This window comes from Symsagittifera roscoffensis, chromosome 4 (assembly GCF_963678635.1).
Source record: "Symsagittifera roscoffensis chromosome 4, txSymRosc1.1, whole genome shotgun sequence".
NCBI lineage: Eukaryota > Metazoa > Xenacoelomorpha > Acoela > Convolutidae > Symsagittifera > Symsagittifera roscoffensis.
Window position 1 is genome coordinate 39,282,346 of NC_087065.1, and position 136,084 is coordinate 39,418,429.

The following is a 136,084-nucleotide window of genomic DNA, read 5'->3' on the forward strand; positions in this document are numbered from 1 at the left end:
TTCATGATCGAATTCCAATACAACAGAATTTTTTTCTGAATCCAGTTCCCAATCAAACCCAAGGAATAGACACTATTCCAATAATCAATCACGAAACTCATCATACAACAGAAATAGAAACTTTTCACGTAATAGAAATAGAAGTTATTCAAACAATCGAAATCAGAATTATTCAAACAATAGATCAAGGAATAATGCATATAATAAATCAAATTATCACAGATCAAATGATAATTACCAAAACAGATCACGAAATAATTCACAAAATCGAAACTCAAGTTACAAAATTCGATACAGAAATTATTTCCAGTCACCACACAGGAATAATAACCGCTATCCCGATTCTAAGCATCGATACAGAAGTAGCACACCAAAACATCAAAGACACATTAATCAAGTGCAGACAAATGAAGAAACAACTTCAGACCCCCCAGGTATTGATGACACAGGAAGTAACGAATTACAACTAAATCATATAAATTGTGAATCGTCAGATACAGAAAGTGATACAGATAATACCATCTGTGTAAATATGATAACAGTCATAAACGACTATGAACCTATCATATATGAACAACCTTTTACTTCACATGCAAATGAAAATCAATTGAAACTCCTTCACAATTACTATATTGAACCCATTGATAATACACAAACTACACAAGAAGTAAAAGGAATTAACACGGTAATTAAACCCGATAAAAAAGACGAAACACAATGCCCAAGCACAAAACATATTTATCAAAATATACAAAAAGAACAACCAAGAGAAAAAATTTGGACAATTCCATTTCTCTTAGAAAGCCCAAGAAACAAAGAGTTTCAACCACCAGATCTTGAAATTGATTTTTTAATTGACTCAGGAGCAGAATCAAATATAATTAATATTCCCACATGGAACGAAATCAAAACATTGCATCCAAAATTAACACCTCTCGAAACCTCTAATAAATTTGCAACAGCACAAGGATCAACATTAATAAATTATGGAAAAATTCAATTATTTCTTCTTCCTACTAGAACAATGGAACAAAGCAAAATTTTAAGCAAACCATTTAAACAAATGTTTCATATTAATGATATTAAACACAATATCATTGGCATACCATTTATACCTAAATATATACCAACAATCAACATCCTAAATAGTTGGATACATATCAAAGATAAATACATAAAAACAAAAAATACAGCCCTAACATTCTTCCAAAGATTAAACAAACAACCACCATTCTTCTCAAAATTTTACCCCATTTACAATCAACAAAGGAAACACCTGAAACCACTGTCAGGAAATATATATAATTTTGCAATAAAACAAGTTCACCAGTATAACAAAAGTCAAAATAAACAACAACTTTTCATGTCAGACTTCGAATTTAAACCTATCCACAAGTTTTTCAAAATTACGATCTCATCCATAAAATATTCGAAAAATACGAATTCCGACATCATTTCATTACACGTATGTAATAATACACCATATCAAGTAACATTACCCTTAGGACTTTTAGGATATTGTGAAATAAATGCTACAATTTCACCTATAAATGAAGTAGCCTACCGCGTTAATAATATACTCCAATTATTAGATATTTGCCAATCAGCAATTCTTGATGAAGAATTATCCATAACTAATATCACAAGTAATGAAAAAAGAAACACAGATTACTTAACAAAAACACCATATTTTAAACCAACATTCAATATAACACATTACACGGAAAAACAACAAAAATTTTTAACAATGTTTAATTTTGAACATTCACAAATTACACAAAAAGAATTTGATAAATTAGCAAAACAACTGTTAAAATATTCAACAGTCTACGCAACATCAAAATTTGACGTTGGAAAAATTAGTTCATCACTAAACCTCCCGTTAAAACCCGACGCAGTTTTCAAAGAACAAAGAGCCAGTAAAGTACCAATTCACTTACATGACAAGGTAAACAGATTACTTGACATTTTAGAACAATACGAAATTATCTCACCAGTAAATAAGGAAGAACAACCAAAAGGTAACACTTTTATCAACCCTGTTATCATTCTAGCAAAAGGTGAATCACTAAAAATAGTTTTAGAAGCTAGATACCTCAATTCACTAATTGACGAATCAAATTACAATTGGCCTATTGAACCAATACAAATTATCTTGACAAAGATAAATGGTAAATACTTCACAACCGCAGATATGAATAGTGCATATAACCAAATGCCACTGGATGAACAATCACGACGTTTAACTCAATTTGTTATTGGAAACCAACAATATGAATTTAACCGCTTATTCTATGGAATATCCATAGGACCAGCAGATTTTTCAACTTTCATGAGTAAAATTTTTAGACCACTAATACTCAAGAAAAATGCAATCACCTATTTAGACGATGTTTTTATGCAATCACAAACCAAAGACGAAATGTTCACAGTTTTAGAACAATATCATAAAATACTTCAGAACGAAAAGCAGCCCTCGATAAATCATACTTCTTTCTAACACGCGTTAAATTTTTAGGACTTAATATTGAACGAAAAATTATCACTCCATTAAAATCACGCATTGATGCCATTCAAAAACTTCAGCCACCTCCAAATAAAAAGAAAATCCAAGAATTCCTTGGAAAGTTAAATTTCTCAAGTAAATATGTTTACAAAATGCAATTATACTTAAGACCTTTTTATAACATCCGCAGACCACAAAATAATTTTGAATGGACCACTGAACATCAAACACGATTTGAAGAAATTAAATAACTCTTAACTGAACAAATTTCAAATACAATTCCAGATCCAAATCAACCATTCTATGCAATGTGCGATGCTTCAAATTTTGGCATCGGCGCAGCATTGCTACAATCACATAGTGGAACAATTAAAATGAACCTTATATCAGCAAATTCAAGATTATTCACTCAAACAGAGCTACGACTCTCAACTCTAATGAGAGAATGTACAGCTATAGTTTATACACTTACAGAACATGAATTTCTGATACTTGGATCAAAACACCCAACAGTTTTATTCACAGATCATAAACCAATTATGTTTCTCTTTACACAAAAACCAAATCCAAATCATAGAGTTTATAGATTTCAACTAACTCTAATGAAATTCCCAAACTTACATATAGTTTGGACAGCAGGAAAAAGCATTGCATTACCAGATACATTAAGTAGAAATACGCCATCTGAATTACTCACACGAAAAACTACAGTTGAAATACCACAAAATTTTAAATTTTATCTCGCAAAAGATGAAACATCACCCCGGCTAGAATGGAAATATGCAGAAAAAGCTGACATTGATCCATCACAGATAAATAATCTACAACATTTCTCACTTTACTTAGATTGTCAAAGTAATCACTACGAAGTTGATTTACTAGAAACATCCACTTTCAAACCAATTCCATACTCACAATGGATAAAAACTAATACTCAACAAAAAAGAATAAAACAACACTCGCATAAAAAAGACCTTTTTCCATTAATTGAAAAAGAAAATTTAACCGATAAAATAAACTTATCAGGACCACAAACAAACAATTCAAAATACAAAATAAATCAAGTTTTTGACCTCCATGACCCACTTAACACAATTCCCCTATCAAAACTAGAAATTGACGATAATTTTTTCCCCCCAACAGATAAAATAGATCTTAGACTTAGTAAGTTTAAAATAGTATCTAACGAACTACTTGCGTTCTAATTATACCTGAACCTTGTGGATCGATTTACTATTCTCCAACCCTTGAACACAATCACTACCCCTAAGTAAGATTAAGTAAGTTAACACCTTAACTTAGACTAGCCACGAGAAAGTAAAAAATCATTCTTCGGAATCGATATACTTTTCTCTCCAACCCTGAACAAAAAGACCCAGGTTAAGCTAACCAAAAAATCGTAAGGACTAACAGTCTAGGAAATTAAAATCACTAATAACTTCTTGCATCCCTCATCCTAGACCTTATGTCATTTAAAAATTTGGGAAATAAACAAACAATCGTTTTACACAATTGTGAAATAGATAACAAAAAATACGATCTTGTAATCACTCCACATACACAAACAGTTGGATACATTCGAACAAAACGACAAACAATAAAAAGAAAAATTATAAACAAACAAAGACAAATCACACGAAAAAGATTTTCAAAAAATAGAAACGCATTTTCTGAATCAGAAACTAACAGTTTAGACGAACTATACAAATTAAAAGAATCAATAGATAAAAATTGTCCCATTCATGATCAATTATATTTTTCCGACTCAGAAACAACTTCAATTTCATCAAAAAGAGGAAAAAAAGAATAAAAAAGCAATTTCAACACAAACCACTACACCTGTATAATTGGAATCAACTAATTAGACACATTGATAGTTATATATTAACAGTCATCAAACAAAAAATGAGCCACACTCAAAGTGACGAAAGTCCAGATGAAGAAGCAGTTTTTCCCTTTCTTATAGATTCACTCGATGATAGAGGACAAACACGATTTTGTAAGAACTTACTCGTAAATTTGTTTGAACCAGGAATCAGTCCATGCAAAGCAGAATTCCCAGATGTAAAAATCAAAAGACAGATTATTGAACATTATTTGAAAGACATATGTAATCTAACACAACAATACGGAATCTACACCATAGAATTTAGAACACCAAATACAGCCCATCGTAAATATGTAATTCAAACAGACGATATTGAATTAGATTTTTCAAAAGTATTTATAGAATATATCAAAAGCATACAATATCATAATTCACAAAGAGCAAACTCCATATTCACTAACGAAGTTTTTGCAATAATATATATAGTTATATATCTATATTGGAAAAAACAGAAGTTCAAAGCACTTCACCGACAGAAAAATCCAAACATACAAAAGTAAGAAATGAAATCACAGTATTTTCAACATTTCTACACATAATTCGCGAAAATTTTACTAAAGAAGATGTTTCACAAAACATTAAACATGATTTACGAAAGATTTTAGCTTGGTTTATAATAGATTATTTTACCCACAATTTAGATTTAATTTCACAAGCAAGAAAAACTTTCAGACCCCAAAATACCAATGATGACAATGTCCTTTCAGAACAATCAGATTGCGTTTGGGACCCTGACTGGTCTCATCCAGCATTTCTGAATATTCCACAAGATATCTCGAGTCAAGCAATAAGTACAATATCTTTCCACAGAGATTATGTAAAGTAATACCATTAACCATTGACGCAACACCATTAAATTAAAATACATTTTTACCTGATACACGAAATAACAGCATAAATTCAACAATCATACAAAATGAAAATCTCAATGGAACAAGAAATCTTACACAACAAGATATTCAAACACCATCACACTTCATAAATGAAGAAATCGTCCAAACAACAGCAGCAACTACACAACAAAGTATTTCACCAATACACCCCAATCTGACAACACCAAGGAATACAAATACATCACGAACACAGGTAACCTTACAATCAACCGTTAAACCTTCGGTTGCTCCAAAATATTCACATATGGACTATCAAACGTATAGATCAATGACACTACCGTCAAAAACACGAAAACCGTTCACAAGAAACACTTTTGCAGAACACAATTATAATTATGCTCACCAACAAAAAACAAATCAATCCCCCAAAAAATACACAAAATCTAAATCACGTATGTTCACATTATTGGAATCACCCAAAAACATCAATCAATTCAGTAAGGCAAACATGGAGGAGAAAGGTTTGCGAGTAAACATGAAGAAGACTAAGATTCTAGTCTCCGGTCTTGGCCTTGACCAGTTGCAGAACTCCGGCAAGTACCCCTGCGCAGTGTGTCGCAGAGGAGTACGCTCAAACTCGATAAGGTGCTCCCAATGTAAATTCTGGGAGACTGTCTGCAGATCCGGAATTTTTCTATCCAAGATGTCATGGTGAGGCTCGTCCAATCAATGGAAGGTCTGAAACCCAACTGGACGTGGACGGAACCTTGCTGGATGTCGAAGCCAGCTTCTGTTACCTGGCTGGGAGATATGCTGTGTGCGGGAGGAGGTTGTGAACGTGCCATCACTGCCAGATGTTGCGCAGCTTGGGGCAAGTTCAGGAGACTTATACCCGTCCTGACAAATAGACACTTGTCACCAAAGATCCGTGGCAAGATGTTCACTGCCTGAGTCCGTTCGACCAAGCTTTAGTGTAGTGAGGCATGGGCACCAAATGAGCCGGGCTTGCAGCGTCTCCGCCGAAATGATTGTGCAATGATTCACTGGATCTGTGGCACCAAACTGGGGGTAGTTGAGATCACGTCTGTCCACGAACACGACGTCTCAGGTGGTTTGGATACGTGCAACGTGCCTCGTCATGCATCAACTCCGTCACCAGCATCGAAATCCCTGGCCGCAGAGGTAGAGGGAGACCCAGAAAGACGTGGTCAGAGTGTGTGTCTGCAACCTGTCTCGCATCGATCCGCGGGACAGGGAAGGATGGAGAGCAGGAGTTAGACGTTGCCAGGTGTTGCCAACCACCGCAGCAACTTACATACCAAATTTGGTTATGCAAAAAAACTATAAAAATCAAACTCTTAAACTGTTGTTAAGAAACAGCTGAAAAGTTCAACGGCACACTCATTCTGTTTGCATGTTTTTCTGGAAAAAGCGTTTTTTTAACCACTAGGAGGAGTGTTTTTTTTTAATCCCAAAATTGTCGACTCGTGAAATAAGGCCGATAAAATTTTTAACTTCGCCTAATTGTTTAGCGAAACATAATAAAAAGATGTGTTTTGTTTGATGTTTGTGCTTGTTTGTCATCAACGAATATTCTGATGGTGCGCCGCTGGTCCTGCTGCGCAAATTATAACAGTCGAAAACAAGGAACTAAGTAAAGGGCAAAAGAAAGGTATTTTGGCTGGACGGTTCAGCTCAGCAGTCCAGCCAAAACCCCTTTCTTCTGCCCTTTTTATAGTTCATTGATTGTAATATTTCCAGAAGACTGGAATTCAGAAAAAAAAAATTTGTCAGTGGTGAGCAAAAAGACATGCAAATAGGAAGGGTCTGTTTAGGTCTCGGGATATGTCCTCATTTAAGTCTGAATTCATTTTCTAGAGACTAGAAGCTAGTCCTTAGGAAAGGATCGATCTATCTCCAATGTCTAGGTTTATTCGCCCTGCTCAATATAAGTAATAGCAAAGATGTTCTGGAGATACTGAGACCCAGCTATGGTTCCACTATTTTCTGCAAGTAACTAATACTTTTACTTATCTCTTGCTTAACTAATGCTTTCACTTATCTCTTGGACTGATTTTCTACCCCGTCACAGACATTTCAAAAATCGAGCCATAGCGAATCCACCCAACTTCTTTTCACTTTTAGCTTTGGCAGTTGAAAATTTACCAAAGGTATTCGAATTCTTGTCCTACAACAAAAAAATGGAGGACAAATAGTAAGATTGCAACCTTTTTGCCGTACGTTGGAGCCAAAAAACTGAAAGCGTAATTGTTTTACAGGCATTCTCAAACGGTTGTCGGAAACGAAATTTGAAGCTGCTGAGAAAACTGTTTTTTTTTTGGTTGTCGTCTTTTTTTAGTAAGATTTTTATCCGTCAGATCCACAGAAAACACCATTATAAGAGCCTTGACTAGTTAAGTTTCTGTGGTTCAATTGTGCTTCGCCTTTGCTTTAAAATCGATGAGATTGACGCCCCCGGTTGTGCGTTTGATGGTAAAGCAACCAACCTTCAAAAGTTTTGGGCTGGATTAGTTTGATCCATTTCATGTAACGTTGCAACACATCTTTTAAAAGAAAAAGATATGATTTTTCAGCTCTATACAAGCTCTGTACAAATTTGAAATCGCATGTTCCTGAGATGCAAGCTCTTCGTTGATGGGAAAAAAAGTGATTCAACGCTGCCGGTATACACCGTCTGTCTTTCGGCAAAAAAGTATACGGCAAAACACTCATGATTGATATAAGCGCCCACCAGCCCGCTTGCTAAATTCAGCAGGTTTTATAAATGAAAAATTGATCTCCCTGCAAGGACATTTTTTGATGATGATTGCTTTGACCGTCAGGCACTATAATTCGATGCAAGTTTGTACGCAAACGGCAAACGGTCACGTTGGCTAAGTGTGTTTGTACCATCACTCAACAAGTGCAATAAGTGGTACTCCCCTCCTAAACGTGAGTTAAGGACTACTCGTTTGGGTAGTCAACTGGAATACTCCAAGTGGCCACTACACACTCACTCAAATCGTTTCCAACATTTACAACAAACATAACGTCGTCTAATCCAGCGTTTTACGAAATTTGTCGGCCTAAAATGTTTACTGGAACCTGATCTAAACTACATTTTATTATTGGATAAATTAGATATTTTACCACCGTAAAATATTTAATATTAACCAATCATAATCCATCTAACTAACAGCCCACTTATTTGTAAGTGCTGAAATTACTTGTAATTTCAGCACCAGAGAGATTTGAATTTGACTTAGAAATTAGTTGCCTCTCCAAGAGAACTTCAGCTGCCGCAATAAACCAGTATACTCTAGATCTATTGAGCCTAGCAGAGACTAGTTAAACACCCTGAGACTAGTAGATATAAGAGTAAGATTAGGATCGGTATTAGACTAAGAAGTTGCACGAATCTATCCGGCCGAATATATGATAGCGTGACGAGCAGACGGTGTACCCTATCCGAAATTACTCTATGAGTTAACCACCTTCGGTTATAACTCATCTGGTGCGACCATAAGTCTCGAATAAGACCTTAATAGCTTAGAATTAACCAAAAAAAGATTAGAAAATAGACAAAACATTTTCAAAATGTTACACGATAATAACTTAATTGAAATGTCTATACGACTCAATAGATCAGAGCCGATATACCGCACAAAACTAGAACTACCTGGTATTGGAAGAAGACCCCGAACAAGAGACGATATACGACTAAGTAGAAACTTACCATTTAGTTTTATGGTTGTACGGCAAAAGCCAACACAAACTTTTATATTTAGAATCTTATTAGCAATGAATTTAGATTTTCATTTGCAAACATCAAATTTTGAAGTAACTCTTCATGATCATTTCAGGCGCTAAACAAAATTACTAATGTACAATAACGATTGACAAAAAGATCTCAGATCGTTTTCCTAATTTCTGCAGTATTATTTAAAACATATTTGAAAAATATTTATTGAAAATAAAAATAAAAATTAGTAGCATGACAATAAATTGTTATTATATATAAATCATCTTGTTGTTCCAACTTCATCACCTAACAATAACAGCAATCATAAGCTCACTAACATCATTAAAAAACTAAATCTTTTTTTAAAATAAATTGGAACCATTTTAAATTTAAATTCCCATCATTTTAAAAATCAGATCATCGAGGCTTATCCTTGGATCTTTATAAATTTTCTATCTCACTAAATTTAAAATCTGATCATCAAGGCCTATCCTTGGATCAAAAAGAACAATTTTGTTCTCCCCCACCCACTTAGCAAGTGTCTAACAACCTCAAAGGTCGATTCACTATCCAACCTTTCCAAAAGACCCAGGACTAATAGAAATTTAAAAAAAAACTAACCTTTCAAATTAAGTTGAACAGTGAAGAACTTCGGTTATTCATCCTTCACTTGAACCCTCCTCTTAGCAGACCCAGGATAGATCTTAGACTTAGTAAGTTTAAAATAGTATCTAACGAACTACTTGCGTTCTAATTATACCTGAACCTTGTGGATCAATTTACTATTCTCCAACCCTTGAACACAATCACTACCCCTAAGTAAGATTAAGTAAGTTAACACCTTAACTTAGACTAGCCACGAGAAATTAAAAAATCATTCTTCGGAATCGATATACTTTTCTCTCCAACCCTGAACAAAAAGACCCAGGTTAAGCTAACCAAAAAATCGTAAGGACTAACAGTCTAGGAAATTAAAATCACTAATAACTTCTTGCATCCCTCATCCTAGACCTTATGTCATTTAAAAATTTGGGAAATAAACAAACAATCGTTTTACACAATTGTGAAATAGATAACAAAAAATACGATCTTGTAATCACTCCACATACACAAACAGTTGGATACATTCGAACAAAACGACAAACAATAAAAAGAAAAATTATAAACAAACAAAGACAAATCACACGAAAAAGATTTTCAAAAACTAGAAACGCATTTTCTGAATCAGAAACTAACAGTTTAGACGAACTATACAAATTAAAAGAATCAATAGATAAAAATTGTCCCATTCATGATCAATTATATTTTTCCGACTCAGAAACAACTTCAATTTCATCAAAAAGAGGAAAAAAAGAATAGAAAAGCAATTTAAACACAAACCACTACACCTGTATAATTGGAATCAACTAATTAGACACATTGATAGTTATATATTAACAGTCATCAAACGAAAAAATGAGCCACACTCAAAGTGACGAAAGTCCAGATGAAGAAGCAGTTTTTCCCTTTCTTATAGATTCACTCGATGATAGAGGACAAACACGATTTTGTAAGAACTTACTCGTAAATTTGTTTGAACCAGGAATCAGTCCATGCAAAGCAGAATTCCCAGATGTAAAAATCAAAAGACAGATTATTGAACATTATTTGAAAGACATATATAATCTAACACAACAATACGGAATCTACACCATAGAATTTAGAACACCAAATACAGCCCATCGTAAATATGTAATTCAAACAGACGATATTGAATTAGATTTTTCAAAAGTATTTATAGAATATATCAAAAGCATACAATATCATAATTCACAAAGAGAAAACTCCATATTCACTAACGAAGTTTTTGCAATAATATATAGTTATATATCTATATTGGAAAAAACAGAAGTTCAAAGCACTTCACCGACAGAAAAATCCAAACATACAAAAGTACGAAATGAAATCACAGTATTTTCAACATTTCTACACATAATTCGCGAAAATTTTACTAAAGAAGATGTTTCACAAAACATTAAACATGATTTACAAAAGATTTTAGCTTGGTTTATAATAGATTATTTTACCCACAATTTAGATTTAATTTCACAAGCAAGAAAAACTTTCAGACCCCAAAATACCAATGATGACAATGTCCTTTCAGAACAATCAGATTACGTTTGGGACCCTGACTGGTCTCATCCAGCATTTCTGAATATTCCACAAGATATCTCGAGTCAAGCAATAAGTACAATATCTTTCCACAGAGATTATGTAAAGTAATACCATTAACCATTGACGCAACACCATTAAATTAAAATACATTTTTACCTGATACACGAAATAACAGCTTAAATTCAACAATCATACAAAATGAAAATCTCAATGGAACAAGAAATCTTACACAACAAGATATTCAAACACCATCACACTTCATAAATGAAGAAATCGTCCAAACAACAGCAGCAACTACACAACAAAGTATTTCACCAATACACCCCAATCTGACAACACCAAGGAATACAAATACATCACTAACACAGGTAACCTTACAATCAACCGTTAAACCTTCGGTTGCTCCAAAATATTCACATATGGACTATCAAACGTATAGATCAATGACAATACCGTCAAAAACACGAAAACCGTTCACAAGAAACACTTTTGCAGAACACAATTATAATTATGCTCACCAACAAAAAACAAATCAATCCCCCAAAAAATACACAAAATTTAAATCACGTATGTTCACATTATTGGAATCACCCAAAAACATTAATCAATTCAGTAAACTTTCCAGATAATCCAAAACCTACACAGGATCATAGTAAAAATTACCCATTTTTTCAACAGAATAAAAATAAACAACATACACCTTATAACACAAAATACTTATCATCTGATGATGATGATCACTACCAACCAGCTATTTTTGCACCATATACCAAAGAATATCGCACACAGAGATCGCGACAGTCTCAACCATCCCAAAATATGAAAATTTACCCACAAAATCCAACAGATATACAAAATCCACAACAAATGCATACACAAAACCCATTTAACACACAATCTTTATAACCAATACAACCACAAAACCCAATGTTAATGCATTCTTATCAACCAACTCAAATGCAAAATGAAATACCGCTTCCATATTACCTTCAGCAACACGAAATAACAACAAATCAACTTTCAAATTTTTCACAAAAGCCAAATGCCGCCGAATCAGTACAGATGACAATGAATCCATACCTCATGGGTGGATCATCAATAACATCCAATAAACCACTGATGGTATTCACAGGAACAGACCCTGAATATTCTGTAGAAGATTATCTAAATGCAGTAACAGCAAATTTAATTTTAAACATAGGACCTGAACCAATTAATACGCCACTACATCAAAATTGGATATATAGACGCACAGCGTTAATACAAACAACCCTAGATGGCGCAACTCAAAAATGGTTTTCAGTATGACCCATAGAAAAAAAATCAGACTGGAAAAGATTCACACAAGAATTTTCAAAAATGTTTGATTCTGAAAGAAACAAACAACACCAAAGAGTTTTATGCAACGAAATACGCAGATTACCAAATGAAATAATTAAACAATTAGCAGTACGAATCGAAACACTAGTTCGAAAAGCATATTCACTTAATACACATGACTACAAAAACACAAGAATGACAGAAATTTTAATGATGACCTTAACACCTCAATTAAGGAAAATAGCTATAAAAAAGAGAGCATCTTTTCCTTCCTCAATTCGAGAACCAGATTTAGATTTTCGAAAATTAGTAGATAAACTAGAACAAGCAGAAATCACAATGAAACTCGAACAAACAGAAAATCTAAAACTACAATATGTTAACCGAATTGAAACAAACACTACACATATAAATAATGTACAAGAATCAGACACAGACCTGATTGAAAAAATCACTGAAATACTAAATATCTACGAAAAACATCCAAATTTTAAAGGCAAACCATCTTTCAAAAAATGGTGTAAATATTGCCGACGATACGGACACAGTATTTCCGAATGTAGACAAAAACATCAAGACAATCAGAATAAACCTCAAAAGCACAAAGAACCAAATAAATCATTCTACCAATACATGAAAAAATACCAAAATCTACCAAACAAAAATATATATAGTAATAACAGTTCAGGAAAACCACTTCCAAGTAACTCAAATTACACAAGGAATCAATCACCATATAACTCAAATTATAGAGGTAGATCACCCAAACGAGGAAATACACAAAATTTCTCACAAAATAGATATAACCGATCGAATAGCCAAAATAACCAAAATAACTATTCATGATCGAATTCCAATACAACAGAATTTTTTTCTGAATCCAGTTCCCAATCAAACCCAAGGAATAGACACTATTCCAATAATCAATCACGAAACTCATCATACAACAGAAATAGAAACTTTTCACATAATAGAAATAGAAGTTATTCAAACAATCGAAATCAGAATTATCCAAACAATAGATCAAGGAATAATGCATATAATAAATCAAATTATCACAGATCAAATGATAATTACCAAAACAGATCACGAAATAATTCACAAAATCGAAACTCAAGTTACAAAATTCGATACAGAAATTATTTCCAGTCACCACACAGGAATAATAACCGCTATCCCGATTCTATGCATCGATACAGAAGTAGCACACCAAAACATCAAAGACACATTAATCAAGTGCAGACAAATGAAGAAACAACTTCAGACCCCCCAGGTATTGATGACACAGGAAGTAACGAATTACAACTAAATCATATAAATTGTGAATCGTCAGATACAGAAAGTGATACAGATAATACCATCTGTGTAAATATGATAACAGTCATAAACGACTATGAACCTATCATATATGAACAACCTTTTACTTCCCATGCAAATGAAAATCAATTGAAACTCCTTCACAATTACTATATTGAACCCATTGATAATACACAAACTACACAAGAAGTAAAAGGAATTAACACGGTAATTAAACCCGATAAAAAAGACGAAACACAATGCCCAAGCACAAAACATATTTATCAAAATATACAAAAAGAACAACCAAGAGAAAAAATTTGGACAATTCCATTTCTCTTAGAAAGCCCAAGAAACAAAGAGTTTCAACCACCAGATCTTGAAATTGATTTTTTAATTGACTCAGGAGCAGAATCAAATATAATTAATATTCCCACATGGAACGAAATCAAAACATTGCATCCAAAATTAACACCTCTCGAAACCTCTAATAAATTAGCAACAGCACAAGGATCAACATTAACAAATTATGGAAAAATTCAATTATTTCTTCTTCCCACGAGAGCAATGGAACAAAGCAAAATTTTAAGCAAACCATTTAAACAAATGTTTCATATTAATCATATTAAACACAATATCATTGGCATACCATTTATACCTAAATATATACCAACAATCAACATCCTAAATAGTTGGATACATATCAAAGATAAATACATAAAAACAAAAAATACAGCCCTAACATTCTTCCAAAGATTAAACAAACAACCACCATTCTTCTCAAAATTTTACCCAATTTACAATCAACAACGGAAACACCTGAAACCACTGTCAGGAAATATATATAATTTTGCAATAAAACAAGTTCACCAGTATAACAAAAGTCAAAATAAACAACAACTTTTCATGTCAGACTTCGAATATAAACCTATCCACAAGTTTTTCAAAATTACGATCTCATCCATAAAATATTCGAAAAATACGAATTCCGACATCATTTCATTACACGTATGTAATAATACACCATATCAAGTAACATTACCCTTAGGACTTTTAGGATATTGTGAAATAAATGCTACAATTTCACCTATAAATGAAGTAGCCTACCGCGTTAATAATATACTCCAATTATTAGATATTTGCCAATCAACAATTCTTGACGAAGAATTATCCATAACTAATATCACAAGTAATGAAAAAAGAAACACAGATTACTTAACAAAAACACCATATTTTAAACCAACATTCAATATAACACATTACACGGAAAAACAACAAAAATTTTTAACAATGTTTAATTTTGAACATTCACAAATTACACAAAAAGAATTTGATAAATTAGCAAAACAACTGTTAAAATATTCAACAGTCTACGCAACATCAAAATTTGACGTTGGAAAAATTAGTTCATCACTAAACCTCCCGTTAAAATCCGACGCAGTTTTCAAAGAACAAAGAGCCAGTAAAGTACCAAGTCACTTACATGACAAGGTAAACAGATTACTTGACATTTTAGAACAATACGAAATTATCTCACCAGTAAATAAGGAAGAACAACCAAAAGCTAACACTTTTATCAACCCTGTTATCATTCTAGCAAAACGTGAATCACTAAAAATAGTTTTAGAAGCTAGATACCTCAATTCACTAATTGATGAATCAAATTGCAATTGGCCTATTGAACCAATACAAATTATCTTGACAAAGATAAATGGTAAATACTTCACAACCGCAGATATGAATAGTGCATATAACCAAATGCCACTAGATGAACAATCACGACGTTTAACTCAATTTGTTATTGGAAACCAACAATATGAATTTAATCGCTTATTCTATGGAATATCCATAGGACCAGCAGATTTTTCAACTTTCATGAGTAAAATTTTTAGACCACTAATACTCAAGAAAAATGCAATCACCTATTTAGACGATGTTTTTATGCAATCACAAACCAAAGACGAAATGTTCACAGTTTTAGAACAATATCATAAAATACTTCAGAACGAAAAGCAGCCCTCGATAAATCACACTTCTTTCTAACACGCGTTAAATTTTTAGGACTTAATATTGAACGAAAAATTATCACTCCATTAAAATCACGCATTGATGCCATTCAAAAACTTCAGCCACCTCCAAATAAAAAGAAAATCCAAGAATTCCTTGGAAAGTTAAATTTCTCAAGTAAATATGTTTACAAAATGCAATTATACTTAAGACCTTTTTATAACATCCGCAGACCACAAAATAATTTTGAATGGACCACTGAACATCAAACACGATTTGAAGAAATTAAAAAACTCTTAACTGAACAAATTTCAAATACAATTCCAGATCCAAATCAACCATTCTATGCAATGTGCGATGCTTCAAATTTTGGCATCGGCGCAGCATTGCTACAATCACATAGTGGAACAATTAAAATGAACCTTATATCAGCAAATTCAAGATTATTCACTCAAACAGAGCTACGACTCTCAACTCTAATGAGAGAACGTACAGCTATAGTTTATACACTTACAGAACATGAATTTCTGATACTTGGATCAAAACACCCAACAGTTTTATTCACAGATCATAAACCAATTATATTTCTCTTTACACAAAAACCAAATCCAAATCATAGAGTTTATAGATTTCAACTAATTCTAATGAAATTCCCAAACTTACATATAGTTTGGACAGCAGGAAAAAACCTTGCATTACCAGATACATTAAGTAGAAATACGCCATCTGAATTACTCACACGAAAAACTACAGTTGAAATACCACAAAATTTTAAATTTTATCTCGCAAAAGATGAAACATCACCCCGGCTAGAATGGAAATATGCAGTAAAAGCTGACATTGATCCATCACAGATAAATAATCTACAACATTTCCCACTTTACTTAGATTGTCAAAGTAATCACTACAAAGTTGATTTACTAGAAACATCCACTTTCAAACCAATTCCATACTCACAATGGATAAAAACTAATACTCAACAAAAAAGAATAAAACAACACTCGCATAAAAAAGACCTTTTTCCATTAATTGAAAAAGAAAATTTAACCGATAAAATAAACTTATCAGGACCACAAACAAACGATTCAAAATACAAAATAAATCAAGTTTTTGACCTCCATGACCCACTTAACACAATTCCCCTATCAAAACTAGAAATTGACAATAATTTTTCCCCCCAACAGATAAAATTACACTTGAATTTTTAAAACAATATCAAAATCTCGACCCAGTAATTAGACAACTAAAATCATGGCACAAATACAAAACTAAGCCCGTTAAAGCAGATACCACAATTTTAGGAAATTAAATACTCCTCCGATATTTCCGAAAACTTAATAACACAACAATTAATGAAAATACAGATTTCTTAGAATATCAATTAAATGATTCTAAAGTTCCCTGTCTTCCTTTAAGTATGATATTATGATAATATCTCACATACACAAAATACTAAAGGACACCCCGGATCACGAAAAACATACTCGAACTTCACACAAAATTTTTATTTCCCAAATGCACCAATTTGGATAGAAGTATTATGCAAGGATTGTATAATATGTCAATTAAACAAACCTTATCCAAATCAAAAACAAATAGCACAAGAACAAGATTTTAAAGGACAAAGTTTATATTTTAACCATCGCATATCTTTTGATACAAAAGGACCAATTTCACCATCTTCTGAAGGAAACTCCTACATTATGGTCATTGTTGACGCATTCACACATTATGTAGCACTCAACCCAGTACCACATTGTAATGCTTATTATGCTTACACAACACTTTATGAAAATTGGATAGCTAAATTCGGATTACCCGAAATCTTAGTTACAGACAACGGTACAGAATTTATTAATAATGAAATTATCACACTATGCCACTTATATAACTTCAAACATAAACCACGTACATCTCATGCACCTTGGACAAACGGTTTAGTCGAAGGTTGTAACATTCGCCCGGAAGATACATATCGACGGAAGACAAAACTAAGTCTTAAGACGACTGGCTAGCGTCTAAACAGAGCTTTGCATGCTTTTCACCGTCTCTACCAAGCCAGTACTTTTCGGTGGTCTTTCTAACATCGGGTCGACAAAAACGTTACTGCTTTCGGCTTCGGTCAAAACACTCAAATTAACTAGATTACATGCAGAAATAGTGAGCTCATGGCTGGGTCTCAGTATCCCCAGACCACGAGGTCACTCCTAAAAACAGGGCTACTACTTATTATATTACTATTGTTTTTGTTCAGTAGATTAAAATCATCATCTCCATCGAAGATGGATCAACCCTTTCCCCCAACTCCTAGCTTCTCATCCTTATCAAAATGAATCTAGATGTTAATTAAAATCAAATCAGGACATGACAAGAAGCTAACAGTCTATACAACAGGCTAAAAGTTTCAGTCCCGAAACCCTTCCGGATTCTTGAATCCACTGAATCAAGCTCGCTAATCTTGACTTCCTCTTAATCCGGAAGGCTGTCCTCCACCCTTCACCGTTGTCTGCAAAGGCCCTGCAACTATTGTAGCGACACAATAGTTGCAACTCGGAGTCTTCTCTGTTACTCTGTAACTCGTTGTCGTTTTCCAATCTCTATTTCGTAGTTGTTGTTAGCGCAGCTAATGTCGTTCTGTTTTTCTTTCTTGTTTTAGCCAAAATGGCCGTTTCTGACGTTTCTCAGAAATATGACGTCATAATTCGAATTTTTGAAATTTTAAAATACCAGAATATTCCAGCCCTCACCGTCTGGCCAATCGTTCCAATAACGTTCTTAGTTCTTAATAATCACCAATCCGGAAGGCTCGCTGCTAAAAATTGGAATTCTGCAGAGATTGCATTTTTCACATTCTGGTCGAATGTCAAATACTCCCCGGACAGTCCGGTCAATGTCCTCATTGAATCACGCAATATTCGTAAAATGGTTACAGTGTCATCGAACAGAATTTACAAAATGCACGAAATTACTTTTATCCACGTCACATCGACTCACTGCAGAATACAAATGGCATCATACTACATCACTATAGCCTTCAAATTCTCTCATTAATCTGCACATTGAGGATATCATTTAAGATAAAACATATTTTCTGACTTCCAATGTCAATGTCCCGATTAAAACTTTTCTCTTAGATTTAAAAGGTGTTGGCTTGCAGGACAGTCCTGCCAACCAACAAGCTAAAATTACCCTACTACGCTTTTCCCTTCGGAAATCTTGCTTGTTATTGTCCTGAATACTAAAACTAAGAAACTCTGTGGTTAGAAAGAACAATGAAACAATCTCCCTCTTCGAGAGACTACTCAAGCCTTCCATGTCACCACAAAGTGATCAGTTCTCCTAGCTGATTAAAAACAGTCATGCAGGCTGGAATATTTAAATATACTCCTTCACTTAAGCCTTCCTAAATAAATAGTAAGTGAGTGTCTCTAAAGCCACTTCAACTAAAATTAAAATGCAAATTTATAAATGCAACAATTTCAAAACTCAACTTAATGTTTCAGTTTTCAATTACAACTTGGTTGCTTGGTTTCTCACTTGAGTTTTTCACACACATAAAACAATTCTGAGTTTTAACTTTTCTTCATCGCTCCTTTGTTTTCTTCTTTTTTCGTCGTTTAGAAGTTCTAAAACTTCTAAATTCTTCTAATTTCATCTCTTCTTTCGGTCATCCGTCAATGTTCCATTTTTTTGTACTTCTCAGTTTTTCGTTCATCTCATCCAGACCTTACATGGTTTGGTTCGTCTGAACTTCCTGTCCTACTTTCGCCCTTTTTGGTGGCACAGCTGCTCTCAGTGGTGAACCAGACGAGGTCGCCTCGCTGTTCATCTCCCGATGCATTCTCGTCAGCCCAGGTTTGGGCTTGGAGGGCATTGGCATCTCACCTGGTTCGTAAGTCCTAGAACTTCCCAATCCAGGCTCATTCGCCAAGTCACTCCCTGAGAGAGCCCCGTTTCTCCACCTCATCACCCTCATGTTCGGGCGGTCTAGTACTCCTCTTTCTCCATATGCTGCCATCAACAGGACTTCCGTGGGGCGGTCCCCACGGTTGTCGTGCCCCAAGATGTTGATCAGGGCGGTCAGCAACATGACTACCTCTGGGTCCTCCAGAGCGAAGTCTCGATCGATCAGCCGACGATAGATCGCATCTATCATCGGTTCTACATATGTCTCTGCCAGGTCCATCAATTCATCCAAGTTGAAGTTGTCCATTCTATTCTTTCAAGTTTGATTTGATTCGATTCGATATTTGACTCAAGTGAGTTATTAAATGATCAATCAGGATCTAGAAAAGAAGTCACAAATATCACACTTGTCTGTTTCACCTTAACATATATCGTTAAAATTTGCTTAAAAACAGTTCAGATAAAAAGATATTCATCCTAAAATTTATGAAAATCAATTGGTTTGTAAAACTTTGGAATTCGACCTAAGATTGGACAGTCCAAACTTTGGATCTGTTCCCAAGATCGTCATTTAGTTGTTCATGGTCACTAACCCCTACTTACCCATGATCTTAATAACCTAACACATAACATAACATAACATAACACACATATCACCTATTACATACAACTTAGTCTTTGGCCTAACACTCTCTCGCACATCACTCAGCCTATACTTAAGTAATATTTCTTATGTAGATATACTTGTATGTTCGTATCAGAGAATATCACGTGTACAAGCGCGTACAATTCCCGAGGATGCAGTCTTCCTCTGTTTGGATCGTACACTGGAAGCGAGAGCTCCTTCACGTCCATTTCGACAAGGAAGTCCCTCAGCCTCGTCAAAGACAAGACTAGGTTCTCTGGGTCCACGTGCTGCTTCTCCGTCGCCCTCGTTACCAAGAAGCACAAGTATTTTCCCGGTATCTGCGACGTCGCCGGAGGTAAGGCTGCCACGCCCCCTATCCCTGGTCTTTGCTTCCAAAGGAATTCCACGTTTTTGTATTCTCTCTTAAAATCTGCCGCTAACGCTGTCCAAAAACTCATGTCTGCGGTGATTGCTATCGCACATGTTCTGTTTGTGAGTATGAAATCACTGTCTGTTAGTATTATGTTACTTGAATATTCATTTGGTAAGTTAAAATATGACTCAACTACCCTGCCTATGTCAGGTTTCTTAGGTTCTTCGCCTGTCTCTGCTTCTAAGTCTCCTGTTTCTCTCGCTATTCTCAATTTTTTTATTATCAAGTTTTCAGTGTGGGTGAGTCCTACCCCCACTCCTCGGACAAAAATATCCATCGACGTCCCCGTCGATCGCATACCGGGTATCAAGTCGAGGTTAGAAGCTGGAATGAGTAGTCGTCCTTCCTGGGCAGCCCAGGAAGGATCATCTCGTTCGGTCTTGATGTATTTCATGCTTCCACGATCCACGTCTTGAATCGTGATGCTGGTCTCCTCTGGATCCGAGGTTGTTTCATTCAGCCACTCCAAGACACGCAGGTTCGTCAAGTCTTGTTCATATGACTGCTGTTGCTCGTCGTCGAATTCTACCTCGGTTTTCGACCAGTCGTCAACCCACTCATCGTCGTGATCATCGACTATGTCAATGTCTTGTGACACAGTTATTTCCTCTAGACCCACTACTTCCTCCACTATCTTCTTTAGATCTATCCTATCCACTACAAAGTCGTCACCGTAGGGATTGTATTTCTTTCTTGGTCTCATCCCGTCCTTCTGACGAGTCTGTATGGTGAACGGAAGATCCGGTTCCAAGTTCTTGGGAACCTCTATCTGTTCGGGATCCTGCCAATCTTCCTCTGCGTAGGGTAAGGTTTCATCGTCCGCTTCGATCTGTTCGTTCGGATCCAGGTCCAGCGGTGTATCCGTACCTTCCTCTACGACTTCGTTTCCATCGTTCTTCTCCCTGGTGCCTTTTTCATTGACCTCACAAGCAGGATCCATCATTAGATAATCCCCTTCTTCCATGTCTGCAGGTATACACCAGTCTTCTGTCGATGGATTGTGTGGCTTTATATTCTCGTAGTGGGCGGCTCGGCCAGTACTCAGTCTATAAAAGCGTCCCTCCTGATGCACATCTGTAATCATGAAGGGTCTTCTCCATTTTTTTAGGAGCTTTTTTGTCCCTTTCGGTGGTATAACGTTCTGGAATACCGATACGTAGTCTCCCACCGAGTAAGCCTTTGCACCAGCTGCTTTCTTGTCGAATTTTTTCCTCTGCCTTGCCTGTGCCTGCTGAGTGTTTCGTCTACACAAATCGTTCAGCTCCTGTTGGCGTCTGATCACATCCCTCACGTAGACCTGTGGGGACGTTTTTTTCCCTCATATTCTGGGTAGAAGAAGGTTAAGGGTAAAGACTTTTGGTGTCCAGTTAGCATCATGTGTGGACTGACTCCAGTGGTGGAGTGTTGCGTGCTATTATATGCTCCCATCGCCTGTGGAAGGTATCTGTCCCAATCGGTCATGTACCTGGAACAATATACTCTCAGCATCGACACTAACGTCCTGTTCTGTCTTTCCACTAAGCCATTCGTCTGAGGGTGGTATGTCGTGGAGTGAGCCTGAGCGACCTGTGAGCGTCTCATAAGCTCTTTCGTAAGCTCTCCTACGAAAGCTGTTCCATTATCCGATTGAAACGTCATCGGATAACCATGTCTTGCTATCCACGTATTGATCAGGTGGTCGCATGTCTCTTCCGCCGAGGCAGTTATGCAGGGCACGGCCTCTGCATACTTCGTGAAATGATATATCATGACCAGCACCTGATTATAACCATTGTCTGTCATGCATATCTTTTGGTGATCTATCTGCACCACCTCGTTGAATTCAGACGACTCGATCGATTGTAAAGGAAATCGCAACTTCCTTGGATCCTTGACCTGTTGGCATGACAGACATGCTGTTACCCATTTCTCACATGCCTTTTTCATCCCAGGCCACTCAAAGCGCTTCAGGATCCTCTGATATACTTTGTCGATCCCCTGATGGCCCATCTGATCATGTGACCTGAATAATAGTTCTGTCTGATAGAGTTGCGGTAACACTATCGCGTTATACTTGTATAGGACTCTGTCTTCCTCTCTTCTTTTGCAAGCCACGATCCCGTCCTTGTTCAAATATAACCTCCCTTCCTTCTGCATGAAGTATTGTCTCAGGATGCGATAACTATCCTCCTCGAGGTCCCCTTTATCCGGAGAACCATTCTCGATCCACCTTTTCAGGTTGCTTGTCAAGCGATCATTTCTCTGCGCTCTTAGAAGCTCCGAGAGTCTGTATCTCGCCTTCAAGTATGTCTTCATGACCCTCATCTGACTATTCAGCTCGTTGGGCTGATGTGTGTCTTCTTCCATCTTAACGCACCAAATCTTCGCCAACGGTTGTGTTTCTTGTTCAAACGGCTGAAGATCAGTCCTGACTACCTTTTTCTGCGGCAACAGGCTTATCGAACGTTTCGATACCGCTATCGTTTCTAAGTCATCCGCTGCGTTGTCAAAGACTCTTTCGCTTGGTATAAGGTAGCGATCGCTGTCAGGATCCTGATACACCTCTCTGTCCAGGTCCCTTGCCCGAGTTTCCACTAGTAGCGTGTGTATCGCTAGTTCTGACAGTTCCGATCCCGAGCTCGAATTCCTGTCTGAATAGGTGTCCATTCCTGAGCTTCCTGAATTATCATCCGTCGACGAGGTTGTGCTGGAGAGTGCACGCTCCTCCAGATCATGTCTGTGCTTTCTTTGCATCCATCTGAACTCCCCTGACAAAACCTTTTGGTCTAGGTCCTGTTTCTCATCAGGAATTTCCTCGTCCATCTCAGACTCCCCGGACAAATTTCCTTGTCCCGGGTGTTGATCTTGTGATCGCTGGTTCTTCTCATCATCCGTCTCCCCGGACAAATAGTCCTGCAGCAGATTTTGTTCTACCTCTTCATCCTCTTTATCCCGGTCCACAAAGGTGACGGTTTTCTTTCGCTTGCTGCTTCCCTGTTCTTTCTGTCCGTAAGAAGTACTGGTTAATATCTCTTGGGGTATTGAGGATACTAGTTGCTGAACTATTGTCCTACAATCCCTCTCATTCTCTTCGTGCTGTCGTCTGGACGGCATGATCTTCACTTTCTCACTGACTGTTAGCGATGCCACTGCAGCTGTCCACTCGGGGTCATCTCTGGTCACTTCTCTTTCTAACAATCCACCCAGCATCCGCATCACTTGTGGTGTGACTTGCACCGTTTTATCCAATAATGAGAGGCTGTTTATATTCATGCGAGAGAGTTCTTGCTGGACCAGGTTCGAGCGCAGCAACAGATCCAAGGGGACCGGGTCCTCCTTGGACAGGATCTTTATCTCGGCTGCTTTCTCTACAGGTAACTCAGGGTGCCCTGGAATTGGATGTCCAGACTTATCCAACCATCTCGTTAAGGGAAGCGCTTCATAAGTTTCTTTGTCCAGAAACGAGAATCCCTCCTTTATTTCCGCCTGATTCGCCTGCTTCTGCTCCAATCTTTCATAGAACTCAGTTTTCTTACTGAGGCTGTCAGAATTCTGGTGTTTATCACGCATCCTATGTTCGATTATCATATGGTAGCCATCCAATCTTACTATCCATCTACCAATATAACTCTGATCCATCGAGTAGGTCTTCAACCAGGATAACGCTCTGTTGTCCACGCGTAACTTGAAGGGAGCGCTCCCCAAGTATGCACGGTACTTCTCCACGAAGGTGACTACTGCAAACATTTCTGCTTTTGGTGCGCCATATTTCATCTCTGTGTCACTCAAGACTTTGCTGCTGTATGCAATGGGACGGAGAACTGTTCTTCCGTTCCATTCTTGCTCTTGATGCAAGATTCCTGAGATGGCCACCACCGATGCGTATGTGTCGAGAACATACATGCCCTTTTCTGTAGGCATGCCCAGAACTGGCGCTTCGCACAGTTCCCGCTTTATGTTCTCGAAAGCAACCTGTGCCTCATCGTTCCATTCGAACTTAATCCCTTTGTGGCGCATCAGCTTCTGCATCGGGTACACCTTGTCCGCATATCCTTTTATGAATTCTCGGTAGTAATTGGCAAACCCTAAGAAGCTCAGGAGCTGTGTGTCCGTTCTGGGGGCTTTCCATGTCAACACTGCTTCCACTGCTTCCGGGTCCGGCCTCACACCATGCCTATCCACCATTCTTCCTAGTTACTTAATCGAGTCCCTAAGGATTTCACATTTCGATGGTTTGCACTTTAATCCTGCTCTTTTCATGCATCCAAAGACCTCATCGAGCCTATCAATGTGGTCTTCCAGGGTCGGTGTCGCTATGACTACGTCATCCACGTAACACATCACGAGGTTCCCGTACTTCTTGGTCACTCCAGTCAATGCCTGAGCCATTAGTCTTTGAAAAGTGGCCGTTGCATTGCACAAGTCGAAGGGCATCCTCTTCCACTGGTACAATCCCAACTCGCACGCGAATCCGGTCTTCTCTCTGTCCTTCTTTCGCAGAGGGACCTGCCAGAAGGCAGAACCTAAGTCCAATGTGGTGAAGAACTTAGCATCACCAAGCTTAGATAGGCTCTCGTCTATTCGCGGTATCGGGTACGCATCTTTTATCGTTACCGCGTTCAAGTAACGAAAGTCGCAACAAAATCTAAGCTGCCCCCCTTTCTTTTTCGCCATTACTACTCCGCAAGCCCATGGCGATTTCGAAGGTTCTATCATGTCGTATTCAAGCAACATTTCTATTTCCGCTCGGCACGCTTCCGATTTGTGAGGCGTCATTCGTCTTGCGCCTTCCCTATGGGGAACGGCGCCTTCTTCTAGTTCGATTTCGTGTTCGACGAAATTACAGCAACCGATATCCGCCTTATGTTTTGAAAATACATCTGCGTTCCGATTTAGGAGGTCCCGTAATTTTTTGAAATCTCCCTCACCTATTTTCCCTTCTAAATGTTCTATCTCTGGTAAAACCGGTTTGTCAGATTCTAGTCCATATGACGAGGGGCGTTCCGGAAAATTCGAGCAGCTTGATAAGCTGTCGTCTGTTTCGGATTTCATTGAAAACAATTTATGAATAGATTTTAATTCATTAATCCTCTTTAAAATTTTATCTATTTTGGCATGATAAGGACAGTCTTTCACACTATATTTCTTCAAGTTTTGTGTCTCCTCATAGTCGGTCCTCATCGGCAAAGCGTAGCCAAGCTTCTTTCCACGCTGGATTGAAACCGTGGTGTCCAGTGTGTTCAACAACACACTGACACACAGTCCGTTTCGCGTTACCGAGAAGCTCCGGCCTAAAATCACCGAACTTTGACTATTTGGATTCGGTACTAAGCAAACCTGTTTACTATCACTTAACGAATTCAAATTTCTCATTCTAAAAATTGCTACCACAGCCTGTCCTGGTTGTAATTTTACTTTTCTATTCAAAAAAATTGGTACCTTGTTTTTGTCTGTTATTATCCTATTAATTGGTCTCTTAACATACTTCCGGTCCGGGTTTCTAATCCGTATCAGACCGTTGTTCAAGTCAATCATCACGTCAAAATTCCTGACAAAATCTCTGCCCAAGATGAATTGGTCGGCGTCGTCCAGATTCTCTACCACCAGGAAGCTCATCCAAAGATCCCGTCCTCCCATGTGGAGGACCGTTATTGGTGTTCTTCCGGCCACGTAGATAGCTCCTCGATTGGCGGCGGTCAGTCGGAGATTCGTTGGAATTAGATCTTCCCGCGTGAAGCCCATTCTTTCCCAAGTTTTTATCGGCATCACACTCACTACCGCTCCTGTGTCCAGAAGCCCTGTGACTCCGATTTTTGTTCCGTTGGTGTCGAGCAGATGTGCGGTCACATCTGCTTCATACCCAATGTGTACTGCGTCTTGTTCCATCATGGCGTCATGGCCTATCCTGCGGACTTTGAGTTCCTCTTCTCCCAAATAGATCTGCCCCATTTGGTCATCATCTGTTGTTACATAAGTCCTGGTGTAGATACTGATTCCATCCACGTTCAGCATTATTTGATACGGCCCATAGACCTCCATGTAGCGTCCATGAAGTTTCTTCATGCGAGGGCCACCCGTCGTTAGTAGTGCTCGCACAGCTCTCGACTCGGTGCGTGGCTCCACCTGCCTCAGATAATCTGACTATGTTTCCAAATGCATCAAAGTGAACTCGGATGGTTCACTCAGATTTCTGATCACCTGATGTCCAGCCACTGAGATTATCGACTGTATCTTGCTTCCTTGCGGCACCATGCCGAACCTCTGACCGGAGATCACATTAAGCTTCATGCTCAAACTGCTTGGTGCTATAGTTTCCTCGAACTCCGTTGCTTCGAAGGTATTCAGTTGCTCCTGAAGTTTTTCATTCTCCAGTTCAAGTTTCACTTTTTGTTCGATCTCGTTCGTCACTAGTTCCTGCTGCACTCTATTTAGAGCATCCCTCACGGCTGCCTTATAATCGATCTTGAAGTCGTGAGCCGCAGTTGCTGGTTCCTGCTCACGTGTCTCCTCTATTACCGCTTGCATTTTCTTTGCCGCCAGCTCTTGAGGTTTATCCTTTCTGCGTGCTTCTGCTTCCCTCAAAAGTCGAGCCTTGCTGGCTTTCACTCCTGACAAAGCTTCTTCATGTCTTGGATGCTTAATGACTGCCACTGCATCCCAGAATTGCGGAAATCTGATTTAAAATGACCTTCCAAGTTGCAAAAAAAAACACCTCGGGCCGAATTTCGCAATTACTCCTCTCATGAAATCCTCATGGTCCAACTCTGACGCATCTTCGTCCTCGAGGCTAAAGCCTATTGCTTTCATGCCTTGTTTGTAAGCTGGGCATGCTGACACATGATGGTCCGTTGAACTGCAATTAGCACAAGAGCGTCTCTTGTCCATATCATCCCTCGGTTTGTACCAATTGTTCCCTTGGTTTGCTGGTCCGTTGTTAAAATTGCCATAATTGTTCTTGTAATATCCAGATCTCGAAGGAGGTTTCAACAAAAGATACTCTTTTGATTTGAGCCTCAACTCCTCCGGTGTTGGCGCATTGGTTGATAGTGGTGTATAATGCGTTGCTAGCATCGTGCGAAGTTCATCATTCTTCACACCATCAATAAATTTCGAGGCTACGGCCAGGTTCATCCTTCGGTTTGACTCATCCGGTTGGCTGCGTCTTCTCAGCATTTCCAAATCATCGAGAAACTTGTCTATCGTTTCATCTTCTCGTTGCCTCCGTTTCTCGAAGCGCATCATCGCCTGGTGCCCCTGCACCCCTGATCCAAAACGGTTTAACAAGATTTCGAAGATTTTCTCAGCAGTGTCACGTTGATATTGCTTCTTGGCCATGACACAGTTCAGGGCTGTCCCTTCTAAGTTGCTGGTGAGCGCGCTGCATTCCTGTCTCTCCGACAAGTCCTCTTCCTCGAAATGCAGCTTCATTACCTCTATCCAGGTATCAATACAGCCATCAGATTCGTCTTTGTAGCATCTTGGTTCTTTAAAGACTCTTCTGGACTTCTCACTGCGTTCATTGGTTCTTGATAACCTTGTCAGGAATGTCTCCAAAGACCTGTTTAGGGGTTCAAATGCTGTGGCCATTGCCGTAGCATCCCTTGAGTGTCCCGCTTGAGTGTCCTCACACCTCGTCGAAGGCTCTGTGCGCGGTGCATCCCTGCAAACCGAATCACCGTTAGTGTTTCCCGCTTGGTCCACATGACTCCTCCTCGGGCTTGCATGCCCCCTGTAGCCGGAATCACTTCTCCCAGTCGCATGTGCGCCTTGCGTTGGTCGTTCGTTAGAGGTCTGTCTGTTCCCCGTTGAACTTGCCCTACTGTTCGGGCCCCATGCTCCATTACCCCTTGTGGCATAGCCTGATGAACTGCCCCTACCTCTAGTGGATCCATACGTCTTCCTCTTTTGATGTTCATTGAAGTTCACCATCGGTTCCCTGGTGGGACCTCCCGAGTTCGGTTCTCCTTCTTTTGGTCCACTCTTGCTGCTTAGTAGCCCGTCCAACCTATCCATGATAGCCTGAGTTCGCCGCTCCATCATGGCGTCTATCTTTGTGTCAAGAGTCCCAAGAGACTGCTCTTGCTGAATTCTTAACCTCTCCATGTCGTCTTTTAAGCGTAACTCTCGCTGTTCCGCCTCTCTGGTCATTCGCGACAAGTTCTTCGCCATATGCTCGTCCGTTCTTTCTTTCAAGCGTTTTTCGCTCCTGCCAACTTCCTGTCTATTGCGGTTTATTTCTTCCCGCAGACTTTCTCTTTCAATGTGAACTGCTCTTTCTAGTTCACTCATCCTTATTGACATCTGCTCGTTTTGTTCTCCTAAACTGTCCACTATGTTGTTTAAAGCTTCTTCTAGTGCTGCCCCGTTATCCACGAGTGGCGTCACTAGTGGCGGTGTAACCCTGTTGGTCCCAGGTAGCTTCGTGCTGGTCGAGATCCGGGCCTTGACTCTCTGTCTTGAAGTCTTTTCATTATCTATTTCAGGATCCGCTAACGCTTTGCCTAGCCCTCTGGTTCTACTCTCTCCAGTTTGTGGCTCTGAACTTGTCCTAATCGCGAAGTCTTTTGACTGGCCCGGTGTGTTTGCCTCTTTGCTTATCGTTGTCACTACACCAAATTTGTCCATAGTTCCAGTCTCTCTTCCGACGTATGCCTCGTTCTCCTGGATCGAACTGTTGAGGCTGACCTGAGATCCAAAGTCCCCTTGCTCCTCTCCATCCTCTTCCTCCTGGGATTCACCGTCGTTTCCTGCTCCTCCTCCCATGCTGAATGGAAAGATGTTTCCGAAGGTGTTCTTCATTCTTTCTGAGAATGATGATGACGTTGTTTGTTTCCCAGTTCCGCCTGCCATCATAGTGTTGTCTGTCGGAGATCTTCTAGTTGCCGTTACTTCAGTTGAGATGTCGGACAGTTCCGACATCTCCTCTCGATCCAATGTCCCGGTGGAAGTGGCAAAATCATGGCCTTGTTCTACCGGAGTAGATTCACTCGCCAGCCTTCTGCCTCTCCCTTCCAGTCCATTTACTTCCTGGTTGTCGTTCATGGTATGGTCCGTATTGACCTCCACTTCCAACAGTTCTTTTTGCTCTTCTGAGGTCTTCTGACTTCTCGTTTCAACCATTCTGCCTGAAACCGTCTCCCTTTTATCGGACCGGAATCGCTTGATCCAATCCACAAAAGGATCGGTCATCGTTTTTCTTTGCTTTTCAGGTATGAATTTCCTAGAGCTATTACCTCGTTTTGGTATCCTTGACTTGTCTAGACTCATTCTCTATTTGTCACTTTTTAATGCCTATACTTAACCCGATTGCTAGAGACCTTATAGTTTTATTAACAATAATAATGACACAACACAATAATTTTCACAAGATTCTATTAAATAGTGACCACGAATCCCTGTATGTTATCAGAGTACAGTTTGTATAAAATTTATTCACACTAACCGATTATCGGTGGTAAGATTTGAAAACTAGCACAATATGATGTTATCAGTCAATTTAAAAGATAGTGTACTCACTACCCAATCAAGCACAGTTTATGTTGATTTAAAATCAAAAAACAAAAAATATATATGTTGACAGAATATGAATGTCTCTAAAAAACGTATGTGTAATGTACTCTTAGTCGGTCGCAGTACAATAGTCGAACTTGTCTTTTAAAGAAAAAGCTTTCCCTGCTCGGTGCTGCACCAAACAGACAAAACTTTGAAGGCAGTAATTTTCTCAAGTGGGCGGCTATTGCACCCACCGAGTACTGTGTTACCTATCTGCCTTCGGACTGCCCGAGCTAGACCTACTAAAATCCTCAGGGCAGTCACTTTTCCCAAAAACGTATTATGTTACAATCCACACCAATGAATCACGCTCTTTTTAATTTAGACTTAGTGTCGCGAATATCCGAGTTCGGATCTGTTTTGTTTTGGTCTGGTTCTTATTGAAAGGCAAGTTACCAGTGCAGTCACTGATCCCTAGCCTGTGTGCCAATAACCTAATACCTCTCACTTTAGTCTTTCTTTCGCCTACCTAAGTCCTTTAATAAAATAATACCCCTCCGGGTTGGCACAAATAGGACCCTTCCGGACTGGCAGAATCTGGACCCCTCAGGATTGGGACCCTTCTGAGTTAGTTAATATAAGACCCCTCCGGATTTGGACCCCTCCGAATTAGCAACTATAAGACCCCTCCGGATTCGGACCCCTCCTAACTTGAAAAAAAATCTTGACCCCTCCGGATTGGGAACCCTCCGGTTTTGTAAAAGTAGCTTTTCGGAGATTTCTTACTTTCAACCTATACCCCTCCGGATACATTCTCCGATGCAATTTTGCTCTTTCAATTAACTAGGAAGGGTATGCACTACTTTCCTAGACCCTTCCGGATTGAAGTTAAGCCTCTTCTTTGACAATTCACACTAACGGTGAAGGGTCTTATCGCTCGCCTAACTTCGGCTCGCTTAAGCTTTTGCTGTGCCTTTAGCCTCCCCTTTTCGTCTAGAACAGCCTAAAGTTACTTTATTCAACCGCTATTACCTTTTGTTAGGGGTATAAGAGCTTTTCTAAAAAAATTTTTTCACGCTTACTTTTCCGAAAAACTTTTGTCCCTATCAGTAAGCTCAGCTAATTTCTGATCTATTGGTTCCAAGATCAACTCGATATGCCCAGTAGTTTCAAAGTTATTAACCAAAACGTCTTTTTTCTAAAGTCAAGAAATTTCTCTCTGATAGGTTCCGCCTAACTTTTTCCGCAAATCAGGTCCTTTCGACCTAAAAATTGTTGATCCGAGCTCAGAAGGCCTATACTCTTCTAGTTCAATGCAAAAGACCCGATCTAAAACGCTTCAGTTGAAAAAATTTGCAAAAAAAACTATGCTACCTGTACCCCTAAGGATTGATGAATCCACCAAATCAAACACGTTAAATTCGATTTTTCTGCAACCGGGAAGGCTTTCGGGTAGCGGGTTTTAAAACTTGTAGATTCACTAGTGGACGTTCTCCGAACAACTATTTTTACTGTTCTAACTCAAAAATTTCAAAAAATTTTCTGAATTTTTAGTGTTTCGGTTTCTCAAAAATCACGAAAATTCGGTTTTTTGGTTCCAAAATAGTTCCAACCACTTTCGAACTAAACTTAACCGGTTCTATCTATTATGGTAGTGCAATTACGATGTAACACACTACTTTAGCGCTTTTTTCCGTTTCAAAAATTTTCGATATCTCAAAAATCGCGACTTGTGGGGGGATCAAAATAACGCTATTTTGACCCTAAAAACCGGTCTGTTTTCGTTGTTTTTGACTGAAAAACGATATAAGACTATTAATATAGGCTCTATAAGTAATAATAATAGTAATAATATACCCCTCCGGGTTTGTCTAATACCCGAATTAAGGTGCTTAACTCGGATATTCGCAGTTCGGTGAAGGGTCACTACAGTGCAGCACTGTCGAGCCCCCCACAGATTACTATTTTAATTTTTGTACCAAAAGAGATACAAAACTTGTTAACGATACCCAACAGTCGATTGTTGTTGTCGTTGAGCTTCTTCTTGTTGCTCCTTGTACTGCTTGCCGGATCAGTCTTCTCCCAAGACCCTTCCGAATTGAGCGCAAATCAGCTGACCCTTCCGGATTGAGCGCAATTTATCATTAACGTGCTTAAATGCTCAAATAACCCTACAGTACAAGCCTCACAAACGGGCTACAAAACTGATCGTAACAATCTTGACTGATATAAATGCCTACAACAATATATCTATCAACAACAAACGGGGGGGTCGGATCACATCTTGTCTGGGGGGATGATTTCTACTGATTTTTTACTTTTTTTTTTGTTTTTGGTTTTTTCGGTTATTTTTTTATGTTTTTTGTTTTTCTTGGGTACTATATTACTTTTTGTTTGGTTTTATATATATCTTTAAGTGTTTTTGGTCACGAACCTCTCAGGGAACGAGGGAATGGCCGATCCACCCACCCTTCCTGGTTCGTGAATTTTCGGTCTTAACTAAGTTAAAAAGCTATTCACGGTAATCCGGAGGGCTTCCGCGCTCCGAACCACCCCTCCGCCCCGGCGGTTTAGGCCTAATAAGGGCGTTAATGTGAGCATCCGCTCGGCGCGGAGTGCTCGTTAACGGTTCTGCCGGTCATGATGTTAAAAAGAATAACACCCAGGAGCGCCATAAAAACATCTATGTAACATTCGCCCGGAAGATACATATCGACGGAAGACAAAACTAAGTCCTAAGACGACTGGCTAGCGTCTAAACAGAGCTTTGCATGCTTTTCACCGTCTCTACCAAGCCAGTACTTTTCGGTGGTCTTTCTAACATCGGGTCGACAAAAACGTTACTGCTTTCGGCTTCGGTCAAAACACTCAAATTAACTAGATTACATGCAGAAACAGTGAGCTCATGGCTGGGTCTCAGTATCCCCAGACCACGAGGTCACTCCTAAAAACAGGGCTACTACTTATTATATTACTATTGTTTTTGTTCAGTAGATAAAAATCATCATCTCCATCGAAGATGGATCAACCCTTTCCCCCAACTCCTAGCTTCTCATCCTTATCAAAATGAATCTAGATGTTAATTAAATTCAAATCAGGACATGACAAGAAGCTAAAAGTCTATATAACAGGCTAAAAGTTTCAGTCCCGAAACCCTTCCGGATTCTTGAATCCACTGAATCAAGCTCGCTAATCTTGACTTCCTCTTAATCCGGAAGGCTGTCCTCCACCCTTCACCGTTGTCTGCAAAGGCCCTGCAACTATTGTAGCGACACAATAGTTGCAACTCGGAGTGTTCTCTGTTACTCTGTAACTCGTTGTCGTTTTCCAATCTCTATTTCGTAGTTGTTGTTAGCGCAGCTAATGTCGTTCTGTTTTTCTTTCTTGTTCTAGCCAAAATGGCCGTTTCTGACGTTTCTCAGAAATATGAGGTCATAATTCGAATTTTTGAAATTTTAAAATACCAGAATATTCCAGCCCTCACCGTCTGGCCAATCGTTCCAATAACGTTCTTAGTTCTTAATAATCACCAATCCGGAAGGCTCGCTGCTAAAAATTCGAATTCTGCAGAGATTGCATTTTTCACATTCTGGTCGAATGTCATAGGTATGAACCGATCACTACAAGAATATCTCAGATGTATCATAAATGGAAATGATACAAAATACACAGAATGGTCAGCAGATGTAAAATTATTTCCCTTAGCATACAATTCACAAATCACGACAACTTTAGGAATATCACCATACAAAATGGTTTTTAATCAAAAGCCACGTAAACCAATTATGTTTACAGCAAATGCCCATAACAATGCACAAGGTTTTTGCCAACCAAATAAAGACTCAATTTGTTATAACCTACCTTTACACACACATGATGAAGATCATTTTCATCACCCACAAATTCTTAAATTAGCCTCCGGCGCACATACCGAATGGATATTAAATAGAGATAAAAAAACACAATGATATCTACCAAAAAGTAACAAAGAAATTGTTACTAAGGCAAAACATTAACGATCAAATTAATTCACGCTTTACGCCACAGATTTAAAATTTGGAACATTTGTTTTAATACCTAACTTTAATACGCAAAGAGGAATCTCTAAAAAATTACAACCCCTTCAAAAAGGACCATACCAATTCATTGCCAAACCCACTGACGTAACGTATGAACTTACAGATCCAACTAAAAAAGAAATTGTTCAACATCGTAACAATTTATTACCTTACTACCCAAAAGAATACGCACTACGCGAATTAACTCAATTATATTCTTTCACAGGTTTAAAAGTTATTCAAAATCATTCACATACAGAAAAAGAAATAGATGGACAACACAACAATCATCATGAAAAACAAAATCAAAAACAAACCACAACTCAAACCAATACAAAAACGCCAGACCCAAAAATACCTCAATAAGAAAGAAAAAATAGGAAAATGATTGAAAAAATTCTACCACAAGAACAAGTAGAAAAATCAGAAAAATCAGAACATTTTATAACCCATACGCTTTCAACCACATAAAAACTACAAAACATTCATCCCACAATCTAAAATATTAAAGAAAGTTGAATTTCAAAAACAACTTTGATTTTAAAGAAATAATTTTTACACCTCTGGATCATTTTGAACTTTCATTTTTCAAAATACCATACTGACAAAAACGCAACAATTTTAGTTCAAATTCAGCCAATAGGATTCACTTAAATCCGTCACCTTCAATATCTCTAACACCAACCTATTAGCCGAAAGATATTAAACTCCAGGCATATCTATAAGTATAACTTTACAACCTCCAGGTCAAAAATAAGCAACTCGCTAAAACTTGACAACTAAAATAAATACCACCATAATATTACAACCCTCCCCTATCTAATAACGCAAAGATCAACAATATTTTCCCAACTCAGACCTCAAAAACTTTCCAACCAAAAGTAAAAAATTAGCCTAAAGTAAAAAAGGACCATAATCATTTGGCCTAAAGTACAAATATTTCAAAAATACCCCAGATCACCCAACAAATAAAAATAAAGCAAAGAAGACCTCCCGAACACCATAAAATCAGCCCCCAATAATTTTTCACAAAACTCAACCCACTTGTCAAAAAATCCATAAATAACTCGACCACACTTGAATCTCGCCTCAAACAACAAAAAATATTCGACGAAGAAATCATTTCTTAAATGCTTTTCTCTCAAACAGTCAATATCTTAAAAAATACAATTTTAAATCTTTTAATAAAATTTTTCATACTATTCAAACTTTTGTTCATTTTTCTATTTGATACTTTTGAAACTTTTATAATCATTTTAATAATTTTTTGCAACATCTTTTTAATTTTCTACTCCTTAATTGAAATATATCTCCAACTTTCCCAAATCGTTGATCATATTCACAGGTACGATAATTCACAATCTATTTAAATGATACGAACAATTTTTAGTAGAACAGATATTTTTTTACTATTTGTAATATTCATCATATTTTTATCATCCCTAATACTGACAATGTGCAAATGTGTAAAAAAGGCAATAATCACATTCGCCTTAGAAACAATCCTTTTAATTCTTTTCATTGAAGAATACTACAATAAAAATAAATCTCCCCACTAGAAAAAATCAATCGGACACTTTCAAAAATTGCTAACCAACAATCACAAAACTAGTCTTCACCGACATCATTCCAAAAAAATCCAGCAATACCCACAACTACCCAAAACCCCAAACATCAACACGAATTTCTTTTCAAGATAATCCATACACTTTCGAAGAACGACACGCTCGCTTATCCGAACCATTAGAACCAGTTCAGCGACAGGCACCTCTAAGTGAACCAACATATAATTTGTACCCCACATTACCACAAGAATTAAGCAGAATAAGAAACATTAGTCAAAACCAAAATACAGTCGAAATAAATAGACAAATTATACATCCACGACGAAACAGAAGTTTTCAAACCCCTAGAGTTCATTTTGATATACCCATAACACCAACACCAACTACTTCAGAAAACCCAAATAGTACATTACCAGAAATTCCCCTACTCCTTTCACAACGTAGCACCTCAAATATACCATCAGATTACTTAGGTTCAACACCAACATCCGAACAAACACGTGAAAATCCCTTTAACCCCCCCCCCCGCAATCCCACCGCACGACTACCATATTGGGCAACACACTCATATACACAAGGTGAACCAAACTTAGTGAATGATCCAATAGATATTTCTACGGATACAACACTATCATCATTACCAGAAACATTATCACTACCGTCAACACCATCATTAAGTCAAATTTCACCGACTCTTTTCCCTTTAAATTTTCCAAATAAGCTCGACGCTAGATATCGAGAACAATCATCAACAAATATCCCTTTACGGCTAGATTGGAATACATTCGTAGCACCCCCACCATTATTTGGACAACATCAAGAAAGTAACCGACTCCACAGTTGGGCACTCAATAGATTACAATATAGACAAGATATCCACGAAGATATTCGAGAACACAATATTCAAATGCTTCAACAAAATAGTATCCAATTAAATTTTGAAATCACAATCAAACTTAATAATATTGTTCAACACCCCTACCCATTAAATCCACCAAATATAACAGCTCAATCACTACCGCCACCATTCATAACCACTGAAGTAATATACAAATACGATAGATATACGAAAAACACAATTGGTTACATAACATTTTATAACCCATACTCAGGATTATCATACACATGTATATTCTAAGGATATTAACATTTCAACACATTTTTTTTCTAATATTTTGCGACCAAAATACAAATCCTTCTTCTCGCACAGGACCCCAGGATTTATTAGTAACACACTATGATTGTGAAGAAAACGAACAAAAAACACTACACAAATATGCAATAAATCAAGTATCACAATGCGAAACAGAACCACAAGCTATAGAATCTACAAATGTAATAGCAACACTGTATTCAAAAGCCCGAGCAACAACAGTCACAGGATATAGGTTTACAGCAACATTTTCCGAAAAGAAAGTACATTGTTCACAAGTTTCAAACAGAAATAAAAACCGACTTGACCACGAATCGTTTTACCAAAGTATCATTGAAAGACATTTACATCTAAACCCCGACGATTGTGAAAACGAATTACTCAGACTAAATCTAACAAGAAATAAAAACACAGACAGAACAATAGTAAATTTTCTTGTCTTTGCCGATTCTGTACATCAAGCAGAATTTGAACGATATCAAGGACATATTCAATTAGACGAAAAATATCCATATAACGGCGCACACGGAAGATTAACTTATGACATACACGATAAACACTGGATACCACACATTGGAATAAATGACCCTTCAAACTGCAAAGCAGACACAAAAAATAAAGGATATCAACAAATAATGTTTTTCGATTGGAAAATACAACTTGAAAGAATACAACTCAAACGAGATTTAACTGACAACACCATGATATATAAAGGAATTAGATTACCTTGCAAAAATGATCAACGTTATTGTAACCCTACAACAAGGACCCAAGCAACAATTGTTTGGTTTCCCGAAGATACATGTACAACATTTCAAGTAGCAAAAATACACGCTCGAATGATAACATTTCATGAAAAATATTTTATAGAATCAACTTCATACGAACAAGTAAATTCATCCCAAAAAAGTAATGATTTTAGAAATCTTCATGATAAAGAAAATAAATTAACACGTTTTCAACTATATCAAGAAACAGAATTTGCATGTAAATATAGCAATCCACTTTATAAAACACAATACTCTGAAATACTTGTCGAATACGAAAAGGTTTCGACATGACCACTGGAAAAATAAAATTTGACCCTTATGCTACAAGTCACCCTATTAACGAAGGAACATCATACGTACCAGTTAACTTTTATAAAAGCACAGGTCAACCTGGTGGAAAACTAAAACCACATGACAGTAAAGCACACGTTTTCAAGAACTATCACTAATGAATAGCACCTATTTTGGTAATATTCATTATAATATCCACTTAGATATGAAGTTAGACTACACAATTAGACGAATTTTTCAGGAAATGTCACTCTCCGAATTAGAGACACTTCATCAACTATGCGAATTGGAAAGAACACAAATCCTACAATCACTCGCACTGGCAGTACTAAAAATACCTTACGCAGGATACTTATTATCAGGAAACAGATCAAATTTTCTAGATTACGAAGGAAACATTTTATGGTTTTATACTTGTACCAAAAAAGTATCACCTCTATATGTTTTTGGGTGTTAAGACAAACGTTGTTAAAAAAGAATCCCTATATTCTATAAAAACAAAGTACATTTTGTCGACACACTTTCAAGACGAACATGTTTTTGGGATACCGCAGTCCCATGTGGATCAGAAAATAGCCACAATGTAGTACAATTAAATCCTGATGAAGATAAATACTATCTCCTTACACCATACCCTACATTAATGCAATCACTCAAAAAATTTTCACCCCAAAGCATCAGAGCCATTGCTCGTAATCCAAATATTGATTTACAATCAATTGGAATACATTCTAAATCAGATATTCAACATCACTTTAGAACACATCAATTTCAGGAATTATTAAACCAAATGGACACAATACAAAGACAATCAATTGACCAGAATTTAAGAAAACTTGCGAAACCGCAGGATTCGCAGACATTTATACACAAGATTATAGCGGATATTTTAAAGATATCAAAGACTACATATATTTAAACGGTGAAAAATACAGACCACAGGATATTTCACCTATAAATATTTTCAGTTTTGTCACATTAAAGAACGAAATTCTAGCTTTTCTTGGATGGCCCTATTACATCTTAGAAAAATTAACTATCTTATACGCCATGTTTAATTTTATCGGATTTCTTTTCTCACTGTTAAAAGGAATCTATAACACAAGCGCTATATACACACAAGTAAACAGACAAGCAAGTGTAGCACGTATACTATTTGCAGGATTTTTTTGGAATTTTTTCATCATCAATAAACAAAATACTTTTAGATGCACAAATAAAAGAATATAACACAAAAATATCCACAAGACTAAACACATATAATGAAGAACACAATAATGTAGACACAACACCTACAGCACCGCAGATACCAACCCTACCACAAAACCATCCATTATCATTAGTTCCCCGTAATTTTTGAAACCTAGCAACCACACAAAATCCAAATTTTAGACCAAATGCAACACAAAGTCCCATCCAACACATAATGACACATCATTCACAAAATGATAATACTTATGAACAAATTATAGAACAACCTCACACCACCACTTTTCAATCTCAAAATAATCATTTTTTTAGCCCACGATGAGCCGACAACTTGGATCCCTCCATCGCTCAAATTCCCACCCAGCCAACCTCCAAACTCCAATCCCAATCATACCACTTTTTGCTTTCCCACCACCCGATTTGCCGATTATCAATATATCATCAAGCACGAATTCTGATACTAACTCAGATATTTCAGTTTCATATTCTATCTCAAAATTTAATAACTCTAATGTAGAAACCCCCGACGAATTTGCAGACTCCGAACCATCTCCCTCAAATTATACCCAGAGCAACTCCTCAGTTTTTTCAAAACCCCCTTTTCATCCACTACCATCCATTTTCACTCCTTCTGACGCTTCCCAAGTAACCCCAACCTATTCTCCGTTTCATTCCAACAGATCATATAATAATTCCCCAGATACCCCCCAAATTTCCCAGGAGCTTAATAATTTTATAACTTAACCCACCGCGCTACATCCACGCTTTGTGACTACACTCCTGTTTTTAATAAGAGTACTCAAGGGTGAGTAACTCTTCAAAATAACCAAACTAAAACAAAATGCTTTTGTGAAAACAACTAACTAAATTCATAATAAAAAAACTGAACTAATAAAAATTATATAAAATGTAAATCATACCTTGCAGTATATAGATCAGCACACAACAACAAAGACGAACATCCAAAGACAAAATGACCCCACTACACTCGAACAAGAATGGCTAACCACAACCGATCTGCCGTCCACAATCACAACTCAAAGGATTTAGAGTATGACTTGACTTCGCAGAAAAGGACTTCATTGAACTAGACCAATGACCACCTCGATGATCAAGTATACGTACAGATCCGAGTTACAAGGCATCCCTTCCACACACGATCTGCACGCCATTCCCAGACGAGGTTGCACACAAAACAAGTTCTCTACATAATACAGAAAAAACTGTCATTGCAAACTATTTCGAAATCGGATTGATTTCATTGGGGATCACAGTCGTTGTCGAATGACGACATAACAATTTCCTATCCATAATTCCAGCGTCCTGGAACGTTCTTCTCCAAGAGGAACCAGATAAGAAAATGATGTTCGCCAAATACCAACGTTCATCATCCATCCTTCAAATTGCAGAGAAGAAAGATAGGTCTAAAAACTCTGTTAACCCCGGATGGGTGGAACCTGATCTAAACTACATTTTATTATTGGATAAATTAGATATTTTACCACTGTAAAGTATTTAATATTAACCAATCATAATCCATCTAACTAACAACCCACTTATTTGTAAGTGCTGAAATTACTTGTAATTTCATCACCAGAGAGATTTGAATTTCACGTAGAAATTAGTGGCCTCCCCAAGAGAACTTCAGCTGCCGCAATAAGCCAGTATACTCTAAATCTATTGAGCCTAGCAGAGACTAGTTAAATACCCTGAGACTAGTAGATATAAGAGTAGGATTAGGATCGGTATTTAAGAAGTTGCACGAATCTATCCGGCCGAAAATAAGATAGCGTGACGAGCAGACGGTGTACCCTATCCGAAATTACTCTATGAGTTAACCACCTTCGGTTATAACTCATTACCCGCTCATTAAACTCGCTACGGCTCTTTTCCCTTGTGAGCAACTGAAAGAAGCAACCATTAGAAAACACTGGTTTTGTTGTTTTTTAAAGTTTTTTTGCTAAGAGTACTGATCTTGCATTGCCGCCAGTATAATTTGGGTTCGAAATCAGCCCACTCCAAGTCTCCCAACCTGTTCCATAATTTGAAATAATGAAATGTAGTTGAATAACCACGCGGTTGCACCAAAGTTTTTTCAGTTAAAACTTGTACGTTTTTTTTTTGGTGTTATCGATTAGTGATATGGTATCTGTCGTTTTTTTTTCGATAGGTGCTGCCGTTAAAAAGAGCAAAAAACGTGTTTCTACTTTCAATTCACGTTTTAAAATCTGTTTTGATCATTCTGAAAACGTAGTAGGCAAAATTTTCCAATGCCTCATTCACCGATAAACTGCAACTGCTGCTTTCATAATTCTATGCTTCTCGCCAGGTAGACAAATTGGTACTTAGTAAGGCACATATAGCTAATACATTCAGCTATAGCAGATTTTACTTATGCTGAATTTCACATATAGAAGCTGAAATCCCAAAGAATGAAAAAATGATTCGCTGTTATAGTAACTTGGAAATTTTCTACCAAAATCAAAAAAGAACTTAATAAAACATTTTTTTTCAATTTGTCTCAAAATTGTCAACATAGTCGATAGTTAAAATAAACTATGCATGACCGACAACAGTTTTCTCTAAAAAAAATTAAGAAAAACCTCATTGGATCAAAAAAATTTTGCACAATAAAAATTTGTAACCGTGATTTTTTCGAAATGGTGGAAACAAAAAATTGAAACCGTTTTTTTTGAGGTTGAGAAAAATGACCTTCGTTCAAACTACTAAACGGATTCTACTATCATGCGTCGCTTAACAAAGGCCAATAAAAATCCACTCCGTCAGAGACAATTTCAAAACCAGATGCAGCAATATTGGATCCATCTGAACTTCACATTGCGGAAGAAAATTTGTTTTGGCTTCTGCAATCACAAACTTCAACAAGGTTTTCAATAAAAATCAGGTCAAATGATAGGATTGCAAACTTTCTGCCGTGAATTGGATCCAAAAAATCTAAATTGTTTGCGTTCCAAGACAAATATCATGCGCTTATCGCAAACAAATTTTGCGTTGAGTGCATGATACTTGCCGTGAATTGCCGTGAATTGGATCCAAAAAACATAAATTTTTTGCGTTCCAAGACAAATATCATGCGCTTATCGCAAACAATTTTTGAAGCTAAGCCAACTGTTATTTTGAGTGGTCGCCATCCATTAGTAACATTTTTCATTAGTCAGTTCTACTGCAAGCACCAGCATAAGACCATGAATTAGTTACATTCTACGGTTCAATTGCGTTTTGATGTACTAAAACTGCATTCACTACTCGAGACCAAAGAGAGTAATTAGGTGAAAAGCCGTATTCGAAAAACACTTATAAAAAAACCGATGAGGTCGACGCTCCCAGCTGTACATTTGGGGCTGAAGCAACCACCGTTCAATGGTTGTGGAGACTATGACTTTAGTATACTTCATATAACCATATGGCACAGTTTCGAAAAAAGAAGATTTTGTGGTTCAGCTGTGTAACAAGATCTTTTCAAAATTGAAATTTCACACTCCTTGGGTTCAAGCCCTTTTGTGATGAACATAAAGTGTGTCAACGCTTGCCTCAGTTCACCATCTGTATTCGTCCAAAAACTGAATTAACAATTTTAGTGCAAAAAAGGATCTACTCCATTTTATCTTTAGGTTTAATGAACGCGCACCAGCTCTTCTTTTATATACTTTTATATTCTTTTAGATAAAAAAGAAAAATAATCCCCCAGGAGCAAATCTGTTTGCTGATGATCGTTTTGTCCGTAAATTGTTTCAAATTCGTGCGCAAACGCCATATGGTCAAGTCGGCTATGAGAGTGCGCACGCTCACTCAACTAGCAAAACCAGTGGTGCTCTCCACATAAGCAAAATGAGTGGTGCTCTCCGCATAATTTCACCGCACACACATGTCTCATAGAGTTGAAAAAATATGATTAAGTGGAAAACCAGGCGGCTGCAGGAAAATTTTTGCATTCAAAATCTTCCGCTTTTTTTGTTATTTATAATTGAGGTAAAGTCATAGTAGTTGTTTTTTTTATTGTTAAAACCATTTAAAAGACCGAACATTTATTGTTTTCGAGTAGTAAAGCCGTTCAAAATACATTATCTTTTTTCAATTTTTGCTTGAAAGTCTTTTTTATCTTTCTGCAAACGTAAGTTACCAACCAAAAAACTGCTGCTTGCATAACTTTATTTCCATAGTTAATCTATTGCTAACTTTCAGGTAGAAAAATTGCCCCACAGCAAAGCAGGTTTAGCTAATAGTAGCGCTTACTGAAAAATGCAGTTAAAATATAAAATTTTAGAAAATTAAGAGCAGACGGTTAATCTGCTAATTGCACAGAAAACTCCGAACATAAAAATCTTTACAAAAAAATTTGTTTATTTTTTTTTCGTATTCGGTTTGTGGTCTAATGAAAATATCTGAAAGCGCTCAAAAACGAAAACCAAATAAAAAAACGATCATAAATTAAGCATCAAATTTTTTTGAGAAAAGAAAAAAGAATAATTTTTTAAATTTGTTTTCATAAATACTCATATAAAAATTTTTCGTATAGTTCTATAAATTTTTGTTTTTGAAACTTAAACAAAAACCATTGAAAAGAACTTGTTATAACCATTAGAAGAACTTTATTTGTCATATAACAACTTCATTGATTTTCTGCCCCGCCACAGACTTTTAGAATCATTCATTAAAGGAGCTCGAATTGTTGGTTTTTAACAAGTAACTCAGGTCAACAATAAGAATTTTGACGTTTTGCTGATTGTGGGGTTCAATATCAAGCACTTGTCAAAAGCAAATTTTGACGCTAAGCAAACTGTTATCTTGGCTGGTCGTCATCCATTAGTTATCTTTTTTATCCGTCAGTTCCACGGCAAACACTACCCCACGAGCCTCGATTAGTTACTTTCTGTGGTTAATTTGCGCGTCGCTATACTCATGTTGCGTTCGCTACTAGGGACCAATGAAGGTAATTGGGTGATAAGCCGTATGCGAAAAGCTGTTACCTTAAAACCGATGAAGTAGGAACTCCGAGAAGGCAGCGACCTTTCAATTGTCGTGGGTGGATAATTTTGGCCCATATCAGGTAACCCATACGGCAGATCTTGGGAAAAATTGGATATTCTTAACCAGATGTCTAACAAGCCGTTCAAACTTTAAATCGTACGTTCCATAGATGCAAGTCTATTTGATGGGCATAAAACGATTCGACGCAGCTCAGCGTCCGTATTTTGGTGAAAACACAGGGCCAGTGGTCTGGCGCAAAAAAATCTACTCCAATGCATTTAAGAGTCAAATAAACGCGCAGAGGCCTCCTGATTTATACCAGGATATAAAGAATAGTTAACCACCCTAGAAACCGCAATTTTTACTGACGATTGCTTTGACTGTATAAAACTGTCTATTTGTGCAAAATTCAACAACTACAAGTTGTTTCCTCTACCTAAGGGTGAGCTCAAAGCTGGTAGTTTTATTTGGGAAGTCGAGTAGAACAACCCAAGGGTTCGCTGTCCAATCAATCAAATGGTATCGCACAGTTATGGCAAATATAACAACGTCGTTTCTCTGTTTTCAGCACTTCGTCGAGCAAACTTTTCTGTCAGCTAATTCAGCTGGCTGCGGTCATTATCCCCTACCAACGACTGAAAGTCATACACATCAAAACAATTTTTTTTTGTATATTCACAACATATATAGACAGTCGTATACTTAGTGCATTCCCGTCAGTTCAGCGTTGGTCCAAAACCACATAGTTTCATATAGTGATTTTAATTTGAAGTTTTGAAATCAACTTGGATCCTTACTGAAACAAAGATTTTGCAGTCAATTTCCTTTGTTTAAGACTTGTTATAGCGTCCTTGTCGTTTTTCTTTGGTTGCTACTGCCGTTTAAACTACAAAAACATCAACAATGTTGACATGTATTGTCATTTGAACAAATTCAGCAGCAATTTTAATTTTAAAAACAGAAAAAGAAGAGTATATTTTTTAGTTCTCATTTTTGTTGCATATGTAATCATACAATTTATTTAAAAAGGCTATACAGTGCCGACTTAAATTAACCGGACAAAACGCGTTAAACTTGAAATTTAAAACGCATTTTTCTCAATTTGGGTTGAGTCTAGGTGAAAACTTATGAAGGCAAAACTTGCTTAGAATTTTAGCAGAATTAAAAAGGTAAATTTGTTTTGCGAAATTCGGGTCCGAAATTTTACCCCGAAAATGGGTAATTTTCACTTTTCTTAGTTAATCAAAAATTACGCCAAAAATACCCACTCGATCACAGACATAATTATATCAAAGTGAGCCCCTTACGTAGCCCAACAATCTTTGAGAAGGATATAATCTCCAAAATTTTGTATAAGTTAATTTATTTTTGTTTGATAAACAAAAAAGGTCATTTTTACTATATAAAATACCAACTTTTTATTTAAAAACAATTTTTAAACAATATGCAATTTTTTTTGAAGAAAAACTCTAGTTAAAATTTGTTGAGCTACGTAAGGGGCTCATTTTGATATAATTATGTCTGTGATCGACTGGGTATTTTCGGCGTAATTTTTGATTAACTAAGAAAAGCCAAAATGACCCATTTTTGGGGTAAAATTTTGGAGCCGAATTTCGCAAAACAAATTACACCATATTAATTCTGCTAAAAATCTAAGCAAGTTTTGCCTTCATAAATTTTCACCTAAACTCAACCCAATTAGAGAAAAATGCGTTTTAAATTTCAAGTTTAACGCGTTTTGTCCTGTTAATTTAAATCAGCACTGTATTATCGTTTGTCACTTAACAAGTTCCAAAGACTCTCTGTGGTACTAGATTTTGCAGACGAAAAGTTTATAATACAAAGACAAAATTTCCCCCCAAAGACAGCGGTTGAAACATTTAAACTCGAGTTGAAACTTAAGAAATTGAACTGATATTATAGAACAAGCGATGCTCGTAAAACAAAAAAATTTCTAAAGAATCAATCTCATGGTGCTTTTGTTTTTTAATTTACTAGCAAGCCCGCCTCCAATAATCAATTGGCTCGCAAAAAATAAGTTGTTGTTATGATCAAGCTATCTAAGCAAAGAAACATTGAACTATTTCAACTTAAACCATATCATAAATTGCTTTGAAAAACTTCTGGTTTGACAGCACGAATCGGTTCCCGAAAAAGCGAATTTATTCTTAGCAAGCTATTCAAGCTATAAAAGTTTTTCAAAATGAAAATTTGCAAAATTTTTCATGAAGCAAATCGGATGGCGCAAATTAAAGTTTTTAAATGGAAGTTAATCAAGCGATAAACATTTGGAATATTTCTAAGTTTTTCAAGAAGTATTGATGTTAAAAGAAAAAATTCACTCCACTGAATCCAGGAGTTAACAAACAAGTAGCAGCCAACCTTTTAGATAGGTAGATAAGAAGAAAAACAATCGCTCAGGAGGTTTTTTGATAATTATATCGACCAAAAGTGACTGTATAAGTGCATAGTGGTACGCAAAGGCCATATGGTCACGATGGCTATGTGAGTATGTACACTCACTCAACTAACACAACGAGTGGTGCTCTCCAACTAAGCGTGCGCTCAGTACTGCGTATTTTAATTGAGTATTCGAATAGAACAACCCGAGGTGCGACCACCTACTTGATCAAATCATCTCGCTCAGTTACGGCTAAGATACCGTCTTATAAAGTAAATTAAATTTTGATATTATGAAAAGTAAGTGGATAGTCACGCAGCTGCAGCAATATTTTGCAGTCGCTAACTTCACGTTTTTTTTGTTAATATAGGTTTGTGATAGTGTCATGGCATTTTTTAAAATATTACTGTGGTTTAAACGAGCAAAAAAGTTCTCAATTTTTGTTACAGCTTGAAGATCTCTTTTATTGTTTTTGAGAACGTAGCAAGCAAAATAAGTCACAATATGAACCCCCAAAAAACTCCTCCTTGCCTAGTTTTATTTCAATACATAATCTAGTTCTTTTTTCAAGGCAGAAAAATTGCACCAAATAAAAACAGATATAGCTAAAGTGGCGCTATTTGAACATAACAGACGTAACTAAAAACCACAGAGAATCAAGAGGTGCCGATTACTGTGTAAGTAGCACAGAAACTCCGGATTACAAAAATAAGACTTGAAAAGCCTTGTGCTGTAAAGAGAAAATCTAAAAACACGGTAAGATTTCTACGAAGTCGATAGTCAGAGTAAATTGAGCATATTTGATTACATTTTTTCTTTTGAAAAAGAAATTTAAACAATATTTGTATTTTAAAATTTGCTTTTGATTATCTTCATATAGAAATATTTTCAATAAGTTTTTAAAAAGTTTTGCTGAAAAGAAAACCTGAAAGAAAGATGGTTTGCAAAACTCAAACCTGTTTTTATTGAAATTGAGAAAACTTTGAAAAATTTAATTGGTATTGAAATCATTGAAAAGGCTTTTTGATCATTTGCTTTTTAACAATTTCGAATGATTTTCACAGATACTTTCAAAACCAGATGCAGCAATATCGGATCTATGAGAACTTGATATTGCGGAAGAAAAGTGGTTATGGCTTCATCACTATGAATCATTCCCGCTAGGATGGACCAAACTCGAGTTGTTGTTCTTTAGCAAGAAACTGAAATAGCAGGATATTGTCTTTTTTGCAGATTGTGGGTTTCAATAAGTTGTTTTTGGTTCTAACGTCACTATCAAGCGCTTGAAGTAAACACATTTCAACGCGAGGAAAACTCTTATTTTGGACGGTCGTTCTATATTATTTATATTTCTTATCCGTCAGTTCCACAGCAAGCACTAGCTTAAAATCGCTTCGCTATACTCATGTTGCGTTTGCTATGAAAATAAATCTGTGATACGCCGTACGCGAAAATCTGTTACCTTAGAACCGATGAAGTCAAAACTCCCAGTTGTGCGTTTGGGGTTTGAGCAACCACCTCTGATTTGTTGTGGGTGGATAACTTTGGCCCATATCAGATGTGCATACGGCGTAGCCTTGAAATTTGAAAGTGTATGCTTCGTGGGTGCAAATTTTCTTTTGATAGGCTTAAAGTGATTTGACGAATGCAAAAAGTCACCGTCTGCATTTTGGTTCAAAAAAGTTACCAGTTATTTTGGAGCAAAAACTGCTTTGCTCCAATGCATCTATGAGTAAAGAAAACGAGCACAAGCCATCCTGATAAATACTAAGTTAAAAAGGAAAATTAACACCCCAGAAGCCACACTTTTTGCTGACGATTGCTTTGACCGTAAGATACTGTATCATGGGACAAAATTGCGTGCATACTCCATATGGTAGCCTTGGCTAAAAGATTATGAATCCTGAACCAACAAGCACAACAAGTTTTGCGCTCCACCTAAAAATTGCGAATCTCATTTGGGAAGTCAAGTAAAACAAAGCAATGGTCTACTATCTACTCGCTTAAATTGTCTCGCTCATATAGGGCACAGATAACGTCGTCCGTTTCATTTTTAAATCACTTTGTCAAGCAAACTTACCCATCCGCTTGTTAAGCTCGCTGCGGTCCTCTTCCTTTAAGTTACGCACCATAGAACAAACTTTTTTCGGTATTTTAATCAGGTTTACAGCCTAGCGTATACAAAGTGCGTTCTAGTCAATTCAAAGTAGGTCCAAAACCACCCCAGAGCCAAGTTTTGTAATAGTGATAAAAAGGAAATACAATCTTTTGAGATACATTTGGATCATCACTAAAGCAATGATTTTGCTATTGAATTCATTACATTTTTATAGACTTGCTATAGCGTCCTGTTAGTTTTTCTTTGATTGTTACTGCCGTTTAAGCTACAAAAACGTCAGCAATTTGGATATTTTTTGTCATTTGACCAAAGTCAACAACAATTTTTTGCTTAGAAATTGAAGAATTTATGATTCTTGGTTTTTCATTTTTGTTGTATATGAAATCATATAATTTAAATTTTGTTAAGTTTTTATAAATTTTGACTGCTGATAATTAAACATAACCAAAAAACTTAAACCAGTTTTTAACAAAAATTAAATGTTGTTCAAAATTATGCTGCTCAATTTACTGATAAAGGCCATATTATCATTGGTCACCTAACGAGTTGCAAAGACTTTCTTTCTGTGGAACCAGATTTTGCTTGGAAAAATTCATAAAACAAACTAGAAACTCACACCACGACAAAAATTTCCCGCAAAAACAGGGATTGGAAATTTTAAACTCGAGTTGAAATTTGAAAACATTGCATCCAGTTTGGGAACAATTGTACTGATATTATAAGACAATCGATGCTCGTAAAACAAAGAAAAATCTAATCAACCAAACTCATTCTGCTTTAATTTCGTGATTTATATTGCAATTATTTTTGTCTTTTGTGCATTTCATTTGGTAAGAAAACAACTGTTAATAGCGTAATTGTCAGTGATGTTTGTGGAACAAAACCTTTATTTTTCTTGGTAGATGCAATCACCAATAGTTGTTTCTGGCATTCCGTAGAACACTGTCATACAAAAAAGAGCGGTAGAATGTTTTAGAGGAAAACATTTTGATTCAGTTATGGCCATGAATGCACAACACTTGCAATACGGACAATACTGGAACAACACTTGCAGCTACACTGAAAGTTGCTGAGGCAAAATCAAAATCCGTGATGTTGCAAGTAAGCCGACAACACTTGAGCACATATACGAAAACCCGACAATTGCATACATATTGAAACATTTTTCTGGCCAGGACTTGACCTGACCGCAGGGGCAAAAGCGACACCGTTACCTCTAGGCCAAGTGCCCAGAAACCTTTAAGTTGTTAAGATTCAAAAGTGAAGCAATTACAAAATGAGAAAAAATTTTTAGGGGAAAAAGTCTAGTTCTCGATTATAAGACACTTGTGTTCACAAGTGTAATGATGGAATTTTATTCCAAAAGAAATCAATTATAATGTTTTAGTTGATACAAAAAAATTGATTTAAGTGCTAAAGATAATGGTTCAAAACCGATAATGGGTTTGTTTTTCCCAAAAGTAAACGATTATAATGGCAATCTAAAGAAAACTTCTGGTTTCGAGTAGACAAAATAATGTGAAAATTGCTTTCTAAAAACTTATTTGAAAAAACAACCAAATGAAAGCTTAACAGTAGACGAGGGGCGTTCAACAACTTTTTGTTTTCTTAAATTCAAGCTTAAGATTTTGCTGAATTTTTCAAAACTAAATTTTAGGAATACTATTGAAAAGATCATAAAAATCGTCACGCCTCGAAAACAAAATAGTGTGCGCAATCATTTTGGAGGCAAAATTTTTGAGTACTAGAGGCAAGATTTACGAGGCAGGAGTACTATGGCAGCAACCAACTACTACAAATTGTGATTTTCTATTTTTATCAAATTTTTTAAGTAAGCATTTCAGAATAATTTTCGGAAAAATCATAAAAATGTCTATCTCGGAACTTTAAAGCAATTGAGCAGTCACGTTTCTAGGCAAGATTTTCAATCCTTGAGCTTATCCTCACAGCACCACCCAGCTACAGGCTTGACAATTTTTTGAAAAACCTCATTTTGAAAATCAAAACATAGCCAATCGAAGATTGGAAAATAGTAATGAACGCAAGTAAACACTTTCTTGAAGAAATCTCAACTTTCGAAGAAAAATAGATGCTCTTTAAATTCTGTGAATTTCTAAATTAATTAAATTACGATGGCGCTTTTTTGATAACATGAAACCAACTTGAGAAAACTGGATCAATAGGTAAAGTTTTTATTCCGCTGGGAAATCCAAAAAATAAATTCCACTTTCGAAACTAGAAATTGTAAGTTTTTTTGCGTCATTTCCACGTTCGTATTTGGAGAGTGTGATTTAACTCACTTTCAGGACATGAATTTCAATTGAACTCAAATAGTTCATTATACCTAAGTGCATCAAGATTTTAAGACTTTTTCCTGAAAACAAAAATCAGCAAGGCATATATAAGTCTTCACTACGTTCATTACTCTTAACAATTACGTTGTCTTACAAACTTCAAGCAGTCATATTTGGAGGCAAGATTTGCAACCCCTGAAAATACCCTGACATCCTCTCACTGTAGAGCTCAGAACTTGAAATTTTGTGAAGTTTTTCAAATCGAAGTTCTTTGAAACTTTTTTTAGACATAACGTCATATTTCGTAAGCTAAAAGCATTTGAGCTGCCACATTTGGACGCAAGATTTGCAATTCTTGCAATTATCTAGACAGCTCCCAAACACAGCCTTGGGAAATTCAAGTTTTATGATGTTTAAATTAAATTTTCTGAAATTCACGAAAGTCGTCGTATCTCGTAAGCTAAAAAGATGTGGATATTCATAATTGGACGCCAAATTTCTATCCCCAGAGGAACCCTGAGAGCATCCCACTTTTGGGTTGCTGTTTCATTTTGGTGAAACGCATACTGAATTCAAACTGGAAAAACGAAAAAACTTCTTTAGCATTGCAATATACCTCTTTCGTTAAATATGAAAAAATACGTTGAGACAGCATAAAAATAGCGAAGTAGTGAAGCCATTAAATATATAATAGATAGATGATAAATTGCATGGAGGCAAGCAACTTGCTTTGTTAATACGTTAGAAAATGTTAATAATTTTTCAGTGTACTTTGAGAAAGCATAAAAATGGCGCAGTCGTGAAGCCATTAAATATATAATAGATAGATGATAAATTGCATGGAGGCAAGCAACTTGCTTTGTTAATATGTTAGCAAATGTTAATAATTTTTCAGTGTACTTTACATAGGGTGTGGAGGGGAAAAATGAAAAAATAACTTTCAATAAAGAACGTTTTTTTTTTCATTTTAAAAAACTTCTACAATCAAAAAGATTTTCTTGATTTTAGAGAGTCTGAACAATCAGTGCTTCGATCTGATACGAGCAGTCTTCTTTGAACTTTGCTTCTTACAGATATCGCATTGCAAATTTCAGGTCTATCTCAATTTCAACTACATTATCAAGCATCGCTACCACTGCGCCATAAAAATTTCACACAAAACTCAGGAAACTTCTGTGAAGAAAAAAATAGATTAATTTGAATTTCTAACTAGCTTAAACAAAAATATAATTTACAAATCATCTACATCTACGTATAGATTATTGATATAAAATTGATTTAATTGCAAAAAGTGTCTATTTTGTAGTCTGTTGGGTGTTATCGTTTATACCCCTCCTACAGTCGAGCTTGCCTGATTTGGTACTTCATTTTCAATTAAATTTTTATAACATGAGTTTTATTTAATCAGATTTTCGAGCAGTATGATATCTCGAAAAACACGCTGTGTGTCTTAGGAGAACCCTCAGGCAAGTTGTGATCTTGTTGCTTTAAAACTATCTTAGTAGTGAGTCATATAGGCTTTCGTCTGCAGAGGCGTGCACAGGGGTATACACGAGAACACCCTCTGTATCTATTTAGTACTTCTAGTTGAGATTAGCTGTGTTGTTGTTGTTATTGTTGTATGTTGAACAGTCTGTGGATGGGTCTGACGAAGTGCCAGTCTGACTGCTGGCAGGAGGGACAGGGGAACGACAGACTAAACTCTGCGTACCTCTGTGGCAATGGCCGCGTACTCGTCAGCAACTGCTTCTCACAATGCGAACACTTCGACCTAAAATCAGAAACGATCACAACAATCAACAAATACAACATTCATTATTCTTCTGATACTTCAATAAACCGATCAAATATTAACCCTTGTTGATTTCACATTTCATGATGGAAAAAGAAGCCGAAAGAAGCACTGCTCTTTTACTCCAATATGGGAGTTGATACATAGATAACGTGGAAACAATGAGCAATTTTATATAGTCGTAGTAAGTAGTACCTTTCGCTGCAACATATGTTTGCGGCGAATATGTCGAATGGGTAGATGACCCCTATTTGGAAGGAGCTGCCTACCCACTCTTTGCCACAGTGACAGCAAATGCACACCACACCTCCCCCTACCCCTCCTCCTTGCAGACACTTGACACACACGCAACTCACGAACTGCTAAAAAAAGGAAGAGATGAGTATTGGATGATATGCTACAATAGGTGGTAATTTTGAGAAATATCTCACGAAATGTTGTTAAAAAATCAAATTTTACATTTCTTTTGCCAAAAAAGGATTTGAAACAAATTACAAATACTGTTCGAAGTATAACAAAGAGCGATCAAGCTATTTAACTTGAATCTGCCATCTATTGATCTATTGTAATATATCACCGAGTACAATTGGAGTATATTTCCACAACCATTAACTACTGATACCAATGATTCAAAGATAAATTGAAGTTAAGACAAGCATGGGCAACATATGGTTGAAAAAAACAAGGAAATCAAAAAAATTGATAGAAAATTTAGCGAAAAAAAAATTAATCACGTTCAAGAATCATTTATGATCCGAGAATTTTTCGGAAAAAATTCAATTTCATACATACCAAAAAATCTAAGTCCGACTCTGATTCAAGCACGAAAAAAAATCATCATGATTCCTGAAAAAAATCATCACGACCCATATAAGTAACAATCACTTCATTCATATACGCTTAAATTTTTTTGAAGGAAAAAATATATATTTAATGTTAAAAACGACACAAAAGAGCTGTTTTAAATCCTAATGCCTTAATCCATTTGCGTGATTCGTCTTACCAGATCCGCATAATTTATCACAACAGAAACTTTATCCTACGCGGTTTCACATTTCCTTATTCAACTGCGAAAATAACATTCTTCCTCAACTGGAAATGATACGGTTCTGCTTACGTGTTGTCTGGGCGATGCATGGCTATGTATATTTGGGCTAATGTGAAACGGTAAACTTCTGTGTTCGTCTTGGTGGTGTTTGACAGGTGAGAGAAATGCACATCCATCTACGAGGGGGTATCTATCGTAAACTAGCAATCTCTTCGCACATATCAGACAAGTTAGCTGTAAATAAAACGAGCTTTTTTACTTGTTATAGTCGCTGCGATTCAACCCTCCAGAAGGCAACAAGACACTAGAAATCACTAATCCAAATCAACAACAATGTATGTATACCGAACTAAAAACTGCACTAAACGAAAAACATAATTCAGGACAAAAGTTAAATGGATTTTAACTAAAAAACGAGCAACATCATTAAAATTGGTTAAAATAAAATAAAGTAGCTATCGAGCATTTTATCTATCATCAATCGAAAGTTGGACATGGGAATATGAAATCGGCGGATAAAAGTCAGTGGAAATTAGGGATGTGATAAAAACCGTTTTTTACTCTTTAAAACAAAACAAACATGCTTTTATCCGCGATAAACTTCGGAGGTGAAACTGATTAATTCCTCAAGTTTTTTTCAACTGCCCGTATGGACACACAATTTTTCCAGCCTTTTCTATGGCCAAGTTCGCTCGGAAAATGAAAATTGTCTCTCGAACTCTCAAACCAATAAACTCAAGAGAATGCACACGAGCTCATAACACTGAAGATAATCTGGTTCTCACGAAAAAATAATTAAATGAATAATGTTGATAAATCGTTTGCTGAAAGCTCCGCAAAATTTTGCAATTCTTATAGAATTCAATTACCAGAAACATAGAAGATTCAAGTTAAACAAACTCCGTTTATTTCTTTCTGATAACTATAAGATGGGAAGGATACAAAAAAGTGATTTCGGCCCAAAAATCATAAACCAAAAATTCCAAAATTCACCGAGAAACTTCTCTAAAAATTTTGGAACCAAACACACTTCAAGTCCATCAAGAACATCCGGATGTATCAAAAAGCACTTTCGATTCCTTGCTAAAACAAAAATCAAAATGAACGAAAAAATTTAAACAAATTTAAAGCATTAAAAATTACAGAAACCATAGAAAACTTTAAAAGCCTACAAATTAACACAAATACATCAAGCTTGACAAAAATGAAGCTAATCCGCAACATAAAGGTAGCTGAGCCAACAAAAAGATAACAAAAATAAAGACAATCGTTAAAACAGAAAAAAAACATGAAATTTCATATTTTCAAAAAAAAAATTTAGTGATAGAAACACTCATGATTTTATAGCGCGCACATCCGCCAAACACTTTTGCAAACAGAACAATCAAGACAACATTTAAACAAAAATTCCGGAAGTATTTTATAAATTTATTCAGAAAAAAATTCTCAGAAAATTTTGATCATTGATCTTATAGCGCGCACATCCGCCAAAGAGCCTTTTTGATTTAGGTTAGAAAAAAAGAAGGTTCTTAATTCACTAACATCAGCATCACCATCACCATCGCCACCACCATCATCATCATCATCATCATCATCATCATCATCATCATCATCTTGTCTTGTCTTGTCTTGTATGTCGTTTACAACCCCTGGGGGTCTCGACTGCCACTCCCCGGACACGCAGTGTTCCTATGTCTTGCTACATTTGTTTTTGTAATGGGGATCCCGCAGTCCGGGCATGTGGTCCTGGCTAGTGTGCTCGCGCTTCTAAGAGTCATTGTGTCATGTCTTCTCAAACAGTAGGTTCTTCTATGTCTCGCCATGTTCGTCGTGCTAAGTTCTTTCCCACAGTCCGGGCACGTCCCTCTTGGGGCCCCTCCACATTGCTTGGCGTGGTTCGTTCTTTGTGCTTTTTGTTCGATAGTTGTGTGACATTTTCCACATTCAAATATTAATTCATTGCGCTTGTGGATTCGTGTTTCATGATGGTCTCGTCCCACCTTTGTTCGGCATGTCTTTTCGCATGGTGGCCAACGACATTTGAACCCTTCCTCCGTGACTGGTTTACCGGCTTGGCTTCTGGTTGGTTTCAGATCCCCTTTGTGTATTTCGCACATCTTGTTCTCCCATTCATCCATGGCCTTCTTCCTCTCGTTCACAATACCCTTCCAATTTTTCCTGTCCATAGTTAGACCTTCGATGTTAGTCCAATCTAACCCTGCCTCTTTTAAAATTCTTTTCCAATACGTTATAGTGTTGTTCTTCCCATTCTTTAGTCTTTCGCCTACTTCCGTCCAGTTGCCCAGAGTGATTTTCTTTACTGTTCTTGTGTCCGGCATCCTCGTCACGTGTCCTATCCTCTCCAGTGCCCGTGTTTCCATCTTCTGTCGAATTGATGTTATTCCTAGTTGCCTTCTGATCTCAAAACTATTCACCCCTTCCTTCTGCATCCTGTATAGCGCCAGCCCCTTCCCATTATTCCATACGTTTCTGTACGCTATATCGGCCACTCTTTGTAATTTCGAAATGTGCGTGGTTGTCCAGGGTCTCACCGAGCAGTCGAATAGCATGGTTGATTCTACTACTGCTTGGACAATTACCGCCTTGGTTCTCTTTGACAGTGTTGACTTCCATAGCCATTTCTTGGCCTTTGACCAAGCATGGTAGCCTCTTTTAATCCTCGCGTTTATGTCTTCCTTTCTTCCAATTAGGGTCCCTAACATCCTTGTCCTGTCCGCTGCCTCGCTGCCAAACATTTTGAATTCTTCTTTCCCATCGTGACACACTTCTTCATACTTCAGCATCGTCTTCTTTATTGTCTCTTTACCTCGACTGAGCTCTTCCATACTTCCTACCAGAGTGGAGTCGTCCGCAAACAGCGAGTCCAGTATCTGGAATTCAATCCTGTTGCTGTTCCGTAGGTTCCTTTGGGACGTCGCAGGGGGGAGGCTGTTTCCCGGTCTCCAGGTCCACTTCAAGCCGCATTCTTCCTTTGCCTCCTTTATCCGATCCATTTGGGCTTGCCTCATGGATGTAGCATGATAAATATTAAACAGAATGGGCGAGGTGGCGCAACCTTCGCGAAGGCCCCTTTGTGGCGTCCATGGTGTACTCAGTTCCTGTTTGCCTTTTACTCGGTATTGTGTGTTCTCATGTAAGCCTTTCAGGATTTCTAAGATGCTTGGAGGCATACCTAGCTTTCCTAGTATCCCCCATAAAAGTGGTTTGTTCGTTCTCGGGTACGCCTTTTTTATGTCCAAGAGTACAGCTCCTGGTCTTCTCGGGTCAGGGCGGTTAGACCTTCCCAGAACTCTACTTGTCTCTTCGTCGATTCTGATTATAGTCTGTGTCGCGTCCGCGGTCGATCTGTTCTTCCTGAAGCCATTTTGGTTTTCGTCTAATGCCCCAATCTCTTCCGCCCATAGTCTGATCCTGGAGGCCAGTACTCTGGCTATGATCCGGCTGGCTAAAGGAAGGAGGCAAATGCCTCTGTAGTTTTGTAGATCGTTCTTTGGACCCTTCTTGTGAATGGGTACCACCCATCCTTCTTTGGTTTCCTCGGGCCAGGTGTTTGGATCTGTTTCAAGCAGTTGTATGACGCTCTTGAAAATTTCTCTTTTTGTTGTGTTGTCAGCGGCATTGATCCCAATTAGGCGCACTCCGTCAATCCCTGACGCGCCGTCCTTCATGAGAGCAACTTCTCGCTCCACTTCCTGCACTGTGAATTCCATTTCTATTTTCCGTGCTGCTTCTCGTGCCACAGTGTCCCTTCTTTGTTCCAGACTATCGATTAAGGATTTTATTTCTCCCTCCGGTCGGTCATATCTCGTTGCCGAGACTTGCATGAAATGCTCTTTGCATTCCTCCGGGCTGAAGAATTCGTCCTCAACACAGCTATTATTGTCTTTGATGCCAATCCTTCAAGGTTTTATACAGGATTCTTATATCGCCGCTAGTTTCGGCTCTTTTGGCTTCGTTGACAATCTCTAGCCACCATTCTTCTTCCCACTCTTTCTTCTGTCTTTTGAAATCCTTTCTAGCTTTCCGTCTCTCTTCCTTCGCTGCTTCGTTTCCGTCTTGTGCTCGAGCTGTTAGTTCGCATATTCTCTTTTGCGCCCTTTCTATTTCCTTTTTGTGCCTCTCCAACGCGGGGTTTAGGGGTTGTTTTTCTACTGTGCCGCACACTTCTTCCCCTACTCTCTTCATCGCCTTTGCTGTTTGTGTCCAGTCTTCGAGCTCTTCTGTAGCTAATTTATTGGCGTATTCCGTTGCCTTTGTCACCGTTCTTAGTTTTTCCCAGTCTATTTTCTTCTTGGGTTGGCTGGTCTTGTTATTGCGCTTCCTGTCCAGAGAGTTATTCAGGGTACAGCACATCGCTTTCGGTCTGTGGTCGCTTAGATCCTTGCTCGTCGGTACCGTGAAAATCCTCCGTGCGCGTTTTCCCCGATCTTGTTGCTTCATAATGAAGCCGTCTATTTCATGCCATGTTTTGTTCTTAGGATGCTTCCATGTTCCTCTCCTCTTGTGGCTGAAAAAGGAGTTGCACCAGGCTAGGCTGTTCTCTTGGCACCATTCCAGTAGGTTCATACCCGCTGCGTTTGTCTTGCCTAAACCGTGGATACCCGCCGTCTGGTCCGCCCCCCTGGTAGCACTCTCCCCTACCACTGAGTTGAAGTCGCCCCCTATTATAACCATGTCCTTGCTCTCGATTAGGGTAGAGAGCTCCTCTCTGTACCTCATGAACTCGATACTGAGGCCTTCCCAGAGTGGTTGATATGTCGAGATAAACCGGTAGTCATCCACATCTATCGAGATGCTTCTCTCCCGGATTACTCTCCTATAACCTTGATCTGCCCATTTCGAGGCCCACTGGTCCCTTAGGAAAATGCCACTTCTTTTTCCATGGATCAATACTCCGAAAATCTCCCTGGCCTTGATCCATTTGAAGCCTTCTTCTTGTTCTTGGAGTTCGCTCATCATTACCACTTCCGCCTTGCTTTTGGCTATGGCTTTAACAATCTCCGCGAATCTGTTTCTTTTCGGGAAACTAACTCGCGCCCTTTGGATATTCCAAGCCCACAGCGTGGTAGTCTCCTCCCTTCCTTTGTTTCTTGCGTCCTTCATCCAATTCTCATGTCGCTCTCTTTGCCTTCGCTGTCTCTTCTCTCTTTTGTTCCTCTTTCTTCTGATCCGTTTGCTGTCGGTTTGCTGGCGGGGGGAGCAGGGCAGCATGTGGCCTTGAAACTTGCGTCCCACCTTCCATTCTCTCCTAGGTCGGTGCAGCCCCAATGTACCCACTTCCCACATCCGTTGCATTTTACTGACCACTCGGTTCTTTTGACTCTTTGATCGCACACTGCACACTTCCACACTTTCGGACCTGGGTTTGGTTCCACATCGTTGTACAGATGTAGGGACACCAGAGATTCCGTGTGCCGTAGGGTGTGACGGATCGCCTTCATCGAGGGACGGTTGGCTGGGCCGTATCTGTTTTGGGGTGTGTTTGAGAGACTCCGCCCGGCAGTGTGACCTAAGTCTGACTCACTGCCGGGCCTTGTCCCCCCCCCCGCTTGGTTTGGTCTTTGTTCGATTTCTCTCTGCGCTTTTCTCCCCGGGCAGGCGCCAAACCATCGAAAAGCCATCATCATCATCATCATCATCATCATCATCATCATCATCATCATCATCATCATCATCAACATCATCACTAGTGTAAAAAAAATCACACAAACAATCTCTTCAAATTTTTTTTTCGAACTGAAATTTTCAGCGTGAATCAGAAAAACTTAGTAAAAAGCCAATAAGTTGTAATTGACGATCCTGTGAACAAAAATATTTACGAAAACGGCAAAAAGCAGCTCTAAAAAAATAAATAAGAAAAGATATAAGAAAAGCCCTGAAAAATATTTTTTTTGCTGTGACCTAATCAATCCTAGGACCATGAGATTTAGATTCCCTGCCCTCGCATCTGAATCACGGATCCATGATAATTCGCTAACACTGCCCACAAATAAAGCAGCTACATATGCTAATAATTTGGTAATGCATTGCATCAAAAGTGGAACCAAATAGAAATAGATACAAAATTGCATGTAAGAATTCGATACATAACAAACTGAAAGCATCCACACTAATTTTGCACGCAAAACATTGGAATAAATTATGTAGGAATTATGAGTTTCAAAAATTGAAAGATAGATTGAGTTGGAAAGTTTGTCGTTAGAAACAATTAGACTTTTTGGGATTCATTTGATGAATTAAAACTGCATCAACTGTGTTAACTTATTACTAATCGAATGTCAAAGCACATGCTATCAAAAAGCCGTAAAGGTGCCACAAAAAGTGGCACCAAGTTGGCTAACATTTTTCAATGGCTTTTGCCACAAAAATGTCCTACCAAGAGTGGCACCAAAATTTGCAACTTTTGAGGTTGAAAAAAAAAAAAGAATTGACAACCTATTACACTACGCTCGCAAGTGTATGCATCCATTCCTGAAGAAAATTTAATGAATTAAGGGCAGTGATGTCCATTTAAAAAAACAATTAAAACTAATTCAAATTTTCATTCAAATTTCAATTTATTTAAATGTGAAATTATGAGCCCACTCAAACTCAATTTAAATGAAAAATTTTAATTTAAATCAAACAATTTAAATTGAAAAAAAATTTTAAAATGCTCCGGCGGTATTTGATCCGACGCCAAAGTTCAGAGTTTACTTATGATAATTAATTTCACATTTCCCAGTTCCGCGGAAAAAGCAAACAATCTAAATTTTCACGACAAATTTGATACATTTTTGTAGAAAATGGATATGCACAAAAAACTACTTTGAAATTAGTTTTACAAAATAGCGAAAAGTCCCCAAAATTGGCAGAAAACTGCTAAAAAATAGACTGAAGGAAAATTTAAATAGTTGCGGAAAAATTTAAATTGATGCCAAGAATTTTTATAACTTTCTGAAACAAATTTAATTTAAATTTAAAGAATTGTTTTTTTTTTTACTGAATATCACTGTTTAGGAGGCTTAAATAAGTCTATGAGTAACTCACCGTATTTAAAGATCTACTACGAAGCGTCTGGAAGAGCGCATCTTTGAACTCATCTGACGGGAGGTCTTCTTCCACCTTCACATGAAATATATTGTATCTATAGGGGTCCATAGTCGTCTGCAGAGAGGAGAACTCGGTCCTCCTTCCCAAACGACCACTGGTTGGGGGACTAGAATGATTAGCTCCTCCTACCCCTCCCCATTTTGAGGACCCTCCTGAAAAGTACTGACCACCACTCGCACTGCGGGGAGACATTGAGTCGGGCGAGTAGCCGGAAGGGTGAATAGCGGAGGAGCCTGGGGATGAGGAGGCAGTATTTCCGCCTCCACCACCTCCCGGCGAGTTGCTAGGGACACTACCGGCAGCTGTAGACATGTCGGACGCGGACAGTGAATTGCGAATTCTAGATATTTGTTTGGGTTGGGCTATAAACAATCAGCCATAATTTCAGAAATATGCACACATGATTTCTCACATAAAATGTACACGCATTCTTAAAGCAAATTTCATTTCAGAATCCTACTAAGTCGAACTTGCACGGTTCTTAAAACGAACAATGAAGATCAATTAAAAAATGAAACACGATTTTCCAAATCACATATCAAGCGAACTAACTAATTTACGCAAATTTAAATGCAAATTCAAATGCTTTTTCTCAAGAAACCGTTAAGGCCATACACCGATGTTTTCTTGAATAACATGAAACTTACTTACCGTGGTGACTATTCTGAATTTTGTTTGCCACACCTCCCCCTCCGCCTTGTCGGCTGTTGAAACTAGTATTGCTGCTGTTGCTAGTATTGAACACACCCCCTCCTCTCTTCTTGCCCCCACCCACACCCCCACCTACTCCCCGCTTGCCTCCACTGGACACAATCTGGAACGGTTCTTCTACATAATCCCCATCACCCTCTCCCCCACCAAGCTGTGTCTGACTAGAGGACGAGGATGGATCTCGAGTGACGTGACCTTTTCCACACTTGCAACTCAGAGACGAGTAGAGCTGGTCAAACTCGGCTAAAATCAGCAATTAAAGGTCATTTAAAGAGATGTTCATGTTCTCGCCAATACACCGATCAACATCAAGTTCACCACTTTAGAAAAAGCTAGATACAATGTCGAAGATTGAATATAGTGTACAACAAAAACCCATTAATGTTTTATAAATCAGCCTTTTAGGAATAACTGCCAGCGATCGATAAAAGTAACAATTAATATTTCGTGCATATACTAGTTACTTATATGTAACTTCAATCAGAAAAAACGTGGCCCAAAAAGATCAAGCTCCAGTCCAAGTATCTATCTAACATGATACCGAAGCAATCTTCAGGCATCGACGAAAATAATAGCCAATTTCTACATTATTGCCCCATATTTACTACATTTATTTAATCTTTATTTCTCATCTGACAACTTATGTATGCCCCTCAACTTAAGTATGCTAAAGTCTTCCTTCCCACAGCACAAAGGTGACAGTAAGATGGATATTAATATTTATTGGCCTATATCTCTCCTAAACGCATTCACTAAAAAACTTGAAAAACTATGCTCTCCCGTCTGTATAATGAAACAAAATTGCAATACAGTAAATTGTGTCATAGCAAGTTTAGTGATGCTTTTCATCAAAAAATAATGCGGATAAGTTATTTTTCTGTTTTTGTTTTGACCAACGGACACTCTGTGGGTATCTATTATGATACCCTTCGTCTATCCTCTTCATTGTAGTGCTTGTGTTTGTTGATTTAAAATACGTTGTACTATTCAGGAGAAAATAAATGATTTCTTTCCAAACACAACCCAGAATCAGATTGAAAGAAATGCTTCCGGTTAGGTACTGCCATCACAGTGGAAAATTAAACGAATTGATTAAGTAAGAAAAAAATGTGCTCGTTCATATAATTTTTTTTAGTATCTTCAAGTTAGCGTTTTATGTCCAACCTTATAATATAGATCTTTTCAATCTGCCTTAGTGTTAAAATAGATAGTTATTAAAGCTGTATATTAAAATGGATAGATAAATAGATGTTAATGATTTAAAAAACTTGCACAACTGTTTCGTATAAACCACTCGGAAATTTTTTTTAACGTATAATGCGTTAAATTTCATAAGTATGAGAAATATAACTTATCTCAGTTCTGGAAACGTTAAAGTCGTATAACCATATCGACTGTACCGCAGTCTCCGATCACTACACAGTCACCATTGCTAACCGTCAAGCTCTGGAACCCAATGAGACACAGTACACTTAGCCTTTGCTTCTACCGCGCGGATTACCTATGCCTGGACAAATCATTGAATCGTCCCCGTTCATAGGCACATGCTGGTCAAACACGAGCACCCTAGTGGATCAATGTTACAAATGGCTGAACGTCTTGCTACCCACACTTGATCAAAACTAAACAGACTGCCAAAAGAGGCTACGCGAAAAGACCAATAGAAGCACAGCGGGAGAACATAAGCAAACTAACCGAAAATATAGAAGCACTATGTAGCGACCAGGTTATACACGAATCCGAACTTGCCAACTCACGCAATACCATGATTATTTTCAAATATTTCCAGTCAGTTCGCTGCCCCAATAGTTATCCACCGATACTGCGATGGAACGAGGAATTAGCTGAAAGTCCGCAGATGAGTGAAATGTTCAACAAGTATTTTCAATCCGTTTTCTCCAGAAGAAAAGTGAGACCCAGAAACCACCGGAACTCTTCATGAGCCAACCCAGATGCGATGACTACGACGTCTCGCGTACCAAGCTAGACGAAATTCTCTTGAAACTGGACGTCTCGAATACAAGGGGCACTGAAAACCTACCACGAGTTCTGTACAGGTCGTCACCGTCCCTCTCGAAGTAGCTTTTCAGTGTCTCTAGCACCAGCAAGCGTACCTGCTCGTTCCCACCGTTCTGGAATATTGGAAAAGCAAGCCGATTCATAAAAAGTGAGATAAATCTCTCGTTAAAAACTACCGACCAGTCACATTGCTAAGCATAATATCGAAGATAAATTAAAAACGCATATTCTATATTCCACACCAGCTTTTCTATCTTCTGCTACCAGCCTCTCAATTTAGATTCCAAAGGGGCAAATCAACGAACACTGCGCTAATCAGTTATCTCGACCATATCTACAAAGGCATAGACACGAAAGACGCAGCAGTAGAGATAGTGTACCTGGACTTCGCCAAAGCCTTCGACACTATTGACATCATACTACTGAACAAACTTCGCGACATTAATGTAGGAGGAAAACTTCTGGCTACCATCGAAGACAATCTCTCAAAACGCCAACAATTTCTCGAGATCAACTATTTCAGGTCCTCCCTCGTCCTTAGTGAGGTGCCTCAAGGTTCCTTCTTAGGACCACTACTCTTCCTCTTCTATGTGGTCGATTTCTCAGAAGGCCTTAAATGCCAACCCTTCAGCTTTGCAGATGATACCAAACTACAGAGCATTCACTCCAGTGGTGAAATATGTAAATTTCAAGAGGACATGACTAACTGGTGCAGGGTAAACTCAGAGCAGCTTAACCTCGAGAAGTGCAACTTTATTACGTTCACACGCCACACCTGCCAACCGCCAAGATTAGGGGAAGAAGAAGTCAGTGAAGTATTGCTCGAGAAAGACCTTGGTGTTACAATATCAAGTAACTGTTCCAGAGCATCTAGATTAACGAGGTAAGTCGGAAGTCACCATCAGTCCTGCACATGCTGAAATGATTTTCATCCGAACTATTTGCCCCTCAGCAAAAATTGTGTCAATTGAAATCAATGGTATTGCCCAAAACAACGTACCAGTGTGCATCATGGTTTGCGGACAAGACAAGTACCAGAGCGCTGGATTCGATACAACGCAAGCAACATACTGAATAACAATTTACGCCGATCTCCATTACACCCAGCAGCTAGACCAATTCAACCTGCTACCACTGTCCTTATATACCGAGATGAATGATTTGTTGCTCTTATCTAAGTTTACATCAAACCGGTACCAGCTCAAACAGATTTTCGTGCCCATTTCTGCCAGAAGCAGCAAAATATTCAATATCCCCAGAGTGGGTCTAGACAAAACCAACTTTTGGTACCGGAAAGGTCGCATGCGAACCTCGTCCACGACAAGGTCAGATTCCTTTCACCCGGTGGTCTCTAAAACAGACTGCTAAGCTTTTACTGGATTCATTATCATTCCAAGTACAACGAAAATTGTTCCTGCATATGGGTAGTTCTCTGCCTCTGCAACAACTACAGACAATTAACTTTCTAACTGGTTTTTTATTCCATATTTGGGTGGAGAAATCACTTCCTCTTTGTGATTTAAACCTTTATAATAATAATCAAAAGTACACAAATAAAATTTTCTGTAAGTGTAAATAAGCGGATTTAATTTCGAACAAAATGGAAAAACTAACACGGAAGCAAAACGGAGCTTCGCACCACTTGCGATAACACAGACATAGCATTGCAAGCTAGCAGAGAGAGAATGAAACATGCTTAATCGAATAAAAAATTTCGAAACCACAACTCCAAAAATTTCAGCAATTTGTCTGGAATGATATTCAATTCGACAAGCACACGATCACTAACACAAAACTAGCGTTTGGACTGTATTCAGAATCAATAACTGAGCGGCAACTAAACCGACAAAAGTCGGTTAGACTCCCCTTGAGAAAAAGTTTTTCAATTGAAACACTTTTGAAAGTTCTGAAAATTTTTAGGCTACCCCTCTTTACACAAAAGCATAAAAATCTCTTTTTTCTTTAAAACATCGCTAAATTAGGTCAGTTATTCGATAAAACATAAACCGAAACGATTGAGGCCAAATAAAACTTTCACCCGAAAAGAAACAATTACAAACTTAGTAAGTTAACAAATTACAGTGACAAATCATAACTGTTTCAATTACCAAAAAATTACTTACAGCACAGCGAAAACAACCTGTCGACTATTTTTTAAACAGAAAATTTTCTATTTTGAAGAAGAAAAGGTTTTGGCGAGACACAGGATCTTTACCACCTCAGGCGTAGTATTTTTCTCAAAAAACATGTGTGTCGGAAAAGCATAGAAAACTTGAATTTGATTTAAACCAAACTATCGTATGATTTAATTAAATTATTAGCAAAAAATTTCTGTGATGCTGCAACCAAGTCGGCACAATACAATCGGACAAACGATAGACCGCTTTGTTTGAAACGTAAAAACAGTCCAATTTAATTTAATCCTTAAAAAAACAGACCTGCTTGGATTCGCACCCACGACCTTGGCGGTTCCAGGCGTAGTCCTCCAGGCAAAGTTTGCCAGAGAAGCAAAAAATAGTTTTTTATTATCAATATCAAGAGTACTGGAGTTAGTGTAGCATATTGATAGCTGATAATGTTCTGATCTTCTAAATTGACTTCTTAGTACTAAAGTGAGGACCATTAATTACGCTCGCCAATAGCTCATCCCCGAGTAAAACAATTTCGAGCTCACGTCGTCAGCAAAAAAACTGAACAAACTCACGTTTGAAGTTCCTATGTTCTGGCTACCATCGAAGACAATCTCTCAAAACGCCAACAATTTCTCGAGATCAACTATTTCAGGTCCTCCCTCGTCCTTAGTGAGGTGCCTCAAGGTTCCTTCTTAGGACCACTACTCTTCCTCTTCTATGTGGTCGATTTCTCAGAAGGCCTTAAATGCCAACCCTTCAGCTTTGCAGATGATACCAAACTACAGAGCATTCACTCCAGTGGTGAAATATGTAAATTTCAAGAGGACATGACTAACTGGTGCAGGGTAAACTCAGAGCAGCTTAACCTCGAGAAGTGCAACTTTATTACGTTCACACGCCACACCTGCCAACCGCCAAGATTAGGGGAAGAAGAAGTTTGTGAAGTATTGCTCGAGAAAGACCTTGGTGTTACAATATCAAGTAACTGTTCCAGAGCATCTAGATTAACGAGGTAAGTCGGAAGTCACCATCAGTCCTGCCCATGCTGAAATGATTTTCATCCGAACTATTTGCCCCTCAGCAAAAATTGTGTCAATTGAAATCAATGGTATTGCCCAAAACAACGTACCAGTGTGCATCATGGTTTGCGGACAAGACAAGTACACCAGAGCGCTGAATTCGATACAACGCAAGCAACATACTGAATAACAATTTACGCCGATCTCCATTACACCCAGCAGCTAGACCAATTCAACCTGCTACCACTGTCCTTATATACCGAGATGAATGATTTGTTGCTCTTATCTAAGTTTACATCAAACCGGTACCAGCTCAAACAGATTTTCGTGCCCATTTCTGCCAGAAGCAGCAAAATATTCAATATCCCCAGAGTGGGTCTAGACAAAACCAACTTTTGGTACCGGAAAGGTCGCATGCGAACCTCGTCGACGACCAGGTCAGATTCCTTTCACCCGGTGGTCTCTAAAACAGACTGCTAAGCTTTTACTGGATTCATTATCATTCCAAGTACAACGAAAATTGTTCCTGCATATGGGTAGTTCTCTGCCTCTGCAACAACTACAGACAATTAACTTTCTAACTGGTTTTTTATTCCATATTTGGGTGGAGAAATCACTTCCTCTTTGTGATTTAAACCTTTATAATAATAATAATCAAAAGTACACAAATAAAATTTTCTGTAAGTGTAAATAAGCGGATTTAATTTCGAACAAAATGGAAAAACTAACACGGAAGCAAAACGGAGCTTCGCACCACTTGCGATAACACAGACATAGCATTGCAAGCTAGCAGAGAGAGAATGAAACATGCTTAATCGAATAAAAAATTTCGAAACCACAACTCCAAAAATTTCAGCAATTTGTCTGGAATGATATTCAATTCGACAAGCACACGATCACTAACACAAAACTAGCGTTTGGACTGTATTCAGAATCAATAACTGAGCGGCAACTAAACCGACAAAAGTCGGTTAGACTCCCCTTGAGAAAAAGTTTTTCAATTGAAACACTTTTGAAAGTTCTGAAAATTTTTAGGCTACCCCTCTTTACACAAAAGCATAAAAATCTCTTTTTTCTTTAAAACATCGCTAAATTAAGTCAGTTATTCGATAAAACATAAACCGAAACGATTGAGGCCAAATAAAACTTTCACCCGAAAAGAAACAATTACAAACTTAGTAAGTTAACAAATTACAGTGACAAATCATAACTGTTTCAATTACCAAAAAATTACTTACAGCACAGCGAAAACAACCTGTCGACTATTTTTTAAACAGAAAATTTTCTATTTTGAAGAAGAAAAGGTTTTGGCGAGACACAGGATCTTTACCACCTCAGGCGTAGTATTTTTCTCAAAAAACATATGTGTCGGAAAAGCATAGAAAATTTGAATTTGATTTAAACCAAACTATCGTATGATTTAATTAAATTATTAGCAAAAAATTTCTGTGATGCTGCAACCAAGTCGGCACAATACAATCGGACAAACGATAGACCGCTTTGTTTGAAACGTAAAAACAGTCCAATTTAATTTAATCCTTAAAAAAACAGACCTGCTTGGATTCGCATCCACGACCTTGGCGGTTCCAGGCGTAGTCCTCCAGGCAAAGTTTGCCAGAGAAGCAAAAAATAGTTTTTTATTATCAATATCAAGAGTACTGGAGTTAGTGTAGCATATTGATAGCTGATAATGTTCTGATCTTCTAAATTGACTTCTTAATACTAAAGTGAGGACCATTAATTACGCTCGCCAATAGCTCATCCCCGAGTAAAACAATTTCGAGCTCACGTCGTCAGCAAAAAAACTGAACAAACTCACGTTTGAAGTTCCAGATGTTCTGTCTAATCTGCTTGTCGCTCATTCCACTGACCTTGCTCCCATTACCTTTGGCCCCTCCTCTGCCAGACTTGCTGCTCTCTGAGGCTAGTTTCTTGGCCTGATACAGACAATTTTAAGCATATGAACACGAATATCTTGTTGCTGCTGTACAAGTATAACATAATGATCTTCAAAAAACAGCCAACAGATAGTTTGAAGTTTCAAAATTGAACAAAAAGACCGAAAATCAGGAAAATATATAGCTAAAAACTTTTTGGGAACAAGTTAACATCCTTTCCTCTCTCCCATTGCTTTCAATTTGGCAAATGAATTGAAAAGAACTTGAAAAGAAACCAAGTCAAACAGCAAAAAATCAAAAACCAGTTCATTGAATAAAAGAATGATGAATTTCCAATTTTTTGAATTCTTATTTCGGAGTAGGAGAAACTGTATTCATGAAATTAAACTTCCATAAGCACTTAAATTAACTCAAATACTGAAGCATCACCACAAATTCGCATACATAAAAATCGAAAAAAATCGCATACATTAAAATCGATTCATTAAGTTCTGCATCACTCTAACACATAGGACTTGTGACTCTTTGGTTTAAATTAGGGTAGGTTGAGCAATGGCAGTGAGCAACCAAATAAGTGTAATGGAATCAAAATTTTTCGAAACTGGACCAATATGAAGGGCTGTAATTTGATACATCATGCACTGGGTTGCAATGTTTAAAACATGTCTTGTTTAAAACATGTTTAAAACACGTTTAAAACAGTGTTTAAAACACTGAATAATTTATTGTTTAAAACAACTTCCCCTGATTGGCAGATTTTCTTGCGTGCTTTGACTAACTGAACTGTAGTCGTGGAAAAACCTCCTCTATGGATTTCGTGAACGAGGTATCGAACGACCCGAATGACTCGAAAGTGCCGAGAAACGATAAAATTCTTTTATTCTGGAGTCTTGATTTGCTGTTTTTATCCGACTTTTTCGGAGTCGATCCTACTGAAAATGAAATGAAAAGAGCACTCAACTTGAAAAAGTATGGTGCACAGACTGTATATAATTTTTTTTTGGTTTAAAATATGTTTAAAACGTTTTTGTTACTCGAAACGTGTTTTTTTTGCAACCCTGACCATGCAACCCCATCTGACTTTTATTTGTGGTAGCCTGAAATGCGTGTGAAAACGCCAGTATCCTATATGCTCTGCACCTCCGCTAATCGGATCAAAAAAAGGTCAAAGCAATTAAATGTCAAAATCTCCATTCATTCATACCTATTTCTTCCATACGAACAAAATGTTTTTAGATTTACCTCAAAGCACCAACCGAGTGACTAAAGAAAGACGTGGAAAGTTAATTCCTTCAAAGATTTGGATTGAAAAGAAGCGTAAGAAGTCAAAGAAACTTCAGGGCGAGAACGAGCAAATAAAAAAGGAGGGGTTCACCAGTTCCGAAAAACACGGGTAAACTTTGTAATTACTGAAACGCATTTCCCCAAAAACTTTATACCGAAATGACCAAATTCTTTCATAGAAACTTCAGAAGATTTTTGAAAAATCTGCCCTGTTTTCTGCTGAAAGAGCGTGATTTTGTGACAAATCAAAAAAATTTTCTCGCCTTTATCAGTAAAAATATTTTGACACAGACGAAGTAGGACTTCGCACCACATGCGATAAAAAATTGATTTTCACTTGAAAAACAGCATCCGGCATTTTAAATCTTAGAGCAAATATTCTTAAGAAAAAGCTTTGCATCACTTAGGTTAGGTTAGACATAATATAACATGCTAACATGCCCGACGAAAAATAAGACGAAATACACTCATTCAAAAAAATTATGTTGAGAAAATATCGAAAAAAAAACAAAATTAACCAAAATCTTGACACAGGCGAAGCAGAGTTTCACACCATTTTAGATACATCAAAAAATTGAAGAAGTTTGAAAAACGTACACAGAGATACACTGCCAATCAATCAAAAAATGCAAAATCAAAACGCCGATTTTATTACAAACAGTTGACAACCGGAGAAGCCACCACAATTTATAAGTTTATCATGTAAAACAATCACCAAAAATAAAAGGGGAAAAATAATGATTCTCAAGAAAAAAGTTTGTAGCAAATTTAGCTGTGTTTGTCACATAGAAAATAAAATTTTCAATCTCCACTCAAGCAAGCACGAATATACACACACGCAAACACACCACAGACACACTAAAAAATCAGAACGGATGCAAATAACGTCTCGAAATAGCAAATGAAAAAACTAGAATTAGTTTGATACAAAACTGTAGAAAAGCCTAAGGACAAAAAAAAATCTCGAAAACTTGAGAAAATCAGGAAGCCATTTTAAATATATTTACCCACAGACACGAAGCTGTGCATCGCAAACAAGCGAGAAAACGACAAAGAGCTGCTCTAAAAATGAAAGAGGAAAAAGTCGGCAGCAGCCTCGAATTAGTTAAGCTTTTGCACTGATGGATTCGAACCTGCGACTTAGCGAAGTGACGTCAATAATCTCAAATCTGCGCCATGGGCCGAAAAAATTTCTCACACTGGTCACTAATGATGCAGCTATAGATATTAATAAATTGCCAGTGCTATGTAGCAAAAATGCCCACAAAGATAAACAAAACTAATGTTAAGAGCGACGTTGAACCTCTGACAAGTAGCTCAAGAATCTCACGTCCTTCCCTCTGATCCACGGACAGTTGAATAAAGGCAAACACTATCCAGCAAAAAAAATAAAACAGATGCTTTAAAAACTCTAACGCTAAGGATCGTGATTATAGCAAAAGAGACACCAAATAAGTGAACCATTTTATTGAACACTTTATTGCGACTTAGGTTGGAAAAAAAGTTGCATCGTACTATCACACTACGTTTCGCTTGTGTAACTGGATGTTTATACAAACTTGCAATTTTCTAATGAAACGCAGAGCAATTTATTTACACAGAGGCGAAGCTGAGCTTCGCACAACTTGCGATACAAGTATGATTAAAATCAATCGGAAAAGTTTGAAAAAAAAAATTCAAAAATTCGCTTTTGTCGAAAGAAAAATGTCAATAAAAAAGCGGTCTCCAGCATTTGCGTCACCTCTACACCAGATACGCCTGATGGTTGATTGAATTTGAATTTAAAATTAGCAGGAGGTAACAAAGCCGAAAATACCTGAGCAGAAAATTTTCATGCCAAAAAAAAAATTTCAAGAAGTTTTTACTTAAAAGAAATTTTATGTCCCTTTTCCCTCAGAGCACACGCATGCACACAAAAACTTTTTCAATCCCCGAACGACGCAATAGGAGTCCACTAGATAGATATAAATTTAGTCGAAACTTATTAACCCGACAAAAAATGAAAAATAAAATTGACAAATCGAATTGGTAAAATTACAACCAGTATTTAAAACAAATTTCGATTCGGCCGGATTTTTTAAATGTTAAAACAATTAAAGCAATTACAGTGAAAAATGTTTACAGCAAAAAAAAAATTTTTAGATGTGACAACTAAGCCGACAAAACATAAGCGGACAAATAATAGGTAGAAATTTTTTTGAACTGGAAATTTTTTAACGTTAAAAAAAAACAGGTCCTGGTGAGATTCGAGCCCAGGACCTTTGCCTTCCCAGGCGCATTCGTTACCCCCAGAATAAGAGCGCAAGAGACATTAAGAAAATTGATATGGTTATTAACTAAGGTACCACCAGGAGTCGATGAGTCCTGTGGACAAAGTAGTTTACGGGAAAAAAAGTCTAGTACCCGATTGCAATACCTTAATTAAAAACATAGCCATCAGGCACGCAAAGAAAAAGAAAAATAACTTAATGGCTTTTTGAAAAATGGCTTTTTGAAAACTCTCGGATTTGAAAGAAAAAACATATGGCCATAAAGCTCATTGAAATTCAAGAACAATTTATGATTGACACTTTTTTGATTTAAAAAAACCCAATTTGAGAAAAACTGGATCAAATGGTAAATTTTGATCCGCTGATAAATCTGAAAACTGAAATACACTCTTGAAATTACACGTCGATCATGTTTTTCGAGAACCTTTACACTTCTGCTGTTCCATAGTGTAGTTTGCCTTCCTTTAAATGAAAAAGTGAACTTAGAAAAAACCATAAGTCCAACCGCAAAAAACTAAACTTTAGCGTGAACTAAATTTGAAACTTTTTTAAAAAATCACTAAGTCTATATAAGAGTATTCACTACGTTCATGACTTTTAATCAAACCATGAAAAAATCGTGAGCATTAAACCGACCAATTTAACAACAAGCTGTTCAATTAAAAAAACACATTAAATTGATTTTTGACGAAGTTTACTTTCAAAAAGTCCAACCGCAAAAAACTATATTTTAGCGTGAACTAAATTTGAAACTTTTTTTAAAAATCACTAAGTCTATATAAGAGTATTCACTACGTTCATGACTTATAATCAAACAATGAAAAAATCGTGAGCATTAAACCGACCAATTTAACAACAAGCTGTTCAATTAAAAAAACACAACAAATTGATTTTTGACGAAGTTTACTTTCAAAACACCACTTAGCATTCAAACCTCTAAAAAGGGCATTCAATTGCGCAACGTGAAAAAAATCGGAAACTGTGCCGACAAAAATTAAACCGAAAGCGACGAAGTCAAAAAATCAAAAAAAAAATATAGGTTACCACTTTTTTATTGGAAAAGCACTAAAGAATCGACTGTATTATTAACAGACAATAGTACAAAAGTAATAGGCTGCAAAAAAGAGCTCTGCTGAAAACCGTGAGCAAAGTTCGTAAACTCGATTAGTCCTAAATACAGTTCATTTAGAGGAAAACATATGATAAACAAATCCGAGCGTTGAGCTATCATTAGAACCAAATTTACAAAGCGGTAATTAAGGCGGCAAAACTTGGGCAAACGCTCCTTGGGCTGAAATAACTTTTGAAATTGAAGATTACCGTTACAGAAAAAAAAGTTATTAGCGTTAGACAAAAATCCGAGGATTAAGCGCACTTAATTGCAATTTATGCGAAGTTACTATTGCCTGATTACAGAAACGGAGTTTCGGCATCTGTTCGCGGAGTTTTCCATGAACCCCAGATTTGGGCTGTCATCTTAATTACTGCCAAGATGCTTTCACAAGGGTCCTAAATTTCATTTGGTGACTGAGTATCGACAAAATAAAAAAATGGCAAAACAATTTGAAGATTGTTAACTATTGCTTATATTGCCTAATTTACTTATCAGTATTCTCAGAAAAAATTAAATGCGAATCAAGTAGGATAGCAAAAAAAGGATTTTAATTGTTATTTACAATGGAAACTCATTTTTTTTTCAGTTATTTAAGAAAAACCTGGCTCAACGGACATTATCCGTTCAAAATTTTAAACTTGTACGATAAGCTAATTTCACTTAACATCAGGAGCAGTTGTGAAAAATGCACAAAAACTGGAAAAAAAAGAATTAGTGTTTCAGCCCAATTTTTGTGGGTTTTGATCCAAAAACTAAAGCAAGCAATCTCGAATCGTGCATTGAAATCCTCCCATTAAAACGTACCACAAAAAACTTAGAAACATACCCAAAAATGATCGCCGCTAAAGCGATCATATGCATTAAGAAGTCAAAACAATGAAATCTTTTGAAAATCTTCGTGTTATACACGATAATTCAGACATTCGAAAGGATTATCTTTCGGCTATGTTTAAATTTAAAAAATTGGGACTGTTAAATAAACTTTTCATTTTCAGCTCTGAAGAAAAAAACTGTTCGGTACTGTTGCACTGCATCGAAAAAACAAATAATTGCTATTTTGATCCATGAACTCAAAATTCATCTTTTGGGCACTAGTTAATACTTACCACTAACATTGAACTAACATTCTAAGACTCTCAAACAGAAAAACTACAACTTATTCATTCATTAGGTAGAAAAATTTTAGACCGTTTGTGAACCATGCTAGTATGAAAGAAATTTGGTCTTCAGACTAGCCTGCTGGGCCAGTTGGTTCTCCAGCTGTTCTAGACAGTGTGTGTGCATGTATTTAGTCTGATCACAACTGGCATTCGTACAGTACATCTTGTTAGCCGTGGTCCCATTGGAGGCTCTGCCAGTACTCTCCTCACATGTAATGTCCACCGAAGCACCAATCAGACAGGCCCCACTAAAAATATAACCCTTCACATAAATCAGAAAAATAACATTATAGGCAAGATTAAAAGCAGCTCCATCCTACTACGACATACAAACTGTTTCTAACATTGATGCCTCCTAAAAGAATTTAATCTTGAGCTTACATGTCGCACTAACTAAAAGGCTGGGTAATAACCATCTGATTTGAAAAAATTATTTGCGCGGTCGCTACAGGATTGTACAAAATGTCTTCATAATCGCGACATTATCTATGCAAAAATTTGCATGTCCCAACAATTCGTATTGAGGATGCTGTCAGTTTTAAATTCCTGTTTCATTTCTAAAGTCAGCTTTTTTTTCGTCCCAGTTACCGCAAAATGCAGTTCCGGGAGAAGGCATTCAAATGATTTCGTGCAGGATTTACCTAGGAAAGCAACACGGAGTAAAGCGCTCTTCTGGCAACGTGTCACAGGAAGTACGGGCGAAGGCAGGCGACGACATTGCCTTGCAGTTTCAACCCGAACTAGACTAGAATGAGCACCACTGTAGATAACACACCGAATTCACACAAAAAATATTAACATCCAAGTTGCACTAATTTGCTTCTGACCATTCATTTAAGAAATCTGAAATCAAGCTATTCTCAAGAATAAGATGTAAATAAAGAGCGCCTGTGTAAACGGCTAACATATACTCGCAACGGCTCAAAGTTTTATTCCTCATTATTTTGCAAAAGAACACCAACTTTGCAAAAACAACAAAAACATCAGTTTTGAGCGGCTTAGATAATGAGGGGAGCAAGTGGCTGGTACTATTCTTAGAATAGAAGGACGTAATGCTCGAAATTGATCAACCCCTTCCAAGAGTTTCCAAGAAAACAATAATCCACTAACAACTCATTGAGTATTTCAAGAATCTTTTTTGATTGAGATTGACACTTTTTAGCAGCCCAATCTGAGAAAACTTGATAATAGCTTGATCACTCGTGGGGAAATTATAAATTTCAACATCCACATTTTTTGAACTTAGCGCATTTTTTCCAACATTTTCTTTTTTTTGTAGAGCCTTATCGGAATTTGAAGCGATTTAAAAAATCAAGATTTGAACCGTCAAAATATAAATTTGCGCGTGAAACAAGCACGAAAAAACTATAAGACACCCGATCCAAATAAGTAACAACGATAGCCGCTCACTGCACGACAATAAACAATATACAAAAAAGTTTTTTCAAATTAGTGTTGTTTTCTTCCGGCGCGGTGCGATAAACGGAGCTGATCGAAAAACTAGAGATTACGCATATTCGACAGTCATAGTAAAATAAGCAAATTGAAAAACAATTTTGTAGAATAATTACTTAGAAAAACGAAAATAAAAAAAAATTTTCTTGCAGTTTTTTATTCCAAAAAAGCGCTAAGATACTAAAAAAAACAAATGTTACTCGAGTAAAACTAAATTTTTAAGTTTTTGAATTAAGCTATTTTAAGCTTTTGAGCCATTAAAATAAGTTATTGTAAGCCTGCTCGCTCGCTTTATTCGACCGATTTAAGACGGAAAACCAAAAACTTCAAACCGATGTTTCTCGACACCGGGATTTTTTTTGAAATTTTCAATTTCGTTCAAATCAAGACTGTCAGGGCTTCAATATCATATAACACTCAATATCATATAACACTCATCTCTCGCCGATTATTATTTGTGATAGGTAATTTTGCTTGAAAAAAAATTAAATTACACCGGAATACAAAGTTCATCCCCATTTTTCAAATAGTCGGAACAACAACAATAGCCGGTTGCTGTGAAAGTGGCTACAGAACATTCCGACATCAAAAATTTTTTTAAATTTCAAATTACACCGAAAAAATTGCAGACTGGGAGCGCAGTCTTATCTGCCCCTCCGTTGAATTCTGAAAAAAAACTAAAACATTTATACCACTTGTTCTGCACACAGAGTTGACTGTTGTTTTGTGGAATTGGAATCACGACCAATAGGGCTTTGGGCTACGAACTTTCTTTGAGGTAGTCAAAATTGGCAAAAAACCTAAAGTCAGTGACTTAGTCGGATCAAAAACTCAATTCTAGCATTTAAAATTAAGCTCATAATCACTGAAAAGCTACTGATGAAAACCACTTATTAGGTCCTTCTGGCATGAGGAATTTCTCAAGTGGCGACTTATGTGTTCGGCAGATAAGACAATTATTTCCACGGCCAGTTTAAGAAAACGACTAAATAAGAAACAACAAAGAGAAACGGGCAGTGGCGTGCACAGAAATTTTTCGGGAGGGTGGAGGGGTTTCGTAAACAATTTGAAAATTTTTTCGACCTTTATTTTTTAGGTCGACCAATTTTCTTTTCCGAGCTCTCCAAAAATACCATAAGGAAGCAATTTTGTCAAAAGTTTTCTGAGTCGCAGGCAAAATTTTGAAAAAACAGGCTGAAAATGACGTGAAAAACAGGCTGATAATTAAAAAAAATATTTGACCAAAAAAAATTGCGTTTTTTTGGCTCGCGCTCCCCTCTCAAATTTAGTTATATAGGCGCCGAAGGCGACCTAGAAAATTTTAGATGTTGGCCGGCCAAAAAGGGATATCGTAATAATATACCAAAGGTGGGACCCTTTGGGAAAATTTGGCAGACAGAATTGAGAAGGGGAGGGGGGCGGTCGCGCCTCTCCCTCCTCGGCACGCTACTGGAAACCCTTTTGTTTCTTTTTAACAACTTTCGTTATTTTAAAAATAGGTAAAAACTGCAAGAATAAGGAACAGTAATAGCTTAAAAAATGACCAACTTGTAGTAGAGTTGAGCTGAAACTCTCATACTTTTTGTGAGAAGTCAGCTTCTCAGCAACTTCCTTCTAATTGTCAAAATCGAGAAAGTTCAAAACAGTTTTTATAGGCCCTGAATGACGACCAATCATTGGGTTATCATAACGACCAATTACAAGGTTTTGATATGACTTATTTCTATAAAAAACTTCAACTTTCGAACTTTAAAGATTAAAATATATACCACTAAAACTCTTCGAACTTCAACGACATATCATGATGGGCACTTATTTTTTTGCTTAAATTAACTTAATTCGAGTCAACTCGATTACTCTGCAGTACGTAATTCGCATGGGTCAATAATTAGTGAGGGGAGGGGTCGGACCTTTTTTGAACAAAAAAGGTCTTTTGAATTGCGGGGGTGGGGGATAACTTCTCAGGGGGTCCGCAAATTTTATGACAAAATTGAGCCAAAAAAAATTTCAACATTAAAATTGGCACAGAATTTAAATTTGCAGGATACGAATAATTCGAAAAAATTGAGGCAAACTTGCGCTGTTTTTCTTTAGGAAAATATAGTAGTCTATCTTCACAAACTATTAACTAAAAACAATTTGACATTTCAAACCGGACACAAACAAAGGCTTTAAGATAGCTAACAAAAAAAACTAGAGACAATTTGGAAAACATCGGAGATGTATTTAAATTGCGCGAATTATACAAACAGCTTTCTGATAAAAAAAATAGGCTACGATTTTTTTTTCATGAAATAGACCGCTGATGAATGGCTGAAAGGATGACTGTCTGAATGTGTGGATGCTGCCAGATGGATTGCCGCATGAATGATGGTTGAGACCGTTAGATTGTTGAATGAAGGATGGGCCGTATAAGAAGGGCTAAATTGAGAGATGGATGGCTGGTTAACTGAATGGATGGAAGGCAGAAATGGATGGAGAGATTGATGGCTAAATGGCTTGATCGATGGATGGCTAGATGAATGGATGGCTGGTTGGATGCACGGATGGCTAAATAGATGGATGACTGGTTGGATATTTCAATCGATGGATAGATGGATGGTGACTTGATGGGCGGTTGATTGGCTTGTTGCGTGGATGCATGGTAGTACCGACAGGGAACAGACAGGGAGAGATTTCGACGGATGATTACAAGGCAGTGCAGATGAACGAAGGGATGACTGATGTGATGGATGGCTGGTTTGAGTTATCGATCGCTTGAGTGATGGCTTAATTGATGGATGAATAACTGGTAGGATGGCTAGATAGATGACTGGCTGCATAGATACCTGGCTAGATGTCTGAATGGATGGCAGCCTGGTTGGATTGTAGATGAATGGATGAGAATGGATCGGTGCCTGTTGGATGATTGAATAGATGGATGGATGGATGGCTGGCTGGATGGATGGATAGAATGAAGACTTGATGGATGAGCGGCTAGGCGAATGGATTGCTTGATGAAAGAACGGCTTTATGCTTGATGGAAGCATGGATGGCTGGACGGATAAATGGCTGGATGACCGGTTGATTGGTGTTTTGCTGGTTACATGGAAAAACGGATGAATGGCTAGTTGGATCGCTTGAACGAATAGCTTGGATAAGCCGATTTCAGAAAATTTCAATTCATGGACGTTTGGACGGATGGCTACTTGGATGAATTGCTTGATGATTGCAGCGCTCCATGGATAGATGGACGGATGGCTGGCTTATCGCAAGAATACAAAGTTCATCCCCATTTTTCAAATAGTCGGAACAACAACAATAGCCGGTTGCTGTGAAAGTGGCTACAGAACATTCCGACATCAAAAATTTTTTTAAATTTCAAATTACACCGAAAAAATTGCAGACTGGGAGCGCAGTCTTATCTGCCCCTCCGTTGAATTCTGAAAAAAAAACTAAAACATTTATACCACTTGTTCTGCACACAGAGTTGACTGTTGTTTTGTGGAATTGGAATCACGACCAATAGGGCTTTGGGCTACGAACTTTCTTTGAGGTAGTCAAAATTGGCAAAAAACCTAAAGTCAGTGACTTAGTCGGATCAAAAACTCATTTCTAGCATTTAAAATTAAGCTCATAATCACTGAAAAGCTACTGATGAAAACCACGTATTAGGTCCTTCTGGCATGAGGAATTTCTCAAGTGGCGACTTATGTGTTCGGCAGATAAGACAATTATTTCCACGGCCAGTTTAAGAAAACGACTAAATAAGAAACAACAAAGAGAAACGGGCAGTGGCGTGCACAGAAATTTTTCGGGAGGGTGGAGGGGTTTCGTAAACAATTTGAAATTTTTTTCGACCTTTATTTTTTAGGTCGACCAATTTGCTTTTCCGAGCTCTCCAAAAATACCATAAGGAAGCAATTTTGTCAAAAGTTTTCTGAGTCGCAGGCAAAATTTTGAAAAAACAGGCTGAAAATGACGTGAAAAACAGGCCGATAATTTAAAAAAATATTTGACCAAAAAAATTGCGTTTTTTTGGCTCGCGCTCCCCTCTCAAATTTAGTTATCTCGGCGCCGAAGGCGACTTAGAAAATTTTAGATGTTGGCCGGCCAAAAAGGGATATCGTAATAAGATACCAAAGGTGGGACCCTTTGGGAAAATTTGGCAGACAGAATTGAGAAGGGGAGGGGGGCGGTCGCGCCTCTCCCTCCTCGGCACGCTACTGGAAACCCTTTTGTTTCTTTTTAACAACTTTCGTTATTTTAAAAATAGGTAAAAACTGCAAGAATAAGGAACAGTAATAGCTTAAAAAATGACCAACTTGTAGTAGAGTTGAGCTGAAACTCTCATACTTTTTGTGAGAAGTCAGCTTCTCAGCAACTTCCTTCTAATTGTCAAAATCGAGAAAGTTCAAAACAGTTTTTATAGGCCCTGAATGACGACCAATCATTGGGTTATCATAACGACCAATTACAAGGTTTTGATATGACTTATTTCTATAAAAAACTTCAACTTTCGAACTTTAAAGATTAAAATATATACCACTAAAACTCTTCGAACTTCAACGACATATCATGATGGGCACTTATTTTTTTGCTTAAATTAACTTAATTCGAGTCAACTCGATTACTCTGCAGTACGTAATTCGCATGGGTCAATAATTAGTGAGGGGGGGGGTCGGACCTTTTTTGAACAAAAAAGGTCTTTTGAATTGCGGGGGTGGGGGATAACTTCTCAGGGGGTCCGCAAATTTTATGACAAAATTGAGCCAAAAAAATTTTCAACATTAAAATTGGCACAGAATTTAAATTTGCAGGATACGAATAATTCGAAAAAATTGAGGCAAACTTGCGCTGTTTTTCTTTAGGAAAATATAGTTGTCTATCTTCACAAACTATTAACTAAAAACAATTTGACATTTCAAACCGGACACAAACAAAGGCTTTAAGATAGCTAACAAAAAAAACTAGAGACAATTTGGAAAACATCGGAGATGTATTTAAATTGCGCGAATTATACAAACAGCTTTCTGATTAAAAAAAAATAGGCTACGATTTTTTTTTCATGAAATAGACCGCTGATGAATGGCTGAAAGGATGACTGTCTGAATGTGTGGATGCTGCCAGATGGATTGCCACATGAATGATGGTTGAGACCGTTAGATTGTTGAATGAAGGATGGGCCGTATAAGAAGGGCTAAATTGAGAGATGGATGGCTGGTTAACCGAATGGATGGAAGGCAGAAATGGATGGAGAGATTGATGGCTAAATGGCTTGATCGATGGATGGCTAGATGAATGGATGGCTGGTTGGATGCACGGATGGCTAAATAGATGGATGACTGGTTGGATATTTCAATCGATGGCTAGATGGATGGTGACTTGATGGGCGGTTGATTGGCTTGTTGCGTGAATGCATGGTAGTACCGACAGGGAACAGACAGGGAGAGATTTCGACGGATGATTACAAGGCAGTGCAGATGAACGAAGGGATGACTGATGTGATGGATGGCTGGTTTGAGTTATCGATCGCTTGAGTGATGGCTTAATTGATGGATGAATAACTGGTAGGATGGCTAGATAGATGACTGGCTGCATAGATACCTGGCTAGATGTCTGAATGGATGGCAGCCTGGTTGGATTGTAGATGAATGGATGAGAATGGATCGGTGCCTGTTGGATGATTGAATAGATGGATGGATGGATGGCTGGCTGGATGGATGGATAGAATGAAGACTTGATGGATGAGCGGCTAGGCGAATGGATTGCTTGATGAAAGAACGGCTTTATGCTTGGAAGCATGGATGGCTGGACGGATAAATGGCTGGATGACCGGTTGATTGGTGTTTTGCTGGTTACATGGAAAAACGGATGAATGGCTAGTTGGATCGCTTGAACGAATAGCTTGGATAAGCCGATTTCAGAAAATTTCAATTCATGGACGTTTGGACGGATGGCTACTTGGATGAATTGCTTGATGATTGCAGCGCTCCATGGATAGATGGACGGATGGCTGGCTTATCGCAAGAATACAAAGTTCATCCCCATTTTTCAAATAGTCGGAACAACAACAATAGCCGGTTGCTGTGAAAGTGGCTACAGAACATTCCGACATCAAAAATTTTTTTAAATTTCAAATTACACCGAAAAAATTGCAGACTGGGAGCGCAGTCTTATCTGCCCCTCCGTTGAATTCTGAAAAAAAAACTAAAACATTTATACCACTTGTTCTGCACACAGAGTTGACTGTTGTTTTGTGGAATTGGAATCACGACCAATAGGGCTTTGGGCTACGAACTTTCTTTGAGGTAGTCAAAATTGGCAAAAAACCTAAAGTCAGTGACTTAGTCGGATCAAAAACTCAATTCTAGCATTTAAAATTAAGCTCATAATCACTGAAAAGCTACTGATGAAAACCACGTATTAGGTCCTTCTGGCATGAGGAATTTCTCAAGTGGCGACTTATGTGTTCGGCAGATAAGACAATTATTTCCACGGCCAGTTTAAGAAAACGACTAAATAAGAAACAACAAAGAGAAACGGGCAGTGGCGTGCACAGAAATTTTTCGGGAGGGTGGAGGGGTTTCGTAAACAATTTGAAAATTTTTTCGACCTTTATTTTTTAGGTCGACCAATTTGCTTTTCCGAGCTCTCCAAAAATACCATAAGGAAGCAATTTTGTCAAAAGTTTTCTGAGTCGCAGGCAAAATTTTGAAAAAACAGGCTGAAAATGACGTGAAAAACAGGCTGATAATTTAAAAAAATATTTGACCAAAAAAATTGCGTTTTTTTGGCTCGCGCTCCCCTCTCAAATTTAGTTATATCGGCGCCGAAGGCGACTTAGAAAATTTTAGATGTTGGCCGGCCAAAAAGGGATATCGTAATAAGATACCAAAGGTGGGACCCTTTGGGAAAATTTGGCAGACAGAATTGAGAAGGGGAGGGGGGCGGTCGCGCCTCTCCCTCCTCGGCACGCTACTGGAAACCCTTTTGTTTCTTTTTAACAACTTTCGTTATTTTAAAAAAAGGTAAAAACTGTAAGAATAAGGAACAGTAATAGCTTAAAAAATGACCAACTTGTAGTAGAGTTGAGCTGAAACTCTCATACTTTTTGTGAGAAGTCAGCTTCTCAGCAACTTCCTTCTAATTGTCAAAATCGAGAAAGTTCAAAACAGTTTTTATAGGCCCTGAATGACGACCAATCATTGGGTTATCATAACGACCAATTACAAGGTTTTGATATGACTTATTTCTATAAAAAACTTCAACTTTCGAACTTTAAAGATTAAAATATATACCACTAAAACTCTTCGAACTTCAACGACATATCATGATAGGCACTTATTTTTTTGCTTAAATTAACTTAATTCGAGTCAACTCGATTACTCTGCAGTACGTAATTCGCATGGGTCAATAATTAGTGAGGGGGGGGGGTCGGACCTTTTTTGAACAAAAAAGGTCTTTTGAATTGCGGGGGTGGGGGATTACTTCTCAGGGGGTCCGCAAATTTTATGACAAAATTGAGCCAAAAAAAATTTCAACATTAAAATTGGCACAGAATTTAAATTTGCAGGATACGAATAATTCGAAAAAATTGAGGCAAACTTGCGCTGTTTTTCTTTAGGAAAATATAGTTGTCTATCTTCACAAACTATTAACTAAAAACAATTTGACATTTCAAACCGGACACAAACAAAGGCTTTAAGATAGCTAACAAAAAAACTAGAGACAATTTGGAAAACATCGGAGATGTATTTAAATTGCGCGAATTATACAAACAGCTTTCTGATAAAAAAAATAGGCTACGATTTTTTTTCATGAAATAGACCGCTGATGAATGGCTGAAAGGATGACTGTCTGAATGTGTGGATGCTGCCAGATGGATTGCCGCATGAATGATGGTTGAGAACGTTAGATTGTTGAATGAAGGATGGGCCGTATAAGAAGGGCTAAATTGAGAGATGGATGGCTGGTTAACTGAATGGATGGAAGGCAGAAATGGATGGAGAGATTGATGGCTAAATGGCTTGATCGATGGATGGCTAGATGAATGGATGGCTGGTTGGATGCACGGATGGCTAAATAGATGGATGACTGGTTGGATATTTCAATCGATGGCTAGATGGATGGTGACTTGATGGGCGGTTGATTGGCTTGTTGCGTGGATGCATGGTAGTACCGACAGGGAACAGACAGGGAGAGATTTCGACGGATGATTACAAGGCAGTGCAGATGAACGAAGGGATGACTGATGTGATGGATGGCTGGTTTGAGTTATCGATCGCTTGAGTGATGGCTTAATTGATGGATGAATAACTGGTAGGATGGCTAGATAGATGACTGGCTGCATAGATACCTGGCTAGATGTCTGAATGGATGGCAGCCTGGTTGGATTGTAGATGAATGGATGAGAATGGATCGGTGCCTGTTGGATGATTGAATAGATGGATGGATGGATAGAATGAAGACTTGATGGATGAGCGGCTAGGCGAATGGATTGCTTGATGAAAGAACGGCTTTATGCTTGATGGAAGCATGGATGGCTGGACGGATAAATTGCTGGATGATCGGTTGATTGGTTTTTTGCTGGTTACATGGAAAAACGGATGAATGGCTAGTTGGATCGCTTGAACGAATAGCTTGGATAAGCCGATTTCAGAAAATTTCAATTGATGGACGTTTGGACGGATGGCTACTTGGATGAATTGCTTGATGGTTGCAGCGCTCCATGGATAGATGGACGGATGGCTGGCTTATCGCTGTATGCATAGCTAGATCGATGAATGGCTTAGCTTAAGGATGGATGGTTGGATTCATGGCTTGATGCATCAAGCGATGGATTGATGGACTGCTAGATGGCTACATGATAGCTACATGGATGGATGGCTCGATGAATGCATTGCTATATGGTAGGATAACTAGATGAATGGATGGCTAGATAGTTTGTTGGATGGATCATCTCTCAAGAGTCAAAAAAATGTTTTTAAGCTATTGTTCAAGCATTTGTTTTGTTTTATTTTTTGAAATATCATTGAAAATTGAAAGTCATATTCTAATGCCAGATAAACATCTCCTGAGAGTACATTGTTAGCACCCAATTAGATGTTTGGGTACTTCAAATTATTTTCAACTTTCATACCTCGGAAACAAAAGATTTGAGCAACCCAATTTGGAGGCAAAATTGAGACCACTGATACTACCAGACAACTCACTGGGAATTGTAAATTTTGGAAGATTTCGAACCCAGCTTTTAGGAAAACCTTTAAAAAAAACGTCAAATCACGAAAAAAGAAAGGATTCAAACAGAAATAATTGAAGGCAAGATTTGGAACCCCTGAGAATGTCGTGGTAGCACCTCACTATTAAGTTGGCTGGATCGATGGTTGGCTAGATGGATGAGCCGATTCATGCATGATTGGCTTGATGACTGGTTGTTTGGTGTTTTGATGGTTACATGGAAAAACGGATGGATGGCTAGATGGATCGCTTGAAGGAATATCTTGATGGATGGCTATTTGGATGAAATGCTTCATGATTGCAGCGCTCTATGGATGGATGGACGGATGGCTGCCTTATCGCTGTATGTATAGCTAGATCGATGAATGGCTTAAGGATGGATGGTTGGATTCATGGCTTGATGCATCAAGCGATGGATTGATGGACTGCTAGATGGCTACATGATAGCTACATGGATGGATGGCTCGATGAATGCATTGCTATATGGTAGGATAACTAGATGAATGGATGGGTAGATAGTTTGTTGGATGGATCATCTCTCCATAGAGTCAAAAAAATGTTTTTAAGGTATTGTTCAAGCATTTAAATTTTTTATTATGTTTTGAAAAATTATTGAAAATTGAAAGTCATATTTTAACGCTAGATAAACATCTCCTGAGAGTATATTGTTAGCACCTAATTCGAGGTATCGGTACTTCAAATTATTTTCAACTTTCATACCTCGGAAACAAAGATTTGAGCAACCCAATTTGGAGGCAAAATTGAGACCACTGATACTACCAGACAACACTGGGAATTGTAAATTTTGGAAGATTTCAAACCCAACTTTTGGGAAAACTTTTGAAAAAAAAACGTCAAATCACGAAAACAGAAAGGATTCAAACAGAAATAATTGAAGACAAGATTTGGAACCCCTGAGAATGTCGTGGTAGCACCTCACTATTAAGTTGGGAATTTTTAATTCAGTGAAGTTTTTTGAATCTAAGTTAGAGAAAAATTTTGTAAAAATAATAAAAACGCCAGATCTCGATAATTGAACTTATTTTAGCAGTAAAAATAAGAGGCAAAATTTACAACATGTGGTTGTGCCATGATAGCACCTCACGATATAGTTAAGATTTTGAACCTGACTTTTGTTAAAACTTTTGAAGAATCATAAAAAGGTCATATCTCGAAAAATGATGTGATTTGAGCAGTAATATTTGGAGGCAAGATATGCAACCACTGAGTGCCCTGATAGCAACTCACTATAGGGTTGAGATTTTAAAATTTTATAAATACGTTTGTTATAGTTTTTCACTGATCCAAGATATGTTTAGCCTTCTTTGAGGGTCCTTCCACATTCAGGTAGAGTGCCTGACGAATTGGGTCTGCGGTGTCTCCGCATAACGTAACCAAACCACCTTAATCGGCTGGTCTCAACCACACTGAGAACAGGGCAATCGATATCCAAACGACCAACATGCTGATCGGTTGGTACATTATCCGCTAGAGACTCCGCACATCAAACGCACGAACTAGATAGACAGACAACGAAAAAAAAACTGAGCTCAAATTTAACAAAAATGTTCAATAAAAAACTGTCAAAACTTCAATTCGATGAAATTTACATTCGCAAAGCTACTTAGCGCTCAGTCCTCCATGAAAAGCATTAAGCTAATCAATGTAATTCGCTCGCAAAAAAAGACTAACTAAGCTGACTAAATTTAAACTAACGACTTCGAAAAATCTAAGAACAAAAAATATATTTAATAACCATATTTTTACCCCGTATAAATTTGAAAATCAAGAAGGAATCCACGTTGGTATTAGTAGACAGTTGCAAAAAAAAATATTCTGCATGTTAAGTCACAACTTCATGATGTCACGTGCTGAAATCAGTGATTAAGGTTATTTACGTGGCAAATAATTCTTGTATAAGGTTGCAACACGCATGCTATGGCAAGTGTATAAAGCCAAACATTCCGCGCATTAGAAAGACAGACAAAACAACAAAGAAACTGGTGAAAATTGCCAAGAACTCCCCTATTCGACACTGTCAGTCACACGATTTCATCCTACCATTACGTGCAGAATCAGAAATCAATTTCCAACTGCCCATTTCAACCGAGTGATTTTTCCATTTGAACACAACCAAGACAAGTTCAACACAAATTATATCAAATCTCGTTTCTTATACAAAAAGAAGATAAGTCCAAACTCTCTTTTCTACAAGGTACTAACAAACTGATCGATCTCGCAACCTCGTTTAGCTACTGAGCCGATGCAATAAGAATGTATGTTGCACCTAGATATTCGGAAACTGTATTTACCAAAGGATGATCTTAACCCGCTTTGGGCCCAAATTTATCGGGAAGCACCTTCACTCCAGATCATTGCAACCCACTTTGAAAAAACGAAGTCACATGGTTAAAACTAAAAAGTCATTTGGTTGAACTTATGAACAAGAAATTGATTTCTGTTTCTGCAATAAATGATACGTGACAGACTGCCTCATTTTGCGTGAGCAAAAAAAAATGACGAGGGTCGTGGTTGTTCGATGAATTTATTCCAGTTAAAAGTGGACAGCAATAAAGGGCTCTTTTCCAGTTCCCCCCTTCAAAATACCGAGTTTTATGTTTGTTTTACGTGTTATTACGGCTATATGCGTGATGTTACGCTGTAAAGTAAGAAGAACAAACCTGTTCAGAATTGTCGATTTGTTGACCACGCCAAATTTCATTGCATTGTGACAACGTTAAATAGACTTTTCAAAATTGAATTTGAAAGGTGGGAAACTGGAAAAGAGCCCAAAAAAGTGCATGATTAAAGCAATGTCGGTCGCAAGATTTGTATGCGTCATCCCAGGGACCAACCAGCCTCATCGTAGACCGCCTCTAGGCTCATCAGATCTGCCTTGACTTAAAGATTATCGGTTTAGACCTTGACACCGCAGTCATCAGCACCCGATGAGTCACCTGGGACCACACATACAAATTTTGCGCACGAGGTTGCTTCAATCATGCACGTGTTTGAGACCCAATTTTAACAAGAAGAACTTCAACATCAACCACGCCCCTTCGGTATTTTTATTTTCTCACGCAGATTGAGGCAGGCAGTCACGTATCATCACGCGCAGAATCAGAAATCTAACTTCTATCACCAAATTTAATCACCACACGACTTTTCGCTTTGAACGCAACCAAGAAAAATCAACAAAAATTGTAGCTACTCTTGTTTTATACGAAAAGATAAGGCCAAACTTCTGCTTGTAATCATTCGATTTCCTGCAGCAATACTTAAATGAAAAACTACATGAACTAAATATGTGAAGCCCCCTTCATTTGCGAACACTTAACTAGCTTACACAATGACGATTCGATCCTTCAATTTATGGAGAATAAGAAGAGCTTTCAGAACAATGTCAGCTTCGCAGAACTAAACTGGTCAGTTTCAGATCATTAATTAATATAACGCAATAAATCTTTTTCCTTTCACCCCACCTGCTAAAATTTACTATTGAAACTTTGTTCATGTTATCCGAATCATACAAAAATTGGCGGCTCTTTTCCAGTCCCCCCCCTTCGAATTCAATTTTGAAAAGTCTATTTAACGTTGTCATAATGATATGAAATTTGGCGTGGTGAACAAATCGACAACTGTGAACATATTTGTTCTTCATACTTTACAGCGTAACATCACGCATTTAGCCGTAATACCACGTAAATCAAACATAAAACTCGGTATTTTGAAAAGGGGGGGGGGAACTGGAAAAGAGCCAAATTGGCATGTGCACTAATTTGGCCATGACAAACATAATTGGTCTTCATGTTTAACCTTGTAAAATCCTTCGCTACAACATAAAATTGATGCTTATGTGAGGTGGGGGAAAAGGAAAAAGAGCCCGCAGTATAACTTACCGATTCGCTTGCGTATTAAGCCGTAACTCAAATTTCGGGGATGCCTTTAACTTCGCACCCCTAACATTAAATGAATAACTATCGTTACTAGGTTTAAATATTCGCGTTTGATTAAGCAATTAAATAGGGCTAGCGAGTAACGTAAGATTATTGAGCGTAAGAATCCCTTATATAAAAAATATATATAAAAAACAGCGAGATGAATGCAACTAACAATAAACGGGGGCAACTAACAACGCCTTTTAAAAAAAAATTGAACGATAGAAATAATTTCAAATTAAAGATTGCAACCCCTGAGGTTACCCTGACAGCCTGACTTTGTGAATCTTCTTAAGAATTCGCAACACCTGGGGGAATTCTGCAAGCAAATCAATGTTGGGTCTTTACAATAATAAACAAAGATGTCAAACTGGAAAATTGAAAAAACTTCTTCGGCCTTGCATTATACGGTATAGCTCAAAGGCGAAAAATTCTTTTGTTAAAACTGCTAAATAATACCTTGAAAAAGCTTAAACCTAGCCAAGAGACAGTTGGAAAAAAGTCATGAACGCGAGAAAACAAAAAAAAAACATTGACTTGTTTCTGCAAAAAACTTCAATTTTTGGATTTCAAAGAAAAAACGTGTCCTTAATGCTCTTTAAATTTCAAAAACAATTTATGATTGACACTGGTTTGATAAAATTAACCCAATTTGAGATAACTGGATCAATGATTAAAAATTTCATTTTGATGGGAAAACTCAAAATTCAATTCTTCTTTTAAAATTGAAAAGAAAAATTGGGACCTATATAAGATCTGAGCTACGTTCATCAACTCTTAAACATGGCGAGATAGTAAAGTCCGAAATAAAATATTTTTACACAGAAGTTAAGTTGCACTTCGCATACACAAACAAAATTATGACCGATAGCGGTACTGGGAAAAACTGAAGGAGTAAAACTTTGAGTCTACAAAGTTTCTTAATTGACGCACGCCACTTATGAGTGTACATAATTGCTAAGTGACGCCAGCCAATTATGACGCATTAGCAGTACCCGTCAATTAAAAAAAAATTTACCAAGTATTGTGCCTCAATTTATAGAGCGGACGCATTTAAGCTAGTATACGAAAAATTTCATTAAAAACATCCGAACCTACCCAGCTTCGAACCCTCTTATTTTGTTGCTGTTCTCATTCGCTACCTCTACGCTAACAGCTCCATGATACCTTGAAGCTAAAGTGCTATTTGTAATATAATAGTCTGTGTTAATATCCTTAGCACTGGCTGTAGTTAAAAGCTGGTAGTTGATCAAAATGAACAAAATTTTGGTCGGGAAAAAAGAAAGTTCATAACATAACACAAGCTTTGCTTGTGTAAATAGATTTTCCGATATGTATATTCTTTACTGCGTGCTATGCAGAGGGGAAAAAAGAGGTGCAACCTTTGTTCTAGGTACACATCAATTGCCTTTTCTTTTGGTGTGACAATAAAAGGTTGACCTATTGGCCTTAAAACCATCCACTTAATTCCGTTGTACGGAAAAAAAACAAGATTCCCGTACTCTTCTATTCTAAATTGCCTGGAAAATAAATTATTGGAATGTTAATCGCATATATAGCACAATCAGAATACATCAAAATAAAATATTGGGGATATATAAATCGAATATTATTGGGAATCGAAATAGCATGATTGTAAGATTATGGAACAATGCATTAAACAAAAAAATTAAATAGCACAATCATTTTACAGTTTAAGTCGTTTTGATGATAGCGAATATATACATTTTAGCCTGATTAGTCAGAACAGAATACATACAGTTAGAGTACACAACAAAACTTCGTACCTTACCAGGAGACGAACACAGGAGTTATGTTCAATTTACCCTAAGCCTTTCTAGGGTCTTCATGTTTAACCTTGTAAAATCCTCCGTTACAACATAAAATTGATGCTTATGTGAGGTGGGGGAAAAGGAAAAAGAGCCCGCAGTATAACTTACCGATTCGCTTGCTTATTAAGCCGTAACTCAAATTTCGGGGAGGCCTTTAACTTCGCTTCCCTAACATTAAATGAATAACTATCGTTACTAGGTTTAAATATTCGCGTTTGATGAAGCAATTAAATAGGGCTAGCAAGTAACGTAAAATTAACGAGCGTAAGAATCCCTTATATGAAAAATATATAAAAAAAACAGCGAGATGAATGCAACTAACAATGAACGGGGGCAACTAACAACGCCTTTTTAAAAAAAATTGAACGATCGAAATAATTTCAACTTAAAGATTTCAACCCCTGAGATTACCCTGACAGCCTGATTTTGTGAATCTTCTTAAGAATTCGCAACACCTGGGGGAATTCTGCAAGCAAATCAATGTTGGGTCTTTACAATAAAAAACAAAGATGTCAAACTGGAAAATCGAAAAAACTTCTTCGGCCTTGCATTATACGGTATAGCTCAAAGGCGAAAAATTCTTTTGTTAAACATGCTAAATAATACCTTGAAAAAGCTTAAAACTAGCCAAGAGACAGTTGGAAAAAAGTCATGAACGCGAGAAAACAAAAAAAACATTGACTTGTTTCTGAAAAAACTTCCAATTTTTGGATTTCAAAGAAAAATTGTGTCCTTAATGCTCTTTAAATTTCAAAAACAATTTATGATTGACACTGGTTTGATAAAATTAACCCAATTTGAGAAAACTGGATCAATGATTAAAAGTTTCATTTTGATGGGAAAACTTAAAATTCAATTCTTCTTTTAAAAAAAGAAGTCCACCACATTTTTAATGACCTTTACATTATTGTTGCTCGATAGTGGAGTTTGCATTCCTTTCAAGAAAAAAAATAACTGAACTTGAAAAGAAATGAAACGTCCAACAGCGAAAAAGTAAGTTTTAGCCTGAACAAATCTTAAAAATTTTCCTGAAAAGAAAAATTGGGACCTATATAAGATCTGAGCTACGTTCATCAACTCTTAAACATGGCGAGATAGTAAAGCCCGAAATAAAATATATACACAGAGGTTAAGTTGCACTTCGCATACACAAACAAAATTATGACCGATAGCGGTACTGGGAAAAACTGAAGGAGCAAAACTTTGAGTCTACAAAATTTCTTAATTGACGCACGCCACTTATGAGTGTACATAATTGCTAAGTGACGCAAGCCAATTATGACGCATTAGCAGTACCCGTCAATTAAAAAATTTTTTACCAACTAGTGTGCCTCAATTTATAAAGCGGACGCATTTTAGCTAGTATACGAAAAATTTCATTAAAAACATCCGAACCTACCCAGGTTCGAACCCTCTTATTTTGTTGCTGTTCTCATTCGCTACCTCTACGCTAACAGCTCCATGATACCTTGAAGCTAAAGTGCTATTTGTAATATAATAGTCTGTGTTAATATCCTTAGCACTGGCTGTAGTTAAAAGCTGGTAGTTGATCAAAATGAACAAAATTTTGGTCGGGAAAAAAGAAAGTTCATAACATAACACAAGCTTTGCTTGTGTAAATAGATTTTCCGATATGTATATTCTTTACTGCGTGCTATGCAGAGGGGAAAAAAGAGGTGCAACCTTTGTTCTAGGTACACATCAATTGCCTTTTCTTTTGGTGTGACAATAAAAGATTGACCTATTGGCCTTAAAACCATCCACTTAATTCCGTTGTACGGAAAAAAAAAACAAAATTCCCGTACTCTTCTATTCTAAATTGCGTGGAAAATAAATTATTGGAATGTTAATCGCATATATAGCACAATCAGAATACATCAAAATAAAATATTGGGGATATATAAATCGAATAATATTGGGAATCGAAATAGCATGATTGCAAGATTATGGAACAATGCATTAAACAAAAAAATTAAATAGCACAATCATTTTACAGTTTAAGTCGTTTTGATGATAGCGAATATATACATTTTAACCTGATTAGTCAGAATAGAATACATACAGTTAGAGTACACAACAAAACTTCGTACCTTACCAGGAGACGAACACAGGAGTTATGTTCAATTTACCCTAAGCCTTTCTAGTCCATCTTTGCTCAGAAAATATTTTTCTTTGTATTTTTCTCTCTACCATAATTAGACTAAATTTTAAATTATGATGTTTTACTTAGAAATAGGACGCTAATTTTAAGGACGCTAATTTTACGCGGAGGCAAAGCAGCGCTTTGCAAACACTAGCGAGAAAACGACAAAAAAGCAGCTCTATTAAAGTGAAGTAGAGAAAAGGATAAAACAAACATTTGAAATATTCTGATGTGACGGATTCGATCCTACCACTAGGAGATTTAGAGTCCCCTGTTCTCGCATCTGCGCCACGGCTCGCTAGTGAAAATACCGGGAAGTATAACGGATTCGAATAGCGCCAATATTCTCATTCATTATCGAAGATATAAATAGAGAAAGCTGAACTATTAGTATCAGCGATCGGTTTCAATAGCTGGCTCAATGGTCGACAGTCTAACATAAGACATATCCAATTACACAAATTGAGAATTTCGCATTCAGGTTGCAACAGTTAGATCCAGGACGGCCACAAATTGAAATCAAGCGCCATTAAATTAATCTACATTGGCAATAAATAGAGGGTTTGCCTGTTGGAATGTTGTGATCTTGATGTGACCACGATCATCTCGAAGAACATGCACAACAGGCGAGGCAAGCGCAGAAAGACATTCATATATGATCTACATTGTCTTCGTACCATGTGATCATGTTCACGTGTGGTGTCAAGGTGGACATGCAGCTATCTTCAGGTTCGCTTCAGATAGAGCAGTGGCAGTGGCGTCTACAAGGAAGGGGTTGATGTCAGCCTCTAGTCGTTGCTCCTCCACTGAATTGAAGATCAACACCTAAATAACACTGCACTGCATCACATGACTTCAATCGATGGCAATTACAAATTCACAGCAATCAAGTTAATGATTATTTGAGACAACTGTAATTATATGTAGAGCAATTCTGACCTGTGCATCTCCGAACTGATCCTTGTTGGGTCCGTAGACGATCCTCGAGTTGTGCAGTGTCGTCATAATCTTGGTGTACCTCTCCTGCTGTCCATGTTGCATTAGGAAATTATCCACCAACCAGAACATCAAAGCCTGCATTAATAAACAAATATGATATTATAGCCATCGTTTTCCCCCATTGGAGCAGAGTTCTAGGTCTGATTGTCTGTAAACGAACGGAGACGAACTGTCTATTTACAAGCAAAAGCAAAGAAAAAATGCGTATAACACCAGTATATTACTGTAGTTCTTATAAAAATGTAGATGCGGACCATGTTGAACCATCCACTCTAAATACCTAAACCATCACCCCAAAAAATGAAAACGACACATTTAAGCAGTCAGTCAACACTCAAAGCGCTGAATTGACATTGGCTGAAAAAAAATCTTTTAATAAAGTTAACGATATCCTCCCTAAATTGACAAGAGTGGCATGGTGGCGCTCCGGTAGTGATGGTACCCAGCAGTCATATGATTGATAGTTCAAATCACACGTGCGCTGCAATTTACAAGGTGAGCTTTTGTAAGTAATTCATAGCTTACTATGAGCGCTCGTTATATGCGCTCTTTGTCAACTTAAATAATTTACCTTCGCTCCGGGCTGGTTGGCCAAAAAAAGAATTTACTGAAATTTGACCTTTGAGAAAAACAAACAAATAAAGCTAACGTTTACTGTAAAGGGTATGATGAGCATGGTGACAATGAGCTCTAAGTCCGGCGAGTCAGAGAACGGCAGTAGCAGCAGATCACGTATCTAAACGGAAAAAAAATTATATATATATGCAGCCGCTCATTATTAAGTTAATTAGACGGAGGATACGGACTCAAATTTAATTGCAACATGAGAAGATTAAAAAAATGAGAAGCTTGTTTCTTCAAATACGTTTTGTGTTCACTTGGCAGTGGCTAGGTATGATCGTTTGGCAGCATATAAACCAACCGAAATAACAACCGGCTACCATAAATGCAACCGAAAATACTGACTTGATTACCTTGTGCCAGAAGTGAGGTATCATGAAGAGGGCTATTGATAATTTCTCCACGCACAGCACAACAAGATAGACAGCGAACTGCGACAACCACGCCCTCACTTGCTCCGAAGTGGTGTGGCCTACAATACAGTACTGCTACACTAGGAGGATCGAATCAAGATCAAGGTTCAAATCATTCACAAAAGTTAGAACTCACACAGTGACTAAGCACCAATTGCGATACAACACAAAACATAGCCCAGTAAAATAGTCAAAAAAGTTGACACGGAGCATTTGAGAAAAAATTGTAACAGCGGCGAAGCTGCGCTTCGCAAAGACCAGCAAGAAAACGACAAAAAGTAGTTCTATAAAGTGAATTACTAAAAAACTAAAAATAAACCTTGAAAAAAAACTTGTTGTGGCAAAATTAATCATATGACCATAAAAATTAGGAGTCCCCTATCCTCATATCTGCGCCACAAGAACTTGACAATTTGCTAACACTAGTCACAAATAAAGCAGCTATATATGCTAATAAAATGCAAATGCGATACAGCAAAAAAGGCACCAAATATATATAAACTATTTTGCACGTAATAATTTGGAACAGAACAAACGGCATCTACACTAATTTTGCATGTGTATATTACTTACCACTTATCTTAATATTAACTTATCAACTTATTACTTATCGGATGTCAAAGCACATGTATCAAAAGGGTGCCCCAAAAGAAAGCACCGATATTTGCGACTTAGGTTGGATAAAAAGAACAGTCGTATTATTACACTACACTCGCTAAAGCTAGCAGCTGCAATTAACAAGGATGCAGCTGAAAGTTTTGCAACCCTAGCCTCAAAAAATTTAATTTGAGACAAGGTCAAAAATGACAATTGGTAGCGTTAAAGTAACATTGAAACAAAACTTATTAAGCATCAAATAAGCCGACAGAAACAGGGCAGATCCAATATACTCAAGAATTTATTATACTTAAGCTAAGTTGCTCTTCGCAAGCATTAGCGAGAAAACGATAAAAAAATAGCACTGTAAAGAAATAAGAAAAAGTAAAAGAAAGCCTCAAAAAAACATTTAATTTCTTGAAATTCTGCTGTGGCCGAATCGATCCTACGACCAAGAGAATTAGAGTACACTGTCCTCGCATCTGAACTACAAGCCCTTGAAAATTTGCTAACACTAGCCAAAAATAAAAAAAAAGCTATATATTCTAACAGAGGCGAAGCTGCGCTTCGAAAACACTTGCGAAAACAGGACCAAAAAGCAGCACTATGAAGTGAAAGAAGAAGTGGAAATAAGCCTCGAATTAGCAACAGCTCGGATATTGGTAGGATTCGAATCTGCTACCTACTACAATCAAGAGATTTTGATTCTCACACACTATCTATTCAGCCACGCAAGCTTAACATCCGACAAACACTAGTCACGAATAAAGCAACTACATATGCTAATAAATTGCCAATGCGATTCAAAAAAGTTGCACCAAATACAAATAGATTCAATTTTGCAAGTAATAATTTGGAATAGAACAAACTGAAGGCATCCACGCTAACTTTGCAAGTAACAAAGAATAAAGCCATATTTTATATAAATTATGCATTTCAAAAAATTGCAAGATATATTGAGTGAGAAAATTTCTGAAATCCAGCTTTCATTTTTGTAATTTTATTTGAAACAAATCACTTTTTTCGGTTCATTTGATGAATTACAATGCATCAACTTTGTTAACTTTTTACTAATCGAAGGTAAAAGCACATGCTATGAAAAAGCTGGAAAGGTGCCCTAAAAGTGGCACTTATATTTGCAACTTCGGTTGGAAAAAAAAGAAGGTTTGTACTAATACACTCGCTTCACATTAATAAATTGTCAATGCCATGGAGCAAAAGTGCCAAAAAACAAATAGACACAATTTTGCATGAAATAATTTGGAATACAATAAACTGCGCATCCGCACTAACTTTGAATATAATAAATTGAAATGCACAAAGCCAAATTATGTATAAATTATGCTCATGTCAACAAAACTGCGAGATGAATTGAGCCCAAAAACTTATTAAATCGAGTTTAAATTATTGTACCGCTTTTTTAAACAAATGGTTAAAATTCGGTTCATTTGATGAGTTAAAAATGCATCAACTGTGTTACTATTGGAACGTCAAAGCACATGCTGTCAAAAAGTTGCGAAGGTGCCCCAAAAGTGGCACCAATATTTGCTACTTAAGTTAGAAAAAAAGATAGGCGTACTATCACACTACGCTCGCTAAGGCACGCAGTGTAAACCTCATAGAAAATCGAGCTGAAACACACAAATAAAAATCCGTTTTTATTTACAAACTCTTAATTTTATGATTTATTTTTCCATAAAACTTCAGCCCAACTTCAACCCTTCCATTTTCGGATCTAGAAGACATTCACATTTTTCTAACGCCATTTGCACTATTTTTGACGAAGAGTGTAAATTACTTTCTAGTTAGCAATGAATTAGAATTGAACTTGTGTGGTTATTGGTCGTAGGCGAAGACAGCATCTGAACAAAAGCCTGGAACCTAGGCTCCAAAAAACTAAGAAAACAAAAAAAAAATTGGCAACAAGTTAAATTTTTTGAAAATTTTTCATTCCCAAGAAGGCACTAAAAAAAGTTCGAAAACTGATGTGAAAATAAGTTTTCATCGTTTAAGTTGAAGCTCAAAGCCTTAGTATAAGCCTGCTCGCTCGGTTTACTCTCAAGACTAAACACTTCCAACCCGCTTTTCTCGAAAGAGGAAACTTTTTGTAAAATTTCTAATATCGTTCGAATCACGACTAAAGGGCTTGCGATTAACTTTGATGATTATAAGGGTGATTATTTTTGGTACCTGAACTTTTGCGTGAAAAAAAACAAACCCATTCGAAGACAAACTTACTCCACACTTTCAGTCGTCGGAATAATAAATCACTTCGTTCATACTTAGTTAGCTCCGAAATGTCTCAAAACACTATTTGAAGCAAATAATTTATCCGCGATGAAAAGAACACTTAAGCGATTCAACTGTGATAGCCCATTCATAAATTCCCGGGCTCTTTTTTTTACAAGAAAAATGATATTTTTTCTTTGCAATAAATTTATGAAGAAAACACACAAGAAGAACTTTCAGGTTAGTTATAGCTTTCAATTGCGACATACCACCCTTATTATCAACATAAATCAAGACCCCGCCCTTTTATTCAACCCAAAACATTGATGTGGCGCAGGATCGGACACCCAGAAGGTAGGTTGTAAAAACATTATTGATAGGTTCTCCTCTCCTCAATGACATGTATTCGCTATATTCGATCGCAGTCGCTGTTGTCTCTAAGAATATCAGATTTTGATGGAGACGGAAGCTTGAAAAGAATCATACCTCGCCTACACTGTCGTCTTCCTACACTGTCTCAAACGCTCCGCCAGCAAAGAGTTCAAAAATATCATTGATGTTGTAGGAATATAATCAATACTGATTTGATTTTTATCTTTTCTTCAAATACCACTAGAATGCGACTAATATACTTGAAGCGAAGCCTCTGAGCAACGGAAATGCGGCATCTCGATAAATTTCATGTACTTTAATAACACATACCATATTGACCGAGGAGCAGTTGGTCCAAATGAGACCTGCGAGCTATGACCTGAGAAATGAACAGTCCCACGTAGATGACGAGGAGTCCCAGAGTCGAGTCAAGAAGGAAACTGATGATGTACCTACAAACATAAACATTTCGTGTCAGACTAGCTAACCGCTGCAAAATGTCATGAGTAAGGCTGAAGTGATCATTCGAGTTGATACGATTTTATTCAATTATTCAAGAGTTTCTTTGCAAACTATAAGACATTAGTTCGAAGATAATCATATACGGTATTATCACTCGTCGCAGTTTATTTACAGAAATGTTCATCTAATTCATTTTGGCATTCACATATTTTGCCCCTTCTGAAACTATTGGTACATTTCGCCCCACACACAATTCGCCCTCAAGTATATAAAGCGGCGATTGATTAACTAATAAATCAGGGGCAAATTGTGTGAGGACGAAATGTGTCAAATTATGAGGGATAAAAGTGTGAGGGGCGAAATGTGCCACAAAATTTCAGAGGGGCGAAATAAATGTGGTACCTAACGCCCACATTCGTTCAATTTATAGTCTTCTAAGGTTTTGAGTATATATAGATAAACAGATATCACTTTGATATCAGAAATAATACATAGCGCACAAACCATGTGCAGGGATCCCCGCTGTAATAACTAGAGGTGAAGATGTTGATAAAGTGGATCAGAGCGGCTCCTACTGCCTGCTTTGAAGTGTCGTAGAACCTAAAAGCCTTCAATTCAACAGCCCTGGTTACAAATTTGATAATTGGTTCCCAAATTTGATAATTGGTTCCCAAACGCCTTCAATTCAACAGCCCTGGTTACAAATTTGATAATTGGTTCCCTAGAACAGGCAAGAATGAAAGATTTGTTGCGCCATTTGCAAAATTAATTCAAAAACAAACCAGTGAAAAAATGCGCATGCTGTTTTCGAACATCATAAGTTCGTGTTCTATCTAATTTACGGGACCCAACTATCAGGCTTTAGTTCAATATTGACAAAATTGATTGCAAAATGAAACAGCATTCCAAATTTACTCACCAAATTTTCAAGTTTCTCCGAACATCAGGTGGTTCTCTAATTCTCTTTACTAAAACGAATAACAGCTGAAGATGGCGTCAGAGCAAGGAATGGAGAACGCTGTCAAATTTTCGCTTGAGTGAAATTTTATTAAAAGCAAATCAATACCGACGCTTTTGGTTTATTATAGGGGCGGGAAGGATCACTGGCGCAAGGTCTGTATTTTTTTCCTGCCAATTTTAATTATAAAATGAAGCTGGTACGGAGGCCAAGTTTTTCTTTTATTTTTTAAAATTTTCGTTTCAAATAATTGCAGTCGGTACTTTTTGTGCTATTTGCACATGAACCGATTACCTTTGTTTTGTACGCAACTCTGAGACAAACAAAACTAATTGAATAAACATCTTTTTTTTCAAATTTCAAGTTTCCTGAAAACATCAACGTATAACGTCCATGATTGCCAATTTTTTTCCATTCCCAATTTGAGAAACTGGATTACCAGGTTTGTTTTAAAATTATGCTGCGAAATCTTCAAACTCAAATCTCATTCTAAAACTATAACCTAACTCCATTGTTTTGCCCTATTTTGTATCGATCACTCACTCTCTAATTAAGATGCAGGGTCCGTTTTTGAATTTTCCCCAGCCAATTTCGACAACCTGAAGAAAAACTCATGTGGACGTCAAGCCTTATTGGCCGGGATTTGGATTCTTAGAAAATCAAAAAAAAAAATAGTTGCGAAAAAGCTGGTCTCACCATTTTTCATTTTTTGACTAAATTAGACGAAATTTAGTGAGAAGCTGACCTCCCTAATTTACTTCGCTGACATTACCGCTCATTCTTGTACTTTTCACCTAATTCAAACGCTCTTTCCAGAGAAAAAAAATTAAAGGAAATTTAGACACAGAGGCGAAGCTGAGCGTCTCACCTTTTACGATACAAAAATGAATGACTGTGGCAAAGATTAATTGAAAGCAAAAATCAAAAATTGAAGAAAAAAAAACCTTCAAAAACTGTTTTGTCAAGACATAAAAATTGCAAGAAAAAAGCAAAAAAGATCCCGAACAAAATAACCTGCATCATCAGAAATTTTACATGGAGCTTTCGGAAAGCTAGAAAGAAGTCGAACTTTCAAAAAAGTCGTTCTGCAGGGACAAACCGGCAAAAATAAGCAGACAGGCAAAAATCTAAAAAGCCAATATTTCAGTTTAAAAAAACAGATTCAGACTAGAATCGAACTCCAGGTCCTCGTTGGCAAGCATGGGCGTTGAAGCAACTGAGAAAAAAGCTGAATCGTCAGTAAAAAATTGCGCTACGGGAATTAGGTCGACAAAATGTATATGGTTTTCAATGCGTCTTCGGCGTTTTGAAGACCACACTTAGGCTTGTTGGCTGGTTACTGCCACATGGGCTCAGTTGGATGTCTACTGACCGTTTAGCCCTCAATGAGCTCTGCTGATGTTAGAGAGGTTTCAAGGGATGGGACACAGTTAGTAGAAGCAGTAACCGTAAAGGGAACAAGTTCAAGTTTTGTTTATGAAACCGAATAGGGGTACCTACGACTAGCGAGTTTCAGAAATTATAGGTGATGAATTTGAACTAACTTCTTCTTTAATTTGGTTTTATACCGACTACGATTGAACAATCACTTTAAATACTGATACAGAGCTTGGACTTTATGTCAATAACCTGTCTAGACAATGCCTTAAATCTGCTGCTTTGTTTATTCAAACTTGAGTATTTTTTTTCCAATATTTTCTTTTATGTTTTCAGATTTATACATTTTTCCTTGTCTTTGAAGATCACAAATTTGTCTTTCGTTTGATAAAACGGGCAGTGCTGTGTAACCAAATTGGGTTCGTTAACTGTCCCCTCACTGTTTCTGGTGCTTCATATTTAAATTCTCGTTGTATGCAAATTTACCATTAACAATGAAAATAAATTCTTTCTTTCTTTAAAAATAAGCAGACGGATGATAGTCCGAGCAAGCACTAAACTGCAAAAAAAACAGTTCCTCGCCAGAGTCGAACCACAAGCCTTTGTCTTCTAAATCTCTGTGTGCGTTATCTCTGCGCCACATGCGCCAGGTAGTTAACTGAATTTAAAATAAAGGAATTATATGAGTGAGTTCAGGAACCAGGAGGTGAGTCCTGTAAAGAAAGATATTTACGGGGAAAAAGTCTAGTACCCGATTGCAATACCCTTGCTTATCGCGAGGGTAATAACCAAAAATCACAAAAAAAAACAGACTCCGACGAAATGTTGTGGCACTTCCACAGCAAGCGGCTTTCTTTGTCTACTTTTCAATAAAAGCACTAATTTTCGAAAATGAACAGCTATCATTAGAACAGAAATCCAAATCTGTATTTACACACAAGACACCATTTCTTACACATGTGGAAAAAACAGGATCTGTAAATCAATGCCATATATGTAAATCAACAGGATAAGTCGAAAAACCATGAGAAAAAGATAATGATACGACCTGACTGCCGTGGCAACTATTGAAGAATTATAATGAAAATCAAACAAAACAACCGAAAAATCCAAAAAATAGTCGGTTGCAAAAGCAAAATTCCCAATTATAGCAGCAAAAATGATGAGAAACTAACATCTTCTGTGAGCAGCGCTGGCTGGTATCGGCAACGAAAAACCCGGTTACGGTACCCTACATGTCCATACATTCAGCAGTACATACCTGTGAAAAAAGAATCCTCAAAAACAAAAGTTTCATTAACTTCAGTTATGCAAGTAAATCAATCACAACTTTATCAAAAAGAGCACCAGTAATATTTATAAACAATGATAGTCGGTTGCTGTGCAAGTAGCACCGAATGTTCCGAACATATTTTAGAAAAAAAAACTAAAACAAATTTTCTTTATTAATTTAGTGATGTTTTTTTTGTGCGAGGTTTAATATGAAAAGATTGAAAAAAAGACTAAAACTTAGGCAAACATATTCGACACTCTGAGGGAAAATGGCAAGATAGACAAAAGCTTTAGTCGGAAAATGACAAGAAAAACAAAAAAACTTACAAAAATGTTGTTGCTGATTTTTTTTCTAATGTTTGATTCCCAAAATGGCGCTTAAGACTTCACAAACCTGATTTATTAGTGTTGCTTTGAAGTTTCAGTGCTTGAATTGATTTTTACGGCTTATCCTTCTATAAAAGCCTTTTTACGAGTGCTCGCTCGCGTTATTCGCTCGAAACAAGACTAGAAACAAAAAACTTCAAATCGGTTTTTCTCGACATTGAGGAAAATTTTTGAAAATTTCTAATGTCGTTCGAATTGCCACTGATGGGGCTTTCATATAATATATCACTCAACCCAGTCCGATGATTATTTATGGTACTTGATTTTCCGTGGAAAACAAAAAGAAAAAAGAACTAAAACACAGCCGAATACAAAGTTCCACCCCATTTTCAATGGTCGGAGCGGAGCTAAACACAACTTGCGATAGCACATAAAATATAATTTCAAGCTAGCAGATAGGAAAGAAAAGGAAAGGCACTGAATCCGAAAAAAAACAATTGCGAACTTCGAAAAGTAGAACAAATTCAAAATGTTGACTGGAATGAGTTTATATTTAAAGAAAACACGTCAAGAAATAAAATCAACGGCGCTTAGCAAAAATTCAAAAACAATTATCATGCGGCAACTGAGCCGAAAAAAAACTTGAGTGTATTCCCATAGCACCAAAATTCAAAATTTTTAGCATTTTATGAGCTTCAGAAGGGAGTATAGAATTATGCTCTCCTTGAAACTACACAAAAAACTACACAAAATTAGACCACTACGCCGATAAAATAGATGCCGTTATCATGACGTTAAGAGATGAACAAAGATACCAAGTGATTCAGCTAAACAAGTTGCTAGCCCGAAAAAACCAGCGTAAAAAAAACTTATATTTCGAAAAAGTTATTATTTTGGCTCACATTTCTTGCTGTTCGTATTTAATTTAAATTCTGCTTTGACACACCAAAAACATAAAAAACTAAAATTTCAATTATTTTTATCAATTTCTATTGAAAGACTCTTCTAAGTTATTCAAAGAAACTTAGTTAATGTTGAATCTAAATAGTTCTATACTCACTTTTACTGATTAGTTCGGTCAATTTTCGATACAGTTCGAAAATAATACAGCAGCAGACGAAAAAAAAAACAAAGCCATTGAAAAATTTTCGAAATTCGGAGGAAAAAAAAACATTACTGTTCTTTGAATATTAACAATTTAGGGAAAACTCAAACAATTGGTACTTTTTTATTCTGCTGGAAAATCAGAAAACTAAAGTGCTTTGTAAAACTAAAAGTCATTCAAAATCTTCGTAGCCTTTGCACTTTTGCTGTTTGATAGTGGATTTTGCCTTAAGAAAGAAAATGAACTGAACTCGAAAAGAAAGCAAAAAAAACCGCCAAAACTCAAATTTGAGCTCGAACAAATTTCAAGACTTTTCCTGAAAAATCTCAGCACGACCTGTATAAGTGAAAACTACTTCGTAAGTGAAAACTACCTGAAAAAAAGAACAGTCAAACCTTTAATACACCAAAACTTGAGGTATTCAGACACCGAAACTTGGGTAAACTTCCATTGAGCGGCAAACGAAACTATTGTCATGCATTAAAAAATTCCGAAATTCCAAGATGTTTATTCTACTCTTTTTGCTACGGTGCGTAAAATTTCTGTTTGATTCAATGAAAAACAACATCAAATTTAGTCACATAGCCGACAAAACATGAGCCGAAACTATTGAAGCTTTTAAGTGAAAAAAAAAGATAAACGGCAAGTATAATAAACTAGGGCTAGTAAATTTACAAACAACACGATAGAACCAAAACAATTGCACAACAAAAAAAATTGCTTACGACAACACATCAAACAATAAGCCGACAACTTTTACACAGAGGCGGAGCTGGGCTTCACAAGCACTGGCGAGAACGCCCAAAAAGCAGCTCTAGAAAAAAAAAGAAATAAGCCTCAAATTAGCAAAAACTCGGCTAGGTCTAGGATTCGATCTGCGACATACTGCAGTCAAGATATTTTGAGTCTCACGCATTATCCACTCAGCCATACAAGCTTAACGACTGACAAACACTAGTCACGAATAAAGCGGCTACATATGCTAATAAATTTGCCAATGGGATTCAGCAAAAGTGGCACCAAATATTAAAGGACTCAATTTTGCAAGTAATAATTTGGATTAAAACAAACAGAAGGCATCCACGCCAACTTTGCATGTAACAAATCGCGAAGCATAAAGCTACATTATGTAAAAATTATGCATTTCAAAAAATTGCGAGATATATTGAGTTAGAAGTTTTCTGAAATCGAGTTTTCATTGTTGTATTGTTTGAAAAAAATCACTTCTTTCGGCTCATTTGATAAATTAAGATGCATCAACTGTGTTAACTTATTACTATTCGAATGTCAACGCCCATGCTTTGAAAACGCTATAAAAAACCCCAAAAGTGGCGCCAATATTTGCGGTTAGATTTAAAAAAATAAGGGTAATCATTGGAAATTGGAAACGAAAATTGGAAACAAGGTGACCGTAGTTTTGTATTTGCCCCCGAACTTACTTCCTCATACTCCCTGTCAAAGTGATTTGTTTAAACGTAGCCAAAGAACGTTGAAAAAGTATAACGAACAAAGAAACCGAAAAAAAATGACTGGAAATATTTGAACATCTTTTAACCTACGAATTAAAAATCGAATGAACAAAGAAAATCCTAAAAATAAGAGATAAGTACATGAGTGTAAATTTCGACTACTATGAACTGCCAACGCCGATTAATCAAAGATACGAATTTCAAAGAAAAAAAAGGCGTTAAAGCGTTTAGCATTTCTTGAAATAAGCATAAGTTGAGAAAACTGCGAACTTTCGAAAAGTAGTTTTCGACAACACTTTTGTTTTACCAATGACAAAAAGTCTTCAACGATACCTGTACGCCATCTGTGCAATATATTAAAAAAAACGAATATATATGTTCAAACATTAATTAAATTGAAGGCACATATTTCTTATAAACAGAGGCGAAGCTGAGTATCTACCACTTTCGATTCCACACAACTCTAGCACTGCACAACAGACAAAAAACAAAGGAAAACTAATGTGTTGAAAAATCCACAATTACGAAAATTTGATAACTTCGTCAAAAACTAAAGGAAAGCTACCATGTTGAAAAAACTACAATTTCGAAAATTTGATAATTTCGTCAAGTTACCGGTATTCAAAAACAATTACCGAGCGGCAACTTGACAGAAAAAACACACTCGGATAAACTCTCGTTCAGTCGAAAACAAAATTAGGGTTAAGAAAAACGCTAAGCAACAAAATTGTGAAAATCAAAGATTTTTACCAGAGGTATTCAAAAGTACATTGCAATTACAGTAATTGCAACTAAATTAATTGATTGTTGAACGTCTCCAATTACAATTAATTGATTGATGTTACCAATTAATAGGTGCTTTTATATTGGAAAGTAATATGATTGGTTCGTATAAATGCTGCGCACCGGTTGCTTCCTCCTAACACCGCAGATTAAGTTTTCGCATGATTTTGACATCTTTCTTGTTTTTCAGACTAAAAGCATGCCTGTGAAAGATGTGGGATACACCAAAAATGGCCTGTTCAAAGTTTTTCATGCAAATGACGCAGTTCTGTGGAAGCGCAGGTTCGTCAAGATACTGGTACAGAAAAGAACACTGACAGGACGACCTTGTTGAATCACAATAAGAAACAGCACCAAACGGAGCCGCCACAAGCAGGAAAACTGAGCGGACACAATCAACTGCGACCAGAGCAGAAAAAGGAGACTCGATAGACCAGCATGTTTGCGATAGTTGAATGGTACATGAAGCTTCGTAATATTTTGGCACAATCCTAGTTTCCTGCAGATGAAGCAATTAGCAACTATTAGAAATTAGATGGGATTTATAGCAACAGCCTGCAAAAATGTTGAAACCCCCGAATTGGAAAAGGAAATTGCAAATTTCAACTCGTTTCATAAAGTTCTACAACGTGAAGATGTAATAATGGGAGAAACGCGAGCTGTTTTTGATTCATTTCTTGAACATTACGGTTACCCCATGTAAAAGTACTAGGCGACAGGTGCTAGTATTATTCACTCTCCGATGTTTGAAATCCAAGATAGAAAATTTACTGAGATGTCATCATACAAGCGAGCTGTCTCGTCTAACTAGCCTTGGATGTGGTCTCCAATGTCCCCCAACATCGTCTTATGACAATTTTGCACTTGATAATTTTCAAAAAACGAAGAATTAGGTTCATGCAAGGAAGAATTCATCATCACTAACATTTTACATCCAACATCTAACGTCATTGAACGGTTTTTTAGCAGCGCAACATATGCTTTTGATGATAACCGTCAAGCGCTCCAAATTTAAAGCTTCATACTTCCATTCTGCGCTCAAAATTTATCAGAACCTTTGCCAATCAATTGATTCTTTAATATATCAGTTCCCAGTCATTTTTCAATTTACAATCAGTGTATAACAAACGCAAAAATGAGTCATAAGCTAACTTTTGATGAAATCGACAAACTTAACAAAACACCACTTAGAAAATTTTCTTCAGTTCTTTATAATCAAAAAGAAGGTTATCGACAAAATATTGAGATGATCAACAGTCGATCCCATGCAAAGCAAGCGGAAACCAGGCTAGATACTAACATTTGAAAGCTTAATGAAAAAAGCCGTCAGAGATTTTCAGCGTTCCCAAAACCAGATGAGAAAAAAACGTGCTTTTGCGATCGAGCACAACGGCTCGCAAAAGAATTAAAACCCTGCCCAATGATAATATTGTGCAATCGTACAGGGGCAGCACCTAGAAGGAAAAAATAAAGGTACTAAAATATTCTGAGCATCAATTGAAATGTGATCTAATACAAGATGAAACGAACTCCGTCCCCAAGAAAAAATTTTCGAAAACCGATGATTTTAATAAGAGTCAACAGCTAATCGCTCTAATAATAAATAAACTCAAAAACCCGAACTGATTGTAATATGTAAAATTTAACTCGATAATGATAGACATCAAAGACTGGAGCTTTTTATACTGGGATAAAACTCATTTCAATGATGAGCACGGTGTGCCGTTTCGTACTTGACTCCATTCTGTTGTTTGCCAATATTCAAATAACCTTCCTGGAGTTAAATTAACCCCTGATTACACCACTAATGCTTCGTCCAACACCAATTACCACTTGCGGAAACACCCCTACAGGCGATCCAAAACCACAGGCAACAATTATGTGATTTAAAGGGCTATATTCAGGGTCATCGACAAACATTCAACAATACGCAAAAATTTCAGGGTTAAAATTCATGTGTAGATACTTGTTAAGAAAAACTTTTTCATGAAGTCCGGCGTTTTTTCCTATGAATAAAATTCTTATGTTTCTTATCTTGGTTAGTATCTCTCTGTTTAGATTTAGTGATCTTGATCAAACTAATTTATAGCTGTTTGAAAAACAAAGCTATAGAAACAAATTTCCAAGGATTGTCACAGTTTTTTCTAAGTATATTTTACGCAGTACCACTCTTGCGCACTTAAGAATGGAAATCGTCCCCTCTCAAGCGCACGATTGTTCTTATTTAATTTTTATTATAATCAATATTCTTATGACTACTAGTACGATTTTTAAAACAAATTAAAGCAAACAGTGGATATTCATCCAAACCCTTGTTCCTTAACATCATACATAAACATCACACATAAACATCATACACAAATTAGAGAATTATAGGGATAACATCAAAATCCTTTATCTAGACTGTAGAAGTTTAAACAGGAAGCGAACAAAAATCGAAGCTTTCGTGAACAAAATCAGTGATAGAAAAAATCTCATTGAACAAAAATGAAAGATCAATATTGGTGAAAAATCGTCCAGCCCGCAATAAAACATTAAGCTTGCATTTATTGAAGATTTTGTTATATCCATAGACTATGTACAATCCTTCAATTCTAGCCTGATCTTATTGAGAGACTCCAACCTAACTGGAAGCAGATGAGAAAGCTTTCCTTGACACACTTTTCATACCGTATAACCTTGAAGTTGCTAAAAAAAACTATACCTACACATTCAAAAATCCTAATAGACTGTTTAATCACTGATTTCAGCTTAAAAGACCAATCAAACCGGTCATTTATTTTCCCTCCTCCATTTAAAACGAACCACCTAGTCACATTAATCATTACTGGGCTCAGATTGCGTCAGGTCACACCTATCAAACGCACGCTATATGACAAAAAGAACTACTGAGAATTGATCTTGAAAACAAATCTTTCGAGGATGAACTGGGAAAGTTTCTAAAGACAAAACACTCCTGAGATTTGCAAAGTTATTAATTCTAATATTGTGACAGCTATCAAATTTTGTGCCCCACCAAAAACAATATTTATTCAAAATGATAAAACTAGAAAAAATTTATGTCAGTTATTTTCGTCGAAAAAGAACGAGCGCCAAAAATGGATTATCATAAATGCTAGAAGAAACTCAAAAAATGCAAGTAGCGTTTCTGTACTAAAAAGTATTTCGGAGAATCAAAAACAAATCAGAACATAATGAAAACTTCCTAGTTTTCAACGCTAGGTTGTTTGAGAAAAAAAGCAGTTCCACGTCTTTTTTAGAGAATGCCACATCTCATTAAAAACTTCATTCCGGTTCGAGACAACCGTTGAATGCAAAAAAATTACAAAACCTTAATGCAAAAACAAACATCGGGACCGTCTGATATTCCAACTGAAAGATCGATGCAAAGAAAGTTACACACACCTACATTCCTAAATGAATTTCTGATGAAACTTTTTACCAGTTTACATGAAAGACTACCCAGAAAATTACAGTCCAATTTCCATAACCGGCGCATTATCGAAAGTTTTTGACGACAACTTTTATGTAACCAAATAAATGAGTACCTACAGTCCAACCTCCTAGACAACACTCAATGTGGGTTTCGAACGTCTTTTTCAACAATTGACGCTATCTTATACTGTACAGACACCTTAAGAAAAGCAATTGACAACAGCAAATACGATGCTTGCTCATTACTACAACTACCAAACTCAATCGATTCTAATGATCGTAGATTTATACAAAAAAACTGAATACGTCAGGTTTTCAGAAAGCGCGATTACAATGTTAAATTCATTCATAAGCAACCGACAGCAAAAAAAAAACTAAATAAAATCGAATCTAATTGGATCTCACTACATCAGGAGTACCCTAGGTTTCTGTTCTTGGACCTCTAATTTTTAAACTGTATATAAATGATCTTAAAAAAATGTCCAATTCGTGTAAAGTTGTGCAATACGCCGAGGACACGCTTATCTTTTGTAAAAATAACAATGGAAATTTTGCAAGGCAACAACTGGAGGAAAACCAAATAGGAATACTTTAAACCCTAGTTTCTTAAATTCAATGCAAAAAATACAGATTATTGTGTTCAGTCGAAAAACTTATTAAATAGTTATTTTCAGTTAAAAATGAATAACAGGGCAGCCGTGGTGGCCCTCTATTTCTAACTACTGATTATCACTATACCAAATTCAACAAACCTGGTCTCTGGGAAAACAGCTTCTTCCTTCTTTTCTCCATCTCCAGTACCAGCTGAGTTCTTTCCTTATCTATTTCCTTATTTTTATCTCTATGTTAGAAATCATAGCCGCAAGTTCCCTTTCTCACTCAATCGAACAAGGTCTAACCCCTGAACAGAAAAATATAGTAAAGCAAATTGTCTACGCCGAGGGGGGATTTAACCTGAACCCAAGGACGAACTTTAAATTTAAAAACGCTACCGATTATATACGAGCAACGAGCAAATCTAATATACTGTGGCACGATCTTATCAACAATTCGATCACAGAGTTTAAAAAGATCAAACCCCTTACGACTCAGCAACTCCTGGATACTCTCAGAAGTTTTAACAATCTGTTTGCTATTGTCTACTGTCAGCGTACGGGAGCAGAAAATATATTCGACGAGCTACGAACTCTTGACACGATTATCATCGACGTTACAAAACATCTTATCAGTAAATCAGAGAGTCTAGACGAAAACATCACAGGACTTTATCGCGAGCTTCACCAGTCATCTGATCTAGAACTACGATCTCTCTCGGTAGTCTTGCACTACTATCCGAACCTTCACGCGATCTTCAAAACCCGCTCCACGAAAAGCAAACCATCGAAGAATCGACGAAGAGCCAAGAAGAGGCAACGCTCAGCAACTCCACAATAAAACGGTTAGTAAAACTCGTACTGGTTGTACTCTTTGAGTCCTTTGACTCGGAGTCCCTTTCTAGTTTTACTACATTAGTATATAACTGAGTGTACTCTTTGAGTCTTTTGACTCGGAGTCCTCACCAAACAAATATGACACGAAATCGTGAAATGACCACTGATTCCGTATGCGAAACTTGCCAACAAAAAATCAAAAAGAATGAAGATACATTCTGTTGCATCGTGTGTAATTGCAAAATGCACCTGACGAAAAGCTGTACCAGCCTAAGCGATCTAGCAATCAATGGTATTACGACACTGGGAAAAAACATTGCTCTACTCTGCAACAAATGTGTGGATTCCAACGGATATGAGAGAATCCGAAAAGCAGTCAGTGACGCTGAACAAACCTCGCCGAAGCAATTCAAGAAGATTGAAGAGGACATGGACGAACTCAGAAAGAACGTACAGGAGATTAAAACGCTGTTCTCCCAAACCACAATGAAGCCAAATGAGATCAAATCAGAAGCAAAAACCAAGGTACCGATAAACGCAACGCCGAAACAAGAAAATCAAAACGGAATCCGCATCCGCGGCATCCCTGAACTAAACGACAAAGATCAAAGAAAAAGACAAGAAAATGACATCCTACAAGTAAAGGAAATCTTGGAGCACATGCAAATTGTGCCAGAGATAGTTGATCTGTTCCGGATGGGTCAACGACAGGAAGGCAAGGACCGAATCATACTGGTAAAAGTCCCAATTTGGCAGAAACGACTAATACTATCATCCGCTTGCCGCCTAAAAACATATGACAAACCTGTGTTTGTCAGCCCCGAGCTATCAGTGGATGAAGCAAAACTTGAAAATCAAGCACTGCAAAAACGGCGGGAGCTCATAAACGAAAACATCGATAAACAAAACCTGCGCATCCGCGATGGAAAACTCTACCAGAAAATAGAAAACAGATGGACAGCAGTTGCAACCGAAAAAACGGAGAACTCAATCTCCAATTGACTAGAACTCTTTCCTAGCCTACCCCTCTACAACGTCCGAAGCATACTCGACTACAATCGAAGATCAAACTTCGCAAATGCGATAAACACAAGCTGTCAATACCAACTACTTTGCCTAACTCTATATTCTTGCCTCAATTTGAACTCTATCGATCTGAAAGAACTTCAAAAACCGGTCTATCAAAACACGGAGGAGTTCTAATTGGCATCAACGCCAACATACCACATAACCGCATTGATACAGGCATGCAAGACTGTGTAATGGTTCAACTCAAGATATCTGTACCAATACTTGTCTGCTGTATATATTGTGCCCCTGTGTATAGCCCATACCGATGGTCACTAGATCAACTTAACTCATTGCTGAACTTAATAAAAGCAGCACAACGCGAGCAAGGCATACAAAATCTTGTCAATGTTGGAGATATCAACTTCTCGTGTACAAATTGGAAATCACTCTCATCAAAATGCGAGTACGAACAAAGCATCCTAGACAACTTCCAGGAATTAAACCTGGAACAATTCATCATAACCGATACTGGAAAGAGCCTGGATATCCTGCTCTGCAACAATCCTGATATCATACTAGACGTATACATGGACTTGTATATCTGAATTGTCCTTATCGCTCTCAGCTGACCAATGCAATCATGAAACAGAAATTTTCAAGTCTGGAATCTTCTCAAACGTCCAAAAATACCAAAACTATCATGAAAACAAGCTCAATCCCAAATGAAATATTTCTTGACGATAAGTCAGCTAATACCGATATCGAAAAAGCCGAATTATTTAATCAGTACTTCCAATCCGTTTTCAGTAAGAATCACCACGATTATACTCTCACAGAGGGACAGCACAAGCTGTCGATGATTCATTTCTCAGAACTAGAAATACAACTCGTTCTCCAATCGCTGGACGAGAGCAAGGCCAAAGGACTTGACCGTATGGGGAAAAACCTGCTGAAAAAATTATCAGACTCCCTACCAAATTCACTGCATCTCATATTCAACACAATTGCAAACAAATGCTACTTCCCATCATTCTGGAAAACAAGCGAAAAAATCCCCATATTTAAAGAAGGGAACAAACAAATGGTAGATAATTACAGGCCGATCAGCCTCCTCGTAGCAGTATCCAAAGTTCTCGAGAAACTTATTTTCGACAGAATGTACCCAATCTTATCCACCGCATTGTCCCAATCTCAACACGGTTTTCGGCAAAGACGCTCATCTATAACAAACCTAATCGAATACCTGTTTGTGAACTTTGACAATAGCAACTGCCACTTCCTAGCGTCATTTTACCTCGACTTCCAGAAGGCTTTTGACAAAGTCAATCATAATATAACGATCGAAAAACTCAGCAGAGCTGGAATAACAGGCCCAATATTGGATCTAATCAAAAGTTACCTGACCGGTCGAACCCAAACAGTACGCATCGGCAGCTCGGTCTCAAGCCAACTGCCAATTTATAGTGGAGTGCCGCAAGGATCTATTCTAGGGCCACTCCTTTTCTTAGTATACATCAACGACTTGCCAAAATGTGTCATGTCATCGTGCTACGGCTATGCGGATGACTATAAAATTATGGGCACCGACCCGACTACCTTGCACATCGATATTAGAAAAGTCTGGAAGTGGTGTGAAACCAATGAAATGCGCCTCAATATGACCAAGAGCAAAACATTAGTAATTAAGGGCGAGTGCAACCTAAGCATATTCTCGTAAAAATTCGAACAGCCTAACGAACTTAAAGATCTTGGAATGATAATGTCAAAAAATCTTAACTGGACTTCTCATGCAAACAATCGTGCGAGCAAAGCACTGAAGGCCCTATACTGCATCAAAAGAAACTTATCACCTGCCACAACCATGAACAACAGGAAAAATGCATATAAAAGCTATGTAGTACCTATCGTTAGCTATGCATCATCAGTCTGGAAACCCTCAAAGCAAGATCGTGCCACCTTAGAAAAAGTGCAACAGAGAGCAACGAAATGGATACTTGGAAATAAACAAATTCCTTATAAATCGAGGTTAACCACTCTTCAAATTCTTCCCTTGTCTCTTTACCAAGAAATGCATGTACTACTTTTGTTCGCGAACATTCTAAGAGGAAAGACCGACCTGGAATGGTGGCGATTTATAGAACTCACTGAATCAAATCGACCGAAAACAACAAGACGTTTAGACGCGAAGAACTTTCGACTTCATAAATGCGAATCTGATTTCTGGCAACGCGCCTGCAGCCTGACAAACATATTTCACGATCATCTGAAATATGAAGTCCTATTAAGTGACTCGTTTAAACCAAAAATATCAAGAGTGTACTGGCAATTCTACGAGAAAATCTACAATGAAGTCGATACCTGCACCTGGAGAATCAACTGCGGATGCACAAGATGCTTAAACTTCAAAAAACTAAAATCATTAAGCTAAAATATGATTGATCTCATAAACTTGATTCGGGAGCTAACTCCCATGGATGTATCCTAAATTCTGTTTTATTATTATTATTATTATTCAAGAAAAATACTCAAATAGACTAGACAATTTAACAGAGAAAAAACTAATGTTAATTATGTTCTAGTCGTTTTAGACCAATTTTTAACATTTCAAGGGAAAACCAAATTGATTTTGAGAAAAATGGTGCGCGGAATTAAACACTTCAATCAACCAAAACACCATACCCAATTAAAACAAGAAACCTGCTTATAAATGCGCTTGTCATAAGTCATCTACACTATCCAGCCATTCTTTTCAGCGGAAATTCAGCAAATCTAACATCACTAGAAAAGTAAGTAAGCTGGGCTATAAATACTTGTTGCAATCGCCCAAAAAATACTCATCCTCCGACTTGAAATTAAAATATGATATTGTTTCAATGTTTCTTGACTGGAAATTGATCTGCCATTTCTGGAAACCAAAAACAAACGACAACCAGATTATGAAAAAATCAACTACGACAATTGTTAAATCAAAGAAAATGCAAACAAAAAACTTCTTTAGTTGAAAAAAGGGATCAATTAAATTGGGCCCTTCCGTCATGCGACGGTACGTGCACTGGTTGGATAAATAAGATATATAAATGAAAAATTATTATTCAAAATATCAGCAACAATATGGAACAACATTCATCAAAATATATCCTCAGATGACGTACTGACTTATAGAAAAATTAAAGTAAGACTAAAGAATTACTATATATCTCTATTGATGGAAGATAACACGGTGACAACCTATGGTAAACTGTAATGGAAAGACTTCAAACTTATTTGAGTTTTTCCTGATTGCCTTGTTAGTTTTTTTTAGCAGTGCCATGTATAATTATGTGTAAAGTGAAAATATGTAGAAAAAAAAGTTAATGCTGAGTGAATTTGCTTTTTAAAAATTATTTCAACTTTCTAAAAAGTATTTTTGAAAGTGTTCTAAGTCCAGGTTAGTAGTAAATTTACAATTTACAGGAGTTAGTCAAAAACACTTGCAACTACAACGAAAACTGCTTAAAGTACAAGGCAATTAATTGCAGCACGTTTTGCGCCAAGATCATGGAATTTAATAAAAATCTAGCAATCAAGTTGTATTAAAAAAAATGTTAACGCTACAAAATTGTCATCAACTAACCCATTAATAAACTAAAAGCCAAAGCAGCTAAGATCCCTTGTAGCAATAGACCCAAAAAATTGAAGAAATCTCCAGGCTGGCAACCTGATATAGTTCCATCGCTGTCATCATTTGGTTCCGGTGAATCAGTACTATTTATATTATTTATCAACCTCTACCTGGAAAATTCAAAAGAAAATGAACAGTATGTAGGAAATAGTCAAGCCGCAGCACAAGGGCGACTTAGGAATTTTGCGAAGTAAGCTGGATTATCAACATTGTGACCAGCTTCGCCCCCACAATTCAATACGGGTCCATCAGATGATATACAAGACTGCGCCAAGCATAGTATTATACTACCTTGTTATTACGTTCGCTTGGTTCAACAAATTTAAAAAAATTCCCTTGGCTCAACAAATTTTTTGTTTTTTTTTTCTTCCAAATTAATCAGAAGGTCAAAAGTATCATAGTAACCGAGGTTACAGTCATGAGTCCCTACATCATGTATTCCAGTCAAAATCCTTGGAATTTTTTAGATATGGAAGTGATAATGATAAAAGAAGATGACAAGTGTTTAAGTGCTTTTCTATTAAAATCGATACGGGTTACGTTTCTTCAATAAGAACACGCAACTCGACAGGAGATAATATAATATACAAGTGTTACAAGTAAAAAATTTCGTCGAAAGTTATTTTGTCATTTATTGTTCCGAGTACGCAAGCGGCATTCGCAATCTGTATTGCCAGGGAGATTCTCTATTTTAAAAAGCTGCCTGCTCTGGGTTCCTCAGTGCATATGCTTAGGTTCTTACAAAGTTTGCTAAAAAAAAACTTCTGTGCTGGGCCCGGCTGCGCCCTGAATTTCAAAAGCTAGCGGTTGAAAAAGATATCCATCATTTACAAGATCTTTATACTTGTCAATTTTTCGCTCTTCCGCTTCAGCGGCAGCCGTACCAGTGTTACAAACAGACCCGGCATTAATCCTATAAGGAGCTAAGGAATCTACTACCGTTACATCCCACAAGAGCTGCTTACCATCAGCCCATGTTTGTTTCTGTTTTATTATTAATATTATTATTCAAGAAAAATACTCAAATAGACTAGACAATTTAACAGAGAAAAAACTGTTAATTATGTTCTAGTCGTTTTAGACCAATTTTTAACATTTCAAGGGAAAACCAAATTGATTTTGAGAAAAATGGTGTGCGGAATTAAACACTTCAATCAACCAAAACACCATACCCAATTAAAACAAGAAACCTGCTTATAAATGCGCTTGTCATAAGTCATCTACACTATCCAGCCATTCTTTTCAGCGGAAATTCAGCAAATCTAACATCACTAGAAAAGTAAGTAAGCTGGGCTATAAATACTTGTTGCAATCGCCCAAAAAATACTCATCCTCCGACTTGAAATTAAAATATGATATTGTTTCAATGTTTCTTGACTGGAAATTGATCTGCCATTTCTGGAAACCAAAAACAAACGACAACCAGATTATGAAAAAATCAACTACGAAAATTGTTAAATCAAAGAAAATGCAAACAAAAAACTTCTTTAGTTGAAAAAAGGGATCAATTAAATTGGGCCCTTCCGTCATGCGACGGTACGTGCACTGGTTGGATAAATAAGATATATAAATGAAAAATTATTATTCAAAATATCAGCAACAATATGGAACAACATTCATCAAAATATATCCTCAGATGACGTACTGACTTATAGAAAAATTAAAGTAAGACTAAAGAATTACTATATATCTCTATTGATGGAAGATAACACGGTGACAACCTATGGTAAACTGTAATGGAAAGACTTCAAACTTATTTGAGTTTTTCCTGATTGCCTTGTTAGTTTTTTTTAGCAGTGCCATGTATAATTATGTGTAAAGTGAAAATATGTAGAAAAAAAAGTTAATGCTGAGTGAATTACATTTGCTTTTTAAAAATTATTTCAACTTTCTAAAAAGTATTTTTGAAAGTGTTCTAAGTCCAGGTTAGTAGTAAATTTACAATTTACAGGAGTTAGTCAAAAACACTTGCAACTACAACGAAAACTGCTTAAAGTACAAGTCAATTAATTGCAGCACGTTTTGCGCCAAGATCATGGAATTTAATAAAAATCTAGCAATCAAGTTGTATTAAAAAAAATGTTAACGCTACAAAATTGTCATCAACTAACCCATTAATAAGCTAAAAGCCAAAGCAGCTAAGATCCCTTGTAGCAATAGACCCAAAAAATTGAAGAAATCTCCAGGCTGGCAACCTGATATAGTTCCATCGCTGTCATCATTTGGTTCCGGTGAATCAGTACTATTTATATTATTTATCATCCTCTACCTGGAAAATTCAAAAGAAAATGAACAGTATGTAGGAAATAGTCAAGCCGCAGCACAAGGGCGACTTAGGAATTTTGCGAAGTAAGCTGGATTATCAACATTGTGACCAGCTTCGCCCCCACAATTCAATACGGGTCCATCAGATGATATACAAGACTGCGCCAAGCATAGTATTATACTACCTCGTTATTACGTTCGCTTGGTTCAACAAATTTAAAAAAATTCCCTTGGCTCAACAAATTTTTTGTTTTTTTTCTTCCAAATTAATCAGAAGGTAAAAGGTATCATAGTAACCGAGGTTACAGTCATGAGTCCCTACATCATGTATTCCAGTCAAAATCCTTGGAATTTTTTAGATATGGAAGTGATAATGATAAAAGATGACAAGAGTTTAAGTGCTTTTCAATTAAAATCGATACGGGTTACGTTTCTTCAATAAGAACACGCAACTCGACAGGAGATAATATAATATAAAAGGGGGCAAACATTGAGACAAACACACAAATGGCTCGGGAGATCATAGAGAACATAGATCTAGACTATAATGAGAGTATTATCTCCCTGGATGTCAAAAGTTTGTACACTAATGTCCCACTAAAGGAGGCAATAGATATAGCACTGAGGAAACTGTACGAACAAACTAGTCCTCCTAAACTGGCACGCGGAACTATGAAGAAATTGTTGAACATGGCTGTAAGTAAGGTGCACTTCAAATGCAATGGTTTATGGTACGTACAAAAGGATGGGTTGGCAATGGGTGCATCCCTTGCTGTCATTCTTGCCAATTTATGGCTAAAGGAGTACGAATATGCATTAATGAAGGAAGTACCTGCGTTGACACAGCTAAATGAAAACCGGAATGGCCTATGCCCTGATTGCGAGCGGAGGGTAACATACAGAAGTAAGGGGATCGAATGCGAAGCTTGTTTAAATTGGTACCATTTAAAGTGTAGTAATGTATCCGACAAAGAATATGAGCAAATCTCAGAAATGGTTTGGTTTTGTAAGAGATGTAAAGAGCAGCGAGATCAAGAAAAACCAACAGAAAATGTCAAAGCGTTCCTAAGATATGTAGATGATATTGTGAGGACGGTAAAGGGGGATCCAGATATAGTGTTAAAAGCAGCTAATGAGCTCCACCCCAACTTACAATTCACTATCGAAAATCCGGATTCGAACGGAGACTTAGCCTTTCTAGATTTGAACATTAATGTGGACTCACGAAAAAAGGTAACATGTGGATGGTATCAAAAACCAACGGATACTGGGACTATCCTTAACTTCAGAAGCTGCGCTCCATTGCAATATAAACGCAATGTAGTTGAGGGTACTGTTCATCGGATTTTTAGAAGTACATCAACATGGGAAAACTTTGACAAGGCAATGAAGATTAATAAAGAACAATGGGTGGATAATCAATACCCTGAAAAATGGTCAGATGGTGTCGTATCAAGAACGTTGAATAAGATCATCGACCGAAAAACTGACACACGAACAACGGTAACATCAGTCAAGGAAGATCCTTTAAAGGTCAGTGCACCCATTATAACATTACAATACCGGGGTAATGCATCAGCGTGGTTTGCTGCCAAACTGCGTCAAAACGCCGGAGCCCAAGTGATATTTACTACGAGAAAGCTCAAGACTTGCCTACCGTCCCTTAAATCTCCCTTTGCGAAAGATTTGAAATCCAGAGTGGTCTGCAAGCTCACATGTAGTGGATGTAATTCCACCTATGTTGGACAAACGGTCCGGCATTTGACCACGCGGATTGAAGAGCATCACAAGGAAGATTCGCCAGTAGGGCAACATTTGAGAGAATGTGACAGGGATGGTAAGAGCGCTGAGCTTAATCTGAGATTATAGATCAATCAAGTAACATACAGAAACTCCTCACTCTGGAGGCCTTACATATTTGGAAAGAACGCCCCAGAATTAACACGCGCGAGGAGTTCAGGAGCAGGGAGCTGACATTAAAATTATAGTACATGTTGAAACATGACTAAAATTGCAATTTTTGAAAAAATAAACTGACATGTAGGTTTGGATAAAACATCAAATCGAAAAATTATGACTCAAGTAACAAAAAAAGTATGGAAATTGTCATAATCGATGAAATAATGATAACGTAATAACAGTTGTAAGAATGTGATTGGTTAAAAATTTCTAACATGTTCTTTTTGAATTTCATACATGATCTTTGATCATTTTATTGTAAATAAAAAATTTTATATCCTGACGATGCACAAAATGTGCGAAAACGTTTGAATTAACAATTTTAAAAAATTCTTATAATATACAAGTGTTACAAGTAAAAAATTTCGTCGAAAGTTATTTTGTTTTTTATTGTTCCGAGTACGCAAGCGGCATTCGCAATCTGTATTGCCAGGGAGATTCTCTGTTTTAAAAAGCTGCCTGCTCTGGGTTCCTCACTGCATATGCTTAGGTTCTTACAAAGTTTGCTAAAAAAAAAACTTCTGTGCTGGGCCCGTCTGCACCCTGAATTTCAAAAGCTAGCGGTTGAAAAAGATATCCATCATTTACAAGATCTTAATACTTGTCAATTTTTCGCTCTTCCGCTTCAGCGGCAGCCGTACCAGTGTTACAAACAGACCCGGCATTAATCCTATAAGGAGCTAAGGAGTCTACTACCGTTACATCCCACAAGAGCTGCTTACCATCAGCCCATGGAACGAGCGTCAAACCGTCTGGTTGCTTCTGATCGGTCCTGTAGAGGTGTCGTGGTTCTAAAACAGACGGGATGTGAGTAGATGATAGACTCTGCTTTATAAGGGCATTCAGGTTTGAATGCCTAGAGAATCTCCCTGCACTTTTGAGACAAGAAAGACCATGCCAACCATCCTCGGTAACGTCATTTCCGCACACGCATTTATGCTGTTTGCATATTTTTGATCCTAATCGAAGTCTTATCGCAATTCTGAGTTGTTGGTTCGACAGTTTTAACCTTAAAGTTTTGCACAAGATGACGTTTAACCATTGGGAGCCAAATCTATCTTGGAACGCGTTGAACTTTTTTACGTCCGTTGGTTCGAGTCGTAAAATCGAGTCTGCAATTTCGCTGTCAAAAATTGGCTCCGTCCAATTTTTTTGAATTTCATTTTCCGGAGCCATTTCAATTTTTCCAAGGTCAAACCACCGTTTAAGCGCATCATTATAGGTTCCATCCACATGCTCCAAACCAAAGATTTCGCTCAAGGCATCTTTCGCTCCTACTGCTGAGGCTAAGAAAGCGGGTAAAGCGAGTAGACGAGCGGAAGAAACGCCCAATTCCCCTTTGGCTGCCGGGAGAACTGCTTGTAAAAACTGGTTATCATCCATTTTCACGTTAGTGACCTTGCATAACGAATTTCTTAGTAATTTATCATAGCGTTCCAAAAAATCAATTTGCAAAAAACAAGGGCTCGTACGCAAAAAATATAGGAGTTTTGGCATGCTAAAGCAATTTTTCAGGAGGTAAAAATGTAACATTCGCCCAAATATCACACAGCGACGGAGCGTAGAAAAAGTACCTATTAACGACTGGCAGGCGTCAGTTACCTTAATTCTACTCGTTTTTTACCGTCTCGACCTTGCCAGTTGATTTTCTGGTCTGTCTAGGGCAAAGTAAAAAGTTACCATTTTTAGGCCATCAGTCAAACAACTTTTGATCAGCTTTCGTTTACATGCGAACACAACCACATAGCTGAGTCTCGGATCCTCAGACTACGTGATTGTCATTAAAAACACGGCTCGAACAACCTATTTTAACATGTTTTTGTGTGACAGTTTTACATTAAATCCATTGGAGATGGATTGACCCTTTCCTTTTTCTAGCTACTCATGCTCTGAAATATTAAATAATAACGGTGTTAATTAAGATCTATGACATTATAGCAGCTATATAGTCAGTCTATACAGTCCTTTCACATAGACAGTCTCTGGGGGGACCAAGCCTCCGCTCCCGTAATATTCTTGAGATAACACTCTTATCTCTTATAATTCGTGTCCCGGGAGGGTTCCGTGGTATATTTCTTCCCCCACTGAAGCCTCCTTCTCCACAAATCTACGTCGCTAAGGTTCTTATCGTGTGTTATTGCCACGATAAGAGGCTTCGCAATTTTCTTGCTCGACTGTTCTTCACAATCTCTATCGTGGTTCTGATTTTCATCTTTTTTATTCAAAATGGCCGTCTTTTTTCTATTTCTCAGAAATGTTCCTCCTCCAATCGAAATTTTAAAAATAAAAACTCTAGAACATTCTGACCCTCCGTCGCAACACTTTTTTGTTCATAAGGCCTTTAGTCACTCTTTTTTATGTCGCCGGAAGGTTGTGCTGTGTCATCTGGCAGAATGGCACAAAACCATAATGGGCGTCTAGTTTGTCAATGACATCCGAGATTTTTTCAAGCTCCTTAATTTTTTCGTCGAGCAATTCTTTTCGGCAAAGTTCGCCGATTGCCGAACTTGAAGATTTCTTCGTAAGAAGTTTCCTACGGAATCGGAAGTACTTGAAGGAAAGTCAAGGTTTTAAACTGAAACTTATTTGAAAATTTATGGTGTCTGAAAACTGACATCAATTAACGATAATGAAAAAAGACAAACGACTTGACAGGTGGTATATATTTCTTGAAAAACGCTTACTCTAAGGGTTATTCAACGACTATATACAATTATTCATCACTGCTAGCAGAAGATAATGAAAAATTTTACCAGGCAAAATTTTTTGAGGGTATTGGGGGTTCCAACATTGAAACAAACTCATTGGAGACAGGAGGATCATTGAAAGTAGTAATTTTGAGTCGGATGAGAACATCATTTCTCATTATGTTAAAAATAGACATGAAAGTCCCACTCAAGGAAGCATTTGGCAATTGATACAGCGGTTACTACTACTATTACTACTGAAGGAATTAATTCCCTTTAACATATATAAAGGCATCATACAGATTGTTGAAAGGCTATTTACTTGGTATATTACATTAATATAGTAACATGACGAGCAACAAATTACTCAGCACGCAATCAAGTATTAAGTATATTTTCAAGGTGTACTAAGAAGGGCAATTGATGCAATTACAGGCCAAAAACATAGTACAGGAGTTGATAAATCAAATGAGTTAACCCTCGCTTACAGATAGATTTTGAGTGACTTCTTAAACACTTCAGATGCAAAAATATCTGCAAAACCATTGGAATGAGGCATGTTTACCTCGCGATAGAAGAAGAATGCTCGGTGAAGAAGAGACAACATTTCTTGGTTGCTGTCAGTCTAAGGCAGTATTACGAAGATCTTTGCCGGAGAAGGTAAAATTAATGAACTTGTAAATGTCGAAATCGAATTTCTCATTAAGCACTCTAATGAGGAAAACCAAGTCGTGTAATGCAATGGAGAAAGATATTGGCAGGCAGTTGGTCACCTTCAATTATTCAGTGTAGTCACTGAGACCAGTCACCCATTTTAGACATTTTTTATTAAACAATTTAAGTTTACGCCTGTAAGGTAAGTAAGGAAACCAGATTTAACTGCCGTAGAGAAGGACACTTCTTATTCAAAGTTGATAATATTAAAACTTGGTCCACAATGAGACGCTGTATGGAATAGAAATCTACATGAGCAGGTAAAACCACCGGCAATGGGAAGAAAAATCATGATAAGATTATTAAATATGACCGTCGCCCAGGTGCATTTTAAATGCAAGGAAATAGAGTTTGTTCAAAAAAAGGTTTGTCCATGGGCGCCTCTCTGGCAGTGATTTTAGCAAACCTATGGCTCAACTCAAGGAGTATAAGCAAGCACTGAAAATGGGATTCCAGAATTGACTACACCTGCAGTCAGATGTAAAGAATTGTGCCCCAATGCAACAAAAAAATACCTACAGATCAAAAGGAGTAGAATGCGAGAGATGCTTGAAATAGTAACACGTTTAGTGTGGAGATATAACGGACACTGATTAACAAAATATAGCTGGAATAGTGTGGTATTGTAAAAGTTGCATTTCAAGGAAGGAAAACGAGACAGAACCTAAAGGTGTGACATTTTTCCTCCGCTACATGGATAATATAGTTAGGACGGTCAAGAAAGCCCCTCAAAAAGTACTTCAAGCTACCAATGGAGCTCGTCCTCAATTACAGTTAACAATTGAAACACCAAAAGCCTCGGAATGTCTTTCTTTTCTAGATTTAGAAACAAACATCGATAACGACAATGTGAGCTGTGGATGGTGTCAAAAACCAACTGATACAGGTACCATCCTTAATATTAGGAGTTCGGCAACCCTTCAGTATAAAAAGGATGTAAGTGAAGGAACTGATCACCGTGTCTTCCGGAGTACGTCTACCTGGGAAGGTTTTGATAAGGCAATGAAAATCAATCGTAAACAATGGTCAGACAACCAGTATCCAGATCACTGGTCGTCTTGGGTTGCGTCTCGTGCCCTCAAAATGATCATAGGGGAGAACAATGAAATCAGGTGAAAGGATTACAACCAGATATCTTCTACTTGCAGTAAAGAGCTACTAGCCATGCTGATCATTCAATATCGAGGTAACCACACTGAACATTTTGCGAATAAAGTGCGGAATATTGCCACCACGCAAATAGTGTTCACTACGAGGAAATTACAAAGATGTTTGCCGTGGTTGAAATCAATTTTTTCAAGAACTTAAAAACAATGTGGTATACAAATTAAAATGTAGTGGATGCAAACCCATCTATGTCGGCGAAACGGTCAGACATCTTAATACTAAGTTTTAGGAGCACCGAAAAGCAAATACCACGTCGGGCAACATCTGAAAGAGTGTGGAGGCTATGGTTTGAGTTCAGAAATAAGTTGGAAGACTATTGACCAGGCTAATAACACCAATAAGTTTGACATTTCTAATGATTTTTGATTTTTGGTCATTCTGTACATATTAGTTAGATTTTTAAATTTATTTACTTCCGTTTCAGCACGGTTATTTGCTAATTAATACCCGAGTCATACTACAGTTGCGATGGAGATTGGATGTAGATTCAGTGGAGTGGTCTTCGCCTACTTATCAAAAGATTTCGGTCTCTGTTCTAATCGATGGTGAAGTAACATATTACAGTCCTCCGCTTATGTCACATATGAGGTTAAGAAGAATAGGCCCTATAACTACTGGCTCAAGGGTCAGAGACACTATCTCTTATGTTTTTGTACCTCATTATGTCGGAGCCAATTCGGTTCGCTTAAGACATGGGACTACAAAATTGTGTAATAGCTTAGAGACCACTACCAAAATACCCCCACTCTAGGAATAAGAACGTCTCTGAGTACCTGAATCACACAAACGCCGTTAAAAACAGGGTTGGAAACTCACGAATACCATTAGTTTTTATTCGACAGTGGAGCTCTGATCCATCTCAGATGGTTCAACCTAAAACCCGCCTTATATCGACATAATCGTGTAAAAAACACTCAGAAAATTAAATTCAGTTTTCACATTTTGACTCAAGTGAATAATCCAATTAAGATAACTCTGAAAGTTTTAATGAATTAGTTTTGACTCAAGTCGTTTTTTTCTCTGAACCATTGGGCAGCTGGACTCGTCCAACTGTCCAATCAAGGTTCTCTATTGCCCAGCGATGAAACTCGCTTTTGAATTTGCAATGTTCCCTGTCGGCAACAAGACAGCTCTACTCAAATTGTGATCTCAGGAAAATTGCGAATAGCAATTTTATTCCAGCACAATTTTTATCAATTTCCCGGCTTTTAAAACTCGGATTTTTTGCATAAATTAATCTCTCATTCCAGTTATCGCGACAAATCCGAGCATGACATAGTCGTTTCGAGTTTTTCAAAAATTACCTTTTCCCCCAAAATCAAGGTCAAACTTCCGAATATGACCGACTGGCATATACTCTCCAGACTCTAGATCGATGTCCTCATCGCGCGTCGTCGTCATGTCAGTGAGCCTCCCGTTTGCTTAGTTCGTCTCATGATACAGTGCCAGTGGTCATTTACAGAAGTTTGCAGCACACTCAACCTTAGAAAACCTTAATCTCATCCCCATATAAAATTGTCATTCTATAGCTAAACAGCAATCAAATTTTTCATCCAACTGCACCCTCGATTCCAGCTTTATCTATGTTACAAAAAAATTTTGATCCACCCAGTCAAGTCAGAAAAAAGTGATATATAAATCGATATAGTGTATTAGATAACAATAGTTTCTAGGTTAAATTATCTTTTTTGTTTCCTCAGATTTCATCCAAGTTCAGAATCAAGTCCTAGTTCCTTTCCCTGCTCAAGACTCAAAAATCCACCCAGAAGACCCCCTTGCCTAATTCGCACCCCCTTGCGCTTAAAGTACTGGCTCCAGATGCACTCGACACTGTGATCTGCCTTGTCAGTTCTTCTTCGCTGTCAGAACTTATCACGATTTCGTCCCATGCCTTCAGTTCCTCATAGGAGAGCATCCACTCTCTCTGCTCTTGCAATCTTTTTGGATAGTTCGGTTGCTTATTCATCTTGGGATCTCTGTTCAGGCAGAAGGAGTGACGTGGGCTCAAGCTCACATTTTTTGCTAGATATTCCTCTAGTATCGACTCCCTCGCTTTAGTGTTATCTCTAGATACCTTACCAGCTCGTTGCCATCCCGTAGTTATTCCATTGCGATGGGTAAGCACCGGTCTCCTGAAAACCTTCGGCCCTATTTCTGCCAGGAACTGACGATACTCCTTTTGATGTAACTTCATGTGATTTTTCGTCAAGGCATACAGCCAAGAAGTCAACGTCACCCTGAACCGTAAGAAAAATCGTATGCGGCTCCATACCTTTCCACTTCCATCGGTACGGCGAATACCTCGCAGGCAGTCTCAAACAACTCAAGCCTCCTGCTCTAATCAATTGCATGTATCGCCTCCACGGTTGGTGCTCTTGACTCTCGGTTTTGCATCACGTTCTCTTCAATCCATCGCAGTGCCAGCATCGAGCTCATCACGAGGACGGTCACATTTCATTGATGATTTGACAACCGTATCGCCCGCATCTCCTCAAAGACCCCTATCAAGCAGCGGTTGGATTTCTTCTCTGGATACCACGCAGTCTAAGCTAAACAATTGTATGGATAGTCTTCATGTGTCAAGTTAATGGTCCGGAGATTGCGCTCTCCTGAAGTCTCGAGCAAATGTTAGAGCTCCATCATTTTCGAGTGTATAGAGTCCTTCTCGTCCCCAGAGGGGGCGTTATTTAGTACTTTACCGCTCGTACTCTGGTTCTCAAACTCACTCAAATTCTCCTTCTCCTGATTCAAGAGTTGTTCTCTCCAGGTGTCACTCAGGTCCTCCACACAGGGTGATGGTACTGCTCCCCACTTTTTCTTTAGCAACTGGTGCAAATGATGTGACATCCTTGCCAGCCGTACACACTTAGGCACCGTGGAGGTCTGATCAATCATCACTCTCTGGCTAGACGATTCCACCATTGACATGTGTAGCGGGTAATGGATCTCACAGAAGTTTGCCATGACCGATCCCACGAAGAATTTCGCATTCATCGGCAGACTATAGTCTTCACTCACCGGGAATCCCAGTTCAATTTCCAAGCCAACCTTCCACCCCTTGGTATACTTCTGAATCATTTGCAACACTCCAGGCCAGGATTGCACGCTCAATGCCGTAACTAGCTGGTGTTCGGATTCAGGCAACTCTAGTGATAGCAGACTACACATCCTTTGGAAGAATCCTTGCGCAGTCGCCAAGTTCACCTTGGTGCTCGCGTAACAGTCAGCCAAAATCTGCACCTCACTTTTCTATTTTTCTGTAATGTCGCCAAACCACGTGGTCAAATCTCCTCTCTGGAACGACTGAATTCTCACGCAAGACCGTCCATCACAAGAGTGTCCTCCACCTCCGGTTGCCAGATCGAGGCAAGTATCTGGCTTCATCTTCTTTGATGGTTCGTCTCTAGACTTATCCGCTTTCTCTTGGATTCTTCCTGATGAGTCAAAATAAACTTGTGTATCACGTTCAAGTTCTCCAGATCCTAATCTTTCCCCGGTGAAAAATTTATTCGTTCCGTGATCTCTTCATTCAACCTCGCTTGAGGATGCGGGCACTAAGAAGATCTCATTAACTTCCAGACTGTCCCCAAGCTTGTGAACAGTACCTTGTCCTCGCCTCCTTTCATCAATTCCACACTTCTCTCTGATCATGGCACACAGATAACCTCGGGTCCATTATCAAAAAATAAGCTCATACTAGATTTTTCCCTTTCCGTCGTCTCGATTTCAATCATTTTTTCCGTCCAAAATTTCAACAACTCCGTCACTTCAAAATTAATGTAGGCAGCTTCTGCTTCTGTGCTCAAGAAGGGACTGTATGACATTCCCATGACGCCGGAGACGTACTGATATTTTCCCCGTTTCGAGGGCTTCGAATACTCCTCCGTCTCGATCATTGCTCGATGCTCGTCATGGCTAATGTCGAATTTCTTGTTCCAGAACCTCCGGACTTCATCAATTTTCATATGCTTCTCAAGAGATTGCCTGGAACCGGCGTCCTTCTCAATCCAGGCATTGTGGTACACGTTTAAGATGATGCTCGAGACCCTGAGCTCCATCTTTTTATTCTTTGTCGCCTTCTGGTAGCAAGCTTAGATAACTGCGTCAGGTATCACTGACATGATCCATCTCAAGACTCAAGTGGCGTCCTTTCTCCTCGCATGACTCAACCCGAAGTCATCTCGAGCAACAAACTGCATCATCAACCGGTACACATGTAGGCCTTTAACGCCTAACTTCAATTTGTCACCTGAGGTCAGATCTTCCAATGCAACTCCAGACAAGCAAAACTTGAACAACAACTTATCCTCGGTCAGGGTGAAAAGATGCGCTCACCTCGTTTTCGAAGTACTCCAAGAGTAATTTCTCCCACGCTCGCCCTAGCTGGCTCCTCAACTCCAACTTATTCGCTTCCTCAACTCAACTCCCTAGTTGCCTCCCCTGTTTGCCTCAAACACCTTTTTTCCCTTTCTAGCTTTAGATATAAAAAAATTTTTAATAATAACAATAGGCTTACCCTTATTACTCATTTTGGTCTTAATTTTTTTTACTTTCTCTTTTTCAGAGTAGAGCTGCCTTTACAGGATTTGAGTTTGGTGTTCGGCCTTTTCTCTCTTGCCTCCTTATCCATCCAGTTAGGATATCAAGATAGGTTATCGGAATTTCATCACTATTTCCCACAGTTCCTCCTAGAACTCTTCAATATCCACTTTTCGCTCCGCCTTCTGATTGAACTCCATCAAGAGTCCGTGTCCGTGTCCACCTCGGTTTCACTGTGAGCTTCTTCCATTCTATCCCCTTCGGTACCTTCGGTTGCATGTTCTCTTTTCAAGGCATCCTCAAACATGTTATTCACTGGGAGATTTCTCTTGTCTCCAGGCTTGTCTCCAGGATTTCTCTTGTCATTCGGCTGGGCTAGGCTCCTAATACCCCTTGAGGGGCAAATAAAGAGCGCCAACCCTTTCAAGCAATATCAAGCCCTTCTGATATAGCTCTACCTCCTCCAGTCCATAGGGGGGTGCCAGATGTTTCCTCGTGCTGCATGTTGACTCCGTCATCAACCCCAGATGTCCTTCCTCCACTATTAGTCGGCATTCATCTTATATTGGGTTTTGGTTTTCGAACCCAGCCCTCTCAAGCACTTTGTTCACTTCTGGTACATCGCACCTCCGCGGCATCGAGCACCTCATCTTCTTAGCCTCAGTCGTCCAAGAGTTTAATTTGATCTCGCTCGAGTGGAAATATGCAGCTGCAGAGTACCCAACAAACAGGGGATCCCAGCTTTGTCTGAACACCCCTTGTTGCTGCTCTACAACCTCTCTGGCTTGCACTGACGGCTTCAGCGTCGGGTTGTTCATCCTCAAAGTCATCAGCCTCACAGTGGGAAGTTCCGGGAGAGTGGTCGGCAGCACATCCCGCTATAGAATCATCTCTAGCTCCTTTCTTATAAGTTCAAAAGCTTCCGTCCAAGCCAGTATCCTCAAGACTTCTCTGGCTTGTTTCTCCAGCGGGTTCAAGTTCCAAAACTTCGGGTAGGCCTCGATCGCTCCTTCTTTTTTCTCACCCATCCTGCATTGTAGCTGGCCTCTGAATTTCAAAGCCATCAACTCGGGATCCTTCACTTTCCCAAACAACGCCGTCTTGCTCATCTGGGTTCTCAAGTTTCCTTGTTTGCATCAGTTCAGTGCCTCCCATCCAGAATGCTAATCAAGCTCACATGCACTACCTAGTGTCGGTACGCCTTTATCAAGTGGTCGGGGTAAAGCATAGGTTACTGCCGGTTTCATAGATGCAGGTCACCACTTCTCCCAGTCCTCTGACTACTACTAGAGGCTGCTCCGTTCACTTCCTTGACTTGTTCCTTGGTCTTCGGGTTCGCTTCTTCCCCTGTCAAGTGTCGATTTGTATCAAGAGGTACTCTACCAGAAGCGTTTTCAATCCTGCAGCACATTTGCAAGGCTTGGATGAGCTCTAACATCCGTTCCAAATACTTCATCAGACGGTGGAATACCGCCACACTCCCTTGCGTCAGGAGGGTCAGTGTCAAGTATCCGTCAATCCTGAGGGTCTCCACGCCCCAGCTGAACATAATGACTGTGGCCATTTTGAATATGGTATCTGGGAAACACCAGATAGTATGCCAGTAACAGGTTGATTGACATGCTCAAGAGCTCCTGAATCAATGTGTCGAAGAGCGTCTTCCCTTCGGAGAACATCCTATCAATGTAAACACGTGCTCAAGAATCCCAGAATTTCGTACGCCCTCCTTGTTCTCAAGTTTCCCGTGGCGTGATCCTTCCAAAAACCATTGATGATAGTGTTATTTGCCAATGAGACGAACGTTCTCACCTTGCTCAAGTTGGTTCTGCATAAATTCCCACACCTGCTCTATCAATGTGGGTGCCGTCTATTTCGTCTTGTCAGTCACACTCTCGCGTTGGGCGATATACAATTGACTCCAGTTACTTCTCCGCGCATGCCACGCTCCTCCAATCATGTATGGGCCACCTCGAGCTACTCGTGGAGCCTACAATTGTAAACTCAATGCTCCGGAACCATTAGCTTGCGGTCAAGTGGCTGATTACAAATGGTCGACCGCTATCTCCGGCTTGAACTAGAGTTGTCTGTCGAGATTTGAAATCTCCAGACACAACACTTCACCCAACACACTCAAGATAGCTGCCTATCCGTAGAAGCCTCTCAGGACATGAGACACATCAGCCCAGGCCGCTGCATTTTCAAATTTCAGGAGTCTCAAGTTTTCGGTTCCAGCTCCCGGTTCGGAGCAGCCATCAGCATTCGCAGTGTTGGTCTGTCATCGCAGTGTTGTCATCAGGAAACCCCATGCTCCTGGGATCATCAAGCTTTTCTAGTGCTCGCCGTTGCGCCGGTATTGTCACTATGATTCTAGTTATGCCCGTGCGGTGTTTTGGTGGCTCCGCGATCACGTCTAGACTCCCCAGCTCCTTACGGGGTCGATATTTGACAGGACCAAAGATCAATCTCCTCGGGATGCCTGTCAGATCCGCCGTCTCCAGGGTCCTTTCTTCAGCCAGTCCACACAATAGTGACTGCTCAGTTCCTCATGGGAAAGGATCTTGAGCTCTAGGATATCCATCAACTCTCGCCTGCATGCCAACTCTTCTAATTTCAGGTTCATCACTCTTTCTAGATATCTGGCCTTGCTTGTTTCCCCCGACATTTCCGCCAAGGACTTAATCTCATTACCTTCGTCCACCATCACAACTGACGATACGACTGAGCTCTGCGGCGTTGAGGACTTCCTCATGTCTTTTTCCAGGAATTTCGAGCCCGGTTGCCTGCTCCTGCTGCTCGCCGAACTATCTCTAGAATCGATCCTTTTCCCCAAGCGATCTTCCACTGACCTGACTGGGAAGAAAAGAGGCCTCGGAGTTGGACCAAAAGTAAATTGGCCAGTCTCTAGCAAAGCCGACTCTAGACTGTTGACGTCTTTACGGAAGACTTTATTCAACCATTCCACGACTTTAGGTCGATCAAAATGGATGTCACCAGTGGAGCAGCCATCCGGTAAGGAATCCTCCATCATGTGTGCAACATCAAGCAACCTCAAAGGCAGGATACTGTATATGCGAACCTATCGGATCACCCCATTGATCTGGCGCACTCTTCCATTCATATTCATCCCATTCTCGTCTTGCATCAAATTGTATGGTATTGTGCAGTTCTTAAGTTTTGTAGGACCCAATCAGATCTTCGCCTCCCGCAAGAGGCAGCTCACCTTCTCTGGCAACCTCATCATCTCTCTCGACTCGCTTCTAGAAACGTCATTAGTCCCCATCATCATGGAAATGTGGTGTATTTTCTTCACCTCCAGCATCTCCAATGAAGCTAGCATCTGAGGAATCGCCGCGCCTGAAAATTTTTTGCTTTTAATTTTTTCACTCAACTCCTAAAAAGTCACAAGAAGCTAGTACTTAGTCTAAGTAATTTTGCCGAAATGGGTGGGCTCGTTTTGATATGCCAGTAGTCAATTGAGATTTCAGTTTTGTAGAAACATATATAGCTAAAAATTAATCTCAATTTTTTCGAAATTTTAGTGATGGCTCCGGTTTATTTTATGGTTTTTTTTCTCAGCGATAATCTTGAGTAATTTAACCTTGATAAATCCCTGAATCAGCGCTGAAAAAATGTTTCAAAATTCTGAATTGAGCTCAAAGTTTTGTTACGTCTCGTTACAATCAGAAACACCCTCAATTTACCCTTAAAGTAGAAAAACTATTAAAACCAAGTGCTGAAAACGACCTAGAATCTCAGTTGTTGTTTTTTTTTGCGAAAAAATAGAAATGTGTTAGCACTGGTTATGTAAAAGTCTTGAGCAACTAAGTTTGCAACTAAATACATTTCGCACAAATAAAATATAAAAGAATATCCTCGTTCTTGAGGTGCAAATTAACTTGGATCTTCTCAAATTAACCCGTGTCGTTTCACCGACTGAAACTTCCTTTTCATGAGGTTGTTTCATCAAGTGAGTTGAAGCAAAAAAGGAACCAAAAAAGCTATAGAAATTTTTCTTAATTACATCTTTCAATTTATTCACATTACTCTGGGGTCGTTGGTTATAATTATTTTTAGGTAACTTAAAAGCGTTATAAGTACAGACACTAAAGGGTACTAGTTTACCTGTTTGGTCCCTCAAAAATGCTGCGGTCCCTAATAAAAATCAAGGTACAGTATGTGGCTAATTCTAACAGTAAGCATTTTTAATTTTCTGTTTTGCTCTCGAAAAGGGCCTAGTTTGTCTAGCGGGTACGAATCCAGTTACCAACTCAAAAACGTAGGGTTATCCCCGTGCTGACTCTGCTGTTTAGAAAATAGGCGGGACCAAACATCTAAACTAGTTTTTTCACGGGACCAAACATGTAAACTAGTATCCACGAAAGAGAGAAAAAGTTTTAGCCGCAACTCTACTGTGATTGAAGCAACACACGCACACAATTACAGCAGACACACACAGACGTTTTGTATCAAATAGTTGTAAAAGAAAGCTTTATGTGCTTGAGGACCTAAGCACACTTCAATGAAATTGTATGAGCTTACAACAAAAATAAGGAAATAAACCAAGTAAAGTTCAATATTTTTCTCTGTCAAAATACTGTCAAGTTTTGCTCTGTCGGAATACTAGAGAACAAGTAAAAATTGGGACAGGCTTGACTGTCGTGCCAGCAGCAGAAGGGTTCCAAAATCTGACATTCCCGCTGCAATGCATGCAGTCATTTCATGAAGTGGTATAGTAAGATCATTAAAATTTTTGCATGACGTACAGTGGTTACAAACCAGTCTTGATGATGATTCATCACTTTAAGAAGAATGTGGAAGCGATCCCATGCCTTAGATCTTCAGTGGAGCATCTCTGGTTGGCCAGGCAAGGATGCCCAAGAAGCTTCCAATAAGAACATGGTACAGTTTTTTTGTCGGCAAAAAGACTACAGAACTCTTGAGCCGTGCTCAAGTGACGCAGGCTCACTTAACACATATAATTCACAGAGAATTAGCTAAGTTGTACAACAAAAAGGGACGTTGGTATGCTGAGGGCATGCTGCTAACGATAGGACTGATATCGGCCACAAGTAATTGTGGCTGATAACATCACACAATAATCCACTACATGATGCTGACAGGAAATGGGAAAACTCTATCGTTAAGATTTTTCAACACTGAGTATTAAGGCCAGAAAACGTTTCCAGAAGTTTAAGTGACAGATGTGATAAGATGTCAGCAAAAACTGATTGACTTTTGTAGGCGGAACACGCAGCGAGATCATGCAAAAAATGAATAATAGGCAATGGTAGCCAAAATCCACTCGGTGGAGGAGGTTAATTGGATGTTTCAGAAAAAAATCTCGCAAAAAAGAATCAATAATTCCTAAAGAATTGGAGAGGTGCTTTTATGATTACGGAGGTATACCCTGAGCGTCCGCTCTATAGGCTCAGCACAAGCCAAGCCGCACCCTTCGAGAAAATCGAAACTCATAACCTAATATCAGAAAAAAAGTTTTTCAGTCTTAAGGAGGGAGCCAATTTGCTATTGACCTTGATAGCAATGAGGTGATTGAGGTGGAAGACGAAACGTTACTATACGCCGAAGAAGACTGGAACGAATTCAATTATGGCGAATTTTTTATAACACCAAGCCAGATCTGTTTTTCGCGACCTTGACGTTACAGAACAACAGGAGAGGTTCGGCTACGAATTATAAACGTTTCGGGGATGCTTTTGTGGTAGATATGATGGACTTAAGAAAAAGCATGGGCACGTGAGGTGGAGTTTGTGGATGATCTTAAAAACGAATGGGTCGAGTATCGATCAAGACTTGAAACTGAGATGAATGATCGCTAAACGAGGTGACAACAGACCACCGCAAAAAGACCAACGTGACTGCGATGGATAGATCGGGAAAAAATGAAATACATCAGGAGCAAAAAACTTGATTCTTTTTGGGCTGCCCAAGAGGAACCATTGTTAATTCCTACGTCGAACCTCAATTTGATAACGGATGAGCGATTGACTTGGACGTCGATGAATTTTTTTAGGGATTGGGGATAAGACTTAACCAAACTGAAAGATCATTAGTCGAAAAAGAAGAAAGGTAAGAAAAACGGGTGAATTAGAGAAGGACGGAAAAACCAGACATAGAACGACTAAAAGAGTCACTCTACTCGCTCCATGATTAATCAGGCAAAGTAGTAGTAACGGAAACATATTGACAGAACGGACTTGTGCAATAGCAAGCCCAGCGGTTTTCATTTTTAGGAAAACATTTGCAGCCGACTTAAGGAGAGAGTACACAAACGAAGAAATTTTAGAAGCAAGACCAGGAGTAGCGGGCTCGGTGGCATAACAGCCAGCGGCGTCGCAGATGGCAGGGAAAAACCACTGTTTTTGGATAACTAGAGCGCCGGAATTGCATCGCTCAAATCTTTAAAAATTGATTTTTTCCCTTACTAGGATTAGGGACGGCTTAAAAGAGCGAGGGATAAAGGATTATTGTGGACCATAAGTTTGACTGACACCATTTCCTGACAATAGGTTGAAGTAGTACTATTTGGGCATTTTCAATCAGTCTCTAAGATTTTTGGACTTAAGACCAACAAGATGGTAGGGCATGAAAGCATAGAACTTTAGGACTTAGTTGAGCTTCTAGGTTTTCAAACAGAAGAAGCTGAAGATATTCATGTTTTTTTAATTATTTTTTCAGATATTTTTGTGCTTTGTTATGTAAATACATTTTTAACATAATATAGGAACAATGCGTAACAAGATTTACTTCTATTGAGGTGTCAGACTATCCATCGAAGTCATACTTGGTTCATTTTGGCTCATTAATGGTTTTTGATTTCTTCCACTAGATCCTGACATTTTTGTGGCCTAAGAATTCAACATCTCGTGCATCATTTCCCAAGTATTTACCCTGGCTCCGGTTGGAGATTGGTAATGGTTGAATTGTTGCGTTCTAATCCAATGTGTTTTCAAGAGTAAAATGACAGTTTTTGACAGCCTTTTGGCTGTAATTTAATTCTGTTACGCTTTCTGATCTCTAGTATTGAGGTTTGT

The 136,084-nt window shown here is 37.7% G+C and overlaps 2 protein-coding genes across 2 annotated transcripts; both read right to left on the reverse strand.

The window, feature by feature from the left end:
• Positions 1-52,224: 52,224 nt before the first annotated feature.
• Positions 52,225-75,435, reverse strand: LOC134844554 (headcase protein homolog). The gene is made up of 8 exons (XM_063861281.1): positions 75,235-75,435; positions 74,670-74,841; positions 68,687-68,804; positions 61,638-61,940; positions 60,924-61,348; positions 53,943-54,107; positions 53,021-53,187; positions 52,225-52,804 (listed from the first exon to the last, which is right to left on the reverse strand). The coding sequence occupies exons 1-8, from the start codon at positions 75,309-75,311 to the stop codon at positions 52,645-52,647; spliced, it is 1,587 nt and encodes a 528-aa protein (XP_063717351.1). The 5' UTR covers positions 75,312-75,435; the 3' UTR covers positions 52,225-52,644.
• Positions 75,436-92,841: 17,406 nt separating this feature from the next.
• On the reverse strand, positions 92,842-115,807 carry LOC134844555 (store-operated calcium entry regulator STIMATE-like). Its single transcript, XM_063861282.1, has 8 exons — positions 115,654-115,807; positions 99,793-99,841; positions 99,378-99,473; positions 98,742-98,863; positions 95,154-95,272; positions 94,829-94,915; positions 94,120-94,254; positions 92,842-94,005 (listed from the first exon to the last, which is right to left on the reverse strand). The coding sequence occupies exons 1-8, from the start codon at positions 115,655-115,657 to the stop codon at positions 93,883-93,885; spliced, it is 735 nt and encodes a 244-aa protein (XP_063717352.1). The 5' UTR covers positions 115,658-115,807; the 3' UTR covers positions 92,842-93,882.
• Positions 115,808-136,084: the final 20,277 nt, after the last annotated feature.

Excerpts from the sequence above, each read along its gene's own strand:
- LOC134844554 (XM_063861281.1), bottom strand. The coding sequence starts at position 75,311 with ATGTCGTCGCCTGCCTTCGCCCGTACTTCCTGTGACACGTTGCCAGAA. Across the intron at positions 74,842-75,234 it reads ACTCCGTGTTGCTTTCCTAG|TGGGGCCTGTCTGATTGGTG; the intron begins GTAAATCCTGCA and ends TTATATTTTTAG. Across the intron at positions 61,349-61,637 it reads AATTCAGAATAGTCACCACG|CCCAACCCAAACAAATATCT; the intron begins GTAAGTAAGTTT and ends GATTGTTTATAG.
- LOC134844555 (XM_063861282.1), bottom strand. Across the intron at positions 95,273-98,741 it reads ACTGCTCCTCGGTCAATATG|GCCACACCACTTCGGAGCAA; the intron begins GTATGTGTTATT and ends ACTGTATTGTAG. Across the intron at positions 94,255-94,828 it reads TCATACCCTTTACAGTAAAC|GCTTTGATGTTCTGGTTGGT; the intron begins GTTAGCTTTATT and ends TTATTAATGCAG.